This window comes from Dermacentor variabilis, chromosome 8 (genome assembly GCF_050947875.1).
Source record: "Dermacentor variabilis isolate Ectoservices chromosome 8, ASM5094787v1, whole genome shotgun sequence".
Lineage (NCBI taxonomy): Eukaryota > Metazoa > Arthropoda > Arachnida > Ixodida > Ixodidae > Dermacentor > Dermacentor variabilis.
The window spans coordinates 22,159,430-22,303,608 of record NC_134575.1 but is presented as its reverse complement, the minus strand read 5'-3'; the positions used below and the strand labels follow the sequence as shown (position 1 = coordinate 22,303,608).

The 144,179-nt window shown below is 45.0% G+C and overlaps 1 protein-coding gene and 1 long non-coding RNA gene across 2 annotated transcripts in view; both read right to left on the bottom strand.

Annotated features, from left to right (window-relative positions):
• Positions 1-56,438: 56,438 nt before the first annotated feature.
• LOC142591315 (4-pyridoxate dehydrogenase-like) lies at positions 56,439-123,618 on the bottom strand. The gene is made up of 14 exons (XM_075703642.1): positions 123,529-123,618; positions 108,426-108,498; positions 95,843-95,926; positions 95,724-95,728; positions 91,466-91,664; positions 88,071-88,205; positions 83,344-83,468; positions 78,520-78,690; positions 71,301-71,948; positions 67,858-68,005; positions 67,643-67,791; positions 65,625-65,802; positions 62,954-63,170; positions 56,439-56,648 (listed from the first exon to the last, which is right to left on the bottom strand). Exons 1-14 carry the CDS (start codon positions 123,616-123,618, stop codon positions 56,492-56,494), a joined length of 2,379 nt encoding a protein of 792 aa, XP_075559757.1. The 3' UTR covers positions 56,439-56,491.
• A 15,938-nt stretch (positions 123,619-139,556) lies between these two features.
• LOC142590948 (uncharacterized) overlaps positions 139,557-144,179 on the bottom strand; it is a 4,887-nt gene continuing 264 nt past the window's right edge. Inside the window, exon 2 of the long non-coding RNA XR_012830285.1 lies at positions 139,557-139,743. This is a non-coding gene — a long non-coding RNA (uncharacterized LOC142590948). The remainder of the gene's footprint in view (positions 139,744-144,179) is intronic.

Genomic DNA, 144,179 nt, shown 5'->3' with positions numbered 1-144,179 from the left:
TTGTTGTGTGTCAGGTCACTGGCTGGAAAATACATGAATGTCCGTGGCTGACGCAGGCTAGAGAACCACGCACTTTTTTACTTCGGGACTAGATATTGCGGACTTAGGACACACAGCAATGACACTTGCCTTCTTGCTGTATGTTTGTTCTGATCACGTGCCTCAGATCGTATAATCGCGCAAGCAACATCTCATAGCAAGAATGAAGTCTTAAGAAGCCATCGTGCTCCATGGTGCCACGATTCTTAATAGTGACGAATGATATTTTCGTTTTTCTGTGATCAATGATCCTGCAGAGCAGCACAGCTCCTTTTGGAGATGTTTACAGCTAATTTGTTACTAAAATTAGAAGCTCCTCGAAAATGTTTTAACGGTGTATTGAAAGAGCAAGGTTATTGATCTGGTTTATACAGGTTGCGCATGTTGCGGAGTTTTTGGGTCAGTAATGAATAAATAAATATTTCTTGGAAAGGCCGCGGCTGATTGGTCCAGCTTCGTAAACTCATTAAATTAAAGCTTCTTAATCGCATGTTTTCTGCATTCTGAGATGCGTTATAGGAAGCGCTTGTAATGTTTTTGACTGCCCTAAAAGAACCAAAGAAGGCAGGATGTTTAAACTTAGGAAGGGGGTCGCGTAATGGGTGACGTGTACCGAAAGGGCGACGTGGTACCGTGTACCCAAGTCACTCGAGCGGCCAATTGCGCGGAAATATTTTGCTTATTTGGAGACTTCTTGCACGCTCGCAAAAACAGCTTTGTGTAGCACATACTTAAAATAAAAAGCTGTATGGCGAGTTTTTCATGTTGCGGTACAATTTTCGCATTGACGCTTTCTATTTAATTGTAATACTTGAGAGGTTGAATAATTAAGAACACTAATAAGGCTGAATGCAAGAAATATAGTCTATATAACTCCAAGCGATGGCAAACAAGATTTCCTAGGTTCTGTCCAGCTACGGAGAAGCATTTGCACATATTAAAGCCTTGGTGCATGATATTTGGGGCAGCCAGCATAGATAGCTCCCGCAAAGCGCGTGAAGTACTCTAAGAATGTTCCCGCATAAAAGCAAGAAAAAACGAAATAAAAGAAAAACACAATATCTGCTCAAAACATGCAATGTCAGTTTAGGTATACGCAAATTGTTGAATGCGTTTTTCCTAGAATAATTGACGACTTGAACACGATACAATCGTGCCCTCTTCTGTCTATTGACGTCAATTCTGTGTGTTTGCACATTTAGAGACGAAAGCCACCTTGCGACGCTACAGATGCATAACAAGCCACGTTGATTACAGGAAGCTTACTCATCTTCATGTAAGCACGCCAGCCATGTCGCCTTTAGGTGACGTCACTTCTGCCTTTATAAGGGGCACGTGAAGAAGTGTTCGTCGCTGAAGTCCCCAGAGGCGCCAGTACAACGAAGGCTTTGGCCTGTCTTGCAGAAACAGTAAGCGCTTGTATGGTTTCCTCTACTACGACGCATCTTATTTTACAGAAACTATGTGTTGTGCACGGCAGCAAGGAACGCATTAGCCAGCGTTCGAGGATGTTAGGGAGTATTTTTTTTTGTATGTACGTACAGGCCCCGCAACGTTACAATTTATTTTGAAGGAGTGTACAGCTTGCTGCGGCAACAGGACAAGTAGGAAGAGCATGCGCGTAGCAAGTTTGTTGGGCTTACAGAGAATATTATATATATATATATATATATATATATATATATATATATATATATATATATATGAATATAAGTCGGGGTTTTACGTCCCAAAGCCGCGATGTGATTAAGTAAGAGGCACGCCGTAGTGTGGGACTCCAAATAAATTCTTACCACGGGCGGATCTTCAACGGTCCCCCAATGGACGGTACACGGGTGCTTTTGCATTTTGCCTCAGTCTCAATGCGGCCGCCGCGGTCGGGATTCGATTCCGCGACCTGGTGCTTAGCAGCGCAGCACCATAGCCACTAAGCCGCTACGGTGTGCAATAGTATTACTGAAACGGTAAAGAGAAAAAAAATGCAACCTAATGATCGTAATCACTTAACCTTAATTCCAGGTGAGAAATGAAGCAGGAAACAACAAGGAATGCAAATCCACCCGTATAAAAAGTTTCCTTTATTTTAGCATCATATGTCCGTAACATCACCTCAGGGCAAATTACCATTAGTTAGGGCATTTTTTTCTCAAATACAGTAACTCTGCATTCGCTAAGTATCAGCGGAAGTGGCAATGTGTCGCTGCCAAACACCCCCGGTCTGCAGCACCACTACCGGCTTTTGTTTTCCCATCAAGCTATCTCGGCAAAAAGGAAAGGCTCATTGCAAATACTGTCAACCATATCAGCATAATAAAACAATATATACAATATCTTGAGTAATGAATGCCCTCCCTTGGTTCTACCACACTGTTGTGAAATATCGACCCAGAGGGGACTTCATAAACGACAAGTCAGCTTGCATATATTGGCTGCTTTTTTTTAGATTGATCTATTAAAAGAAAAATGCCTGTGGAAAATACCACAATTCTAACCCTTGATCTAAATTACTTGATGAGGCGGCAATTATTTCAACGAGCAATGAGAATATTCCATTTAATATTTAACGTAACTAGGTTAAAAACCTTTTTCGATTAGTTACATTACCGCGCATATTTCAATATTCGATTTTTAGCTAGTCCGCTTGGAAGACATCTCAACACGGAAAAAATTCTGAGGGTGGCAGTGGTTTAAATATATGCACCGTCAAAGTTGCGGTAAAACTCTTCTGTTCTTCCACTTCCATTTCAAAGAAAACATTCTGATTTAATGATGCAAGAATGTAACTGGAACGCCATTGCATTTCGTCGGACACGTTGAAAATTATTATCTCGAAAGTGGTGCAGTCTTACACTACTGACAACACGCCTGCCCACGACGTAGATGATGATGGAGGCCGTTCAAAATTCAGAGGAGCGATGACGCTGCAGTCAGTTGCAATTTTGGACAAAAAAATTAATCACATGCTTTACGTGGAGCGCTTAAAATGAAGCTTTAGCTCAAGGCCTCCTATCTAAATACACGGGGAGAGAGAAACAAACAATATAGATATGTTACAATGTTTCTCGCACGAGAAAGAAATCACAATTGGGAAAAGTAGCGCGTAGAATTAGCGCTTATAATACTGGGTAAATGCCTCTCTTACTCTGTGGACGCCTTGAGGTTTTTTTTTCTTCCGACAATGGTTACTGCAGTAGGGTGTATTGGAACGTCTTCTGATCACGTCTTAGTGATTTGCCTGTCCGTCGCCGCACTGAAGTTGAAGGCGAAGTTGCCAAGTCCACAGGATCGAGGCAAAATTGGGCAGTTAGTTTTACTGCGAAACCATTACACAAAGGCGCAACTTCATTCCCCCTATGACCGCCACCGCATCCATGCTGTCACGGTATTAACGGTGCGTGCCTGTCTCGAAGGTGGATGATTAAAACGTCTCCAGAGAGGAAGAGACGCGCAGTGTACTTGACTGCAAAAAGCGTGAAGCTGGTTCGACACACGATCACGGTCTGCCAAATCGGCTTTGCCGTTGAGGCAAAGAACCATTGGACTTTTTACTATTAGTATGAGCTATGTGGGACCAATGCTAACCGTCCTGCTAAGCAGCCATGTTAGCACTACAGCGTGGCGCGTACCATTGTCTCACGCGAGTGGAGAATGTGGTTTAGGCTACCAAAGGTGACGGTTTTCAAGTAGTCTCATCCCGTGCAGCATCAGAGTGCGACCCTCGCAAGCAGAGGGGCGGGGATCATCGGCCCAGTGTTGCGAGACGCGTGGTAATCTCTGCGGCGCTGTTTATACAGTGCCGCAGTTGCTGCTTCGCATGCTGCGTAGCGCAGACACTTGTTGAAAACCGTTCAAAGGGTTTTGACATTACGCTGACCATTCCTATTGCTTCCACTGCTTCGCCCTTCCATACAAACTGCTAAATTGCTTTCAAAAACATTCATGCTAAATGGCTACGTTATGGCTATGTTAAGACCCTGATGTAAGTGTGAGACTGGACATCGAACTACCTTGAGCCTAACCTGACAGGCCACGCTACAAAAAGCTGTGTTGAATTTCTGACAAAGAGAACGTGAAGATGCCTCCGTGAGCCAATTGTGGTCAAAATTAACATTCATCTTGCCGAAGCCTAATCTTGTATTTCTGTTCGTTTTCCTCTTAAAAAGGGAAATAGAACTCGTTTTTGTCCACCTTTGAGAGCAACAAATTAGCAATTTTGACGAAGCTGTTTACTGTCCTTTACGGAACTCCGGACTTAATTGGTCTTCTTTCTCTTTGTTTTCTACAGGTTCAAGCTAGAGCCGTGGGTTTCAAGAAATAACCATGTCTAACATTTCCTTGATGCCCCCCTTTCTGTTCTTCGCTGCATGTATGGCTATGAGCATGGGCGTGCAAGTAGAAATGCGTGCTGGCGTAGTAAGCACAATAACTCTGACGCTAAAGGATGGTATGTATGTTCTTGCATAAGGTCCGTTGGCTTCTTTTAAGCGCTGACGCTGGTTTTTCACACATATTAAAATGCATGATGAGCACCACCATTGTAACGATTTGGCCGGTAACTATGAGCACCCATGAAATGTTGTTATCGGAGATTGCCGTGCACACAAATGAAGCCGAAACAATGAAACAAAGAACGCGTATCTTTCTGCAATGGTTTTACGAAAACTACGGTGAAAACTGACATTTTTTTACTGTTACTTCTGAAAATAACAATTACAACTGGTAGCCGTATTCGACGCCTCCTGCTGCATTTCCTAGGCGTTGCAGCTACGCTGTGCGAGAGTCATTCTTCCCTACTAGTTTCTTGGCATCACCTCTCGGACAAATTCTAATGCCATTCCTGGTGCCTATTGGGCTAGCCTAGTTTATCATCACTGTCTATATTGAAAAATTTGGTTCGGTCCATAAAGCAGTTCGAATCGATCAATGCATTAAAGAATAGAGCTATATTTCTTTCTGCTGATAGGATATTGTTCAATGCACCAGATAATGGTAAATACTCTTCGTGACTTAAGCCCTTTCATAACGTAGTCTGATTCAAGAGACTACGCGGAGCCATTTTTTTTAATTTGTTTCCACAACAGTCGCCATTCACAAGTTTCACATTATCGTGCTTTTAAATTTTGTCTGCTGATACGGACCATGCGTAGGCTCAAGTAAGCTATGCGTCATCGTCTCATCAAGACATTTACATTTAGGAAGTAATTGTAAGCACAACGCATATGTGCAACTTCTCGCATGCTAGAATTAAAGAAAAAATGCAAAGGTATCGCCCCTTTCCGCCAACAAATCCAGTATATACAGTGGCTTGTTTGCTTGCATTTCACCTCGATGTTCTAGCAGAATTAATTTGATATAATTAATAAATAAAGTAAGGTTTTCTCTCTAGTCACAATCTTGGTAAGCGCATCATGATAAGTTGGTCTTTTTTTTACGGTGACAGGTATTAAAAGCACGGAATCTAATTAGCCCGCAGGTTTTTGCGTTCCGCTACACTGCACTTTTCACTTTAGAACTCATCACAAGGTGTGAATCGGTGGTGGCGCTGGAAAAAGACCTGCTGGTCAATGAAACGGCTACAATCTAAATAAGCACGGTAAAAATAAGATTCCAAATAGCGAATATTAATCATGAAACGGAGAATAAAACAGTCAAAATATAGAAATGTAATTACAATTCAATTGTAGGATTATTTCGCCCACCGAGTAAATGAGCCTTGTCTTCTTTAGCATCGACGCTCGATTTGAACATACATTTGAAATATTTTTGTTTCATTTTGTTTGTCCGTGAGAAGGATGTATTTGGCTAGACGCGCAAGACGCGCATGTGCAAGCATAGTCTGACGTCATCAATAGTGTCTCTCAAGCTAGACACAAACATCAATGAAATTATTGCTTCCAATTTAAGGAAATAAAAGGAGCAGTGACTGTTGCGGTGCGTATCTACAACGAGGCTGAAAGTTGGGCAAGCTGGTTTAAGTTCATGGTGAAAAATAATAATGACAATCATCATCATCTTCAGCCTGGTTACGCCCACTGCAGGGCAAAGGCTTCTCCCATACTTATCTAAAGCTTATGTGCTAATTGTGACCAGGTTGTCCCTGTAAACTTCTTAATCTCATCCGCCCACCTAAATTTCTGCCGCCCCCTGCTACAGTTCCCTTCCCTTGAAATCCAGTCCGCGACACTTAATGACCATCGGTTATCTTCCCTCTTCAATACATGCCCTGCCCATTCCCCCCCCCCATTTCTTTTTTTTTTATTTCAACTAAGATGTCATTAACTCGCGTTTGTTCCCTCACCTAATCTGCTCTTTTCTTATCCTTAACGTTACACCTATCATTCTTCTTTCGATTGCTCGTGGCGTCATCCTCAATTTAAGTAGAACCCTTTTCGTAAGCCTCCAGGTTTCAGCCCTGTACGTGAGTACTGGGAAGACACAGCTGCTATGCACTTTTCTCTTGAGGGATAATGGTAACCTGCTGTTCATGATATGAGAAAGCCTGCCAAACGCACAAGGCCATTCTTATTCTTCTGATTATTTGAGTCTCATGATCAGGATCCGCGGTCACTACCTGCCCTAAGTAGATGTATTCCCTACCACTTCCAGTGCCTCGCTACCTATTGTAAATTGCTGTTCTCTTCCGACATTGTTATATATTACTTTAGTTCTCTGCAGATTAATTTTTAGACCCACCCTTCGGCTTTGCCGCTTCAGGTCAGTGAGCATGCATTGCAATTGGTCTCCTTAGTTATTAAACAAGGCATTATCACCAACGAATCCTAAGTTACTAAGGTATTCTACATTTTCTCTTATCCGGAATTCTTCCCAATCCAATTCTTCCCTCCTGTAAACACGCTGTGAATAGCATTGGAGAGATTGTATCTCCATGCCTGACGCCTTTCTTTATTGGAATTTTGGTCCTTTCTTTATGGAGGACTACGGTGGCTGTGGAGCCGCTATAGATATCTCTCAGTATTTTTACATACGGCTAGTCTACACCCTGATTCCGTAATGCCTCCATGACTGCTGAGGTTTCGATTGAATCAAACGCTTTCTCGTAATCAATAAAAGCTATATATGAGGGTTGGTTATGTTCGGCACATTTCTCTATCACCTTATTGATAGTATGAATATCGTGTACTGTTGAGTAGCGTTTAAGAAATCCTGCCTGGTGCTTTGGTTGACAGAAGGCTAAGGTGTTCCTGATTCTATTTGCGATTACCTTCGTAAATAGTTTGTAGGCAACGCACAGCAAGCTGATCGGTCTATAATTTTTCAAGTCTTTAGCGTTTCCTTGCTTATGGATTAGGATTATGTCGGCGTTCTTCCAAGATTCCGGAACGCTCGAGCTCATGAGGCATTGCACATACAGGGTGGCCAGTTTTTATACAACAATCTGCCCAACATCCTTCAATAAATCTGCTGTTACCTGATCCTCCCCAGCTCACTTCCCCTTTTGCATAGATCCCACGGCTTTCTTTACTTCTTCAGGCGTTACTTGTGGGATGTCGAATTCCTCTAGACTATTCTCTCTTCCACTATTGTCGTGGGTGCCACTGGTAGTGTACAAATCTGTATAGAACACCTCATCCACTTGAACTATCTCCTCCATATTAGTAATGGTATTGCTGGATTTGTGTCTAAACGTATGCATCTGATTGTTGCCTATTCCTTGTTTCTTCTTCACTGCTTTTAGGCTTCCTCCGTTCCTGAGAGCATCTTCAATTCTATCCATAGTATACTTCCTTATGTCAGCTGGAGAAAATAGGGCAAATTAACTATAGGACAGAAGAAACTGCCGAAGACCGACCATCCGTGTGTTTATTCTGTTCGTCTGCGTTCAGTTTACACGTCTTTTAACTGCGAGCATTGATCTAGTTATTTCATCAGTGCACCATTTGTTTTTTCAGAGTATATGCAACGTGTACATTAGAAATTACAATAAGGATTGCTAGCGTTCTTGTGTTTTTTTTACAGACACAGAGGAAACAAAATAAGTCACCCTCGTTTTTAAAAGTCTTGATTTTTGCCGAGCCTCTAAAACAATGTTTCTGGGAACTCTGCCAGCCGTGCAAGACACTGCCCTAAAAAATTGTCCCGTATTCTGCCTTTCTGAACAACGGGCTTTAGCTCGCGGGAGTGCCACGACGTGGCTTCATCATCATCAGCCTGATTAAACCCACTGCAGGGCAAAGGCCTCTTCCATACTTCTCCAACTACCCCGGTCATGTACTGATTGTGGCTATGTTGTCCCTGCAAACTTCTTAATCTCATCCGCCCACCTAACTTTCTGCCGCCCCCTGCTACGCTTCCCTTCCCTTGGAATCCAGTCCGTAACACTTAATGGCCATCGGTTATCTTCCCTCCTCATTACGTGTCCTGCCCATGCCCCCCATTTCTTTTTCTTGATTTCAACTAAGATATTATTAACTCGCGTTTGTTCCCTCACCCAATCTGCCCTTTTCTTAACCCTTAACGTTACACCTATCATTCTTCTTTCCATAGCTCGTTGTGTCATCCCCAATTTAAGTAGAACCCTTTTCGTAAGCCTCCAGGTTTCTGCCCCGTACATGAGTACTGGTAAGACACAGCCTTTATACACTTTTCTCTTGAGGGATAATGGCAACCTGCTGTTCATGATCTGAGAATGCCTGCCAAACGTACCCCAGCCCATTCTTATTCTTCTGATTATTTCAGTCTCATGATCCGTATCCGCAGTCACTACCTGTCCTAAGTAGATGTATTCCCTTACCACTTCCAGTGCTTCGCTACCTATCGTAAACTGCTGTTCTCTTTCGAATCTGTTAAACATTACTTTAGTTTTCTGCAGATTAATTTTTAGACGCACTCTTCTGCTTTGCCTCTCCAGGTCAGTCAGCATGCATTGCAGTTGTTCCCCTGAGTTACTAAGCAAGGGAATATCATTAGCGAATATCAGCATATGGTGCAAGACCCTCATACTAATATTTCAGTACTTTTCATTTTAACGTAGAAGGCAGTGCTACTCTATATGTTACAAAGTACTGAAAATGTATCCAATACATTCCCCCAGGCAGCTCTTCTTATGCCTAATGACTCCAGGAAGCCGAGCCTGGTGCCAGCAACGCTCAGGAATCTAATTGGGAGCACGCATTATGTTTTCGCCCAGCTTGTGTGATGTACCGTAGTGCTGAGAGGTGAATCGATTGTGAATCGATTCACCGATTGTGAATCGGTGAATCACAATTCGCAATTCACAACAATTCTCAACAATTCACAATCGATTGTGAATCGATTGTGAATTGTGTAGGTGAATCGATTGTGAAGGCAGAAGTGGTGTGGTTGGGCACATGCGTTTAATTAATTTCATAAAACTTGATTTGCGCCAAGAAACCTGTCCAGGCTTTTACACTTGCTTTATAAAAAGCCCACAGCACCATTAATATACCAGCTGATTTTACGTGAACCAAGTAAATCTAATAAACGAATCCAAATATTGGTGATACCATTTTATCATTCGATTGTTCATACCTTCTAGATATGGAGTTAGTTGGGAAGCTGTGCGCAATTAACGAAGCTACATTGACTAACTTTCCAATAATTGTTCTTCGATGGCTAAAGCAAATGAGTAGCTTGAAGCCCATCGTCGAGATTATTTTGCGGAGTGAAGAAATTTTGATTAGACATGCTTCTCTAAGTGCCATCCGCAGAATCATATTGCAACTAAACGCTCGCTGAAAGCGTAACTGACGCAGAAAAAGGACGTCTGTGAGTCAACGTGACTGCACATATCCGTCTGTGATATTGTCATCGATAATATGACTCCGTGAACATGTTCCTTGCAGCCAGTCCGCTTTCCATTTTTATTCACGTTCTTTTTTCAAAAGCAAGCGGTTTAAACCTTTAATGTTAATACAGCAGTGACCGTGTGCCACCAAAAGGTTGCTTGGTTGCAGAAGCGATAAATGACGTCTGTGATGGTGCAGATTTAGTGCGTCGCTGGCATCAAGACACTGCACTGACGCGAAGGCAAGATAGCGAAGGAGAACAGCTAGGTAGCTGCTCACGGAGCCATGCCAATGATGATGAAATCGATGATGACGATGATGGTGCCCTCGCGACCAAAATTGGGGCGCCGATACTGACGGCTCAGGCGCTTTTTTTGCGTTGATTTTGCTTTCAGAAAAAGATACTGCTATAAATCAAATGTAATTCAGTCTTCTCTGGTGGATTTATTGTGCGTTTAAATAAACTCTATATCCCATTCGTCCCGGAGGGTAGGTGTAAGTAGGGAAATGCTTGCTCGCTCGCTCGCTCGCTCACACATACATACACACACACACGCACGCACAAAAGCACACCCACACGGATACGACACATGTTCGCCCGCATACACTTTTACACGTGCCCACTCATGCACACACGCACACTAGTGTACACACGCACAGAAGTGTACACACGCACAAAAGTGTACACACGCACAAAAGTGTACACACGCACAAAAGCGCGTATGCACGCACGCACATAAACGCACTTATGCGCACGCAGGTACACATACACAGGCACAAACATTTGTGCTTCCACAAATGCAAGTGCACACGCACGCACGCTCAAGGCGTGCACACGCATATATACTCCCTCTCCTACCCTGTTGTCTCACAAAAACATGTGCTTGCAAACAGACTCAATGGCACTTGCTCTGCAATGGCCATTCAAACTCCAGATGTAATAAATCGCTTTACGGTTTAAATTTGACGCTTATTCAAGTGAATGTGTCCTCTGCCGAGAGGGTGCAAAATCATTTGCTCCTGTCGTGTGACATAACCGCCCATCCCTAACCAAAACACACCTTCATCGCACCACCAATGTTTCGACTAAGTACTATAAATGCTTAGCTTGTTAGAAGGGACTATCCTCTCGGTACAGTCAGTGAAAGCTTGTTGATACCTGGCAGAAATATTGAAATACATATTTTTTAAAATTTTGGCCACTCATTTACGCATTTCCATCACCGTCGAGTTCTGCAATATGGTAAAGGTGCAATCTCCCGATTTCTCGAATATGTCCATGATGCAAATGGTTTCACTTTTTTATATGACACAGAAAGATACGCATGCATGCTCTGATGTTGTCCAAGGAATAAAATCTGATTATAAAAGTGATGACTTAACAAATGAGCAACGCAACGCTACCTTTCAGGAAGGAAAGATAGCAAATATAATATTTCATTAGCACACCTGAAAAACTAACATCGAAACCAAATCTTCAGATTTGTGTTGTTGGCATCTAGTGGGAGAATGTGGAACTAAGTCCTATGTGGCTTAAACGAAAATATCATAGAGCACGGTATTGAACCGCTGTTAGCATAGCGGGGGATGGAAGGTGCGAGTGATTAAACCACATTCTGCCACGCCTTCCGACGTTTCCTCAGTTATACGCTTGGGTTTATCAAGATACCACGTGGATTTGCACGACTGCGGTTCAAAACTCGCTTTGAGGAAAACTGTTACGCCATGCATAGAGAGTAGAGATAGGCAACAATCCGACAATCAGCTGTAGCGGCTATTGCGATAGCAGCCGTAGTTTTATCGCAGCTACCGTTTTTGACCCGAAAATCGAGTACAAATTTTCGTCGTTGCCATAGGCTTTCATTGCTGAATCTTTCACGGCTGTGGGAACAATATTCCGGCTTTCCACAGCATGATCACTGCATTTGTACCGTGTGGATTGTCTTTTATACGTAGAGCATGTCCATCACCGGCCAATTTCCATAATTCACCTGCACGTACCGTGTGGATTGCCTTCTAGAGCTGGTCCATCACCTGCTTATTTCAATAATTGACCTTCACGTGCAATTCTCCGCAAAAAACCCACTCGTTCATTTGAAAACGCATTAGATTCGTGGCGTGGCTGCTTGGGGAACTAGTTTATACGTGTCCAGAAAAGCTCGATATACTGCCGGAGGAGCTCGCAGCACGTGAAGCATAAAAGATTAACCACTCGAGAAAAACGTGAAATTTCGCCGTGAGGAACTTGCTCTGAAATCCTAGATCGTGTCTAAGAAACATCTGGGCTGTCATGAACTTGTTTGGTGCTTCGGCTGGTCAGTTGATGAAAAGCGGCTGTTCGGTATTTCGACTCCATGTTCCAAAAGGACTTCTTCTTGAGCAAGTTGGTGCCTAGATTTCCTAGATATGCTTTGTGGAGCAAAACACATTTCTTGAAAAGGGAAAGAAAAAAGGAAGACAGTGAAGCGCCAACGCTTGGCGCTTAACTGTCTTCCTTTCTTCTGTCCCTTTTCAAGAAATGTATTTTGCGCCACAAAGTATACCTGGGATTCTATGTTCGCTAGCATAGCATAAAAAGTAAACACGCTTTTAGGTTTACTCAGTATAAGCTACATTGTGTTTCTTGAGAAGTTCGCACACATGAAGTGCTCAAATGCAGCTATAATGTGTACTTTGCCGTTTATTGTTGACGCCAAGTGGTGTCGACTAGCACTGACGTCTTGCAGGTGTGTTTCAATACAACATTTGCAATCTATCTTAACAGTCAACGCACATTGTCTTGAATGCTGGTCAGAATCGGAAGTTGGAACATACCCTTATTTGCTTGTGGGATGGTTTGTAAAATAAAGGCGTAGCCTTGCTTAACACTTCCGGGAGAAGTAGGGACAACAGGGCGAACTTGTGTAGCACATGAAAAAATATTGCTAACGGGAAACGCATAAGAAGGAACCTCAATATGGTGCACGGCGAATTGCGGTTTCTTCTCTATGCGGGCGCCTTCAGTAATGTTTCATTTTGTTAAATCTTCGATGTGCCTTTCGTAAATATGTTCGTAGGGCTGGCAATGAACCGGCGCTCGCTGTCTTTACCTCTTTATTAGCTTCATGTACGAAAAATTAGCATAGCTTTGTCATGAACTGAAATGATTTCTTTGTTTATAAGCAAGTTGCCTAATTAAGTAACTGATAGGTGTGAATGGCTCGCATAGGAAAAAATTTTTGTGTATATATTTTCCAATCTAATATAAATATAATGGGAATTGTACGCATGCATCGCACATACTTTACAATCAAAACCAACCGCAAGTTTATATAAAACACAGTTTGGAGCCTAACTGAATTATATTGTTACAGGAGCCTGCTTTTATAAGGGGAAGAAAGTTCCAGTAACAAAAACAGTTAACTGGAAAGTTCCATGTCAGAGCTGGTCGTGCCTTCAATTGGACGTTACTCGCGCAAACCTGGTTATCATGGAGTAAGATAAATTTTCACTTTTATCCTAATATCTTTATATTTGTTACTGCGTGAGGATCCTGAATGACCTTCCGCACCCAATATGCTTATGATATTTTTATTATATACGGAGACACTGTGCACCCCCAATGTATGAAATAATAAATTAGAATAAAGCAAACAAGATTGGAGCGCTTTATGGTTATATGACATCTCAAATAAAATGAGTAGTTTCGGGTAACATGAAAATATATTCTAGAGATTACGTGACAGCTTCTTTAATTTCTTCATAAAACCGCCAGGCCCTTGAAAGTTTGCCCATGGTGTTTTTCGTGGCGATGACACGCGATAGATAAGGAATATTCCTTCAGGAAGTGGTGCTACGCTATAATATCGATAAAATTAAGTTTCCTGGGCTTGAGTTGGAGCGCACTAATTTAGTCTTTCACAGCGAGGCTGCTAGCCTCTCGTTGGTTGGCATTTTTTGGGTCAGCGTCCGTCAGAAAAATGTGGACCGCTCCCGGTGGCTGTGCTGGGTCAGGAGCAGCAACCCCGTAATATGCAGGCTTCAAGTACTCAGCGAAGTGAACCCTGCATATATTCTTTGGAATCATGCATACAATACACAGAACAGCACACATTTCAATAAAGAACAAGCACCAAAACGAGCATCCTAACTGTATAATTGGTGATATGGTGCTACTGAGGGCAATGGCGAAGCGCGTAGCGCTAACCCGCAGACATTTTCCGGTAAAGAATACTGTTGCGCAAGCTGCTGCGGTGAGTGCAGCTTCCGACGTGGGAAATGACGTCAGTAGCCTTTCGTGCATAAAAGAACCAGCCTATCTACTGACTTCAATCTTGTTGCAGCATCCCTATGGGGGTTGGCCCATACTCTCATACACCAATAGTGGGACCATTACTTCCATCACTCTAAATGACCATTGCTACCACTACTGTACAATAATAAAGCGTTGCAGACCCCCCTCAGAAGCTGTATTGGTGACTTTCAGCAGCTTCGCTGGACATCCACTTTCACAGGGCCGGTATGGAGAGCCAATTTTTTTGCGCCTATGTGTTACAGAGATTCGAGAAAAAGAAAGCTATCTTCTCGGCGGCGATTTACAGTTTTTAAAGTTTACATTCGATTTGGATCACTTCTTTCCGTGAAGTAGAGAATTTGATAAGTTAACAATAATCTAGATGTCTAGTATCCGATGGGTAAAGTGCGAAGTTCTAAAAAAAAAAAACATTCCAACATGCGAATCGTCGCTATATTCGCCAAAAATATCATAGCACCAGCGATTTATTTTTTGACACCAACATAAAGAAGGCGCACGCCGAGTCAGTCTTTTTACCATGTGTAAGGTAACGCGGCAAGATGCTTGTTTACTAAAAAAAAGAACACGTCAGAAAATAATACGTTGGGTGAAACAAAGGAAGTGTGAGGCACGGGTTAAACATGAAGTTGCATGAATGACCTCCTTACCAGTAGTTGCCCATTTTGTCATTTTATTTTTTATACACATTTGAACGACACAGAGATATAAATATTGCTGGTGCCGCATTAATTTGTTCTAGCATTGCTATAGCATTTTATTAAAAATAAATTTTAACGATTGTGCTACAATACAGATGAATTTTTATGGCTACGAGCGAAATGTATGGCGCCCGTACCTAAGTTAGTCCTCCTTGCATAACTTTAGTTGCTGCTTGAACTATGTTGAGCAACGAGACCACCAGGGCGAGTGTGGTAGTGTCAGTAGACAGAGAATGACTCATTCTGTCGAAATAACTTGTTCGCATTTATTTGTGCGCAATAATCTGTAGAAATAGCACCTACTCAATTTCACTTTACTATATTTACTCGATTTCTTTATGTCTTCCATCGACAACGGCGATTTCATCGGTTCTGTATTTCTTGATTTTACTTAAGCTTTTGACACCGTTAATCATAATATTTTATTTACTGAAACAGAATCATTGGGTATAACTGGTCCACCATTAACTTTTTTTAAAGATTACTTAATTTATCGGGCACAACCAGTCTGCATAGGTGGCTTTTATTGAAATGTTGAGGTCATTAATCAAGGGGTACCGCAGGACTCAATACTTGGGCCTTTATTGTTTTACCTGATGATCTACCTGGTTGCAATAATGATTTACCTGATTGCATTAACCTTCCTAATTTTGTCCTTTACGCTGATGATACCATCATTTCTATGTCACCCATATCGTTAAGAATGTTAAATAATAAAATGAACAATGAATCGAGCAAAGTTATTCAATGGTGTTCTTTAAACAACTTAATTTCAATCCACCTAAAACGCAGTTCATTATTTTTTAAAAATCTGAAAAATTCGCCCTTATATACCGCAAGTATCTATAGGCCATCATGTAATCCCAGAAGCGGATTGTGTAACTTTCCTTAGCATAAAATTAAACCCTAACTTGAAGTTTAATAATAAAATCGCGTATGTTAAACAAAAACTGGTTTTGGTATAAGAGCTCTACTTAAATCTCGTCCATTCTTTTTCTGTTCGCGCCTTATTGTCTTTATACTTTACTTTCATACATAGTCACATCACATATGGCTTTACTTCGGGGGAAAATACACATAACTGTCACCTTTCTTCCATACAGCACATTCAGAAGCTGGTGACCCGCATTATTATGAGCAGTTCTTTTTACTGTAATGCTGCTTTACTCCTTCAGGCTAACTTCATTCTTTCTATATATGGCTTGTTTAAATGTAATTTACTTATCACTCTACTTAAACTACCTAACAAACAGCTCACGTTTTAATTAATAGACTCTGGGTTGCTCAAAAATACCGATAGCACCAGGTTTCCAATAATCAATACTTTCTATTACCTAAATGCAACACGAGCTATGGAAATGGGACTTCATCCTTCTCAGCATTTCAATTATGGAATGACTTGCCCCATGTTCTTAAAGCATCACCATCTTTGCATGCAATGAAATGTGAACTTAACACTTCGATGCTTTTATAATTAGTTGTCCTTCATAATTTACTTTGTATACAAAGTGTGTACTTCATTTGTTCAATAGGCTTACACAATTTAATTTGGTAATCTGCGAATTTTTTCTTTTTATTATGTATGACTCCTTTTTAAACATCGGATGTATTTCTGTTCACTACTTCTCTCACTTTTCATTTACCTATACATTGCATAACTTTACACTGCTGGATTAATTAATAATTTTGTACAAATCGAGGGTCCCGCTGCAGTCGTTTGACTTTGACGTCGCCTGTATACTACTAACAGCCAATCATGTATCCTGAATTAACAACAAACTTAAACTTGAAATTAACAGCGAGTCAGTACATTGTAAACGGTGGCCAAAACAAGGGCAAAATACAAGGGTTTTCTTTATAGCTCCGAGTGCTTGTTGGCAGTCTGTTGTCGACTATTGCTAGAAAGTCTGGAGCGCGAAATCACTATTCAGAAACCAGCCATCAAATAGTGACCTCAGAAAACTGATAACTATTTCTCTATATGAAATATGTTTTTGCAGGTGTCCTGAAGTAAACCCGAAGCAGAATGAAGCTGTCCTTGAAGGAAAAAATGATGTGTTTCCAGAATGCTGCAAAACAGTTGTCCGCAAGAAATGAACCTGGGCAAGACATTGCCTTTCTGAACCTTGGATATCTTATTTACCCAAGCTCAAGTACATAAACATTGTTCTGATGTCTTTGCATCTCGAGGCGTGAACATTCATTCACTTCATAAGTGTCCAATGCTCGTTTTGACTGATATTTCTTTCCTGACAAAACTTTTTAGAAAAGCCAGGACCTTCATGTGATGAAGCTTGGGAAGTCTGTAGAATATATTTCATAATATGTTGCACGTGGCCGTCAACGGTCGCTCAATTATACCTTGGGGGTTTTCTTTGTACACCTAACCAGCAACATATTCCAATGCATTGCCGTCCAGCGAGCGCGGGTGAGCATCATTTAAACTAATATGAAACCAGCTTCTAAACTGCTTTTAACCACTCGCTCATTGACTGAGCTACCTGTCACCGAACAAGGGAACAAGGGAACAAGGAACAAGGAAAATTGATCAGTATGTGAAATTCCTCATAACGCTTGTGCATGACGGAAAGTATAGAGTAAACATAGCGGAGAATTTGGGTCATCCACGCACAGTTTTTATAGTGATAGCTGCATCAAGCAAAGGTTGTTCAGCAAAAACTAAGACTAGTGATTTAGAATTGTTACTTTAGAAATGTATTGATCGGGTCCTTTGTGCCTTTCTATTTGCCTCCCAGTAGTTGATAAATGCACACGTAACGGTGCTTCTACCAAGCCTAGATAAGATATGGGAAGTCATCTTTCGTCACCTTCTTAAAGGGGTCCTAAACCAGCCCTCGGGTTTGGTGAAGAAACCCAGTCCGCGAATAGCATACGCTGCTGCGGAACGTCTCAGCCAAATTTTCCAGTCGTGCGCGTCACGTGGAGCTCATAAATGAAGCGCGAAGTCAGCTTTTTCTCCAAATCTCTTTTTTCAAACCAAGCCTCGTCCTCACAACTTTTGAAGCTGCTGACGTCTTTGCATAAGTCGCCGTACGCAACATCCTCATAGATGGCTGTTATTTGCCAATAGCTGACACCAATCGAGAGTTTGTTCGGGTCATTGAGCTTCCATCGACTGGTACTGCGTATAATTATTGACCCTGCTTACGAAGATTGAATTACGAAGACTTGGCGAATTTGCAAAAACGGGCAATACGTACTTTTAGAAACTATCATGGCAACCTCCGAGATCTACCGACATGTAATCTGTTTGGTCCTTGCTCCAAGCCAGCCAGATATATCATTTTTAAACATAAAAATCAACAGTATCCCAATCGTTAGCCCACCTATTTCTGACTCACATTGCGCATTGTGCAAACAAGCCGCAGTAACAACATTCACCCGCGCAAATTATAGACTGCAAGACCTAAACTATCAAATACTCCAACCATTAGATATTGTTGAGCCGAAATTGATTTTTATTCACCTCAAGTATAGATATTTATGCGCCTCAAAATATAAAATTATTTCTTGAATTATTTTGTTTCCTGCAAGTAAATATGCTCTCTGTGCTGTAATCTTTGTAAGAAGAAAGTAATTTTTTATAAGTATCGCTTTGTGCTGCTTTTCAAGTTTGCCATATGTATAACTGATGAGAATGATTTGTAGTCTGCAAAGTGCCTGAAGGAAGTATGTCTCGAAATATGCGTAGAACGCACATAAACGTACCTGTATAAAATATGAATTGTACCTGTGTGCCAAACGTTTAAACAGGAGCGAAAACATGTCAGGTCATATAGTCTTGTGCTCTTGCTCTTCTTTCTTGTATAAGAAATAAATACACTGAATCAAATCGAATCGAACATCAAAAATGAAATTTGAACTGCGGGAAACGGTGAGATTCTGTAGGCGGAGAGTTTTGGGTACCTCCGCGTTCCGCGCTCCGTGGTAGCCTTCGCAGTGCGTAGCACTGAACGAGGTGTCAATAACTCCGCTTTAATTGAGCGCATTGAAGTACTTTCCTATGGAAGGTATTTCGTAAATAGGCTTTTTTACCTTCAAATTAAGTTCTAGACTTCGGAAAAAAAGCTTCAGAGCCCCTTTAAAAAGTTCCTACAATGTCTGACGCCTCATTCTGTGTCTTGTTCATGTCTGGTTCTGTGTCAAAGCAAATTACGTCTTTTGTTAATACCCCAAACACCGCTACAATCTCAACACTCATTCTATAGTGAGAATGAGGTACTCTCTGAATACTTTGTGTACTTCACTGTAGAAATGGACATTGCTTTGACATGAAAGAAGGCGTAGTTAAAATATTGGAGGCTATTTAGAAAGAAAACTTGGCAAAATACGGCTTCACTGATGTCATCTTAGCTAGGCAGAAAAGTGGTGCGCTAGCCATTCGCTTACTGCGGAGTATGCAGGAATAGATCAATGTTCCCGTGAGTAATTTTCTGAAAAAGAGATTTAAGAACGTCAGTGTCAGTATTTGTTGAACGACCATCGTTAACTGCTGGCGTAACTAAACATTAAAAGGCTAACGTCCGAAGCGTTGCCGCAGGATTTCCAAGCGCCTACCGCAAAGGAAAAACAAAGCGATGAATATGAATGAACAACTCGTGGCAGGACATAAAACGGTGCAGAAAGAAAGAGTTTGCGGATGGGCTATGAGAGGTGCTGGCTAATGCTGCCATGTTTATATGGGGTACGCATACATAAATACCTCTGAATGATGCAGACGGAGGAACACCTACCACCTTAGTACAATTAGTAGTGCAACACAAGCATAACAAGGTCGATTAAAATAAGTCCTGAAGATTAAGGCGAAAGGCAGTTTAGAACAAGTTGTCAACAAGGGTGGTTATAGGGGCAGCGAATGAAGCGCGACTATGTCAGGAGGGAAAAAACATTGCGGAAAAAGCTTTTTTTTTTCGCTTTTTTTTTCAAACGAAGCCTGTATTGCCTTACTCGTGTCGGCGTCGGTGTTGCCGTAGGGAAAAAACTGAAGACAGGCGCAAATAAAGATTGCTGGTTGGGCTGCGGATTCCGACCACAGAGCTCCGAGTTGCAAGAGCCAAGCCGAGGCGTTACGGCAAACGAAGAGCCGTGGATCCCGAGCTTCACTTGCACCTCTTTTCACAGTAGTGGAAGGGCGGTAACCTGTTTTTAATTGAAACAATAGAGAGCTTGATTCATTCAACGAAAAGAAAGGCCTAATAATTTATTTTAACCAGTAGCGAGACAAGAAAACACATTTCTATTTTAACTTCATCATTATGAGTAAATAACTTTTTTTAGCACCCACCGTAAAACACGCCGCTCTCACTTGCAATGCAATGCTGCTCTTGAAGTGTAAAGAAAGGTGCACTTGTAACGTTCAACACCTGTTTGAATAGGCCCTCCTTACAGGTTGTGCTGTTTTGCTTGTCGACGTTTGTCTGAATTTGGTGGCGTGGGTAGTTTCATCGTTTGTTAACCTGTTCACTCGAAAGTAGGGGGTTGCGACCCCCACATAATTGTTCACTTTAGCTGTTTTCCTGCGCCTGCGCTGGTCAACGGGCTTGGCGTCTGAAGATGAGACCAGCACTCCACCCCCAAAGGTTTTGTCTGCCTCCTAAAAAAATATGTTCTGTGCAGGTAATCCCTCGCCACATAGCTGGCGCTAAGCACCATGAGCCACCAATGAACAGCCGTCTTCGGAATGTATAGGTATTTATGGAAACTTAGCTAGCAGGTATATTTACCTTGCTCATTTATGCGAACGTCGTGGTTGCAGGGGGAAACTGGGGATAACTTGGCCTGCTGATAACTCCCCTAGCACGGCTATTCTCAGCCAGGATAAAGGACATTGAAAAAAATTAGGATTGCGAGTGGTTTCTCCTGCCTTCTTGGACAAAACGCTTGATTAGCAGAGAATACAAGAATGTCTGCCGCACGATCGCGTACTGGGCATGAACACAAAAGGCGCAGAGTAGAGAGTTTATAGCACAGTGAAAGAATCACGGCTGGCAGAACATGAACGTTCAAGTAGATGGCATATTGTTTGGCCAATCCCTACGTCAAATCGGCGCCCATGAAAATGTGGCCGAAACTTACTAAGAGCCCAGATGATCGCCAAACACTCTTTTTCAGTCCTAGTGTAGTTAATCTCGGCTTGCGTAAGCGTGCGACTTGCATAAGCCACGAAGTATTCAGAAAACCCGTGTTTGCCTTGTGGACGGACTTCGCGAAGGCCAACACCGCTGGCATCAGTGTGCGCCTCTGGAGGGGCCGTGGGCACTCTCCACCAAATGGTAAGGTGTTTATTTGATCGGACTAGGAGCAGCGCAGCGGCGAGAGTCTGGGCATAATAGCGTAATAGGCTGTCGCGTATTTTTAAAATCGCACATGGATTTAAATTTAAATTATGGGGTTTTACGTGCCAAAACCACTTTCTGATTATGAGGCACGCCGTAGTGGAGGACTCCGGAAATGTCGACCACCCGGGGTTCCTTAACGTGCACCTAAATCTAAGTACACGGGTGTCTTCGCAGTTCGCCCCCATCGAAATGCGGCCGCCGTGGCCGGTATTCGATCCCGCGACCTCGTGCCCAGCTGCTCAACACCATAGCCACTGAGCAACCACGGCGGGTATGCATTTAAATGATCGGCCTATTTCAGCGAAAGCAACGCACTTTTGCTTTAACCATAGTTAAAGGAAATTGTTATGCTTGCAAATCGAAAGCCGCTTATCATGACGCTGCTTTAAACATTTATTCAAATTGAATGCCGATAATATACGTCTTATATGTAAAGGAGAAAAACAGCTTATGTTTACGGAAGCGTGGCTAAGTCCTTGTGCGTTCGCAGCATTTCTACGCAGCTACATGTGCCGGGTTAGTTCGTTTATTGCAGTGGGATTCACAAAAGACACTTCGAGCAGCCAGGGCATTCCATATTGCCTTCTTTGGCGTCATCATCGGCCATTGGTAGAAGGGCAGCCAGTTAAGCTTTGCATAAAATGAACTAAACAATTTCCCGATCAACTCTACACTCAAATACAAATATTGTCTACAAAAATATTTTCAAGATATGAAATAGCACAGCACAAAGAGACATTTAAGCTATTTGCAGATAAAGAATTGCTAACATGCACGCGAGATGGTTCCTCAACTGCGTGCAGGAGCCGTCCGGTGCATCATCAAATTCACTGCGTCTACGTGCATAGTCGTAGTTCAAAAAATTGCGCCCGGTCACCACCGTGTGATGGTGGCGGATTACTGTGAGTATATCTGCTCGGAATAGACAGCAACGCATATGAGCAAATGCTTTTGACACTAATGTGTCATTTCTGTTTCTCTCGTAGCATTGTGTGCGCCCTGCTTCGGTGATTTGCTAGCAGTTTGCGCAGCTGCAGTGGTGACGGCAGTTGTGCCGCCATGGTTTCGCAACACCATCTGCACGAGGACCGTCAGTAAATGGAGTCAGCCACGACCACGCTGCATTTCAGCGAGGCCACCAGCTTCGACACATATCCGTGAATCTGCAGAATGGTCTGAGGATGCGCTTATTCAACTTGGTCGTTTGTTGTGTATCAGTTATCAAACTGGTATACACGCGTGAAGATATTTATTTGGTTTGCTCTGTGGCTTTCAACTCTTCTCGTCCCAATGAAACTTTTAAATTTGACGCGGCGCCAACCTGGGAACGTTGAATAGCGATAAAAATACGTGGTCGCCGATGATCGGGCTACACTTGGGCTTGCAATGTCGCTTGCATGCACACGGATTGTTGCGTGTCAGGTAACCGGCTAGAAAATACATGAATATTCGCGGCTGACACAGGCTACAGAACCCCGCAGCTTCCTTAATTCGGGACTAGAAATTTGCTGAACTACGACACACAGCAATGGCACTTGACTTCTGTTTAGTTATTCTGATCATGTGCCTTAGATCGTATACAGCGCAAGCAATATCTGATAGCAGGAACGAAGAGTGTTAAGAAGCCGTCGTGCTTCATGGTGCCACGTTCCCCAATGACGACGAATGACATCTTCGTTCAACAGTTTCACAAATTCACAGAGTGGATACCATCAGGGTCCTCGGACTCTTGCTGGAATCTCGCGGGGGCAACTCACAGACTATAGCCCGCATTACTTCGAAGACGGAGAATATGCTTCGGCTTATCCTCAGGGTCTCGAACCGCAGAGGGGGTTTAAGCGAGAGCAATCTACTCAGACTCTACCACGCGTTTCTGATGAGCCACGCTAACTATGTAGCCTCCGCGTTGCGCTGGTCTAAACGTGATGAGGCCAAAATCGACGCCCTCATGCGCAAAAGCATCAAGCGCGTGCTGGGTTTACCACTCACTACCAGCACCGCGCGTCTCATGCAACTAGGCATGCACAACACCCTATCAGAGGTGATCGAGGCCCAACGAGTGGCTCAAATAATTCGACTATCATCATCGCGAGCGGGGAGACGCATCCTCGAATCCGTTGGATGTGGTCACCAGGAAATCACGGAGCGCAACGTGACCCTATCACCCATGGTCCGAGATACGTTCAAGGTAGATCCCATGCCACGTAACGTCCACCCTCAATACAATGTAGGGCGCCGGGTAGCCAGGGCTCGTTCCCTGTTAAAAGCGGCTGCTGCCACTCCGAATCTGGCATGTTTCGTTGACGCCGCCCAGTACGAGTGCTCTGATCACTATGCCGTAGTTTCGGTTGACTCCAATGGCACTCTGATTAATTCAGCATCCGTGCGGAAGTTTTCTTCAAGAGTAGCCGAGCAGGTTGCTATAGCTATAGCACTGAAGGACCCTCTACGTTCCAATATCTTTACAGACTCCAGATCGGCAGCCCGAGCTTTCGCCTCCGGCTCGATCTCAAAGGAGGCGGCGGCCATCCTCGGCAGCGAGGGGGCTGCTGGTTTTCATAGCATCAAATGGTTCCCGGCCCATATGGGAATCAACGTACATTCTGAGCTTGTTAACGCCAATGAGTTGGCCCATGACTTTGCGCGAGGTCTTACACACCGCGGCGGTTCAGGTGGACTCACGGGCGGCGACTTAGGGCTGTACAGGGATTCGCTTCTCACCTTCCATGAAATCTTGACACATTATCCACTTGCTCGGCGGGCCTTTCCGCTACCACACCCTAAACTTAATAGACCACAATCGTCGGCGTTTCGCATGCTTCAGACGGGGTCATTTCCCTCCAGGGGCAGATTCAGTCACTTCGCGCCTAATGTAGAACCCCACTGTCCAGACTGTGGGGAGGCGTACTGCTCCTTGTTCCATATGCTCTGGCAATGCCCTGCGTTACGCAGCTCATCGCTAACCACTCTAACCGACTGGGAGGCAGCCCTTAAGAGCGGCGACCTCTCAGAGCAACTACAGGCTGTCCAGAGGGCCTGCGACAGGGCGGAGGACCACGAGCTACCGACCCCGACGCGGGTGCGGCCCGCGACGGCTACGGGGACTCCCTGAAAAGGGAGGTACCCTAACGCCGGTTCCTCAGGACCATTAATAAAGTTCTTTGTCTGTCTGTCTGTCTCTTCCACCTTTAGCCGATGATGATGATGATGATGATGATGATGATGATGATGATGATGATGATGATGATGATGATGACGACGACGACGACGACGACGACGACGACGACGACGACGACGACGACGACGACAACGATGATGATTAGGATTTAGTGGCATTTACTTTGAAACGGGGTTCTAGAAAATCACCTAGCCTGTCTCAGGTGTGCTTTTAATGCTTTTTATTATAGCCTTTTACAGGGAAGCTGTTAGGCTCTCGATGGTCGGCATTTTTTGTGTCTGCGTCTGTTAGCAAAAGTGTGGGCCAATGCCGGCTGGTGTGCTGGGCAGGAGCAGTACTGGCCCCTACACCTGTAAGGTAGAGCCTTCAAGCACTCAGTAAAGTGAAGCCAAACGTGTGTATTTCTGGATTCACGTATAGAACACGCAGAACAGCATTCGTTTAAATAAAGAGCAAGCACAAAACAAGCATCCGAATTGTATAATTGATGATAAGGTGCTCCGGATAACGTATCGCTCTCCTTTCACGTTGTCCAGTAAATATTATTGTTGTGCAAGCTGCCGCGGCGACGGCGGCTTGCGACGTGGGGAATTACGTCTCCAGCCTTTCGTATATAATGGAACCAGCCTAGCAACGGATTTAATTGTACTTGTAGCGCCGCTATGGCTACGCAACGCATAGCTAGGACTCTAAAGGTGCAGCGTGAATAAGAGGAAGAGCAAAGGGTAAAAGAAACGCCAATAAGGCCAGTGGCGGCGTGCTGTCAAAATTACCACTAGTCCCAATTATACAATTACTCTAATTACCATTACTGCCAATATTTAAAAGTAATAAGGCATTACAGAATCCCCTCCGCAGTTGTAATGGTGGTTCTAAACAGCTTCGCTGGGCGGCCACCTTCACAGAGCCGGGATGGAGATTCAATTTTTTTTGTAAACATCACTTTATTCTTTTTTTTCCGTCCTCAACATTTACTTACCTGCTTTGCACCGCTACCTATGCCTGTAATGAAACCGGTCGTGTGAAGCTCCTCCCTGCTTTTTTTTACCTATATTCAAAACGTCCCTTGCCTATTTTTACAGCTGACCAGGTGATGCTTCCGCCCAATTTAAATCCAAGCGCTTCTGGAAGGTGTACGTTACGTATCGGTCTCACTGGGTGAATTCCTTCGCATTCCATCAGGATGTGCTGAGTGGCTTATGGATTTTTGCTGCAGCATACACATGCGTCATTCTGTTGCAGCTATTTGCTCCGGTATGTTTTTGTAGTTATACAGCTAGCTTGAGCTGCATCGAATACTAAGGCGCTTTCCTTCATATTATCGCACAAATATTCTCCTCGAATTTATTTCTTCATATTCTTGTAAATATCCATGCTCTTTCTTGGTTCCATTCTTCGAATAGAGTTCATTGTCTCTGTTTCTTTCACTTTCTTTCTATTGACACTCCTGGTCATCAGAGAGAAATCCAGAATATGAAGAGAGCGCTCCATACGTCGGAACAGAGAAACAGTTTTTTTCACGAATCTGTATGCCGAGCCTTCAACAAAATTTGCAAATCACAAGGCATCCTATGGTGTTCGAGGCTGTCCAAATGTAGTTCCAGCGTGGTGGCGAAGTTCACTTAAAGCTTCCGAAATAGAGTAAAGAAGGAAACTGATTGCCTGGACACAGCAATCTACATGCCAAGCATCAGCCTGTTTTAGAAACTGACCGCCGACGTGGTACATATTCAATGCGTACTTCTTTACGTACACGTATGTTGCCCCCTTGTATTTTCCTTCCATGTTGCTGGCATCATCGTTGGACTGTTCTCGGCCGCTTCTCATTGACACACGGTTCTCCTGACGAAGAAAACGCGTGATCGTTGCCAGATATTCAGCATTGTGAAATTCAGTTGGTACAAACCCAATCAATCTATCACTAAAACCATCATATAGCCTTCAAATGAGGACAACAGAAAGCTGGTGGGCATGGGAAACATCGTGCATGGGAACTACAAGGAAGCCATATGTGCCTTCTTATGGCATGTCTTCAACGAACCGTCTCCTATATTGCCTACCATCATGTCTACCAACTCCTCACAGGTCGACTTGGAAACACTGGATGAGCGTATAATGTCATTTGTTGTAAACAAATTTAAAGACAACTTTGGCAGAAACCATGTCACGATGACTATTTCTGCAGTACTATATGTATCATTGTATTAGTAAAGCGACACTAGGTATCGGTACCGTCGAAACCAGCTATGCATGAGGCGTTTAGTGCAGCGGGACTCCTGTTTCCCGCTTTCCTAAGAGCACTCGGCGCCATCTAGTGTCGCCGCCGTAAGCCCACGCATGGCCTCCGAAACGTGTGGTGCGCCTGGGGCTGGGGAATGCTTAGAAATGCCTCATGCTGTTAGACGGCTCCACTCTTGGGCTTCTTCCTTCTGCACACACTGCGCCATATATGGACTTCCGAGAATATCGTGCCTAGCCTCCAAGACGAGATGCGTGAGGCTCCAGTACCGCACACCTAGTGCCACATGATCATGGTACTGAGTGTGCGGCAAACGGGGGTTGGCGAGAGGTTCATTGAATTCATGGCGCACCTCACTAAAATGTTCAGGTGAAAAGTGTTCAATAAAAAGCGCTTGTAGGACGTTCTTTGAGGCTAGTTGGTTCATACTGGCACACATCCAGCGAATTTGGGGCGCAGATTGCTAAAGCGTCGGGTTGCTGTCCTTGAGGAACGCTTGCCACGTGGGTTCGGTTCCGCTCAGTAACAGAGAAATTTAAGGGATTTTTTGCTCTTTGCAGAGCGGCACATTACCACTGACGAGTACCCTAAGAATACTAAGGCATTAATATCAAAAAGAAGATAAGGGGCGGAGGTGAACCTAAGTCTCAGACATGAAGGAACGCAAAAGCGGGCAGGCAAAAGAGGAAAGTAAATTGTGCGGGTTCGTTGAGCAAAGGAAGACACCCACTGCAGCAGAAAGGCAGGTTGCCTCTTCCCACCACCATATTGTTTTCTTCTATAATCGTGCTAATCCTAAAACTCTCTAAGAATTCTTGCGGTAAAACGCACTACAACATCGCTTTAGAACTGCAGTTTTCAAACCATAATTTGGGACGGGATTTTAGTGAGCATCCTTTTAAAATTGTGGAGGTGACTAAAGTGCGGAACTGCCTTTAACAGTTTTCTGTAAATCATCGCCAACGACCACCAGCACTCAGATTCAAACTCACAGCTTATAAAGCATCCCAGATAAAGACAAAATTAGTATACGTGTAATGCGTTCTTTTGTTTTGTTTTCTCCAGCGGAAGAAGATTGATTATTAGCGCAGGAAACGAAGACCAATCATCGATACTTGCAGTTCCAACAACAATCTTGGCACCAATGAAAAACTAGTCACGCCATTGATATAAGAGAATCAATGTAAAATATAGTAATTTTTACCAAGGATTTGCTCTAAAAAGTACCGGATTGATCATTCTCATATTTTTAAGAGAATCAATGCAGACCTAATTATATGTATACTATCCTGAAGGAGACGGTGTCACAATCTTACATGATGGTGGCTTGTGCGATTACTATAAGGGTCCGATGGCCCGCCGTTTGCTTCTTTCTTCCTTCTCTGCCTCGCGAGTAACCATGACACCGCTTGTCGTAAATATGACTTAAATTGAATTTCCCGAGTCAAACGCCCCTGGTCTGGTACAGCTCAGTACTCATTTATGGACTGTCTCAGACTTACGTTCGTGCTTTTCCTGAAAAAGAAACGCCACATGATACAAATCACAACTTATTATTTTTAACGCTGTCACGGAATGAAAGGGACTTAGCTAAATGTCCAGTGTATTCTATTATTGAGAAAAAATTTTGAATTCAGCCCCCCGAAAGCTAAAAGGTGGGTGGAGGTGGGCTGCCAAGCCGAAAGCGGACATCTCTGTCGGCGCCTTCGTCCTCAGCCTGAGGCGACGTCCTCGATGGCTGCGGACCGTGCGCGATCCACGCGAAGTCGGCGTCAGCCATCATCTCCGGTCTGAGCGTGTCCGCCTTGAGGGGCGGCACGTAACGGCGTGCCAGCCGCCTTCGCAGGGCCTCGACCAGCGCCTTTGGAAGCGTAACATGCTCAGCGTAGGTCAAGAGGTCGTGCCTACTCAGGTACCTGTAATCGCAACAGCCGCATCCCGCCATGATGACAGCATTGTCGCCACCTGTATTGCAGGAGCTTGATGCCGGCACTCGGCAGGGCAAAGTGTAGGTTTTACGAAACCGAGAGACAATGAAGCCCCTATAGGAAGACATATGGGGAGCATTACCATTTTCTTTCATTGGTATGGCAGAATGATAGCATGGCACAGTCCATAGCATAGCGATTATGACAAAATCTTTTGCCGCAGGTGTAAGCGAAACTCACAACATACGCGTAAAGTGCGAGGTGCTCCTCCTGTTCCCGAATTCCTGTGTTCCCGTGACTTTAAATAGAGCCCGAATGTGATATTGATGTGGTTATAACGAGATGCGGTCGACGCCTGTTAAGACGATCCCAGTTCCGCCAAATTTCAGTTATAAGGAACGCTATGTGAAAATTTACTTGGTTTCCCATATAGCTAACGCAGAAAAATATCGCTCAAGACGAACAGATAGCTGTAGTAACCAAAGCTTTCACAGCTGCCGCTGACGCCTGCTTGTCGGCTGAGCGAGAGGTTATTAGAGAGTTGTCTCAGCGGATGTACGGGCCAGCGGGACCAACTAGCGAGCGAAGGCGCTACTGTGCAGGTTTCCATTTTTCCTTTGTTTTAGAAGTCGTTCCCTTTACAGCCAGCCGCCACCGACAACGACTGCATGTGACGTCACTCTACTAACCACTTAAAACTAAACTGCCGGGGATGACGAGGCCGTCTTTGATGAAGATAGGTCCTCCTATCAAATCGTTGGCGAAACTTTCTTGGAAACCTCATCCCTGTTTATCATCTTTATACTACAGTGTGCTGCCCTATCTGCCAGCCCCATTCTTCATGTGAAGAAGAAACATTTACAGACCCTTCCAGTTCGTATTAACGAGAGTATGCTTACACATTCTAACGCCCATAAAGTAGAATAGTGTGAACAATTATTGAAAGTTGTTAGGCGTGCTAATGGTGATTCTAAAGCACGCAGCCAGTCGCATGAATGTGCAGCGGTTCATAACCGCTGTATACAGTAGAAAAGCAACGACGTCTACGCATGCGGGCTTTCCTTTGCGCTAGCTAGACGCCGCAACGTAAATAAAGAACCAGTCAGGGTTCCCGGATGCATTTTAACAAGGTGTAAATCGGGAGTGCCCTTCACGGCGCAGCGTTCATGAAATAATTCTGTGCCTCGCGCAGCAAGTATTGCGAGAGCGAAAAGGAAACGAACCGCTGACCACCTTGGTGTCACTCGCCCACATAACGGGCTGCACCATCACTTCTCTTGTCCTGGCCTAGCCCGCTCAGTGCGGCGTTCAGTTCGGGGAAAATTTTTGCACACGTCGAGCCTGCAGTTCTTATTCTCTTTGACATTGCTGTTATCGTTAACATGCACTCAGAAGGATATCTTGAGGCTCTAATTGGTTCACAATTATGTTGAGGAATTCATGGGCTAGTAATTAAAGAAAGGACTGAACAGACACTGGCACATAGAAACAGCGAGAGCGAAGGGCACCAATTCATTTTTGCTAAAATGTAAAAAAAGGAAACTGTTAAATCTGTAGGTAAAGGAAACTAACTCATGTGCACATATGCAATTTTATCTGAGCACACGATAGTATATTGTATGCTCAGGCGACTGTCAGAAAAATATAGCTTGTAAGTGAACAGCGTGCATATCCACTAATCGAACAACTTCGACTAGTGAATTTGCATGCAAATACATTTCTCGGGCTGATTACGCGTGGCAGTCTGTAGTAGACTTGCTGCTCCCAAGACAATCAGGCCCGCTATTTTGTAGCGATGCCTTATGCCTTATTCTATGCCATTCTTATCATCCACCACACACGGCCGCCTGATCGCGTTGATAATACGGGCAGACCGTCGTTCTGACCAGTGGCCAAGCGCGAAAAGCCTGAAAAAGCATAGAATCGGAAAAGGCATCGCCACAAAATACCGGCCCAGACGTGCTTTACGACCAGCGACACCGCGACAAACATTTTGCTCCGGATAGCCACGAGCTACTTTGGACCCCCTCCCGACGTGTGGGCCTTGATGAAAATCTCCTTCCTCGCAACACGAGTCCACACTGGATTCTTCGATAAGTGACTGACGTCACGTACAAGACTGTCCACCAGTCCCACTATGTCATCTGTTCCCTTGTCCAGCGACGTCGTCCACGTTTTGAGACTGATGCATTACCACCCTTCCTCTACTGTAGTCCTTAGTGGCGCTGGGCCTGCGTTTCTGACGCCGGGGGTCAGGTTAAAGACTTGTAGTAGCATGTCGGAAGACAATGTATATCCTCGAACTTAGTGGACGTACACACAAGTGGCGACTGCCATATCTGATGACACCGACATGCCTTTCTTGACGCGGGCTGACTTCCACGTAGGCCAGCGCTTGCTACACTTGTAAATACACCATGTAAATGGTTTGTCTAATGTGCTTCTACGTCAAAATATCAATGCGATTAGTATCCCTTTGGAAATGTCATGTTGCTTCCGGAGGCTAACTGTGTATTGCCTATGTCTCTAACCATAATCCCGCCAACCTGATTAGCTGGACACTTCATGGTGGAATTGTTAGAGCATCAGTCTAGAGTGCTGAGGGAATTGGTTTCGAAGTCAACCGTCGGACCCAACTTGGGCCAGTAAATATGTGGCATGTGTACCTACATTCATGGTTATATTGCGCTCAGTTTTACAAACACGATATTAAGGAAGGACAGGACGTGGACGGACGAAGCGCATGAACGTTCACCAACTAGCCCCCTTCATTGCTTTACTATGTGTACCTAAGTGGCGCTCTTCAGGCAGCATTTTTCACGCTGACGTGGGTTATCGAGAATATATAATTTTGCATATTTTACTTCGACTCGGTACAAGTTGAAATCAGTTGGCGAAAGACAGAGGCAATCGGTGATCGCAAGGAGAGGACTTCGTCCTGCAGTGGACGCAATATAGGCTCATGATGATGACGATGATGATGATGATGACGATGTTGAAATCGACTTGGAGCACTCGGCATGTGTGATTGAGTATGCACCACTCTTCAATAGGTCTCTTTAATGAGAACTTGCGACAGTTATGTACCAACGGTATGTGCCGCTCATCAATGAACCTTTATGACAGCAATCTGGGTAACTATATGACAATTAGTACGTGCCACTCGTCAATGCCAAAAATGTCATTTAATTTTTTTCTCGCTGCTTGGGAGGGATCGCGCCCACGCATGCAGATTCCGACCCACTTGTCTGAATGTAGTTGTACATTCACAGTCGCGCCTCGGGCTGACTTTGTGGAAGGGCCACTGAATGACGCAGCGTATACAGTGGGCTGCGTGAAAAATGAATTCAGCTGAATGCAAGGCTCATGCAAAACGCGTACCTGCGGCGGGAGTAGGGCCTGCCGCTATATTGCTATAATACCAATTGCAACTACTTCAACGTTCCTCGTGAGATGGGTGCTCTCGGAATTTTTACGGTACCACTGGGCACTTCTTTGCGCAATATCCCACATGATAAAGCTGTTAAGAAGCACAGCCATGGCGGTAGCTTAAGAAAACGATTCAACGTATAGTCGTGTATTGAGTGGCGCGAGTGTCATGGTCTTGTCCTACCGGCACCCATTACTGCGGCTTCCAGATGAGCGTAAATCGGTGGGAGATGATAAAGGCTAACCCTACGCGCACGCGCAAGAGCACATGCAAGAGCACATGCAGCTCTAAGAGCTAGTTCTCGTAGGAGGACGAAAGCGTCCCGCAACTCGGGTGGGCGAGAGCACGCGACTTTTGCATCGACATCTTTGTATCGCAAGCCCGACCACCGACCATCAACCGCCGGCCGCCAACCATGAAAACGGGGTGAACAGGCTTGGAAAGCTATCCGAAACTAGGCGATCTGCGATTCGCCTTTGGTGTTTCAACCAAATCGAGAGCCGTCACCTTGCTGTTCGCGGACAAATTTTTCCGTTCCTCGAGCCCGCGGTTATGATTCTCTTTCTTATTGTTAATATCTTAACCACGCACTCAGAAAAATATCTTGAGGCTCTAATGGTTTCACATTTATGTCGAGGAATTCAGGTGCAAATAGCAAAAAAGGAGGACAGCACACACGATGGCATAAAGAAACAGCGAGAGCCAAGCGCACGAATTCAATGTACTAAACTGTTAAAAGGACCTGCTGCACCTGTAGTTCAAGGAAAATAGCTCATGCGTGCCTAAAGTAATTTATATGAACACGCGACAGTATATCGCAGCTTGAGGCCACTGTCAAAAACCATATCCTATATGTGAACAGCAATATAGATGTGTCGCTGACACAGGGATTTACTTTAGCATCGCCTAATAGCATACTCTTTCGGCAAGGTCACGCACATGAGTGCAACCGATTTCTTTTGAATCTTGTGTGTAAAGTACTTTTATGCGTATTATGTGTATACTGTATCCTTTTTTCGCATTCACGCAGTAATTTCCTAGCCTAATGAGGCAGTCTTCCGTAGTAGAAGAACTGTGGTGATCTATTCACCAGCGAGAAGCCCAATGCTTTTAGGCACTCTGTACCGTTCGTATTTTAGACACTCTGTGTCGCTATGACATAGTCCTTGGATTGAATAATTGGGTCAGAACCAAAGTAAAAACAAGAACTTCATGACATTCTGGTTTCAACTCAGAACAAGTATTCAGAATGTGGCCGGATTCACGCAGAACTAATTATATAAATTCAGTAGGCATCCAAGTGATTCAGCATCTATACGCGCAAGACTGGGTACATTGTTTCTCATAAAACACCAGGAACTTTTGCTCGAGACACAGGGTTTTGCACAGGCAGTGTTCTGTAAACGCTGTCTCACCACCATAGTTTTGTACGTGAGCAACAATCTGCCGTGGTGCTCGTATGAAGTAAGCGCTATAGCGCCTTACCTGTAGTGAAGCGAGTAGATGGCCTCGAACGCGCAGAACCTGTGCGCCATGCTGTCACGCGTCAGGTCCCGTATCGTGATGGCCACCAGCCGGTCGAGCACCGAGAGCAGAATGTCCTCAGAGACGAGCACGTACGCGATGAGTTGCATGTAAATCTCGATCGCCTGCCGCGCCTCGCAGTGCTCGAGAATCTCGGAGAGCGCCGCCGAGGCAAGTTCCGGTTCGGCCCGAAGCATGTCCTACGTTTGGGGACGAGTTCCAAGTCGTACGAACAAGCAAACCTATACTGATTGACGTCTAATAACAAAACATTTTTCCCGCCTATTATTATACGGACAAGCCATCGTCTGATTTGAAAGCTGGGGTGAACTTCTCGGCAGCAAAGCAAACTGAATGAGGGGCGGAATTCGTTAAGCTGCGCGGTTCGTACACGTTTTCATGGCCAAAAAGTTCTTACGCTAAGATAAGCGTGCATCCGAAATGGCAGCGCATTAAGTTTACGGTGTCGTATGAGAGCGAGGGGGAAGAAAAACTCGCATTAAACGACAAGAAATAGAGGAGCACGTTCAAGGGATACCAGGATCGCACATCATGGGTCTGTAGCTGAGGCTATGTTCTTACGGCAAATCACTGCACACCCCTATTTGGCAGCTTCCTTTTCCAGGCGTCTGCTACAGCGCCGGCAGTCGCAAACACGCTGGCCTCTTCACCGCGGTCCTTACAGAAGAATGACATTGGAAGTGTGTGTCATGCATTCTTTTCTCATTTCTCTGAGGCAGAGGACTGGTGGACACATGGTGGCAGATTTGGCGCAGGGAAAGGCGCTCAGTGGAACTATTGCCCAGCAAGTCTTCGAGTCTAGCACCGCCTTTAAGGGCCATGCAACCACCACAACCACAAGCAAAATACGACGTGACTAAATGTATTTAATCAGATACTAATTAGGGTAAATGAAAATAGAAAGCTGCAAAAACATAGTTTACATGGCCTCAAGACAAGGCTAGCAGCCCACGCAGGCTCATCGGGATGGTGTGTGTTCGTGATTCACATGGTTACAGGTTCAGGTACAATGACACGCACAGGCTCAATACTCGTTTCCTCCGCAACCGGCACTCTGTGATGCTGGTCAGCGATGTCTTCCAGCGCCAAACGACAACAAAATGCGTGCTCCCTTTGAATAGTATCCCCGTCAAAGGCATGAAAAGCAGTGGAAGGAGCCACAAACGGCAAATGGCAAAAGAAGCCGCGTCCAGTGACATTGCTAAGTTTATTGCAGAAAAGTTTGCTAGAAATATTCATACGTGCAAGACAAGCTGTCTATCACACTTTGACGTCGTACCAGCGTCCATCGCTTCTTCTTGGCTTCTCTTCAACGAATAAAACACGACAATGTCTCGCACCAGGTGAACAGTTGGTTTGGCACGTTCAGGTGACCGTAGTCCGACAGAGACGATATCCACAAGGGCGCGTACACTTCAAGTTTACAGACTGGCAATAAATTACAGCTTGATGTCGTCAGAGCCTGCAGCGCATAACTACGTTGTCTCTCACAGTCCAAGTGGCACCTCATAGAATTGAAGGCTGACCAGTCAACACCACCAGAATTACCAGCGCCAACATTGAAATTACCAGCCTCATATGAACACACCTTGAAGTGTACGTCAGAATCCTGTACAGCACGGTACAGGAAGCACATAACGGTTCATCAGTCTGGCTGCTTTCGGTTTAGATCCGTTCAAATCGTTGATGTTGCACTTTGTTCGGAGCTCTCACTACTTATATAGTACGAGAACAAGGTGGGTGTTGTGGTATCCACGCGGCGACACACACCGTACTGTTAGCATGCGAATGCGGACTCGCAGTAAGAAGCGAACTGTGGCTCAAGAGCAACAGTGAGTTAAAACTCCGGGCGAATTTCGGACGTTGTAAAACGTCATCAGACTATGATTATGCTCATTGCAGGAGGAAGGCCTCTCCTTCTGCAGCGATCTCTTACTCCTGACCGGCGCTAGCTGATTCCAAGTTATGCCTGCACATTTCCTTATTTCATTACCATGCTTAAATGTCTGCCGTCCTCGACAGTGTTCCTTTTCACTTAGCACCAAATCTGTACTTCTAATGGACCACCGATTATCTGCCCTACGAATTACGTGGCCTGCCGAGCTCCAAGTTTGCCTCTTAATTTCAGCTACAACTGCCCCCGTTTGCTCTCTGAGCCACACCGCTCTCTTCATGTCTCTTAACATTTGGCCGTACATTTTTCGTTCCATCGCTTGCGTGAGCCGTCTTCCACTTGCTTACAAGTTTCATCGCTGACCTTGAAGTTTCTGCTCCATACGATAGTACTGGAAGAATGGAATGACTGTAGACTATCTTTTTCAATGACTGCGCTGAGCTCCCAGTCATAGTTGCTAATGCCGGCCCTGTGTGCTTCGATCCATTTTCATTCTTCTCCAATTTCCATCTGATGAACAAAGTTCCCCGTGAGTAATTAACCTAGATAACCTTACTCCTGCACACATGCACTCTAAAGGCTGACTGCCGATCAGAAATGTTTGGTTGCTTGACAGATTATTCAACACAACCTTTATCTACTGCTTAGAAATCTTCAACCTACTGTTACACTTTCTCAATTAAAATCCTTAACAAATTGGTGCAACGTGCCCACTGTCTTGCCGACTAGGACAATGACATTGGCAATACAATATTTAATTATTTATTTCATATGTTAGAATTCAACATTTATTTCGACTATCAAGGGTCTGTCTATTCCGCACGTTAGTAAGAAACGCAGCGGCAGCACCAAGGGCTCAACACGCTGATGAACTGATTCCTAATCACGTGATGATGAGGTGAATTTTTAAGGTGTGAATCGCCTTCTTTACCACCACCCAGAGCGTAGAAAGATAACAGTCCTCGTGACCTACATGAGTAATAGCTTTCCGCTATTCATGCTTCTACCAACTTGTTTTCGGCTGCACCATTACGAAACATGATTCATAGATTGACTCATTTATTCATGTGGTATTAGCTCTCATCTATAAAACCCCTCAGCAAAATTTGGGCTACGACAGACGCCATAGTGAATAGATCCAGCAGAGTTTTACGGTCGTTAGGTTTTTACTATGAACCAAGTACGCCAGTATTCTTGCAGTTCACCCATACCAAACTAAGGTCTCCGCAGCCTGGAATTGGATCCACCTTCTAGTCATCAGCAGCAGAGCGTCATAGCCAGTAAACCATCGTTCAGGGTGTTATCGTACCTGAATAGTCATGCGTGCCATAAAGAATACTGTGGAAGACGAGGCAGAAACCAGGGTGCGCAGCAGAGATGCGAGAAGGTGCTCCAGGTTGCAAGGTTTGAGACGACGGCAGCGCCTCGCCACGGCGCTGCGTACCACATCCAGGGCGACGCGAACCACGTGCTCATTGCTGCTGAACAAGTAGTTGTGCAACACTAGTGCCAGCTCGTCCAGGAAATCTTCGAGTTGTACAAGCTTGGGTGCATCGCACTTTAGTGACGCCAGCGCCACCACGCCATCGGCTTCAGTGAAGCGGCGGAGACTCTGCAGCACCTGACAAGAGGACCGTGATTGGTGCTACACAACTAGGCATCAGCAACAGCTTTGTGAGGATTTTGAAAATCGGGTTGCGCACGTCGTTTTCAGATAAAATAGTAGGATTTCGCGCTGGGCGTTTTCTTTCGTGTAGATGGAGTACGACATGCACGAAATTCCTTAGCGGTAGCACTTCGGTGCGAACTTTTGTATTAATATATAAAATGGAAATGAAACAAGAAATTATCTTTGTGCAAATGTTGGGCGTTGGTTTTTGTTTTCCGGTCACCCAACCCCAAATTTGATGCCAAAATGTTTCTAGGGCGACGAAAACTGTCCTGCGTCTTTGTTTTGTAGTTCATAAAAAGAATGTTTCGATTGTCTGATGGCCATAACTTAAAGACCACACCTTTCATAAGTTTGGCCTGCGAAATTATGCCACCTTATTTGCTATGCGGCAACAGTCTGATGCTGTATCAGAAAGTGTGCGGAGTCATTACATTCACAACATCTACTTAGAAAAGTATTAGGAAGATCGAACGCGAAGGTAAGTGTATAATATCTTGACATCTTGTCCTTCTACAGGCACGCTGAACAGAAGCTCACAATCACTCCTTCACTGATGTTATAATAAACAGCTTTCTTTGCCTATTACTCCATGGTTTATCTACGTCCGTTGGTCCGTCTGTCGGTCGTGTTCTCTTCAAGTATATTTGTATTCACTTAAATAAGTCAAGCGTGATCACCCCTGAAATTAGAACCTCGAGTACAGCAGCCCGATTCTGTCTTAAAAATGACCGAGTCGTAGTGCGGACAGGCAACAGGGACACGAGAAGGTACAAAATAGACACATATGCAGCACTATAGCGCCCCCTGTGTGTATTATTCTTTGCCTCCTCATGTTCTTGTTCTTTGTCGGCATTACAACCTATCTATTTCAAAATGAACAACCATAAAGCCCACGTCGCCACTCTCACTATCCATTAGGCAACATTCGCAAGTGCACTTCTCTCATGCGAACACCAACTAGCACTTTCAGATGGTCGTCACGCGTATATCATGATTGTGATTTCCACATTCGGTACGTGGCCACAACGGCGGATGATCCAAGAAGCGGGCAGTACAGGCCGTTCCAACGCCAACTTGCTTTCGGACATGATCGCCACGTGTTCGCAATTCTGAATTCCATATTCTAGCACGTGCCAATAACGAGGGACTGCCCGAAAACTGTGGCTAGCACATTTCAAATATATAAGGATATATGAAGATAATCAAGCACATATAAGGTTAGTCACACTGCATACCATGGGTACGCAAGGGCACATGCGTGCGTCTGTTTTCTTTACGCCAAGGACGAAGGTCTGAAATCGGCAGATTTGTAGCCTTCTAATACACGCTTCACGAAGGCTTCCTTTCACACAGATTCGAAGATGTGCGTTGGGTCTGCATCTCTTTAGTTTCTGCACTTGGTTAACAATGATTGCTAAAGCAGGACGTATATTGATTGGGTTTAGACTATTTTTTAGACTATTAGACTATTAGACTATTTATTTAGCCTTAGACTATTACACTATTTTTAGATTGGGTTTAGACTAAGACCTATTTTGTCATTCGAATTCTACTGCACTAGAGTGTATTTTATCAGCCATCAAGTGCACTATACAATGAACGCATTTCACACCACTTATTCGCTCACTACATAAATTGGCAGCTACCTCAAGTTCAAGGTGCTGTTTTGTACATGATGCTGTAACATATGGAAAACTGTGGCCTACTGTGTGCTGCTGCAGGCAGGATTTTCGTTAAATTCAGCTGTAGTTACTAGCAGTTCACTACGTAGGTGTCCAGTCACGGTATATATGGCGGACAGTGCTCGACCACCGCTTAAGGGCTTGTTGAATGTCCAAGTGGAAAGCTGACTCACTTCTTGGAATAGCACAGAAAATATAGCAAGAAAGCATGCTTCTTGCTAGCTGATGCTCCCTATCGTGTTTTTTTTTTCGAATCACACTTTCCACCTGACCGCTGTGTGTTTGTCTATCCTGAAGGTAACGATGCAATTTGCTGATATGAGTATTGTCGGTTATAATCACCCCTACCACAGCCGGAAACCTCGTGGAATTATGGTCATGAAAAGCATTGCCAAAATTTTTAGCATGCAATTTTTTTTTTTGCTAAAGTGCTATCGAAACTCATTTTCCGATTTCTTGCAATAAAGAGACTGAAGACATGTCTTGATAAATCAGTTGATCACAGGGTTGAGCAATGTTTCGGAACAACCCGTGCTAATAACCAATCATATGCTTCTGAGGAACAACTGCCGGTTCAGCTTGTCAGGCTCACCCTGCCTACTTTAACGCTACCACCACCATTACCAAAAAGATGTCGACCTCTCACCTGAGCGGCGCGCCTTCGTCTTCTGCGGCGACGGAGGACCACAGAGTCTAAAAGACGCTCGTAACGTCGGCTGTACTGTTCCATGCTGTTACGTTTAGTGCTACGATTACAATGGTGATCGGCCAATGCTACTGGAATCTTGATGATGACCAGACCCTCAAGCTATGGCCCATACCCATTAAGGGAACTTGGAAAGGAATTTAGTCCAACATTGAGATTGATAAATGAGTAGACTTTTAGAGTTACATAAAGTGAACTACGAACAGCAGAAAATATTAAATCTACAGAAAATGAGGCAGACGAAGAGAGAACCCATAATGTTAACATTTCTGTCGGCAGGGTATAGAAATTAGTTTTTTCTAACCCCCTGCGTATATTCCACTCCGCATGTTCCATTATCAATCTTACGATACATCATAGTACAATAACAGGGAAAGGGAGGCCAGGCTTCCTCATTAAAGTTTCATAGGCAGTCTTCCACACAGAAAGGTAGTGCCATGATGTCACCATAAAATTATCAATACATTTAACTTTGCTACAAAACAGACATAGAGAAGAGAGTGTCGGATCAGATCTCTAGATGTAAATAAAATTGTTATGGTATATGACAGCGCAGACTAGTGAGCGCTGCCTCGATCCGCTAAGTTACACAGAATTCGTTCTCCAAGGTTAAAATAAGGGATATAGACTGAGCAATAACATCAGGTCGAAGTACAGTTTTGTCGTGATGGCCTCTGCAGCCGGTCCTGTCACCTCTGCTCATATCGTCTTCCTCAAGGATAGTTCACAGCAGTAGCCGCAGCTTGACAGCACCTCTCGAATACTGCAGAGAAAGTTTTCTCAGCCTATATTTACACTGTATAACGTAAGAAGCAAACAAGCAGACACTAAGTACAGCATAGGATAAATTATATGTACTTAATAATTGAAATCAAGAAATGATGAACTACTGAAATGAAAGTGGATAAAAATACAACCGGATGCAGGTGACTCACGAACCCACGTCTTCGCATTTCGTGTATGGTGCTCTTAGGAATCGAGCTACCGCGGTGCTGTTTTCCCGTCCACTTTCTGGAGTACTTATGTTTATCTAGTAAAACTAAACCTGGAAGTAACAAGCCAGCGCCACATCTCACGACGTTCACGGCGGATGTCGAACATCCTTTTTTGTCGCAGGCGTCACGCGTACGTGATCATTTTGGGACTGAAGGGGCATGCACTACGAGTGCATACTCCAAGACGTGCGAGAAGGCAACCGTGTAAATAGTTTACAGCATGCCAGTCGTCAGAACGGTATGATTTGGTAACCGATTGCCGCCTGACTGGCAAAACCACAAGAGATGCTTTTGGACGGGAATGTCAAGGAATTGTGCGGAGCAAACATCCGAATATTTACACTACACTTTGTTGGGTACGTAAATGCTTTATGCATGTGTAATCGCCTGTACGACCTTGTGCCCAGCAATATTTTAGTAGTCAAGGAGCCACAGGAGCCAGACTATGCTTGGGAGTATCATGACGGCGTGTCTACCTGAACAAATGTTTCGAACAAATCACCGACGTCTAGGTAAAAGTTAACCTTGGTTTGTGCTGTCACCCTGACAAAGGAAAAAAAGCGAAGTATATGAGGAAAGTCCCTTTAGCTTTTTTTAAGTTACCCTAGCTGAGGAACAGAAAAAAGACCGAACTCTGAAGATCTGCTTTATTAGGATCGGCAAGCTTTTTCGCATTGAGAAGGGCACTAGGTACCATTTTTCTGCGTGAGGTACCATACTGCATGGCCATTACCATCTCCTATAGGCAAAGAAATTTAAACAAATAGTCATATAAACCACCTTCCGGCAACATATATTGAAAGTTCTCCAGGAAAGCATCATGGCTGGTCACCATGACGTCAAACGGGCTACTGAACGTATGCCCGGAGATTTCGGCTCCCGAAGGACGCATGACAGCATCAAGCGATTTGTCAAGCCGTATGATATATGCCACAGGACAACACCAAGAGTGAAAGTCACAGTCGCTCCGTTGGGCAGCCTGTCTCTCATACGTACACCATTCCGACGAGACGCAACTGATTTGATCGGACTGTTACCTCCATGATCAGATATCGGAAATCGCTGCCTGTTTACACTAACCGAGTTTGCTACTCGCTGCTCTGACGCAGTGGCACTCCTCAATATCGACGCTGTCAGTATCGCGAAGCCCTCCTTGAAATATTTTCCAGAGTTGGCCTGCTCCGTGTAGCCATTACCGATCAAGGAACAAACTTTGTTAGAACTCGTGAAGGAAGTGCGCCGACCACCCTCGTACAAGTTTTTCTGTACCACTCCGTATCACGCCAAGGCGAAAGCTTCGGTCCAAAAGTTCAATGGCACGCTGAAGGCCATGCTCAAAAAAAATTGCCAACGGGAACCATGCTATGAGGTCACTACGTCGTTCCTGCCTTCGCCTGTTGAGGGGTACCAAAAGCCCATTCGGTTTTTCGCAATTTAAGTTTTTCTATGACAGGCACGTACGTGGATATTTGAATGTTTTGAAAAAGATGTGGACAAAAGATGACATTGATAATCATGTGCGAAATACGTACACCTATCTTATAGACCTTCCGATCCGACTGGAAGAAACCTGTGACCTCGCTCGCGAGGAGTTTGGCAAACCATACACAAGGCAGAAGTTTTACTACCATCGCAAGAGCAGACAAGGAACGCTACCCGGTGGCAAGGTGCCTATTATCTTACTTACCGACTCGAATAAGCATATCATGCCAAGGAAAGGCCCATTTATGTCTGCTGAAGTAAGGAACGCCACTGACTACGTCATTTATTGAGGAGATACAAAAATTATCCATATATGTGCGTTGAAAAAATTGGAGGACCAGGAACTAACGCCCATTTCTTTAGAATTTTGAAGTCGCCACTCATCAATATAAAGAAACCAAGATAGAGAAGCGACAAAAACACAGACGTCAAGATATTGCCTAGCTCACACAGGAAACTACTTGAACAAGTTTAACAGATGAGAAACGAGATTTCGGATGTATTTTCTGACTTCCCAGTAAAAAAACAACTTGTCGAATACTTGCAAGAGCTGGTCTTTGTAACCCTATTCCCGTGCCCTAGTACGCCATTCCACTAGCTGTGCGTAGGAATGTGGAGACAGAGGTGCAGCAGATGCTGCGATGGGGCATAATCGAGAAGTCTAAGTCACCGTTAGGAAGCCCGACAACACGATCCGGGTGGGCGTTGATTGTCTAGAACTCAACAAGACGCTCGTATTTGACAGGGACCCAATCTCGAGGATTGACCTTGTCCTTGCGCTTTCAGAAAAGCAGGAATTCGTCTCCAAATTTGATTTCCCAAAGGGCTACTAAGACATCCGCATGAACTCAAACGGCTGCTAAAATACGGCATTTTCAAGTATTCCTGAAGTAGACCGATAGAAGTATATTCCCTTTGGGATTAACCCGGCCCCAGCTATCTTGGCAGGCTATATGAGGACAGTTCTAGGCGGCTTACTAAACACGCATCACTATTTTGATGACGAGGTAGTCGCCTCGTACCGCATGCCAAGAACACATAGAGGCTTTGCGACATGTCTTCGAGAGAATCCACAAAGCAAATCTCACAATCACACCAAGCTAGTGTCAAGTCTAGAGTCTAGCAGTGCTATTGGAGGAATTAGAGGGCAGTAAATGGGATATAATAGGGCTCAGTGAAGTTAGGAGGCCGAAAGAAGCATATACAGTGCTAAATAGCGGGCACGTCCTGTGCTACCGGGGCTTAGCGGATAGAAGAGAACTAGGAGTCGGATTCCTGATTAATAAGAATATACCTGGTAACATAGAGGAATTCTATAGCATTAACGAGAGGGTGGTAGGTCTTGTTGTGAAACTTAATAAGAGGTACAAAATGAAGATTGTACAGGTCTACGCCCCTACATCCAGTCATGATGACCAGGAAGTCGAAAGTTTCTATGAAGACGTAAAATCGGCGGTGGGGAGAGTGAAAACTAAATACACTATACTAATGGGCGACTTTAATGCCAAGGTAGGCAAGAAGCAGGCTGGAGACAAGGCAGTGGGGGAATATGGCATAGGCACTAGGAATAGCAGGGGAGAGTTATTAGTAGAATTTGCGGAACAGAATAATATGAGGATAATGAATACCTTCTTCCGCAAGCGGGATAGCCGAAAGTGGACGTGGAGGAGCCCGAACGGCGAGACTACAAATGAAATAGACTTCATACTCTGCGCTAACCCTGGCATCATACAAGATGTGGACGTGCTCGGCAAAGTGCGCTGCAGTGACCACAGGATGGTAAGAACTCGAATTAGCCTAGACCTGAGGAGGGAACGGAAGAAACTGGTACATAAGAAGCCGATCAATGAGTTAGCGGTAAGAGGGAAAATAGAGGAATTCCAGATCAAGTTACAGAACAGGTATTCAGCTTTGACTCAGGAAGAGGACCTTAGTGTTGAAGCAATGAACGACAATCTTGTGGGCATCATTAAGGAGTGTGCAATGGAAGTCGGTGGTAACTCCGTTAGGCAGGATACCAGCACACTATCGCAGGAGACGAAAGATCTGTTCAAGAAACGCCAATGTATGAAAGCCTCTAACCCTACAGCTAGAATAGAACTGGCAGAACTTTCGAAGTTAATCAACAAGCGTAAGACAGCTGACATAAGGAAGTATAATATGGATAGAATTGAACATGCTCTCAGGAGCGGAGGAAGCCTAAAAACAGTGAAGAAGAAACTAGGAATTGGCAAGAATCGGATGTATGCGTTAAGAGACAAAGCCGGCAATATCATTACTAATATGGATGAGATAGTTCAAGTGGCTGAGGAGTTCTATAGAGATTTATACAGTACCAGTGGCATGCACGACGATAACGGAAGACAAAATAGTCTAGAGGAATTTGAAATCCCGAAGGTAACAGCGGAAGAAGTAAAGAAAGCCTTAGGAGATATGCAAAGGGGGAAGGCAGCTGGGGAGGATCAGGTAACAGCAGATTTGTTGAAGGATGGTGGACAGATTGTTCTAGAGAAACTGGCCACCCTGTATACGCAATGCCTCATGACCTCGAGCGTACCGGAATCTTGGAAGAACGCTAACATAATCCTAATCCATAAGAAAGGGGACGCCAAAGACTTGAAAAATTATAGACCGATCAGCTTACTGTCCGTTGCCTACAAAGTATTTACTAAGGTAATTGCAAATAGAATCAGGAACACCTTAGACTTCTGTCAACCAAAGGACCAGGCAGGATTCCGTAAAGGCTACTCAACAATAGACCATATTCACACTATCAATCAAGTGATAGAGAAATGTGCAGAATATAAGCAACCGTTGTATATAGCTTTCATTGATTACGAGAAAGCGTTTGATTCAGTCGAAACCTCAGCAGTCATGGAGGCATTACGGAATCAGGGTGTAGATGAGCCATATGTAAAAATACTGGAAGATATCTATAGCGGCTCCACAGCCACCGTAGTCCTCCATAAAGCAAGCAACAAAATCCCAATAAAGAAAGGCGTCAGGCAGGGGGATACGATTTCTCCAATGCTATTCACAGCGTGTTTACAGGAGGTATTCAGAGACCTGGATTGGGAAGAATTGGGGATAAAAGTTAATGGAGAATACCTTAGTAACTTGCGATTCGCTGATGATATTGCCTTGCTTAGTAACTCAGGGGACCAATTGCAATGCATGCTCACTGACCTGGAGAGGCAAAGCAGAAGAGTGGGTCTAAAGATTAATATGCAGAAAACTAAAGTAATGCTTAACAGTCTCGGGAGAGAACAGCAATTTACAATAAGCAGCGAGGCACTGGAAGTCGTAAGGGAATACATCTACTTAGGGCAGGTAGTGACGGCGGATCCGGATCATGAGACGGAAATAATCAGAAGAATAAGAATGGGCTGGAGTGCGTTTGGCAGGCATTCCCAAATCATGAACAGCAGGTTGCCGTTATCCCTCAAGAGAAAAATATATAATAGCTGTGTCTTACCAGTACTCACCTACGGGGCAGAAAGCTGGAGGCTTACGAAAAGGGTTCTACTCAAATTGAGGACGACACAACGAGCTATGGAAAGAAGAATGATAGGTGTAACGTTAAGGGATAAGAAAAGAGCAGATTGGGTGAGGGAACAAAGGCGAGTTAATGACATCTTAGTTGAAATCAAGAAAAAGAAATGGGCATGGGCAGGACATGTAATGAGGAGGGAAGATAACCGATGGTCATTAAGGGTTACGGACTGGATCCCAAGGGAAGGGAAGCGTAGCAGGGGGCGGCAGAAAGTCAGGTGGGCGGATGAGATTAAGAAGTTTGCAGAGACGGCATGGCCACAATTAGTACATGACCGGGGTTGTTGGAGAAGTATGGGAGAGGCCTTTGCCCTGCAGTGGGCGTAACCAGGCTGACATTGATGACGATGATGAGTGTCAAGTCAGACAGAGTACTATTACGTTTCGCGGACAAAGCATTGGAGATGCGAAAGTAGACCCAAAGGCGAGTAGACTGCGGCAAGCGCTGCAGGAAGAGCTCCCTCAACAGCGCACCGCTCGAGTTGACGTCGCTTGTGAGCAGGAGCTGGCACATACTGTTCAGCATCTGGGAGGGGCGGCGATCTCCATGCTCCTGGAAGGTAGGCAAGTGCAGGATGCACGTGCTCTCAGACACTGTGGTCCATTATAAGAAACCCTGCTTAAGATACTGGTACGGGCATCGCCCAAGGCTGCACCAAAAAGTCACCGAGGTGATGATCGACGGGCAGATCGAAGATGGCTTCGACCTGGGCGAACCAAACCTGCCGGTTCTTGTGCTTGATAGTGGGCAGGCGGAGGAGAGATGCGACATCCCGTGAACGCGAGGTAGCGTCAGGCGCGATGTTGCCTGAGGGCGGTAGGTTGCTGGTGTCGGACACTTGTTAAGCCAGAGGGACCACAGTAAGGAACCGAGAGGTGGCATCGGAGCGCCAGAACAAGATGACCAGCATACCAGGCTTCTGAACCGAACTGCGCATGCCATGCTTGAGCATCAAGGACGCGCCACCTCAACTTTATTTTTGTTGTCTTTCGCAGCCGGCACCAAGGCGCCAGACGAGACCGAAAACGTTAGAGGCTTCTCGTTGATGCGTGTGTGGGCGCTACACCGTCTACAAGAAGTGTACACACACTGACTAAAATGTCTGCAATATTTTTTTGTAAGGGAACACCCCCCGCTGAGGATACACAAGGGCCCTGGATTAAGGACTCCTCCCCTATACTTCCTTCCCCAAATTGAAATAGTTTTCATCATCATCTTCATCATGAAGGTGCAACTGTACTTGCACTTCTATATAATAATTTTAAGTATTTCGAATAAGAGAGGCGATCAAATTAATAAGTGGATAAAATATGGTCTGGGGCCGAGGTATATTCATATTTTTTGCACCATAGACTTTAAGAACGCCGCTCCCCACTGCTCTGTAGTGTATGCTCTTTGTTCCTGTTCGTCTCTATTTCTCTTTATCTCGCGCTCCCGCTCTTCTCTTTTTATCCCCCGTCACCCTTCCCAACGTGTAGGGTAGCCAACCGGAACTGCCTCTGGTTAACCTCCCTGCCTCTCTATGCATCCTTTTCTCTCTGTCTTAGAAACAAAACGAAAAATGAAGACTTGCGCACTCGAAGTGAACCAACTCCAATGCGGAAACCAAAACATCATCCATTGTACATGCAACAGTTTTAACGGCATTCCTTTTTCGGTCAAACGCACGAAAAGAATGAACGGCGTAAGAAACTGTGGACTGTACTGTTAAGACTAACAGGGTATTTACGTGTTTTGTCATCCAACTTCGAACGGTATCAGGTGCGGCTAATGACGCAATCGTTTCGCTAACTATATATGTTTGATCGAGCGCCTCGTAGATGTGTAACTGCAATCATCAATGTGACTGTCATTAGTATGTCATATATATATATATATATATATATATATATATATACATATATATATACGGGGTTTCTTTAGAGTTCTGCACGCAGGACCCGACGTAATATATGCAGGAAAGAGACACTAACCTTACCTTTTGGAAAACGTATGAACGTTTTTGGCTGGTCCTGTGATATTGGTTTAGTGCTGACGAAGCCTCATCCACCAGCCGAACACGTTAAGTGAATACGTCTTCCTAACGGTTCTTCGTCTCTTTCCTGCATGTATCTATAACATCATCATCAACATCATCATCATCATCATCAACCTGGTTACGCCCACTGCAAAGCAAAGGCCTCTCCCATAGTTCTCCAACTACCCCGGTCATGTATTAATTGTGGCCATGTCCCTGCAAACTTCTTAAACTCATCCACCCACCTATCTTTCTGCCACCCCCTGCTACGCCACCCTTCGCTTGGAATTTAGTCCGTAACCCTTAATGACCAGCGGTTAACTTCCCTCCTCAATAGATGTCCTGCCCATGCCCATTTCTTTTTGTTGATTTCAACTAAGATGTCATTAACTCACGCTTGTTCCCTCAACCAATCAGCTCTTTTCTTATCCCTTAACATTACACCTATCATTCGTCTTTCCATAGCTCGTTGCGTCGTCCTCAATTTAAGTAGAACCCTTTTTGTAAGCCTCCAGGTTTCTGCACCGTACGTGAGTACACTTTTCTCCTGAGGAATAATGGTAACCTGCTGTTCATGATCTGAGAATACCTGCCAGACTCACCACAGCCCATTCTTATTCTTCTGATTATTTCAGTCTCATGATCCGGATCCGCAGTCACTACCTGTCCTAAGTAGATGTATTCCCTTACCACTTCCAGTGCCTCACAACCTATCGTAAACTGCTGTTCTCTTCCGAGACTGTTGAACATTACTTTAGTTTTCTGCACATTAATTTTTAGACCCACCCTTCTGATTTGCCTTTGCATGTCAGTGAGCATGCATTGCAGTTGGTCCCCTGAGTCACTAAGCAAGGCAACATCATCAGCGAATAGCAAGTTACTAAGGTATTCGTCATTAACGCTAATCCCCAATTCTTCCCAATCTAGGTCTCTGAATACCTCGCGTAAACACCCTGTGAATAGCATTGGAGAGATCGTATCTCCCTGCCTGACGCCTTTCTTTATTGGTATTTTGTTGCTTTCTTTACGGAGGACTACGATGGCTCTGGAGCCGCTATAGATATCTTTCCGTATTTTTACATACGGCTCGTCTACACCCCGATTCCGTAATGTCTCCATGACTACTGAGGTTTCAACTGAATCAAACACTCTCTCGTAATCCAGCAAACCTATATATAACGGTTAGTTATATTTCGCACAAGAGTGCAGCGGTGGCGTAGAGGTAGAACACCCGCCTCGCGTGCAAGAGGTCCGTGGTTCGAATCCCGGTGCCGGCAATTTTCCACCGGATAAAAAAAAATGCGCGTGTTGATAAAATTGCACAAACAGGCCTGGAGTGTGGCCTGATCCCGGTGACCAGAACCGGTAACGCACTCCCTCACCAGAGCAGGATTGGCCACCCTGGTGCAGTACTTGGCCACAACCTCCTATGAACACAACAATCAAACCCCGGCCCTCAGTCCCCAGCAGCTGCGAAGCAACTGACCACGGCGGCGGTCAGACCTGCGACGCAGCAGAGGGTGCTCAGAATCACTGGCTCCGGACAGGCCGCCATTGGAATATGAACCTGGCAACGTTTAACGCTAGAACGTTATCTAGTGAGGCGAGTCTAGCAGTGCTATTGCAGGAATTAGAGGGCAGTAAATGGGATATACTAGGGCTCAGTGAAGTTAGGAAGCCAAAAGAAGCACATACAGTGCTAAATAGCGGGCACGTCCTGTGCTACCGGGGCTTAGCGGATAGAAGAGAACTAGGAGTCGGATTCCTGGTTAATAAGAATATAGCTGGTAACATACAGGAATTCTATAGCATTAACGAGAGGGTGGCAGGTCTTGTTGTGAAACTTAATAAGAGGTACAAAATGAGGATTGTACAGGTCTACGCCCCTACATCCAGTCATGATGACCAGGAAGTCGAAAGCTTCTATGAAGACGTGGAATCGGCGGTGGGTAGAGTGAAAACTAAATACACTATACTAATGGGCGACTTTAATGCCAAGGTAGGCAAGAAGCAGGCTGGAGACAAGGCAGTGGGGGAATATGGCATAGGCACTAGGAACAGCAGGGGAGAGTTATTAGTAGAGTTTGCGGAACAGAATAATATGAGGATAATGAATACCTTCTTCCGCAAGCGGGAAAGCCGAAAGTGGACGTGGAGGAGCCCGAACGGCGAGACTAGAAATGAAATAGACCTCATACTCTGCGCTAACCCTGGCATCATACAAGATGTGGACGTGCTCGGCAAAGTGCGCTGCAGTGACCACAGGATGGTAAGAACTCGAATTAGCCTAGACCTGAGGAGGGAACGGAAGAAACTGGTACATAAGAAGCCGATCAATGAGTTAGCGGTAAGAGGGAAAATAGAGGAATTCCAGATCAAGCTACAGAACAGGTATTCAGCTTTAACTCAGGAAGAGGACCTTAGTGTTGAAGCAATGAACGACAATCTTGTGGGCATCATTAAGGAGTGTGCAAGGGAAGTCGGTGGTAACTCCGTTAGGCAGGATACCAGCAAACTATCCCAGGAGACGAAAGATCTGATCAAGAAACGCCAATGTATGAAGGCATCTAACCCTACAGCTAGAATAGAACTGGCCGAACTTTCGAAGTTAATCAACAAGCGTAAAACACCTGACATAAGGAAGTATAATATGGATAGAATTGAACAGGCTCTCAGGAACGGAGGAAGCCTAAAAACAGTGAAGAAGAAACTAGGAATTGGCAAGAATCAGATGTATGCGTTAAGAGACAAAGCCGGCAATATCATTACTAATATGGATGAGATAGTTCAAGTGGCTGAGGAGTTCTATAGAGATTTATACAGTAACAGTGGCACCCACGACGATAATGGAAGAGAAAATAGTCTAGAGGAATTCGAAATCCCGAAGGTAACGCCGGAAGAAGTAAAGAAAGCCTTAGGAGATATGCAAAGGGGGAAGGCAGCTGGGGAGGATCAGGTAACAGCAGATTTGTTGAAGGATGGTGGACAGATTGTTCTAGAGAAACTGGCCACCCTGTATACGCAATGCCTCATGACCTCGAGCGTACCGGAATCTTGGAAGAAAGCTAACATAATCCTAATCCATAAGAAAGGGGACGCCAAAGACTTGAAAAATTATAGACCGATCAGATTACTGTCTGTTGCCTACAAAGTATTTACTAAGGTAATTGCAAATAGAATCAGGAACACCTTAGACTTCTGTCAACCAAAGGACCAGGCAGGATTCCGTAAAGGCTACTCAACAATAGACCATATTCACGCTATCAATCAAGTGATAGAGAAATATGCAGAATATAAGCAACCGTTATATATAGCTTTCATTGATTACGAGAAAGCGTTTGATTCAGTCGAAACCTCAGCAGTCATGGAGGCATTACGGAATCAGGGTGTAGATGAGCCATATGTAAAAATACTGGAAGATATCTATAGCGGCTCCACAGCCACCGTAGTCCTCCATAAAGCAAGCAACAAAATCCCAATAAAGAAAGGCGTCAGGCCGGGAGATACGATATCTCCAATGCTATCCACAGCGTGTTTACAGGAGGTATTCAGAGACCTGGATTGGGAAGAATTGGGGATAAAAGTTAATGGAGAATACCTTAGTAACTTGCGATTCGCTGATGATATTGCCTTGCTTAGTAACTCAGGGGACCAATTGCAATGCATGCTCACTGACCTGGAGAGGCAAAGCAGAAGAGTGGGTCTAAAAATTAATATGCAGAAAACTAAAGTAATGCTTAACAGTCTCGGGAGAGAACAGCAATTTACAATAGGCAGTGAGGCACTGGAAGTCGTAAGGGAATACATCTACTTAGGGCAGGTAGTGACGGCGGATCCGGATCATGAGACGGAAATAATCAGAAGAATAAGAATGGGCTGGAGTGCGTTCGGCAGGCATTCCCAAATCATGAACAGCAGGTTGCCGTTATCCCTCAAGAGAAAAGTATATAATAGCTGTGTCTTACCAGTACTCACCTACGGGGCAGAAACCTGGAGGCTTACGAAAAGGGTTCTGCTCAAATTGAGGACGACACAACGAGCTATGGAAAGAAGAATGATAGGTGTAACGTTAAGGGATAAGAAAAGAGCTGATTGGGTGAGGGAACAAACGCGAGTTAATGACATCTTAGTTGAAATCAAGAAAAAGAAATGGGCATAGGCAGGACATGTAATGAGGAGGGAAGATAACCGATGGTCATTAAGGGTTACGGACTGGATCCCAAGGGAAGGGAAGCGTAGCAGGGGGCGGCAGAAAGTTAGGTGGGCGGATGAGATTAAGAAGTTTGCAGGGACGGCATGGCCACAATTAGTACATGACCGGGGTTGTTGGAGAAGTATAGGAGAGGCCTTTGCCCTGCAGTGGGCGTAACCAGGCTGATGATGATGATGATGATGATGATGATGATGATGATGATATTTCGCACATTTCTCTATCACCTGATTGATAGTGTGAATATGGTCTATTGTTGAGTAGCCTTTACGGAATCCTGCCTGGTCCTACGGTTGACGGAAGTCTAAGGTGTTCCTGATTGTATTTACAATTACGTTAGTAAATATTTTGTAGGCAATGGACAGTAAGCTAATCGATCTACAATTTTTCAAGTCTCTGGCGTCCCCTTTATTATGGATTGGCATTATATGAGCGTTCTTCCAAGATTCCGATACGCTCGAAGTCATGAGGCATTACGTATTTAGGGCGTTTAGGCTATTCAGTTTTTATAGACTGTCCATCCTGTATACGCAATGGTTCGTGACATCGAGCGTGCGGAAATATATATATATATATATATATATATATATATATATATATATATACACGTAGCCTCAGGTAATCGACTTCGATCTGTAGTGGCACCTAATTTTTACACACAGACGCCCCTTAAGACGTATTGCAGGAGTCGGTATACATGATTTACAATATGACGGATACAATACAATAACAAAGCAGTCGAGCAAGGTTGAACAAGTTCAGCAAATTAAAGTACTTCAAGACGTGATCACTGTCGCGAAGCGTAGTTATAAACACATATAACGGCAAACAAGACTACCGCGGCTTAAAGAGACTCAATTATTTGGGGAAGGAAGAAGAATTTGAAGACGCTGTTCCTTGAAAAGATGGGCGCATTATTTCGTTTGGAATGATTTTGAGCTGACGGTTCTTCAGCAAACCTTAAGAAGGTGTTCGGCAGGGGATAGCACGAGTTGACTATACACTGTAATGATTTTAAATACTGGGTATCCCGTTAGAAGGGTGATGATTTGGGCTAGTTGGTTTTAGATTCTAGACTGTGTGGTGCTTCGCGCAGCGGGACAGGAGACACAGGAATACGGTTGTCCTCGTTTTTTCTGTGTCCCCTCTCTGCGCTCCACCACATAGTCTAAAATCGGTATCCTTACGCCGAGAGAGGTTAGATTCGGCGACACTAGAGTTGTGGATGGAGAAAGCTCGTGGTCGTAGCGGTGAAAGATCATTCATGTTGCCTTCCTTCCAGCGAATTTTAAGTGTTTATTTCATGTGGCTTATAAGGTGACCAAACAACACAAGCATATTGCAACATTGGCCGTATCAGGTATTTGTACAATGACAGTTAAAGGTGCGTGGGAGGTCCCGTAAGAGGAAGCTTTAGCTCGGGTGCTCTTATCTAAATAGATGTAAAAGGAGAATTCCTTTTTCTCAGCAACCACTGCGCCAAATTTGGCGAGGTCTGTTGCATTTAAAAGGAAAACTTAAAATCTAATGACTATTTGTTTCGAATTGTCGTTTTAGGTCGTCATTTTGTTATAAAAATTGGCAAAATGGCAAATTTTCAGAGAACAAAACTACTAAATTCACACCTCTGCAACTCGGCAATGAAAAATAATATGACAATTCTGTGAATTGCATCTAACAGATCATCTAAAAAGAACAAAATTGATACGTTACACGCGAATCCGAAAAAAATTAGTAATCTTAAAATACATCTTTTGCAGAACCATTGCATACAACGTAACAAATTCATGAAATACATAAGCTGACGTATTGTGTTTGTCCGGTTTAGTGATCTAATTGATGCCGTTTATAGAACTGGGATTTCTGTTCTTGATGAAGAGCTAATAATTAGCAAACTTCCAGCTTCTATAATATTTTTCGAATTTTTGAAAATTTGTAAACAAGAAAGAGGTTCTAAGTCAAAATTCCACTTCGAACAGTCACTCTAATTTAACTTTCTCTCTCAAATGCAACCAATTTCAATAATATTGGTCCAGGGATCATCTCAGCAAAGCGTTTCTGCGTTTTACATGCATTTGAACAGGTTGTGTTGGAACATTATTCAGTACTTTATTGTAGATATAATCATTGTGTCTTGAAGAAACAGTATAAGTGAAAATAACACCTAAGTACTTGTTTTCATGAACCCGCATCCTAGTAAATCTGTCTGAGGAATAATTAAACATGCAAAGTAAAGCTTGATTAGAAAATGTAATGTCTTTTTCAAAGTCAAATTTCCTCTGCCATGAGTTGCACCACACGCACAAATGCGTAAATTTAAAATTAAGTAGGTTATGATCAGCAGAAGATATCATGATGTAATATGATAAGCAATCATCGCCGTACAAGGCAATACTATAAGTGGGGCTACTGGACAAGTCATTATTAAACAACAAAACTATGGAGTCACCTAAAAATTCTGATGATGTGTAAATGCGATGGCATTATTTGCAACTGAGTTATCTCGCTGAGTTTAGTGCGGCTGCATTATGTTTCCGAGTGAAACGTTGCTGTTTCTGAGGTAGCAGCAGCAGAAGACTACAAACCGGTCATTTTGTGATCTATCGGGTGTGTTTTATTGGCGGGGGGCTCCTTCAAGTAGAGTTTCATATACATTGCGTTGAGTGTTCGTTCTCGATGACACCATTTTGCCACGCCACGTAGATACTTTTACGAGCGGCACCATCACGTAGACACTGCATTTCGTCATCCTGTTCGTAGGTTCACTACGCCTTACACTCGTAGTCATAGTCATCGTAGTCATCGTTCAACGGGTACCTGAATCGCCTTGCATCATATTTGTCGTCGTCGTGTAAGGGCTTCGGTGACGCCGTTTGCGAGTTCAAGTAGATCGACAGTAACGTGGCCTTGTCATCAGAGCAGCATACCGATGCGTATCTTATTCCGCACAAGGTGAGTGACATCTCCTCGAATGCCAAGTCGATTCCCATACCTCTTGAAGTTTTGAATGCCTTTATTGAAGAGGTGAGCCTTAAGCTGAGATTGGCAAGCATCTCGCCGATGAATGTTGGCGTTAAGAGGGCATCCTTATATAAGCCTTCTATGACAAGCATTTACGTGCCACAGCGTAAAGTCGGTAACAAATTCGTGTACACGGACGCGGCAGCGTCCGTGTCATCGCCCGCCAAGCAGAGTTCAACCACGTGCACAGCCTCGAAGATATTCATTGCTGTTCCAAAGGTGGTGCCATGTAATAATAATATTTGGGGTTTTACGTGCCAAAACCACTTTCTGATTATGAGGCACGCCGTAGTGGAGGACTCCGGAAATTTTGACCACCTGGGGTTCTTTAACGTGCACCTAAATCTAAGCACACGGGTGTTTTCGCATTTCGCCCCCATCGAAATGCGGCCGCCGTGGCCGGGATTCGATCCCGCGACCTCGTGCTAAGCAGCCCAAATGGTGCCATGTAACGACCACGTATTGGTCAACGCTTTCTGCTGCGGAGCGGTACCCGTGGCTGTGGGGCAGAGGATCAAATCCTAACAATTCCCACTGTTTAAATGCGTAAGCTTACCCAACCCGTATGCTTACCCAACGAGGAACCCTGTCCGTCTGCCCATCTTCTAGAAGGAGAACGGCGAGAGGACAGCGCACACGAAGGCATCACCATTCAGCTCCCTCTGTCCCTATAGCAGATCGATTTCAAAACAGGGCTGGCGCGGCTAAGACATACGCAGCCGCTGCTGGTGTGGGATTGATTACAGTTTAGAATGGCTTGACGCGGATAGCTAAGGAAATAAAGAACGACAACGGATTGTAATCATTGGAGCGTTATCAGCGCACCTGGCGCTACCACCTGCAGTATTCTTGAGTAATCAATTACTCTGGCGCCGACCGTCCGCAGTAGTTCGTGTCGCCGAATCGCTGTTGTTTATACTTGCCGGAACAAGTTTCCTAACGTTGGCAGTGACATCAGGCAGCGTAGAGTTGAGTGAGTGGCACAATGCTTACGCATACTTAAACTGCCGCAGGACTTCCTGCGTTAATTTTTTTTAGCTGAAGATTGGGGGGGGGGCGTAATTTATGTGACACTTTTCTGCCATGGCTTTCTGATGACGACGGGATCACACAATGAACCAAGTAGTGCGGTCGCATTAAAAACAGTCACAGACCCAGTACTAAACCCTTTTAAAACCCAGAACAGACTTCCAGCTCAAACAAAGGCGACATACTGGGAACGTTGACACAAAAACAACCAATTAAGATGACTAAGACAGTGTTTTCACTGTGTTTAGTTTATGTAATTAGCCTGTGTAATTAGCTAATTAGCGTACCAAACATTATCGAAAAGGTAGTGAAGACAGCTTTTTCTTGTTTTACATTATCCAAATAAAGGCAGGTGTCATGAGCGAATTGAACCGTCCTTATTGTTTTGACTACTAATCTTCATACATATTTTTCTGTGTAAGCAGTTAAGAGACCTATGCTTCATTTGCCCTATACTTCGTTACTCTTGACCGGTCATCCTCCGGTGAACTTCATTGGGCCCTCACCGGCGTATGCACCTTTCGTGTTTTTTGAAAAAACACTTTCGTGTTTTTTGAACATTTGGCAAAACAAGTCATTTAGACCCAATGAGAATACCTTGCTTCAGTATTTACTAGTTTGTTTAATGCTGTAAACTACTGCAGTTTGGGAAATTGTCTATACACAAGACAGAACAATAAATATGTGGTGAAGCGTTTTATTGAGCCCCGATGTCATTAACATTTTATGATCACTAAAGGAAAATTGTCATACTTATTGCTTGCGCCCTTTCACTGTACTCTCCGCGTCCTGCAGGATCATATCAGACGCCTTAGCGGCAATCATCATTACAGCTGCGTTGGTGTTTCCAGCGACAATACTTGGCATCACTGATGCATCAGCAACTCGCAATCCAGACACTCCTTTCACCCTGTTGGTCACACGAAAGAACAGCGCTTAATTACACTTCGTTGACTTTTATCTACTAATAATTGGCAAATAAAATAATACACAACGAAAACACGCTTTAGATAACAGAAACATGAAGCATGGCACTATTTTAAAAAAATAAGCAGAGTAGATTTGGAGCGGTCCGTCAGCTTCTACGCGACCCTCCCTTTTTTACCGATATTCTAAGAAGTCTAAAAAATTTTCCGAAATGAGATATCAGTAGGATGAACTTACTCAAGATTTTTGTCATCATGCAAGCACACACGGAATGTGTGTCATCAATGCTTTGCAAACATGTCGTGCTGTGGATATCGGTGTTCTCCAGTATTGGCATGTGTCGATGTTCCCACGTCTGTCTAGTGGCGCCAGAGGAGCGCACTTGACAATTGTAAGCACACCGAAATATCGTCGGCATTATCTCGACTGTGAAACTATAGAGAGGCCGTCCACATGCCTTGGTATGCGCGATATTGTTGTGCACGGTTTGTGCTGCCAATAAGATCAGTGCCATGACTGAAAGCGCAATATGCAATTATCATTAATTTAGGTATTTAGTAAACTCGCTTTAAGCGAGAGAAGCATTCTTACGATACTTCTTTCACTTTCTGGCAGGCGTGTCCATGTGCGCCTAATCTTTCTCACTGAAAACGTATGTTCTACCTCCATTATCCTGTGTCTCCAGTGCCAGCGGAACAAAACTGGCTATTGTTGGTAGGTCACGTTTGGCGAAGCTTTCTTTGTGGCTTCTGAATGTGGGCATGCTGGGGTCTGTAGTGGTGCTGTGGCGCATGCATATAATCATGCGATTAACATCCTTAATCTATTTCCCCCACAACAGACTATAAATAAGGGTATCTTGAGCAATGCGGTTTGTCGCTGTATTGCTTTACTACTAATCCCTTTGAAGTCTGTCGTCAACGTGAGACGGGGTCTGCTAAATACTCTGTTTTTCGCTAACTTGTATTCTCGATGTGAGACCTAGATTCCGAGGAAAAGATGTTCCCGAAAAAACAGAACGAAGGAAAACAATCATGATAAAACGGGAGGCACTACACGTGCGGCACGAGACGACACGAGTGCATTTTTGTGTGTCCTTGTACTGCCAATAATATCTCAGAACAAGCTCGAACGAGGTAAAGAACGAGTAGATTTCTCCAGGAGGAGACGACCGTCGTACATATTATTGAATCGTACTATCAGTCCATGCACATTGCAAACTTCTTTAGCAATGACTCCGCCAGTTCTCAGTGCAACGTGCACAAAAGCAAATACGCAAGTACATGGCGAAAAGCAGAACAAAGGAGGCACCGCTCCCCGTAAGAAAAGTCGTAAAACAAGTAAATGTCACGACTTTTAGAGCCCGGAGGAACAATCCGGGAACGCTTCCACATCTGCGAAGAATCAAGAAGTTTGCCGAGCCCTTGTTGACCCAGAAGTGCGTAAAAGGAGTAGACTATGCCTGCACCTGTCGTACCGACCTTGCGAACACATAATGGTTGAAGGTGACAGCGGAGCCGGTACATTTTCATTTGGCCTTCTCGTCTTGATGCCGCTATGCCCGTACGCGACATTAAAGAAAGGATCCATTTTCTTTGCTTTTTCTCTCCTTATCAAGCAAATAGTTTTCTTGAGCTCTTTTGACCATTTACGCACTTGGATTTTCTCCACCAATGGCACTTGGCCTCACGCAACCGAGTTGCTGGAGCACTCGTAACTTAATGGTCTCTGCTATTTGAGACGCGCAGCGCTTTGTCGATGTCCACTGCGTGTATCCTGTCAAAATGCGCGCAATTGTGCTCTTCTGCCACTTCTAATCGGTATTTCTATGCCATATACTTACAAATGCATATGCTACTACTTTCTCGGCGTATATGACTAATCAGTTGCTGCGCTTCTGCATTAGCTCAGTTTCGTTCAGAAATCAAATAGTCCAACTTTTAACTTTTCTTTGACCCTCTGTGGTTGCTCAGTGACTATGGTGTTGGGCTGCTGTGCACGAGGTCGCGGGATCGAATCCCGGCCACGGCGGCCGCATTTCAATTGGGGCGAAATGCGAAAAAACCCGTGTGCTTACATTTATGTGCACGTTAAAGAACCCCAGGTGGTCGAAATTTCCGGAGTCCTCTACTACGGCGTGCCTCATAATCAGAAAGTAGTTTAGGCACGTAAGGAGGACGAGGAATAAAATTTTATTGTGGAACCAGCACTTTATGATGGCCGGGCCTAAGCCTCCCACGAAGGGACGTCGAGGACTTGCCTCGCCGCCGCCTCACGAGCGTGCTGGGTCGCCCAGGTTTGGTCGTCGAGGGCGGAGCTCCGCAGAGCCTCATGCAACCTCGACGAGAGAGTCGCGGTGTAAGCCTGTGTGTACTGTGCTGGGCACTCCCGTAGCATATGCGGAAGCGTAGCCGGGTGAATTCCACAGCACCGGCAGTTGGGGGTAGTGTAGACGTCTGGAAATATAAGGTGGAGGTGGGCGGGTGAAGGGTACGTGTTTGTGTGTAGTAGACGCAGGGTGGTAGCCTGCGCCCGGCTGAACTTTGGGTGAGGCGGGGGGAAGGTTCGGCGACGGAGGTAAAACGCCTTAACGAGATCGTTATAAGTTGTCAGATTGTCACTGGTGTCCAACTCATCTCCAGTGACTCCGGCGCGGTTGACTAGGCCTCGCGCAATGGAGTGGCTGACCTCGTTGTGATTGGGGAGGTGTGGGTGGACAGGGTCCGCATGGGCCGGGATCCATGTTAGGGAGATTATGCTGTCTTTAGAGTGTGGTGCCTGGCAGAGGATGCGAAGAGCTTGGGGAGAAATACGGCCTTTGCTGAAGTTAGTGACAGCTGAGCGAGAGTCACGCACTATGGTATGACAGGTGGGATCTAAAGTGACAAGGGCGATAGCCACTTCTTCAGCCGTCTCGGCAATGGGGGTAGTGACGCTGCAGGCGTGGTGTAGGACTCCATCGCGTGTGGCGACGGCCACAAATCGTGTACCATGGGAGTATTGGGCTGCATCAACAAATGTCACGCTAGGTACATGGGCAAGGGCTTTTATGATAGCTCCCTATAATTTAATTGAATTTAACTTTTCTTTGTGAACCTCGCCGGGTTTCGCGACCGTGGGAGCGGTGGCCCGGCTGTACCTTTGCAGCATAGATCCCTCAATCATTGCGGAGCACGAACAATGCGCGCGCCGACGCTTTTCTAGCTGCCCCACCAGATGGCGCTTGCCTTCGCGCATCCGTGGCAGCGGCGTAGTTGACCGTGCGGGGCAAAAAAAAGAAGAAAGAAGCAGAAATCTTGCCTTCGCGCATCCGTAGCTGCACTGTAATGAGAAAGTAGACGCTTCTTACGGATGGAATGGATTCGTGCTTCGCTACGTACGTATGCGCATGCTGACTCTGAAACCCTGTTTTACAGGACCAACTGTTGAACATCGAGCAGTAGTGTCGAACTTGCAATATGAAAACTAACGTGCAAAAAGCGGTCTCATCATTAGTAACACGAAAATAGAGCCCAGTTCTTATTCCTATACTTTTTGCAACCTAGGAGTAGCACAGGATACTAGCTTTAACTATTTAGGCCTTACACTTACTTCTCACTTATCCTGTTGAGGTCATGTTCCGGATATATGTGCATCAGCATTTAAGAAGATGTGTTTCCTAAGAAGGAAACTGAACAAAGCTCCAGAAAAGCTAAAGTTATTAGCGCACAATACTTATATAAGGTCTAATATAGAATGTACTTCCGAAATTTAGGACCCCAGAACTAAGCAGGATATCAATAGACTTGAGATGTTACATAGAAGGCTATCAGATAAATTTTTCGTAAATATAACATTTGTGACACCCCTACTAAACTTATGCGAGAACGCGGAATTACAGCATTCAGGTTGCATCGAAAATATGCTGGGATAGTGTCCATGCATAACATATTGAAAGGCAGATTTGACATGTCTATACCTTCATGTGTAAAAGCCTTAGACACGAGAAAGACTCGACACAATCATGACCATGCACTGAAACCGGTACTTGCTAAAACTAACGTATTTAAACACAGTTTCTTTGCACAGACAATTGCTGACTGGAACGCTCTTCCTAAATCCATTTTTGAGGAAGCTTATTTTCTAACCGCACTGCGAAAATAGTTGTTTTAGTTTTATACTTTGCTTGTTATCAAGTACGTATTATATGTATAGTGATATAATCATTTTTGACTTCGAATGGTGATATTCATTTGTAATCTCGATTTATACTAATTTTGTATTCATTTTTCACTCCTGCTTGGGCCTGTCATGACCTGCACTATTGCGAATCAAATAAATAAATAAATAAGTAAATAAATAAATAAATGACGCATTCAAAGCGTCCACCGCATGTTATTGAAAGGATCGGTAATATTTGTGTGGACCCGCGTTTGCATGCATGTTCAAACGCGTGAGTGCGTGTGCTCGTGTTTAGACTGTTTAGGGCACTCACCTCGCGGTATGTAGATTTAAATAGTTTTATCCGCGGTAGTTTTTCTGGAGTTCTTTGGTTTCTTGTAAACCACGCGCTCATCATGTATGCTGTGAACTACATAATATCTTGAGCCTTCAGTCTTATGTGTTCAAGACATATGCCGAATCACATGACTGAGGAGAGGGTAAACATGCTAGTGTACAATGTATCGCTACTGGACAAAGCTCCCATCTCCCGAAAGTACATGAAGCAGTGGCATGCAGATAGATAATCGATTTGACGATTATATTACGAGAAGCACTTTCGTGTTCTAGAATAATAACAGACTGAAAGCTAAAACTAAACCTAGCCTGACTAACTATTGGAACTGCTGAATGAAATCACGTATTTGTTGAGCTTGTCATAACAAAAGTTTTTAAGAGGCAAATCACTCTATGGTTATTTAGAGTTTAATGAAGAGAATATTTGAATGCTTCCATTCCTAAATTTGCGCGGCTGTGGCACATCCAGAATTTGCGGTGTCGTGTACTGCAGTGGACTGTGTTCCCCTTTGAATTCGCAGTTTCCAATAACAAAAAAAGCAATTCTCTGCATAATATGCATACAAGCAATGAACACGCATGGGATAAAGGAAAGTTACTTTCTGAACAGTTGAAACTACGTTTAGCGGTACAGATGGAGCTAAACAATGTAAATTGAAAGAACTCTTAACATGCTCTTTTGCATAGTCATTAATTTCTTCATGTATGTTAATGTGGTAGTTCCCAACACCAAGGGGCAATAACTCATGTGCGATCCAAACAAAGAAAAAGGACATCTATAATCTGCATTGTCATCTGCATGCCTTCTAAATAAGCGCTGCTGTCGCATCTGTAGCAACTTGGTTATAAGTAGACTTTAAAGTGATAAAAACAGCTAGCTAAAGAATGCCCCACGACGTACACCCACGCTTTTTCATAATTTCACCTATTAGAGACAAAGAAGGTAAGATAACACATCCGACTTACTGGAACGCGAGTGCTAGTACAAATGCCGCAATCCTATCGTGACAAATGCTACACCGTTTGGCCCTGATTTCCTCTAAGATTGATTGTTCATTGGCTGAGCTCACTGGTTTAGTCATAAGGAGCCCTAATGGGACGTGTAATGCTTGAGGAAGTTGGCAAATAAAGTCTCCCAATCGCCATTAATTTTTTCTCATGTGCATGCGAGCTAAGTATGACAGTGGACGCAATGGCAAGTCAAATATTTTTTCTTAAAATAAAGCCAGAATTGTGTTGAAGTTTGCACAAGATCTCCCATGTTTCGCGTTTATTAGAGCGCTGGTATAAACACAATGACGACTGCTTTCGCTTTAGTTTCCTTTAGAACGCATCGCGAGGAGAAACAGGAAAATAACGAGAGCGCTTGACAGCCTCGAAGAAGACGCCTTGCCAACGCGTGCTGACAAAACGCACTGCTTACTCAAGTGGCCCAAATAATGAGAAAAAATGACTGTATGACCACTTGAAATTACAGTTCATTTTAAGTGACGCTGTTTCTTTCGAGCAGAAGAAAAGGACAAAATTCAACTATGCAAGTTCTGCAAATAAAGTGCTCCCTTCATGAATAACAGCTGCTCAGGCTGGGAGAGGCGGCAGAATGGTGCAAAGGAACACTATCTTACCATCAAAGTATAGACGACCGACTTAGGAACCTGTGTTTCAATAACGTTCTATGAAAATTTTAAGGTATAACAAGTCAGTTTGCTTCAATCGCAAAATGGCACTGTGACTCAAGGGTTGAGGAATTTGCAAACGGAAATAGAAATCGTGATACCAAGTGGACCTCACCTCAGTCTTTCATCAACAACAGCTTGATCATTGTTGCCCATGGCGCAAGTGCAGCAGACATGTTGGCCAGGGAAAGCTGCCTCTTGAATGAAGCATCGTACGTAGTCCTCGGTCCAGACTTCAAACTGGTTGCAACGTGGGAACTTCTGCTGCCACAGCTGTGCTCCGATTTTCTTCATGGCAGCTGTTTCGAAGATACTCTTGAGCTTCATGGTACCTGTAACCGCAAAGCAGCTAATTGAGTATATCAACGCCAGCAGTGTTTCAGGCAGGTCCACAAAAGCATTGTGGCTGCTCTTTATAGCGCTAATACAAATGTAGAAAAAATAGATGTATGTCATCGAAGTAAGATTTTTTGTTAAGCCACGCCTACGGTATTTCTTCGAAAATGTCACACTTAGGCGTTCATTTTATACAACATACGCTCTTGCGGGACCTGTCAAGCCGGCAAGTTTTATAAAAACGGCAACCTTTATCAAAATATGGAATCGCAAAATGCTCGTTCCTGTTTCAATACCATCGAAAGTACTAAATATATTACTACACCTTGAGAAACAAGAAAGAAGGAAACAGAGGGGCCCAATTTTGATTAGTCAAATCAGCAGAAGCTAACAAACAAAGACATCAAGAACAGAAAAGGGGAAATTGTTTGTACCTAATTGCATTAAATAAATTATTAATCAATTGAAATGAAACCTGTGTGGTTTTGAAGACACATATGGAAGCCTCCTTTTCTATATGGGGACGAAAAAGCAGGACTCCACTCTGCGCTGTAGCCTAAGCTAGCTGGACGACCTTCCATTCAGGAGGCAACAACATAGACACTATTCGCTTATACAGTTATTAATGCTAAAGCTACTAAACTGCTGCGAATACATATTCTTTAATTTACTGTATTACGAAACAGCCTCTAAAGTCGGGATTATCGGCCCTGTGCATGTCGGTCTATTTATTTTTCTTCTTCGCTGTTTTCTTACACCTTTTCTTTATTCTTTTCTCATCCTGATGCGAACTAGCCAAGTATAGCTCCGACCCGTATTAACGTTCCTGAATTTTAATCTTTCGAATTCTCTCCACCAAACACAAATGCTGTCTGTGCTCATCAAGTTTTAAAGAATTTTACGTTATAATTTATCAACATATTTCTGCAGATTTCACTTAGGCTCACTGCTATTTGCAACATTGCCGGAACCTCCTCACGCAATGAATCATCATGCGCACCACAGACGAATTACACAGTTGGAGTTGAGTTATTTGTGAAATAAACAAGCAAACTTCTGAGAACATGCCGTATTCCCACTTTAATCGACGCTACCATTTTCAAGCGCCTGCATTAGCGATTTTTCTAGGGCATGATATAACGTAGTTTGTACTTCACGCGTAGCGTATAGTTCCCGTCCACCAAAGATAATATCGCGTCCATCTTTTCGTCCTTCCCTAACAAAAAACTTTTGTACGCCTAATGTACGCATACCAAGAGTGTGAAAACCAATGCTCTAATAACTTTATCCAGCACTATAAATAACCAGTGCACTTTACGCATAGGCTATCATAGCAGCCCCAATTAAGCCACACACTTTCAAGTTCACCAGCGCACCACCCCCGTTATATACAAAACTTACACTCACTGGAACGCTTAGTTCTCTTAACACCGGACGAACCTTCTGAACACTTCCTACAGTACAGGCCTGTAAAGTGGGTTAAAATTGGTTTTTCTAGTTTATTCCAGAGACCCTTATTAACGTTCACATCACCTCTGAATATCTGTGAAAGGGCATCAAGTTTAATTGTGGAGCATAATTTATTTCTCCCTGGACACTCTGAAAATATGCGTAGAATGTATTTTAGCCCTTTTGGTCGCACATGCAAATTCGCTAATGTCGCGCACGTGTCCCAAGCACCATGCACTGCGGCTACATTGTTTTCAAACTTCAGTTCGTAGTGCCCTCTTTGGCAAGTAACAACAGCATAGGGACCAGTGTGTGTCGGCCGCACAGTAGCTGATGGCAAAAACAGCGATATGTTTTCGTACAGCCGTCAACGTGGCCCGAATCGTGGCAGGTTAACGGGAACTAGTTTGAACAATTAAATGCTGTGGTTTCCCGTCGTACTTGTAACAATTGCGGGTTTGCGTGCATCAGAGAGTGTATTGTGGATGCATGTGTGAGCTTTTAATCCTCTGACTCCCTTCCTCCATTTTTCCATTCCGCTCTGAACGTTCTCACCAAGATTTTGAGCTTAATTTTTAAAGAGCGCGTCGCTCGGCTTTGTGTTCTATCCATGGAAACGCGCAAGTATTCACTCATGGTGCATAGCTAATTTATGGTAAAGTGTAGGCTTGCTGGAGGCTATATTAGCAACGGAATAATAGACTGACATCTTCCTATCACTGACAGGGCTTGCAATGTGCCCTTGTATATGAGGCTTTATATGAGCACACACACACACACACACACACACACACACACACACACACACACACGCACACACACACACACACACACACACACATACATACATACATATATATATATATATATATATATATATATATATATATATATATATATATATATATATATAACTTACTCTAAACATAACTACCACACTCAACAAACTGAAGGATCTTGTTCAAACGCAAAATATATTTGTAAGCTTTAGGAATGCTCACCATTCACTAATCGGTTGAGGTCTGTGTTTGTACCGAACAAATTCGGATTAATTGCTGGCGGAGTGGCCGGGTCGCTTGTTCTGAGATAAACGGCGCCTCGAGCCTCAGGCTGCACCATGGCTAGCGCGCCCATAAAGCCATTCTTACCAATCATTGGCTTGTAGTAGTCGTTGTATATCTGGGAGAAATGTAAAAGAAAAAAAGCAATTGAGAAAGAACAGCCTTGCCTCACGGTTTGAATCTTATTGCTATAATCAATGTCCACATTAAGTATACAAAGGTGCTCGATAGCGCCACACTCTATTGGCGTCGTTTTATTGCCATATCATTGACATGGACACTCAAGGAGAATTACCGTCGTCGTCGTCGACGTCACCGCATAAAATCCAAGTGCGATAAGAAAGAGGCCTGATGCCGCAAACTGTAGCAGTTACAGTTGAAAAGCGTGCGACGATGAACCGAAAGGGATGGTGGCTTGCTGCGGCGCCGGCTTCCCGCGCGTGCTAAGGAGAAATGCGGGAAGGGTGCGTGCCGACTTTTCGCGCCCGCAAGGGGCGGAGGGAAGCGGGGATATGTGCGCGCAATAGGGGGGGGGGGCATTTTTTTTCTTGCACTCCGGCCGTGACTGCACATGGCGCGGATTAACGAGGTGGCGAGGTGGCCTTCGAGGTAATCTGCGGGGGTTGGCAGGCTAATCGAGTCGAGATTGCTGAAGGCTTCGAGTGCGGTATGTTCTCACGCGCCTAGTTCGCGCTCAAGTGGGAGGCAGCACGAAGGGGAATTCCCTCGCCGCTGATGCCGCTATTCGTGAAGCCAGCGTTTTGCAAGTGCCTGCAGTGATCGGGTGAGATGTATCCATGTTTATCAGTGCGCATGTGACACCGTCATTGGTAACTTAGTAAGCGATCTTGTACACGAGCTTGTCGAGCTGATAAATCGACTATTCTTACTGCGCATAGCTATTTCATTATTTGATATCGCAATCGATGTTAGCGCTTAGAACGAACCTGCAACTTTTTGTTTAATTCTTTTTGACCTTCCGCCGGCATGTTTGCAATTCCATGCTCACAATTCCGAGGTTCAGATTAGCGCCAAATGTTTTCTAATGGCCACGTACGTACCACTTACGGCTGGCCCTAAATACGCATTCTATGGTGAGGTCTGAAGGTATAGTTTATTAGAACTTTGTCACTCCATCAGTGAGTGATTTCTTAAAAAGTAACCGTAAAAATCACAAAGCTGAAGAGCCAGATGACCACCGCCAGCTGTTCTCCGAAACGGGGATCAAGATTTTGGGTGCGGGACTTATGAGCTAGCTGCATAGCATGAGCAAAGCTTCGAATGAGTGCCAAATATGGCAGCAATTGAGTGTGTTGTGCAATTCAAGATTAAACTCGCTTCCTGATAAGAATAAAACTTCAAGAAGGAGCTGAATCGGTGAAAGAATTTGCAGTATCACTTAAAGTATTCTTGGGTTTATCAGCCCCACATTCACAAAGCCAGAATATTACGAAGCGCACAAAAAATAAAAATTATATCATTACGCTTCTTACACCCGCTGGTAATAAGTCACCTCTCTGTAACGCATGTTTGGAACTTACTGCTAAGAAAATTGTGTCCTACGTCAGCTAAACAAGTCATGAATACCTTATTGATTAAAACAGTAAGGCTGCGACTGCTGGCTGAAGATTTAAACTATATAAGGAATAAAAACTGTAACTGCATCCAACAACATTTTTACCGTTCTTATTTAGCGTGACTTCTGCATGCCGTGACCTAGGTGTTTCAGAGTATTACACATTACTGTCGTTTTAGCAGTAAAAAAAAATCGCTACATTTTCCGAACGAAATCGTAAACCTAGCATAGGCAGCGACGGTCTTACCAGCTTGCTACCTCGTCATACAACATCTACTAAAACTAACGCAAATTTCACAGAGATATGCAATTTCAGTACAAAAATTGCAGCAAAGAAAACCAAATTTGTTTCCGAAATATGTAAACTGAAATGTGCTTTTACCTTTTCAGAAACGTAAGGTGACCGTTGAATTTCTTCGGTGGGAAACACGGCAGTGATCTCCAGCTCCAGGTCAGGGTAGTCGTTAACCACTTCGCCGACACCACTATGGGCAAATAGTAACGCTTCAAAGCCGGGTATGGTAAGAAGTCCTGTGACGAACATTAAAAATTTACTCATCTTATGTCATTTCAGCGCACCGCATTACGTCTACTTACCAGTTTGATTGTGCTTGTATTGCGCGATACTCTGCATTATGTTCTTCAGACCAATGAGGTCGTCTGTCGTCGTTACAACAAACCCGAGGAAAACGACATGGTCTTGGAGATTTTGTCCCACGTAAGGAACATCGGCAACGACCTTGATCTGGAAGCAGCAAAATATGTGTAATTATTTACTGCGATATAACTGAACACACTATAGAGCGAAGATCGCATAGCAGCCGTGGGCGCGTCAGCGAACGTCATCGTAGTTTGCCCGCGCGTAGAGGGTTTGAAGGCGTCCAGTGAGGCGCGCTGCGTTTGGATCCAAAAGCGGCAGACACCGCGATGCTACACTCAAAGGGCTGCACCTGAGACACTGCAGTGTTCTGGTTTCAGATGCTTGCACGGGAGCTGTACGCGCACATTAACGTCCCTGTGGAGCAGCAGTGTGCACACCATACTAGGGTGCCTAGATTCGTCTCAGTGGAACGGACGGAGAACGACAAGTTAAAACAGTGTCTTCCTTTATTTGGACCCTGAGAGACGCAGACGGTTTTCTTAAGGTTCTTTCTCGTGCACCGTCGATGTGCGACGCCTGCAATGCTGCTCGCAGCGTAACTCATCAGGTCAGAATTCTGAGACACCATCATAATGCTAAACCTTAATGTCGCTTTCAATGCATCGCATTCGGTGGAAACTGCCCCTTTGATTACAATAAATCAAAACTGAGAAGTGCCTATTGGTAGTGAAGCCCATAATTAAGTCCGATATTCAACTATTAATTCTAACTAGCGTAAGTGAAGTTTCTAGTATGCACGTCACTGAACACTTCATGCATTGGTCAGCTTCTGGTCATGCTGACATTGGCTTCTTTTTCTGCACAAATCTGTTCTGATCCCTCAGCTCCCAGTGTTTTCTGGCAACGTACAAGTGCAATAGAGAACATTTAGCATTACGGAGCTGTCTCAAGTATCATTTGAAGAAATGTATTCTCAATTCTCGAACGCCCTTAGGCTCATTGCACTCTTTGCGATAATCTAACATGCGCAGTCATATAGCTCCACCTCTAGGATGATGGTAGCCACTATCTCAGTCGTAAATTTGACCGCTCTGCGCCCAAGCCGTGGAGGAGGACGAATGAAGTTTTATTGTAAGGAACAGCGAGAAAGTGTCCTTTCTTCGCCCTAGGTGGGCGGCTCTCTTAGTCCAGAAAGCCGTTGGCTAATGCTGCAGCCCGGGCCCGGTCCACCAGATTTCGCTGATCTTCCAGGCTCTGTGCCTTTAACATTGCCTCCCACGTTTCTTCGATCGCTTGTAGCGGTTCTGAGGCAACATCTTGACTGTTTTTCTCGCCGTGTGGACACACCAGCACCATGTGTGGGAGCGTGTCTGGTACGTCACAATACCGGCATAGGTATGAGAATTTGGTGGGGTGCATTCGGTGCATGATAATTCCATGTACATACGTATTTGTTTGTAGTCTGCGGAGGGCGGTGGCTTCTTCCTTGCTTAATTTTGGATGAGGTAGAGGATATTGTCTTCTTTCCAGTGGTAATGTTGTAATATTACGGAGTAGTTGATGGGAATGTCCTCCACCCTCGTCGCTTTCCGGAGACCGTGCGGCAGGAAATACCGGCTGGTATGCTCCCGGGCGACAGCATGTGCTCCTTCGTTTCCTGCCAGGTGTTCGTGGCCTGGGGTCCATGCGACGTAGGTGTCGGGTAGTTCTTGGCATCTTGTTATTTCCTTTAGAGTCTTCACTGCTGCGGCAGAAATTCGGCCTTTTCGTTAGTTTCTACATGCCGTTTGCGAGTCGCTCAAGATGATTGCTGTGTCTTTGCATGTGGCGATGCCAAGGACGATGGCCACTGCCTCCGCCGTTTCTGGATTTCTGGCCGGTATGGTGGCAGCGATTAGCTTCTTTCCTTGGTTGTTGGTCACGGTAATTGCGTATGCTCTTCTACCTGGGTATTTTGCCGCATCTGTATATCTCGTGTTGGGGTTCTTTGAGTATTTCTTGTTAAGCGCTCTAACTCTTGCTTGTCTTCTATCTTTGTGGTATGTTGCATGCATGTTGCGAGGTATTGGAGCGACTAAGATAGAGTCACTTAGAAGTGGCGGCAATCGGGCTTTCGCGTCTGAGTCTGCTATGAAGTTTTCGCTGTATGCGAGCTTGCGAAATACTTCTCTGCCTCTTTGAGTCAGCTTAAGGCGTTCCAGCTGGCTGGCTCTGTGCGCTTCGCTCATTTCTTCCCAGGTGTTATGGAGGCCAAGTTTGAGGAGTGTCGTGGTTGAGGTCGTACTGGGGAGTCCTAGTGCACTCTTGATTGCTTTTCTGATGATGAGGTTGAGTTTTTCAATTTCAGCTTTCTTGAGGAGTAGATAAGGGGTGCCGTATGTGATCCGGCTTATAAGGAGTGCTTGGATTATTTGGACGGTTTCTTGCTCTTTAAGTCCTCTTCTTTGGGTGTTTATACGCCGAATGAGATGGGTTACTTGTGTTATGGTCTTCTGAAGCTTCGGAAGTGTAGCTGCCCCAGAACCGTCTTTATGTATTGTGAGGCCAAGGACGCGGAGGGAGCCAACTTGAGGGATATCGATTCCATTGAGTCTGACGTTGGGATCTGGAGCGACGTAGGCTGGTGGTCTTCCCCGGGTCCTTGCCTTGAGTATAAGTAGCTCTGATTTTTCAGGGGCGCACTGGAGACCGCATTTTCAGAGGTACTGTTCTATCTGATCGATTGCCTCTTGGAGGGTAGTTTGCTGTTGGCCGGTTGTGGACGCTTTTGTCCATAACATTATATCGTCGGCGTATATGGCATGGCTTAAATCTTCGATGCCATCGAGTTGTTGTGGGAGCTTAATCATTGCGAGATTGAACAGCAAAGGTGAAATGACTGACCCTAGTGGAGTTCTTTTGTTGGGCATTTCGAACTTGTCGCTTCGGATGTTGCCTATACCCACCGTAGCCGTGCGATCTTTGAGACATTCGTGTACTTATTGGTAGGTCCGAATTCCGCAGTTTGTATCTTGGAGATTTTGGAGGATTGCTTCATGCTTCACATCATCGAAGGCTCCTTTTGCATCTATTGTTAATATAGAGAACTTTTTTGGCGTTCTAGGTGGTCCAAGAGGTCTTCCTTGACTTGTAGTAGTATATCTTGTGCTGAGAGGAGCTGTCGGAAGCCAAACATTGAGACGGGCATGAGTCCTGAGTCTTCGATGTATGTGGTGAGGCGATCGTGAACCATGTGTTCGAGCAGCTTTCCAGCGCAGGAAGTAAGGGAGATGGGCCGTAGGTTGCTGATTTGTACTGGCTTGTTGTGTTTTGGGATCATAATTACTTTTGCGTGCTTCCATTCTGCCGGGAGCACACCTTTTCCCCAGCAGTTATTCATGTAGTCGTGGAGTCCATTTAGGGCCTTGTCTGGGAGGTTTCGTAGGCTCTTGTTGGTCACCTTGTCATTTCCTGGCGATGTGTTACGGGTCAGTTTGGCAAAGGCCGCATGGAGTTCAGGAAGCGTGAAAGGGCTGTCGAGGGTGAGATTTGGTTCGCCTTTGTACGGTCGGGGATCGGTAGCCTTGGGGGCATTGTCTCTGACAAGTTTACGCTTGATTTCTTCCAGAATTTGTTTGTCTGTTCCTGGATGGGAGTTAATAATTTTCTTGAGGTCATGTCTTTGCTGGGCCTTGGTTCTGGTGGTAGCTAGAAGCGCTCGCAGTATATGCCAGGTCTTCTTCGGGCTGAGTGTGCCTTGAAGTTGGTCGCACAGCTTATGCGAATTCTGCCTGCTGAGTTGATCTCCGTATTCTTCTGCTTGCTTTGTTATGTGAGCGATCCGTCTCTGCAGTTTGCGGTTAAGTTTCATCTTTCTCCACCGCCTCAGTAGTCCTCTTCTGGCATCCCAAAAATGTAGGAGGTGAGAGTCTGCGGCCGGCGTGTCCATCGTGAGTTGGATGAATTTAGTGTGCTTCTCCGCCGTCTTGACCATTTCGGTGTGCCACTCTTCAATGTTTTCGATGTTTTCTTCTATGTCATGTTCTCGGAAGTCCTTCAGCTTTGCCGTTCCGGTTCTACTCGGCTTCTTATGGTGCAGGATTTCAACCTGAAGGATGTGGTGGTCGCTGCCGAGATTTGCTTCCAGTCGGGTCCATTCCGCCTTGGATATTCCTACTGTAAAGGTGAGGTCGGGATTTGTATCCCTGGACACACTGTTGCCTATTCGAGTCGGTAGTTTAGGATCATTCCAGAGGGTGAGGTTATTTTGTTGCGCCGAATCGTGCACTCGCGCTCCTTTCTTGGTCGTGTGCTGGTAACCCCATGCTGTGTGGGGGGCATTAAAATCCCCCATTATTACGAGTTTATGGCCTTTAGATAGTTTTCTGGCTTGCGTGATAAAGTTGACAAAGTTGGATAACGGATCCCTGGGTGGGCTATATAAGCATAGTAAGTATAGTGTTTGGTGTGTCTTCTTCTCAGGTAACACTTCCACTAGGGTGTGTTCCATGGTTGTTCCCTGGATTGCGTGATCTTGCGTGGTGAGATTTTTCTTCGTCAGGATGGCTGTTCTCTGAGATCCGGTGTGTGTATCAAATCCCTGTATGCGCAGATTGGTGTGATAAGCTTCTTGGATAGCGATGATATCTGTTTGTTCCAGTTTGGTCAGTTCTTGGAGGTTTGTTCTTTTGGTTCGGATAGAGCGACAGTTCCATTGCCACAGCTTCATTGGGAGTTGTGGTAATCTCTTCTTGGTATTACTGGCCATCTTGTTCGATATCGTCCTCTTCGCCCCGGGCCATGGATTCCGGTCTGGCTGCATTGTGGAGGTCTTTACGTGCTTTCTTGCGAGCCGTGTCGGTGTTGCTGAGTAGCTTTTCTACTGTGGCTTTCGTTACGTGGTTCTGCTTGGCATAGGACATGAAGTTGCTGAGGTCTTGGAGGGTAGCATGGATAGGGGCCAGAGGAGCGGTGATGTGTTGCAGGAGCTGTTGTGTTATCTCCTTTGCAAAAGTGGCCATGGCCTCCTGTATCTGCTTCCGCACCTCCATTGTTACGATTTCCTTGATTCTTTTTTCCGTAAGGGGCAGTGGGATGTTTGGCATCCCTTGAGGTTTCGATGCTTGATTGGCGGTGTTTTGTTCTTTACACCTTTGTATGAGCTTATCAGCGAGGGCTTTCTGATTTTGGAGTTGTGCTCGCAGGTCTCGTTCGGTTTCCGTTGGTTCTTGTGCTCGTGTGTTTCCTCCTGCAGCGTCTGCATACGTGACTCGCTTTTGTGGGTTGCGTGTACGGGATCCAGATCGTGATCTTGACTGGGGTCTATCGTTTGCTTGACCACTTGTTGATTTGGAGTCACTTCTTGATCTACGTGGACTCTGTAATGAGGTACTGCTTGATTCGGATTGCGCCGGGAAGTCTGAGTCTGAATTTGAGATCCATCTGCGTTGCTGCTCTAGGATCTAGTTTTCCCATTGCCGTCTGATCTTGTACTGTGGTGGATTTGGCTTCAGTTTATGTCGGCACCCCTTCCCTGCTGTCTCATGGGGTTGTTGACAGATTTTACAACTGGGTTGGCGGTCATGTTCTTCCGGTTGATTTTCCATCCCGCACATGTAGCAGAAGTTGATAAGGGGTTTCGGGCAGATATCTTGCCGGTGCCCTAGTTCTCCGCAGGTTCTGCAGTATTGCACAGATTTCCTGTATGGTTTGCAGCGGTAGTCACAGCATTTATATGTGATGTTGTATGGGACGTGCGGTCCGTCGAAGTAGATGAGTGCTGTTGAGGATCGTCCCAGCATGCGTGCTGCGAGAGCCGTGTATCTTGCGGATACTCGTAGCCCCTGTAGTAGTTCTTCCTCGCTCGTGCCTGGCGGGATGTAGTAGATTACGCCTTTGCTGATGTCCTCCGGGGTCCTGACATGTGCGTTGAATTCGTAAATGGACCCTCCAAGCTGGATGCTGGTGATCTTGAGGAGCATGTCGTACGCTATGTCTTTGTTTCGTGTACTTGCGATTATTATATTTTCGGCATGTTGCATTTGAATCCGGATGTTGTCGTAGAAGTCTTTTGGGACAACTTGCTAGCTCGGCCGATGGCATGAGTCACTGCCACCAATGTCCATTTGGAGAGTTGTAAGCCCGCCTTAGGTCTGTAGATGATCTTCGTGTCGTCCACTGGCAAAGTCGGAAGTCTCGATTTTCTATAATGTGGCATGTTTCCCGCAATAGGTGTTGTTGCTCCGGCTTGCTGCGTTCGTAGTTGGTCTGCTTCCTCGGCTGTGGGTTTTGTATGCACCTGCGTCTTCTTGCCTCTCCTCTCCCATGTGTGCCATTTTTCCTGGATGTTTATCGCCTTTCCGCTGTTCACGTCAACGTCCACTCCGCTTCCAGTTGTTGCTGCTCTTGTATCGTCTCCACCTGCATTTCAATGCTGTTTTCCTGGCTCAGTTCTCGTGCACTTGCTGCGTCGGAAGCGTCAGTCAGTGGTACACAGCGGCAGCGCCGAGTCGCTCTCGAAGAGAGCGAGCGGCGGCTCACGAGCGCTCACGAGCCGCGAGATACGCTCCGCGGGTCACGGGTTGGTTTAGCCCGTGACCCGCGTCACGGTTGTTGGTTTAGCTCCTCTAGCGTGGCGTGAAGCCTTCAAACAGGAGAAAATGAGGGTAATTCCACGTACCGCTCATAAACTTGATATCCTTCGGTAGCACTTGCGTGCCGATTCCGTCGACGCCACAGGTTTCGATGAATAAAAGCAGGTTTTAGGAGTAAATGAGATGTTACTGTCATTTGTACCAAAGCGACCGTGCACGTGTAAGTTGCTTGCGTCATAAGTGTCGCAACCACGAGGGTCAAAAATTAAACGAGCCATATTTGTATATGACGATGGAGACATGAATTGACTGACAATGTTCCAAGACGAAATATCTGCGGGTCTATGTTTAGACAAGATGACTTGCCTACTCAAATTGATACCTTAGATTGCGCACAAATGCGGGGACGAAATTATTATTATTTTTCTTGAAAACATATATACATTTAAGCGGAAAGGGAAAGGGAGGAGCAGGCTGGCAACTGCCACCGGAAGGGGCACAACGCCTGCCTATTTTTCCGAAGGGAAGTGACAGCAACACAGAAATGGAAGATAGGAAGGGCGGGAGGAAATATGACAGAAAGAGCAACAGGACGAACCCAAAGAATAAAGCAGAACACGCCGTACAGATCACACACAGTAGGGCTGGTCACTGAACGTCACGCTACAACAGAATGGTATATAGAAGAAATAGTATAGTAAGCAAGGACTACCCAAAACAGACGCAAACTACCAAGTGGGAATTTTATTGAAAGACCATTATATGAAGACGCTTACAAGCGCTGTCATCTGGTTCTTCCCTTTATTCGTCTGTTTAGTGTGCAACCCAAAGTTTGAATACGCATAAGTACAAACTAGCCCAGCGTTCAGTTCTGCTGACTTGTCTGCGTCCAGACAGCAACTGCTTCTCTAAAGAAATTTTATAGCTAACTACCCCCTCCCTCACCTCTAATGGTAGAGGGAAATGAGGGGTAAGTCTGAGTCATCCAAAGAAACGCCGTCAACGAAAGCGGTCGTTGCTCTTATGAAGACACGTCCCCATACCAAAACATTGGTACCTGGCATCCTTCTTTCGAACACATTGGATCGGTATTAAAAGAAGGAACATATAATGTCCCCAATCACTGGAGTAGAGAGATCATCTTGAGGGGCCTTTGCTGAAACTCTGAAACCTTTCTTTCCTGGAGCACCTTTCGGACCTTAGGTGAGGAGAGGAGCTCTTTAGCAGGGAAGCATCGATAAGACAAGTAACGCTATTCTCAATGCTTCATTTACCCGTCTTGGGAAAAAGAACGATTTCGCATGGTACCGATCTGGTGCCACAGGACTTACATTAAAAACAACCATCATATAGCGCACGAGAATAACGTAATTAGCAAAATAAAGGAAGTTTCTGTACTATTTTTTCCACTGCACGGTGAAAAAAAAAAGCTTTACTTTCTTCCAATTTTGCTTACTTTCTATGAGAAATCTCCCATGAACATCGAAAAATGTGACGTATTCTTCAGCCCGCGAACGTTAACATCGGAACAGCAGTATAGAAAGCGTTCTAGTTTAGTTCACGCTCGTGTCTCGTAGCGTTCCAGCAGCAAACGAGTGTACTCATGTCATGGCGAGTCTCGTACGCACGCAGTTAGGTGAAGTACTGGTCCACGACCACGCAGTGAGATGAAGTGCTCGTCCAAGGAAAGGCAGCGGCAAAGCGAAGGCGGGCGGTAGCTTTAGAAACTGCCTTACAGTAAGCAAACCCCAAGGGAACCTTCAATACGGGTGACACAGCAAGCAAGCTACAAATTTTAACACCTGACTGCATAACCGCTATGGATGCCCTTTTAGCGAGAGAATGAAGGCTTCAGAACTTAGGCTGATGTCGTTACATTTGTATTTCAAATGTAATTTTCACTGCGGTCTTTTTAACCTTAGTCAAAGCAAAAAGGTAATGTAGAGATCATTGTTCCTGCCAGTACTGAAAGCAGTAGGCTCACAGTACACTCGGCTTTGTCTTGTAATCTACACCTGTCGATCTTTTCAAGGTACCTTCAACGCACTCTTTTATGCACATCAAATATCCATCTCTTCTTCCTCCGATATTCCGGAATGAACCTCAGATACATCCCCCCCCATAGAGCTACGTGTACCTGCTTCTTTTGACAATAGATTTTGCGTGTGTGCATAATCAAATAAAATTAGGCATTGTCATTCTGAGAATAAGTGCACTCACCAGAATAAGAACTGCTTCATTGTGGCGCAGTTAGTATGACTAACTCTAAAAGAAAAGCTGAGCGGAAAGAGGGAATCGCAAAAGTGATGTCATGATGCAATTCTCATTGTGGCGAGCGTAAAAAATTTCAGATAGGCTAAAATAATCTTTTTCTACGCTACAAGTACTCAAAAGTTAACATTACAATCAGCATCTGCACGCTGCATATGCGTACGAAGTGCTTCCAAAGTTTATTCGATACACTTTTCAGAAACATCGGGTCGCTATTTTAAAATTTCGAATTCGAGTCCATTTTCGGAGATCGAGTCCGAAAAATTCACGAAACCATCGTTACGCGTTCAGTCGATTGGTCACCATTGCACATTGGCTTCGTGAGGCTTGTGGCAGTGCTTTGATTTTGCGAGAACTGGCTTATAAAGCTGCACTTCCTTTACTGTATCAGTTGTAAGATTAACTTACAACTACGAAGGACCTTTCTTTCTTACATTGCATATAGAGTGTCGAGTGTAAAACTGTGGGCGAAAACTGCACAAGCACTATCCAACATATCACACATCAATGGCATGAATCTGATATAGAAAGCGCCATTTACACACCACGCAACACTAAAGATACGAGCAATGGTCGTCCTTAAAAGAGTCAACTATAGGTAATACCAGCTGCAACAATGGAACTCACGAAGAGATGGTGCCAGACTTGTTGCAACTGTGTTAGTCGTACACGTCCATCAAGTGACCAAACATTTTACTGAACTCAATATAGAAATGAAAGCTGTAAGTACGCGTGACAAAGGCTGTCGAATTCGATGTCATACTTTAGCGCAAACGGTCTCGTTATAGCAGTCTTGAGTACAACAGATCAACTTAGTAGTTCTGCGCAAACCAGCAAGCTGGAGAGAAATAATTAATGAAGGGAAAATGAGACATCCACCGCTTCGTAGCAATTACTACAAAGGAAACCAATATGGGTTCTTCGAAAGAAAAACCTCAGAGTTGAAGAAAAATTCGTCCTGGTCCGGGACTCGAACCCGGAACCCGCGCCTTTCCGGGGCAGCCGCTCTACCATCTGAGCTAAGCAGGCGAGTAGCAGATGGCAGGGCGAAGTGGAATTTGTTGATAACACGAAGCAAAGGCCAGCGTTTGACGTAGTAGTTCTGCGGAAAGCCGCAAGGTGGAGAAAAGTAATTAATAAAGGGAAAATCGGACACCCACCCGTTCGTAGCAATTGCTACAAAAGAAACCTCCGTGTTGTCGACAAATTCGACTTCGCCCTGCCATCTGCTAGCCGCCTGGTTAGCTCAGATGGTAGAGCGGCTGCCCCGAAAAGCGGTGGTCTCAGGTTCGAGTCCCGGACCTGGACGAATTTTTCTTTGACTCTGAGGCTTGTCTTTCGAGGAACCCGCATGGGTTTCCCTTGTAGCAATTGCTACGAACAGGTCGATGTCTGATTTTCTCTTTATTAACAGTTCAACTGAAAACGTTGGTAGAAACCATTGGTAGAAGGACTTGGACTCTCCATGAGCGCTGCAGATTTCCTAACGAAAGCAATGGCAAGTGCCCGTTATAGATAGCCTGTATGACAGCTGCTAGCTTTCGTTACAGTTTTACCGCAGATATTACCGTGCTGTTTAAGGACTTCTTTCTGCGCTCCTGTGTACACCTGAACATATTCGACTTCGTGTTTGTGGTTGCTGCTGTTAACATTCAAGGATATCTGCGGCGGATAGCTTTCGCATAAAGCACTTCCACGGTACCGGCCACTATTTAAGGAGGTACAGTGTATGAAAAGAGTAGCTGCGTTTGCGATGGCACGGTATAATTGGGTTAACAAACATATAGTCTCTCTAGAAAAGAAAAAGAAACTCACTCCGAGGTTCTCCAAATAATCTTTGCGTCCGATTCCTGAGAGCATGAGCAGCTTGGGAGAACCGATTGCTCCAGCCGACAAAATCACTTCGCGCTTCACGCTCACTGTCTTGCTCTGACCGTCCTTGGTAAATTCCACTCCCGTGGTTTTATTATTTGAATCGAAATTGATCTATAAGCCAAAAAAAGCAGTGATATTAGGTGACGATGAGGTGAGTCTTCACTATACATATACATACATATATACTATACTATACTATACTATACATACTATACTCTACATATACATAGTATACATATTATAGTCACTTGTAGCTATCAAAAGCCACAGCTGTCTGGAATTACTAATGCCACTGCAGTTGCTTGACGTTACCAATGATTACCCTAACTTACACAAACGATTGTGACGAATATTAGCAACAGAAAAATGTAAGGAAGTATAGGTTACAAAGCGCCATTCTGTTTCTATAAGCAAGTAACCACATTGTCGTTCTCTCCCTCAGGAAGTGCATTGTGATAATGCGAAGTATCGCTAACTACTGTGCTGTGGAAAGTAATAGGTCTACAAAATACATAAATGATAGCGAATGTGCTGTGGAGAGGCGTAGCCAGGAATATTCTCTTGAAAGGTTGGGGGCCACACTCGACCACGGCATGGGGGAAGGACAAGTGAGTGTGGCCGCTCATCGTTTTACGGCAGGCTCACAAGAGGAGGGGAGAGGGGGCAGGTCACCAGGGTACCCCTCCCCCTGGCTACGCTTCTAGGGCTGTGCGATTACATTGAGATGGTGCCGCATCTACGCAAGTAATTAACAGCTGATGAAATGATAAATCCTTAGACTGAAGCTAGCGTTCGAAGAAGAAACGTATTCGTGAGAGCTCTGTTCTCTGTAGAATGGTTGGCTCTAGGCTGAGTTTTCCTTTCTCTGCACAATGTTGATAACTTCAAGTTTTCAACTTATTTTCAATACACCGCATTGCCTGAATTAGTGACAGAATATGGCGACCGGATACGACCAGGGAAAGGCTATTAAAATAATTTTTTTTCACTTAACAGTGGCCGCGTTTATAAATATTTCGTAAGTTACAGGAGCTGACAATGTGAAAACTTTGAAATGTAGCATTCGCTATCGCAAGTGAGCATTAAGCATGATGGTAAAGCTGCTGTAACACCCCAAGCAACTAACGAACACTTATACAACATTGGCGTCATGTGCCATATACATGGCCATACAGGAACCTAGCTTACTCTAGGCTTGCCTTATAGCAGAAGAAATCTCGTTCCAGTTGAGTGGCGTTATTGTGCATGCACACCTGCGCATCTGGCACCATAATCATGCAAGTCGGATGTACCTCTTCAACTGCGACCAACGAATACTTCACCAGTAAAGTGAGTCTGCATCACTCATCTTCACCCCCGTTGTCAGCCGCCACGCTTGTCTTCAGTTTTTATTTGGCCCTTTTTAGAAATCAATTATGGCTATGATCAATGACCCATGACTTAAATTTTTTTCCAAATTTAGTTCATTTCTTATTTTTCACCCTTTATGTGAAACGTTTATTAAGTATACCTCACATCATGTTTTGAGGAAGGAATGCAAATTAGCGTTTTCAACATTACATTGCAGCCTCCCTATACTAGTAGTGCGACTAGCTTTGCCCAGATATAACTGGCTTCTGTAGTAAAAATAGCTTCCACCCGAGCAAGAACAAGAACTTGCGGCGGCTTCTTGTGTTACCAGTTTTATTATTTGTAAATGAATGGAAGGATGGAAAAACTTTTTTGATTGAATGCATTGACGGCTTTCTTCTGGTAAAAAAATATTCCCTGCGATTCTACATTTTTTAACACTAATTGCAGCATATTTGTCCTTGAAAACATCCAGCAGATGATAACTATTACTGAACATTTGTGTGGTTGGGCACAAAACGAGTAATAATTTCTACCAATGACTAAAAGCCTGAAAATTTAGCTTCAATGGCAAAATAAACAACATAGTGTATTTCCCACGCACTGTGGGATCTGATATTATGCGGATAACGTTGCAGGTACCTGGCTGTTCATCATTGTTTGGAGTATCGCAACACTTTACCCGGGGAACCAACGTGTTTGAGTAAATTCAGTAGTTGTGCGTGTAGGTCGCAAGCTAACGTCTGTGAGGCGACAGCAGCACAACGTTGACCACGTTGAAGGCAATCGTATGTCAGGAAATAAAGACACGATATCCACGCTGGCCGCTATGCTCGAGCATACTACGTGACGATTAGTGATTTCTAGATGGGCGGTGGACGAGATGGATTGTTGCGTCATACAAGAACGTGTTACACAATCACACGTAGGTACAGGGTGTTTGAGCGAACATTTTCAAAATCTTTAAAGGTTGCCTGTGGCAGATATCACAATTCTAGTTCATGAGCTGGTCTACTGGAAGCGGCGGACAAGAGTTGTACAAAAAATTGATATGCAGAATCGTATAATTAATAAAAATTCACTAATTGAGTTTTTACCTAATTACATTATGGCCCATATTGCAATTTACAAATTTTAGCCATGGAGTTCGCAAGGCGGATCCACTTGGAACGAATTTTCAAGATGACACCAGTTTGGAGATATATATTCCCGAACTTTGTGGAGAAATGCATTGGCGTTCCCGTCACTTGCGTGCTTCAGTGCATGAAACGACGTTTTGCTAAAGAATTAGCTTGATAATTCATTCCAAGTGGATTCGCCTTGCGAACTCCACGGTTAGAATTTGTAAATTGCAATATGAGCCGTTAGATAATTAGCTATAATTTAATTTGCCAATTATTGTTAATTAGACGATTTTGCATTTCACTTTCTTGCGCAAGTAGTGTCCGCCGCTTCGAGTAGACCGGCTCATCAACTAGAATTGGGCTATCTGCCACAGGCTAGCTTTAAAGATTTTTGAAAGTTTTCGCTGAAACACCCTGTGTATGGCTATGTCATGTGTTGTATGCTAGAACGAAGATAGGACCTGTAGCGCAGCGAAGAAATGGTAAAGCATGGTTAACTTGGGCGATCGCGAAGTTGGCAGAACATCGGACTGTTTTTGCGTAGCCTAAACTTCTACGGCGAAAGTACTGAGATAAGTCGGCGGTTTCACGAAATAGAGCAGTCTGACACGGCGCCTCAAAGTGCGAGCTGTCACCAGGAATAATATAATAATATTTGGGGTTTTACGTGGCAAAACCACTTTCTGATTATGAGGCACGCCGTAGTGGAGGACTCCGGAAATTTTGACCACCTGGGGTTCTTTAACGTGCACCTAAATCTAAGCACACGGGTGTTTTCGCATTTCGCCCCCATCGAAATGCGGCCGCCGTGGCCGGAATTCGATCCCGATGTGACCAGGAAATAAACCGAGAAAGTTGCACGTGGTGCGCGCGCCGAGTGTTTTAAACAGCTGGCTGCCTTCAGAATGAGATGCGTATGCGTGCGATCCTGGCCTAGTAGCTAGAGCACCCGGCTGCTGTGCTCCACACGGGAGGTTCGTTTTCACGATCAGTCACACGTTATTTTCTTCCTAGCTTCCTGCCTACCGCTAAGCCTCAAGAATGAAGCAAGGAATGCTTCGCAATAAAACTGTCCTCGCAGTTTTCAAAATTGTTCGAAATGGCAGATGTAAAAAACTCGAACCTCAGGATATTACACCTAACCCTCAGTATCACTGTTCTGTCACCTTCACGCATTAATACTTCTGAATTGTACAAAATTGAGGTACTATACACTGTTCTGGAATATGCCATTCTGTGGGGGAAGGGGGGCTTTTGCAAATGCCTCATAAACGTTGCATAAATCTCACGTAAGCTGAGAATTAATACATCGCGCCTATCCAGACGATGTTTTCAGCAGATACACTTCACAGAACGTCACAATGGCACGGTTCAAACTTGATTTTGGATGTTTCCGTGTACACCACTAATTGCGATTTTGGCACCTACGTATACGACACGTTAAATGTCGTTGTCCTCAGCTAGCCACAGTGCGCTCATCCAGTGGACTCATCGCGGCACCGCATGGCGTCAGCGCTATCTACGCTACGTAGCAGACCGCAACAACATGAAACTGTAGCGCGCATGCGCAACGTTTGCTTTGTGCACGACAGGGCTTGAGTGCCCGCTCCCGCTCATATGCTGAAGACTGGCCTTGCGTTACGTGGTGCGTTCTGGATTTGTCCTGCACCTACTTGAGCGTCGGGTAGCAGCCACTTGCGAATTTTGAGGCACTATCAAAGGCTCATTACGAAGCGAGTCTGCGAAGACGTCTAACCAGGAGTGGCCAAGTGTAAGCTCGCTGGCAAGCGTGCATGTGGTCTGACCTTAGGTATCACGTACTTATTCATCTACTTGAGTGTTCAAAGCTAGTAGAAGTATGCGAGAACTGCCGTCTACAGTACCGATAAACAGCGAGGCCAAAGTTTACTTCTATATGTGGCCGGCCGCGCCGAAACGTAAGCAGACGATAGTCGGCTTCTTGCGAAAGTTCCTAATTATTACCGAAATTTGAAAACAAGTTTACGCTTACTTCAGCCTATTTAGCAAACTGCATTTACAGCCGACTATCGCCCCAACACTTCACACTCGTCCGTTTAGGCTTGTTTAACTGCGGCGACTTTATTGCAATTTAGGTAGCGCTTCAGCGCCTACTCCTTGCGCGTGCGGCATGAAGCTTATGTGAAACTTTATTTTAAGTGAAACGACGTAGAAAGCAGATACAGCCATATTGAAACAAAGTAACACTTCAGGTATGCGCTTGTACCGACCAATAGAAATCCTATTCGCTATACAAGGAAACCATGGTTACCTTTGTCACTGTGCTCTTCGTAGAAACGTGTAAGTTATTGCGTGTTCGACGAATCGCATCAAGAAAACACGTGCTTGCGCCCATTCGAACACCATTCAATGTGTTGCACTGTACCCTGGAGCATCCTTTAATAAAAAAGGCAGAAAGTCATTTCATAAAATAAAACTGCTAGGCGTCACTCTTGGATGTGAACAAAATGAAAACACTAAAGCAGTCACATTTCCAAAGATGAGTCGGCAACGAAGGCGATTTAATTCAATTGTGAATCACCTGGCCAGGAACGTCTACTCTTAAAGGCTACTGGTAGAACACATGTGCCACCTAAGAGCTGCTGAAATTTATTAAAGACCAACTGCAACGAAATTATTGTACGCGTAAAAAGCCCAGTTTCAGATAATTTAGACATGCGGTAGTGTCTGTGCAAAATCTTACACTTGAAATGCAACTCAATGTATCACAAAGAGCTCGCAAAAATAATTGTTTTTCTTACCAAAACTGAAAAAAAAACGACGCCATTATCGCCCGGCAGAAGTGACGTACAGCGAAGAATGTGGAGAACCAGTGCCCGTGCTGTCTGCGTTCCTTTCTTGTATTCCGTTCCGGTGTATCAGTGAACAGGTTGTGCACATGCGCTAGTCATAGACACGGTATGTCAGCTGCTTCGTGTGCTGTGACAGCGCTGTTGCGCGCCCGCGATGTTCTTTTAACGTGAAGTATTCTCCGAGTCCACCCGATTTTCTCTATCTCGTTGTCTACGCTAAACAGCAGGGCCTCGATGCGTTCTGCCTCCCCTCGAAGAAGAGCACATCGGGTAGCCAAACTAAAAGGATGGTGTAGGTCGGCTTAACGCGGACGCGATCCGCGCGTGACGCATTTACGCTAAATTGGCGCAAGTTGGACGCTCCACAGTCGTGTGGCTGTCGCGGGAATACATGTCCTGCCACACGCTTGATGAGCTTGAAGAGCTTGAAGATTGCGCGCTAGCTTGGCTGACCAGCAGCATACTATTAAAGTTCACTGACGCGAGCGTGTTGCGCTTGCGCCTTGCGGCAAAGAAGCGCTCGCTCGCCGCGCACTTAGCCGCTAGCGCTGCGGCAACAACCAATCGCTGCGCCGCTGCGAATCACGTGTAAAGCGGATGATACAATTTTAGCGATCTGAGCATCTCCGGCATGCAGGGTTGCCAGATGGTCCAAGGGTTGCCAGATCGCCCCAAGAAAACATAGCCAATTGATGGCAAAATGTAGCCCGAAAAGAGCCAGACCCATATTTTTTGTGAGCGAAAAGTAGCCAGAAACGCAGCCTAGAGATTTGATAATGTTGTGCAGGTGTCTTATAAATGGGATAGATGGCGTCCAAATCTCAGCGCATTTTTCCCGGCTCTAATGTTACTTTCGCCGCAGTCGTAACGAATTCCGGCTTAGAGCTGCCACTCAGGCGTGGATTCGGACAACACTCATTCTCACAATGAACCGAATAATTTATCTCCAACTCCAACTCCAACATTTTACTGGCATTTACTGAGCCACATTCGTGCCTCGCTTTACCCAAAGCATTTTTCTGTAAGAGTCGGGCGAAATATTGGCAGCTCCAACCTATAGGATCAGATTACGCTGGTATCGATCGAGTGCCCAAGACCCGACACGAACTCCGCGCTTTAAAATACGGATGCCTTTCCTGTAGGCTTGATTTATACAATAAAGAGTTATTTGTCTCCCTCTCTCTTTCTTTGTCTCTCAGTTTATTCAAAAGCAGCTCGGCGCTGAGTTAGTAAATGCTGCTGCTTGGGGGAACACTGGACTCCGAAGAAAACTTGAAAACTTCTCGCTATTTTCTCGTGCGAAGAAACGGCAGTTGTGACTGCAATTCCCCTTTGCGTGGAAACAAACAGAACAACCTGCTGACCCATAACCGAAGGGGTGAATTAAACTTTATAGTTCTAAGTGCAGCTGAATTAGGGCACTGGCAATAATCCAGGTGACATCAGTATCGAAAAGAGTTGAATGCCGCAATATTTAAACAGGGATTCGTTGGCCTAATTTCTGTAATATGAGAACGTGCACGTAAGTTTCTCTGAATGCAGGCGCATAGGCGTGTGTAGCCAAATTTCCGAGGGAAGGCTTTGTACCTTACTTAGAGTGTGACTTGAACAAAAAAATAAATGTAATTCTACTAGGGAGTAAACAAATCTTATTTTATGGGTCACGCACGGCTGTCATGAAGTTAAGTACAGTGTTAACCGCTTTGACTAACAAATTCAAGCACTATACATTAGAATAGCAGTCAGTAGAGCATTAATATACATTTGCATACTGGCAAGAACTATTTGGCCAACCACCACTGCGATGTGGCCAAAAATAATAAATTATGGACGTAACAGTACCACGAACAGCTATTATGTATATCAAACGTAGTTTTTTTTCAATCACAGCTCGAAAATATGCACGCGCAAAATATAATATAATACTTAGCAAGCTAAAGAAAGAGGAACTACAATTGCCATAAAGTACGTGCTTATAGAAAGTACGCCATAATCACAATTACTGGTACGCACATAACATACATTAAAAAAGAAATGTCGCAGGAGTACGGTATGAAAATCGACGAGTTATCATCCTGACTTGGCAACGCAATCACTCGCCGACTATTGATGAGCAATTGCCTAGCCATCATCACTGTCGACGAAAATCCTTTTCATATATTTACAGAGCTTATCACTGTAATAAATGTGACGTTCAAAAATTACTGTGAAACAATCGCATCTTTCACGTAATACAAAGCTGCTTGACTAAAACAAACAACGAATAACTAGAGCATTACGTAGAGTCCCAGTTGATACTTCTCACAGAGGAGATTTACGCAAATGGATTAAATACTCAATCTAGCCCCATTTGAGTTAACTCCTACTGTCACTTGGACCATATAAAACTGCAGGTTTCAAACGCAACAGAAACTTTTCATCTGGCAGAAAATCCTTGCTGAAATACCCACCCCGTGCCAGACCAATCTTAACGCAGCGTCTCATTCAACATGTAGTTTCTCAGATCATTCCTTGTCAACGAAACCTGGCGGAACAACACGCTTTCTACGACTGTGTTCGAAACAGGTAGCACAAGTAGGGGCAAAGCGAGCTCAGATAGCAGGGCGAACATTGGGTTTCCGGCATTTCTTTTTTTGCATTTTTGCATAAAGGACCACGGGGGAAAATGACGTGCCACGACATGCGTACCTACACTTGAGCTGTTGTGCAAGTGGACATAATGTTTGTTGTATAGCAGCCGGCACGGCACATGTAGCCGATAGCTGTAAGCCGCGCTGTTTCTCTTACTGAATCATGCATGAACCGGCCGCAGATGGCTCCGAACCCAAAGCAAAAAGAAGAGAGCTTAGCGCTGGAAAGGCGTGTAAACATGGCAGCCGTGAGTGGACGTCATCCTCCCAGCGCGAACATTGCCTAAAAACAGAGCCTTCGAGATCGTCTGCATATCTTGGTAGCAGCAATGAGCTTTGGGTTTTCATAAACCAGTGTTTCCGAGTTTTGTCAGTTTTGACGTGGTCCTCGGGAATCGGGAAGTCCTTACGACAAAAATAGCCCCAGTATAGCCATGTGGCCAACTCAGAATTTTCGACGCCAACCGCCATAATAGTAGCCAAATTTGGCTATGAATAGCCCAATCATGCAACCCAGATTACGAGCTCAACAGGGAGAACGCAGGCTGAAATAGACACCCTTCAACTCGCAAATGACGGGCGAGCAATGCGCCTGGGTAACTGGGCGCAACATGGCACAACTGCGGGATCAATAGTTGCGTACGGTTCCTCAATATGCGCCATATCCGCATTGCTACTGCTTAGCCACCAGGCGCACGCCTAGTCTGCATAGTCGCTATTTAATTGCTCCTGATAACAAAATTAGCGCTTACCAGCCCTGAGGCTTTGCCAAGATTACTTACGGAGTATGCGCTATCCATTTAGAGTTAATTTCACCAAAGTAAAATTTCGTTGCAGCAGGCCTTTAGGGCGAAAGCCTTAAGCCCCTCATGGCCAAAGAATCTGTTTTACCGTGTTATCAAAAAAATTAATGTCTGGCGTTATGGCACCAAAATTGTTGGTGCCACCCACGAACATTTGTGGGACTCGAATCCACGTCCTTTAGTGGGAGTCGAACTCGCACTTTGGTGGGGCCAAAATTCAACGAATCCATAATTGATCGTGCTGTTATTGATGACCGAATCCACGAATATTGATGGGAGCCGAACTGGTGACCTTTGATGTTAATTAGGGCGAAATTAGGGTGGAGTTAATTAAGGTATTTAACGCACTCGAGCTCACGACCTTTTTTGGGAGAAAACATGTAACAGGAACTAACAACGTATTCGAATGAGAATGTCAAGTAATTTAATGAGTCTGGTGAGAGCGGAGACCTTCGCCTTTAGCGTATGCTAAAGTGACTGTCAACTTTTGTTTGGAAATTTATACATCATTAAGTACTTAGTTTTCTAATTCTCTGGATCCGGATTTTTTATTGTAAAAGAATACCTCGCAATAAATTTTGCACACACACAAACAGACAAAATAATAGCCGGAAAGGTCGAAGAAGCCAACAAATCTGAACAACTAAAAAAAGAAAAGAAACACTTACTGAATGAGCAAGAATGAGTGCAGCGCTCGTCAATATCAGAAAGTAGAGCCCGTAGAAACTATAGTCTTAAGTGTTTATAGCTTACCCATGTGTTTTTTGCCGTTGTAATCAACTTTTTCATAGCCAAGCTCTTCACAAGCTTCTAGAAAGGCGTCACTTACAGGAGTGTGGTAGTCAGGGTATTGGACCGGCGTTTCTCCGCTGTTCCCGTGGTACTTCTCTGCACAAATGAGAAAGATGTTGAAAGTCAGTTATATAGACTAGCCAAAATTGTCAGGTTTATATCCTGGACTCATCTTCGATAAACCAGCTCAAAAACTTAGAGTAAACTAGATGCCTTTTGGAGTTCTTCATGCAGATAAAGTAGAAGTTTTATAAAATAATATTAATTTTCAAGCGCCACCCACTTGATAGGAAGGAAACATTTTTGTCAGCACATTGTGCGTTTCCTTCTCTGCAAGATATCCCGGGAAGTACTTGAAATACAGCTATGAGCATTTGTTTGTGTTGCCTAAGCCTAGGTAAAGACAGCAGTATAAAGACAGAGGGCTAGCTGTGTAGCCAGCCTCGAAGTAGGCTCAGTCTCTTTTAACGATTACTCAAGATGCTGGCTTAACCCATATAAAGACGCATCCGTTAGGCGTATGTCTATGATTCAGCGGTCAGTCAGCGCGAAGAAAATATGGAGGTCAGCCAGGAAGTACCAAAATTTTGTTCGTATAGCCCCATCAGCAAATTTTGACCGCTTATAAAGCTATGAAATAGAGCTGACATGATAGGGCTAAGGGACGAGTACTTCCACTCCAATATTTTCCTATGTTGTATTATTCGCAGGGGCTGCACACCCTTAAACGACATCGCCTCTGGGGGCAAAAAGATTTGCGAATGATAATTAAAGACCTGTTTGCATTTAATGCGTCCTTTATTCATTGGTTCTCATCAGAACTGGAAATGATAACATAATCTTTGTCTGATATTCATAGGCTGGAAGGTTTTCGGGAAAGCCGTGAATATATCTACAATCTTTCCTGTCGATATTGAATACACGAAACTAAGCGTATAGGGGAAATTAGTTGTACTTACCAATTAAAGAAAATGCTAAATCACTGGCAATGAAGTGGAAAAAACAACTTGCCGCCCCCCACGTCTTCGCATTGCGCGTGCGATGCTCTTGTCTCGCACGCGTAATGCGAATACGGGGGGAGGGGGAAAGTTGTTTTTTTCATACACTTTCATTCCCATTAATTTATCATTTTCTTTAATTGGTAAGTACAAAGCATTTTCCCCATGCTTTCCTTGGTGCCTTTGTTTGTTGGGCTTCTCATGATATGATTAGCAACCACATCGTGTACGATCATAGACTATCTACTTCTCTTAACTCCGTCGCTGAGAAATGGAGAAAACAAATAAACAAAAAGAATAGTAAGCAGGTTAACAAGAAGTACCTCTGGTTGGCTACGCTACAGACGAGAAGCAAGAGGAGGCAATAAACATAAGAAAGTAGAACTTGTTGCTGGGGGAGTTGCTTGGGATCTAATGAATACATTTTTACGCCAAAAAAAGGAAAATAAAGACTTGGGAGGGCGCTCAATAGGCGCTCAATCGGTCTTCTCGTACTTTCCTTCCCAAGTGTTTATTTTCCTTGTTTAGGCGCAACAATGTATTCATTAAACATAAGAAAAATCAGAGACATTCTTGAGCGTATAACATGGAGTCCATGAAAATGTCATGGGGTTGAAGGAGATCATGCATATATCTTCATCTTGTAGATAGCAGTATCTGCTTTAGAAGAAAGGAAACCGGGGAGCCCCATTTTTATTATTCATGTCATAAGAAGTCAACAAACAAGGACACTGATGACAACGTAGGGGAAAATACTTATACAGTAAATGAGTTAAAGAAATTAGAAATTAATGTAAAGGTAAATGGTTGAAGAAACACTAGCCGCAGTTGGAGAACGATCCCACGTCTTCGCATTATGCGTGCGATGCTCTTGCCAATTGAGCTACCATGGCGCCGTTTCCTCATCCGTTTTCGGGGGTATTTATATTTTTACTAATAGAACAAACATTGGAATAGCTACCCAGTGCAACCACTCACAAGCATTGGCGGCGGATGTAGAACATCCTTTCTTCCACAGGCGTCCCCAATATTTCAGGATTGCTTCTTTCATGTTCGCATTGCAAATATGCGAACTTGATATCTAATCACGAAAACTTGGCATTGCCTAGACGACCCAATTCGTTATCGATCCACGGCAATAGATAAACATTGGGTTCAGTGACATGGTTTAACATTCTGTAGGCTATAGTTATGCGCAATGAGTTGTACTTCTTTCTTACTTTGTTGATGGCCCCTCTACTTCTCGGCCTTCCTTTATAAGTCAGTGGGCACGGTCTGACTTGACTCGCGTGCTGGCTGACGGTTCTGTGACGTCCTCTTGCAGCAACTCTTTTAAACTGCTGCTTGATCCCTTCTCGTTTAGTTGAACATAATATGTAAGACTGGCTGTTGAACAGGGCGTGCGGAATCATCCAAAATAAGGAGGTGCTTTGTAATGGACGTGTACCGTACTTTACATAATGCTAAAACACATTTGTAAAATTGTCCTGCTGGACACATTACATGGTCTCCCTATTGGGCAAGCATGTCACGGTTTATATGAATGGGTTAGGTTTAGCTCGCTACCGGAGCTGGCTCCGACGATACACTTATCAAAGCGAACGTCTCGGTAGCATCAATGACTTCGCCTAGGAATGTCGTTGTCATGCCTCAAAATAAATGATGGCACTCTTCAGTAACGTTTGTGAGCAGAAAAAACTGAATAATGGTATCGCAACTTCAAGGTTCCTCCGTGAATTAAATTGTTGGGTGCAAGGAACAGGCGTGCGTTCGCCTCTGCAATGCCATTAGCACTTGTCTACGTCGCATTGGATGGCAGTAAAAATCTGCGATGAAGAAGTGCGGTGATCTTCCGTCCATCTACACATAATGATCAAGTAATGCTACTTCGAACAAAAATCGCTATTTGAACGTAAACCCCGAAATAAACTACGTTTTGGCTATGTTATTACGACACGTAAATAGTGAAGATGGTGTCGGAAATGCAGCAATGTACTCGGTCACTACACATAGATAAGATCTAAAACCATAAGCTTGTGTATTTGAAACCAGTAATCCCACGTACATCGCAAACTGCACCGTACAACATGGCGATCAAACGAACGGCATATCCAGCGCACTCGCACTGAAACTCCACCTCTGCAGCCGACAGCTTCATCATTGCAGCCGACAAGTGTAACATCAGTGCCTGTGCATGTCCTTTTTATGTGTACCTGTCCATGTCAGATGTAAGTGCGGTGCTTGGTTCACCAACTAGCCCATCAGAATCTTTTTAGACACGTGTAAAATGAAGCCGTCTAAAATGCATTAAAATACATACAGCATATATATTTCTTCTTGCACACAAAGTTCACTCACCTCTTTCTGTCACGTTTTGGTCATTGACCATAAAATTCTCAATCTGCTTGAAATATTCCAATACTGAGCTATAACCCCAGCCAGTCGCACCGTACGTCTGTTCCCACTTATCAAAGTCGTGTTTGCTTCCACGCACAAAGTTCATAGAATTAAGAGAGCTTGTGCCTCCGAGAACTTTTCCTTGAGTCACAGGACCCATCTGCTTCGAACATCCAAAAGAAAAACGTTTTTGGTTTCACAAATAGGTCGTAAAAGAGCTTTCAGACTACATTTTCTTACTGCTCACTCACGCACTTTCCTAAATGAAGGGAGAACAGAAAGATTCTGTTTTTTTACTCTACTGCTACATTCATTATACTCTAAACGCGAAAAGCGTTACAGAACGGTGTGGCTGTACTAAACTATTGAAAATAAACAGTCAGTAAAAAAAATAGGTTATCGTTTTCGGAATGTACAATTTTAGCAAGTGCTTAACAATATATTAGCTACGCGCCCATAAAAATACAATTTATTTACACATGAGCGCAGGCATTATTGCAAAAAATAGAAATAAGGGCATCTGTTAATAAAATGTTAGGTAAAGCGGCTCACAATTGTTGAAGTTCATTCACAGACGCCATTTTTTCGGGATTGTGCTTCAAACCAACGGAGGATCGAGAGACCAAGGAATGAAAAAAAATATTTTGAAGTGATTCAAGACCAACCTTATAACAATGATCAATTGAAAATAATGTGCGCCATGGTACGGAAATTCGCTCGTCGCGTAGACTTTATTTGTGGTAGAGCTTGTGAAAGAAGAATCAAACGCGAGCGTTTACGGAGTGTGATCGTGGTTGGAGCGTTAGTTTCGTTTTTTAAACCATGTATAGTTGCGGCTCAAACATAGTTCGCAAGATGAAATGGGCCTAATAGATTGAATACATTCTAATGCACTAATTAATATCTCCGGAGTAATATCCCTCACAGCAATTGAATGCGCTAACTTGGGACGTACAAGTGCCTTACAAAATAGTAGTTTAGAGGCGTAGAACAGTAAAGATAGCCTAGCAGGTGCTTAGTATTGTTAATTTAGAAGTTGGTATGGAACGTACATGCTGACTTAATGGCGATTTGCACATAGATGTGAAGACCATAGAACGACACAAAGCTGAGCTAGTTGGTAAGGATTCATTATGCAAAAAAGAAGTGAGGCGTGCAGACAGGACACAAGAGTAGAGAAGTGGACAACACGAACACCGACTATCAACTGAAGGGAGCACTGAGGCGAAAAAAGAAGAAGACACAAAACTCATCTGCGCGCATCTCGCTTTCCAAGGTCACTTATGAACATAGAGGCATGGTCTCGACTGTATCACGCCGATGCAGTGACGGTGAAATGACGAAGAAATATTGATACTGATGGAACGACATAGGCGTATAACGGCGACAGCGTCACGACATTGATATGTCGATTTTTAAATTATGACAATGGTATAACGAAAACGGGACTACGACGACATGAAGACAATGAGATGACGACGACTGTACAACGACGGTGGCGTGATGACGGCGGTATGACGGCAACCGGATGACGAAGCTGCAATGACGGCGATGGCAGCACCACGACGGCATGACGGCGGTATCACAATGGAGGCATGATAGATCGTGTGTGACGGTCACGCATTGAGAACGGTGGCAACATGTGTGGCGTTATTCAATGTACCTGTTTTCCCACGCATTCGCATTGAATTAACCTATGACCATATGTATACAGTATACTCTGTTTGCACCTTTCTCATTGTTTATTCAATATTATCATAAAGCTGTTCTATTTTACGGCAAAATGACCGGATGTTCGAGCGTCGGCTTTTACTGCCTTTATTCTACATCCCTTATTTAGCTCTCTTAAGACGACTCCTGCCTTTCAGTAATGTAGAGTTCATCAAAGTCGCCCGTTGTATCCTTATAAATTAGTAATCATAACCCTTTTTCTATATTGTCTCTAAGTCTTTTATAGCAGAGGACGTGGTAATTACCACCCATTGTATAGGTCTCATGAGTTTTCCAAACATCACTAAGGCCAACGTTGTCCCATACAATGCCTGGTGGTTCCTAAAAAATGACCTGCTAGCCGTAGCTGCACTCGAGAGGGTCCGCTACTTAACCATTGGCAGCTTCAGTTTCCGGTGGCGGCCTCTCCGAGGCTAGACATTATTAGCAACACCACTCCTTAGCAGGTCTGACCACCGCTGTGACCAGGTGCTGCGAAGGCACTCTGGGACTGAGGGCCCGGGCTTAGATGAAGGAGTCATAAATGAGGTAGTGTCCAAGTACTGCGTCATGAAAGTAAAATCTTCCTCTGCTGAAGCCGTGCCTTGCCGAAGGTCAGTGGGTTTCCTTAACTTGTTTGTACCGGGACTTGTGCAGCCCCACTGACTTTCAGCATTTTTTTTTTGAAATTCAAACGCCACTCCAATCCAATAAAATCTAGTGGCCTGGACGAGGATTCCAACTTAAGACCTGAGCATAGGATCCTGATACTCTAACTCCAGCTGCCCTACTGCTTTTGCGGCAACAGCTGCACTACTCCCAGCTTGATGTCCGCCAATCTCTAATGAGGAAGGGGGGCAACGTCTTATAACTGCGCCCGTTGTGTAAACGCCTCTACATACCGGTAAAGTAAGATGAGTAGGCTCATCTGAACTCTAGTTTATTATCACTGGACGAGTTAAGGGGAGGAGGAGGAAACAGCTTTATTCAGGTACTGTACAAGGTGTGGCCACCTGCCCGGCTAGTCTCATGTTGGGGCCGGGAGGTCAAGCCTCCTAGCCCTATCACGGGCTTACCAGACAGCCAGGACTTGAGGGATAGGCTCATGGGATTTCTGAAAACTGATTCCGGGAAATGCCAGGGACGAGCGACCCACACTCCCAGACCATAAGTTCAAGCGTGCATGTCTCGTTTTTGCATGTTTTGCATATAATATTCATGTCTGCAATGTTGTATTATTTTTCATTTGTGTAGGTGAATAATAGGACTGTGTTTGTAATTGCCTAAGTGTAACTGCTTTTGCTCTGTTTAGTCTAAAGTGAGGGGATGCAAACTCCCTCCTTCCCATGTAGTAATGTTTTGTAATTTTATTGTATGTTATGAGCGTATCTCTCCGTATGTTCTCCAATCCAGCCGAATGAAAGCCATATGTAGAAGTGTCTCGGTCTGTAAATTCGCGGGCGATGCTGTTGGCCGATTTATTTCTATTGCCGGAAATGTCATCAATTGAATCAATGTGCGCCGGGATCCAATAAATGTAATGGGTAACATTTATGTGTCTTGCAGTAAATATCATTGCAGCCAGTGGGTCAATCTTTCCCCTGTTGAAAGCTCTAATAGCCGTTTTCGAGTCACTAACATTTCTGTGTATCTATGGTCTGGTAATGGCAATGCAGTGGCAACTTGTTCAGCTACTTCAGGTTCGCTAGTGTAAACTGTGGCGCAGTTCGTAAGATTGCCCTGGTGATCCAGTACGACCGCCGCGAACTTAGTTCGATCCTTGTAGGCAGCCTAATCAACAAGGCAGGCTCATGTGCCACCTTTATCCGCTGCCTTGATTAACGCCTTGGCTCCTTCAATTCTCCCCTTGATGGTATGTGTTGGTAGCATATCCCTCGTTAACAGCGCGACAGTTGTGTGAGAATTAATGATGCACTTTAGTGTACTACTCAACTCATAATGGGGTTGATCATGATCTTGTCTAGGATTGATCTTCGCGTGCTGGTTGTAGATAGTCTGGCTATTTGTGATATTTCTTCAGCCTCCGCGATCTCCGTGGTAGTGTTTTGTATTCCTAACATGAGCAATATTTCAGTGTTGATTTGACTTGGCAGCCGCAATGCACTTTTAACGATCTTCTTGATCGCCGCGTGAAGCTTCTTGAGTTCAGGGTGTGACACCGTTTGGCAGATGAGCCATGCTGCCTGCATGTCACATCTCCATTGGAGACTAACAATCTCAAGTGGCTAAACTGAGCGCCTCTGAAATACACTTTCTCCCGCGCTTGGGCGAGAAGCACTTAGCTGGGCTGAGAGTTCTCCAGAAAACCGCGGTTCATCCAACTGCCGGAAAGATGCATCTTTCATTAAGAATATTAGGATGTTATGCATAGTCCAATTAAACTTTTCGCAATGTTATATCTTTTTAGTCAGGCTGAATATAACTCATCTTCAAAACCAAAGTATGATTAAAAATTTCAAGTCACTAAAGAAAGCGTTGTAATACTTACCCCTCCTGGGAAGGAAAAGAGAGCAAACAGTTGGGGTTCTGTTTGGTACCCCCAGCTGTTATTTTCGTTGGCAGCGAAAGGGGCAAAAAATGGAACATACAGGTCCTCTGTCATTTCACCTCCGGCTTCTAAAAGCAGCACATCGTATTTTTCATCTTTCGAGAGGCGATTGGCCAGAACGCTGCCCGCGGAGCCTGCACCCACTGTGTATTCGCGAAAAAAGCAACGATGCCACATGATGAAAACAATGAATGCTCCAATAAGTCAATGCAATAAAATTGTTAAATACAAGCAAACAGCATGACTTCAGAGTTTTATAAGTACAAAAGTTTAAAAGAAGTCTAAACAGACAAAGGTAGAAAGTTGTTATGTTGAAATTTCTGAGTGCAATATAAGTAGGAAGAAGCGAGAGACAACACGACACGACCTCTGTGTCATATGGTCTGGCTCTTGTGCTTTTTAACGCGATAGCGTTAAGGAGCTCGTGTCGCAGAAAATCCGGTGTCGTCGGTGTCGGCGTCCGCGTCCGCGGCGTTGGCCGTGAGCGATAAATCACGGCAGGCACTTCATAAATAAAAAGCAACTTCAAAGATCGGCTGGGTGGGAATCGAACCAGGGTCTCCGGAGTGTGAGACGGAGACGTTACCACTGAGCCACGAGTTCGATGCTTCGAAGCGGTACAAAAGCGCCTCTAGTGAACGCGGTGTTGCCTTAGAAACGAGCTGTGTCTAAGGCTCAGGCGTGCGTCGCTTGCTCAGGCGCACATTTCGTTGTCGCGCCGAACGCTGCGTCGCTCGACGCTCACCGCGTCCGATGCGGGGCGCGTAGTCGCTGCGCCGTAGCCCATTGTCTTACACCCCTTGGCGGGTCCAGGGGAACGCTGTCGCGTTCCACTCTTGAAGGCGAAGCTTAAGCGTCCTCCAATTTTTATTATAGTGTTGTAACTTCAACAAGAGCGATCAATATTTCCAGTGAGCCGAAATAATGTCCCTGAAGTTTGTTTCAGCCGGATTTCCGATAAAGAGGAGAAACGTGGTGCAACAACACCGCTTGATTACAAAATGATCACATCAAACCGCAACACGATGAAGGATGTCTGCCCCCTACCTCGTATAAACGACGCCATTAAGTGCCTTTAAGATTCCAAATACTTTTCATTCATCGCCTATCGGTCAAGGTATTGACAAATTGCTGTGGATGATGTCGATCCTGAAAAGAAGACCTTTAAAACACCGGACGGACTTTATCAATTTAAGGCATTGCCTTTTGGCTTGGGCAACGCGCCGGCCACCGGTGAGTGCATAATGCATGGTTGTGCACCTTTGAGCGTATGAAAAATTGGTGCCATCAGACTTTCCTGTGACTTCCACCGCTTTGCTAATGATTTTCTCAAAATATTTCGCACACTCCCGACGTCTGGGTCATTATTGGAGACTTAAACGCCCGTCATACACTCTGGGGAAGTCCGAAGATCAACGCGAGAGGCAGAACTCTGGCATCATTCGCCTCTAGTAATAAACTTCGGCTGCTCAATGATGCAAGTCATACGTTTCTACGTGGCTACACATACCGCAGCTGTATTGACTTGGTTTTTGTCTGACGAAGCCATATCAGACGGGCTGGGTGGTTTGCGGACATACAGACGCACGGAAGCGAACATATCCCCGCGTACGTCAAGATCAGAGGACTGTCTCGTTCCAAAATACGGGATACGATCTAAAGAGTGGACTGGACTAAATTTTAGTCTGTCATGGAAGAACACTGCGAAGCCAATCCATCTTACGATTTGGAAGAGTCAATCAAGAGCTGCAGGGCAAGACAATATGCGTACTCTCACATGCTCTTCGAAAGTGACAGAGTTTGATGTGTAGCTAGAACGACTTCGAGTAATCGCACGACGTGCTGTACGAAGGTACCGACGTACGAAAGCAATGGACGATTAACGGACCGCCAGAGTCACTCATAGGCAGATCCAGTGCCAGTTACACAAGCTCGAATCGCTACGTTGGTTTGCCTTATGTGAGTCGCTAGATCCATGCAAGCCTTTATCGCAACAATTGAGAATGGTGCGTCGTCTCCGGACACCCCCCGTATAGCGGTTCCAATTCAGAGCTCTAGCTTTCTTTCAAAAGAGACTGGAGATTGACGTGGCAGAGGAGTTCTGCGCCAGATAATGCGGCCAACTCACCGCTCCCAACATTCCACCGCCATCGAGTAGTTGTCCGCCTGCACGTGATTCCCGCATGGATCTACCCTTCTCAATCCACGAATTTAAGGTAGCATTAGCTTTGTGTGGCCGTGCATCAGCGCCAGGACCTGACGAAATTTCCTACCGAGCTCTGTGTCACCAAGGTGGGCGAGCGAGGGTTGTTATCCTTGAGCTGTACAATGAATCTTGGAGAGATGAAACGCTACAAATAAGCTGGAAGACAAGTCGCCTTGTTCCACTGCTGAAGCCTGGCAAGTCACCGTTGGAACTCTCATCATATCGCCTGATACCTTTGGCAAGCTGTGTGGTCAATGTAATGGAGAGGATGGTCCTAGGACGCCTGGAGTGGTACTTGGAGTGCTACAACACCTACCCGGATGGCATGGCGGGCTTTCGACGTGGTCGATCATCGATCGGTAACGTCGTCCACCTGGTCGCCTGCATTCCGCATGAGAAATGTCATTAGCGTCCCTGCGCTTCATTGTTCCTCGACATCAAAGGGCCGTATGACAACGTTACGCATGAAGCCACCCTATCTGCTCTCGGAGAAGTAGGAGTTGGTGGTCGGAGGTTTTGCGGATACGGAGCTATCTCTCCATAGGATCATTTTTGTAAGCTCTGAGGAAGGCCATACTTCTCTACAATATAGCTACCACAGCGTCCTCCAGGCCGGTGTACTTAGCCCTGTGTTATTTAATCTGACCCTAATTGCTCTCCTTAAGCCCGTGCCAAGCACAGTCAGACTATCAATGTACGCGGATGACATCTGCATATGGACGTCTGCAGTAACACGCATACACTTGCGAGCGAGAATTCAGAGACCCGTTACCCAAACTGCTATCTACCTGCGCAATCGAGGCCGGAAAATTTCCTCCGAGAAATGCGCACTAGTGTCATTTATGCGCAAACCCACGACAAACTACAGCGCAATGACAAATGGCCGAATAATACCACAAGTTCGATCCTACAAGTTTCGAGGTGTTGTAATCGACAGGGATTTGTCATGAAGCCCTCACGTATCGTACGCTAAAAATCGGTTGAGAGGGATCCGCCACCTGTTCAAGTTTTTCACTGGCAAGACTTGGGGAATGTCGATAAGTGCTATGTTACAACGGTACAGGGTGCTTTTTCTATGCTCTCTGTGACACAGCTTGGCAGCAATAACCAACACATGCAAAACGAATTTACGCACAATGCAAAGTGTTTAGGCTCAAGCGCTTCGGATCTGTCTAGGCCTGCTTGATAGTGCACCAACAGTGGCTACTATTGCAATCACTAGGTACCAACTGGTAAAACCCGCATTGAAATTGAAGTGCTGAGGACCCATATAAGGCATCTTGCCAGGACTCTGCGCCACCACCTAGCCCATATACATGCGGACAGACCACGCACATCTTTCAGCCAAACGATTACCGCAATAGGTGAATCACATTCACTCCGTCTGCGAGACCTTCGATTCTTCCATGATGCCTCGCTCAGCCAAAATATAACCTCACGATACCTGGCACCACGAAAAAAGCTGATCTATCGACACCAGCCCTTAAACAGCTCACGTTACTACTTTCATGCCAGAACTGCCGTGACTCTGCACTGGTGGATCTGTCCTGCCAAATGGCTCCGCTGTGGCAATCGTGATACCAGCGAAATTTACAATCATCAAATTTAAGACGACTCACGTGACAACATCGATGGCAGCAGAGATCGCAGCGCTCTTTACCGCCCTTTATTATATTGTGATGAACCGCCACACAATGGACGATCTTCTGTGTGGCTGGCAGTCTCTACTGTCACGTTTACGACGCGGACCGCACGAACAGCTGGTATTTCAGATTACAGAGACGATGCACGGTATAAGTGCAGCAGGCCATGAAGTACCTTTCCAATGGCTTCCAAGTCACTGCGGGATTATCGGCAATGTACGGTCCGATCAAGCTGCCCATTCTGCCTATACTGAGTACCACTACGTACCATTAATACTTTGGAGAAGTGACGCAGCAGGGAAGCTACGCCTTTTTGCTCACCAGTGCACCACGTCGCAATGGAATGAACCACATTTCAGAAATTCCCGACTATACTCCCTTGATCTCACATTAAGCCTTCGAGTTCCATGAAAGCTTCGCCGTGGAGACGCCATGTAGAGACGTGGCATCTCCACGTCGCCAAGTAACGCCTAACGATGACTGTGGTTAGCCGTTACCTATAGCAAAGCATATGCGTTCCGCATAGGATTATCGACACCGCAACCTGTAACCACTATGGCCATGACGAATCGCTTGGCCATATTTTGTGCGCCTGCCCACAGTACAGTCCACAGAGGGAATACCTTCGCCACGAATTCTAAGCGCTAGACGATCAACCACAATCGGAAGAAAGGATTCCACGCCATCGACAGGAGCTAACGTCACAGAAGGCCGTGCCAGCGCTACTGCGCTTCTTGCGATCTACCGACCTTTGTGAACGTCTCTGACTAGAACGCGCTTTGTGTGTATATCTCTGTGTGTTTTTTTTGTTAACCATTCCCTCTCTGTCCTCTTTCTAACCCCTATCACCCAACCCCAGTGTAGGGTAGCAAACCGGAGACTGATATCTTGTTAACCTCCCTGCCTCTCTCTCTTTCTCTGTATATATATTTATTACTTGGTATGTACTATAACCTCATATGCCGCTCTTTAACGGTCCTCTTTCTCCCTAACTTGGACTGCTAGGTGTATGAAACGGCGTATGTGCCTCTCTCCAATAAACGTAAACATATTTGACGCCGATTGGGATGATTGGGCACGTTTCAATTGGATATGTGCCGCTCTTCAGTGAATCTCTTTAGAACCAGATTGCTTGACTGGGTGAGAGCTACAATGTATGTGCTGCTCTCCAGTGATGCTCTTGTTGGCCAACTTGAGTCATTGGATGTGTGTCATTGGTTGTCGGTGCCGCTTTTCAATAGACCTCTTTGAAGCCAACTTGGGTCGCGGGGTATATGCTACTGAGCATGTGCCGCTCATCAATGACAACAAAAATCAATTATATTTATATAATGTTGGGCGTAGTCGAATCAGCATCATAAGTATTCAGTCACTCTTGTATCGATGCATATTCACACAGGTGCCACGCGGGCCCTTCGCTCTGGCAGCACCGTCCTGAAGGCCGCCAAAGTTAGCAACATGGTTTCACCCATGACTCATAGATGACGCGTTTCGGCAGTTGTAATAAACTGTGTCTATAAATTGCTTCATTGTTACTCGCTTTAACGTTGACATTCATTGTGGGATAGCTTCTGTTGAATGTTTCATGTAAGATAGGTACATCTCATCAGGCGCATAATAATTTAATCTGCCTTGTTAGGGCACTTTTCGCACTTTTCTGTTATGTCTGTTTGTCTACTTAAGTGACTGTCTTACGCCAAATTTCGTCACAAGTAGCCCATGGCTTAATGGGTAATGTAACTCGCTTTTGTGCAGATGAAACAACGTTCAAAACCATCCAACTGACCAGCTTGGAGCACAGGGTATGTGGCACTGGCATTGTGCCACTGTTAAACGAACCTCATTGATGATAACTTGGAGCCCTGGTATGTTCCAATAGACCTGTGCCGCCCTTCAATAAGCTTGACGCCACTTTGTGTAGCAACGGCCCTGCAACTGCGTATGTACCGCACTTCGGCGGTAAAAATTCAAGAGGCGCTTAGTTATCCCTACGTGGATGAATGCGAAAGCAATGCGACCACTTCAGCAGAAACTCGGCGACGTCAGGTGGCACCCCTGGTGGAGTCACGTGACTCGAGCGGCCACATCAGCAGAGGCACCGTGACGTGTTCAACAGCGTTCGTCACAAGGTGCGCACGCCCAAAGGTCGAGCGTTCGACTCCACCAAAGGCAGCGGGTTCGAGTGTCCTCATTAACTCTACCAGAATTAGCTCCCCTACTTAACACCAAAGGTCGTGGATTCGACTCCCACCAAAGGTCGGGGGTTGGACTCCGAACAAAGATAGGCGGTACGAGTGCCTTAATTAACTATATCATAGTTAAGTGAGCCTTAATTACCTTGACCTTAATTAAGTCCAAGGCCATGGGTTCGACTCCCACCAAAGGTAGAAAGCTCGTAGACATTTTTGGACCATGGTAGAATACGGCAACTCCAACGGCGGATTTTGCACATCATGAGCCATATAATTATTTCGCATTAAAAAAAAAGGATCTTTAATGCATCTCGTACGCTTGGTGGTATCGAACCCGCCTCACGTGTGGACTTCGCTGCAATACCGCTAGATAGCGCGACGTGTGCAGTAAGAAGCGCGAGAGAGGACCCCACCTTCATACTCTTTTTGGCCAAAACAATAAGGTGTGTGGCTACATTATTTCAATGCTAATCACAGTAACGTTGATATTCATGGTAAAGTGGATTCCGCTGCGAGTTTAGCTCTTTGTTGTCTGTACGGTTACAAACTTGCGAAAAGAAGTGATTTAGCGCTCGAATTTCCCGGGGAGTGCCATGCATTACAGAATTAGAACATAGTGCTAGAAATAACTGAATTAACACTGCTTCAAAAGTCATGATAAACTCATTCCGGGATAGCAACTCGAGCTGGTTATTAAAATTTTTTGTTTTGATCGTATAATACTAAATGTTTTATTAAATTTCAGTGACAAGAAAAATCATTCAATAAGGGTTTGCAGCTACACACAAAGATATTATGAGAAGAATGTTTTGATGAGACAATTGCAGAAAATGAGAATATTTTGCTTATTGCTACAGAAACTACCATATCCTCACATAAATGTCGCGATTGCTGAATTCAAAGAAATATAATTGCCGCATTGTCTTGTCATCTTATGTTTCGAATGGCGGGTAGTCCAAATGCAGTTGTGTCGATCGAGAGCCGCTTTCACTTATGACTTGACGATAGCCGACTGTACTCACAGCTATCGTTGCTATTGCTACTGTAGCTTTACCTTAGCCCTTGTTTCTACCTGCTGGTCAGCTTCACTGGCACTTCGTTCTCGTCGCTACACCGTCACAGTATGAAGCAAGATTTTGAGTTTCAGTTTCAGTGTGGCTCACAATTTTTGATCACATTTGTAATTGTCCCAGAAGCCACTCAACAAAGTACATTTTGCAGTATTCAGCGCCATTCCTTTGCTTAGAACCATAATCAGGGTTTTGTCATTCCTGGAACAATATTCTGCTATTAAAGGGAAGCTGAAGTGTCTGTCGAATTCAATAAGACGCTCATATACGGATGCGGGAACGTTATAAACCATGAAGTAAAATTCATGATGATGATGATGAATCAGGCTATTATAGAGATTCATTAGGCACATCCTGGCACTACCCCACGTAGTCTGCGATAGAAGTTTCATTAGGTTCACTGTTTTCAGACGTCTTTCTTTAAGATATTTAATGTGTGGGATGAAAGTGAGTCTGTTGTCAAGTATAACACCTAGAAATTTGTCTTCTTTGTTTACAGGTATCTGTTGTCCACACAGTTCTAAGCAAGGATCCGGAACCAGGCCTCTCTTTCGTGTAAACAGAACACAAGAACTCTTGTGTGGATTGATCTTAAATCCATTTTTCTCTGCCCACAGTGACACCTTGTTCAAACCATGCTGTACCCGTCTCTCGCAGACTGCGAGGTTGCGGGATTTGAAACCTATTTGTATATCGTCTACGTATACGGAATAGAAAATAGCTGGTGGTAAAGATGCACGAAGCGTGTTCATTTTTACGAGAAAGAGCGTGCAGCTGAGTACGCCACCCTGGGGTACCCCAGTTTCATGTATGAATGTACGCGACAGTGCAGGACCTATTTTCACTCGAAATGTACGGTTCTCTAGGTAGCTCTCAGTAGTATTTAACATACTGCCGCGGATACCTAGCGCGGAAAGATCACGCAGGATTCCGTACCGCCAGGTTGTGTCGTACGCTTTTTCCATATCCAGAAATACAGATAAGAAAGATTGCTTGTGCACGAAGGCATCACGAATGCTCGCTTCGATGCGCACAAGATGGTCGGTTGTAGATCGCCCTTCCCGAAAACCACATTGAAATGGGTCAAGCATTTTACTGGACTCTAGGAGATGTACGAGACGGCGATTGATCATTTTTTCAAAAAGCTTACAGAGGCAGCTCGTAAGCGCTATAGGACGGTGGCTAGTCAGCAATGAAGTGCCTTTACCATGCTACAAAACAGGGATCAGAATAGCCTCCTTTCATTTTGATGGGAGATGACCAGCAGCCCAGGTAATATTGAGAAGTGTGAGTAGCGTGGTTTGTGTGTCGGAGTGCAGATCCTTAAGCATATCATGCATGATTCTATCGGGGCCCGGGGCAGAGCTCCGACATGCTGATAAGGAAGCTTTAAGTTCGGCAATGATAAAAGGGCGATTATAAGGATCGTTTGGCGTGCATTTCCGATTCAGAGGCTTGAGTTCTTCTATTGCTTTATATTTAAGGAAGTTCTCTGAATAGTCAGTGGAGCTAGACACGCGCTCGAAGGGTTCACCCAGAGCATCAGCCTGGTCTTGCAGGGTATCGCCTTGTGTGTTTACCAAAGGGAGGGAGTACGTTTGTCGCCTTCTTATGCTATTTACCCTGTTCCAGACTTTGGCCTCATCTGTATACGTGTTGATACCCGATAAAAACTTCTGCCAACTCTCTCTTCTGGCCTGTCGGCGCGTTCTCCTGCCTTCGGATTTTGCTTTTTTAAAGTTAATAAGATTCTCCGCAGTGGGAGAGGCGCGTAGCAACCTCCACGCTTTGTTTTGTTTCTTACGGGCGGTCCTACATTCGTCGTTCCACCACGGGACGCGCCGTTTGCATGCGAAGCCACTTACTTCAGATATGCATTTAGATGCGGCATCTATAATGAATGCTGTAAAGTACTCCACAGCAGCATCGATTTCCAAGGAAGACATATGAGCCCACGAGATACTAGTAAGAGTTCGGAATTTCTCCCAGTCAGCTATCTCAATCTTCCACCTAGGAGCCTGTGGTAGATATTCGTTTTCTTTATATGTTCTTAGTAGTTTGGGGAAGTGGTCGCTCCCGTAAGGATTGTTGTTAACTTCCCATTCAAGGTCGGACAGTAGTGACGGGGAAACTAGGCTAAGATCTATTGAAGAAAAGGTTCTATTTGCGAGAGAGTAATATGTGGGTTCCTTCTTATTCAACAGGCACGCACCAAAAGAAAAAAGGAACTGCTCAACAAGACGTCCTCGCGCATCTATACGAGGGTCGCACCACAGGTAGTTGTGTGCATTGAAGTCGCCAAGAACCACATAAGATTCTGGCAATTCATCTATAAAGGACTAAAATTCATGTTTGCTTAGTTTGTAATGTGGGGGTATATAAAGCGAGCAAATAGTTATAAGTTTGTTTAGCAGAAGAACTCGCGCCGCCACTGCTTCAAGGGGCGTTTGTAGCTGTAGGGGTTGACAGGCTATACTTTTATGATTGACAATCGCAACACCACCCGATGATTCGACGGCATCATCGCGATCTTTGCCAAACGTAACATACGTTCGGAAAAAGTTTGTGTGTTTGGATTTTAAGTGTGTTTCCTGTAAACACAGCACTTTTGGATTATGTTTGTGGATGAGTTCTTGCACATCATCAAGGCTTATAAGAAGACCTCTGACGTTCCACTGAATTATTTGTGTATCCATATTTAAAGTAAATTGGTGCTGTGCATACAGAAAAGGAAGTGATGCCTTATGTTAAAGAGCTCTTTCGAGGCCCTGTAATCTGAGTCTTGCCCTTTCTGGAGCGTTCGAGGGAGCCTCGCCGCTCCTTAGGCGCTTGGCGCGCCGTGAGGACAGGTGTAGTGTCCATTGCCTCTTTTGAGGCGGGTTTGCCTCTTATTGCCTCTCGTGAGGCAATAAGGGTTTGCAGTTACACACAAAGATTTTATGAGAAGAATGTTTTGATGAGACAACAATTGTAGAAAATGAGAATATATTGCTTATTCCTACAGAAACTACCATATCCTCACACAAATGTCGCTATTGCTGAATTCAAAGAAATAATATTGCCGCATTGTCTTATCATCTGATGTTTCGAATGGCGGGTCGTCCAAATGCATTTGTGCCGATCGAGAGCCGCTTTCACTTATGACTTGACGATAGCCGACTGTACTCACAGCTATCGTTGCTATTGCTACTGTAGCTTTACCTTAGCCCTTGTTTCTACCTGCTGGTCAGCTTCACTGGCACTTCGTTCTGATCGCTACACCGTCACAGTATGTAGCAAGATATTGAGTTTCAGTTTCAGTGTGGCTGACAATATTTTATCACATTTGTAATTGCCCAAGAAGCCACTCAACAAAATAAATTTTGCAGTATTCAGCACTATTCCTTTGTTTAGAACCATAATCAGGGCTTTGTCATTCCTGGAACAATGTTTTGCTTTTAAATGGAAGCTGAAGTGTCTGTCGAATTCAATAAGACGCTCATATACGGATGCGGGAACGTTATAAACCATGAAGTAAAATTTTGGGGGGGATTTTTCAGTTAGGAGCGACGTAATCGTCGGTCCAAATGGTGCGGCCACTCCGGCCCCCGTCGAGCGCCGCGCGCTGCTGCTGACGCTGACGATGCGAGCGGAGACTTGAAACTGCGGCGTAGAGACGTCAGCACTGGTGTTGCGCTCCTTCGCTATCTCCGCGACCGTGCCTGACCGTGCTTGTTTCTGCGTGCGTGCCGTCATAATCTGCTTTGCTCGAGCCTGCATTCCTTTGTTTGTGTGTATGTAGAGTTGTATGATTGACATACGCAGCATCAATTGAATTAGTGGGCCGATCCTGCCGGCGTTCTGTGCAGCCTACGGTTGCACGAACACCAGCGGCAGCGACGATGATTCGATGTTTCATTACTTCCCGCAAGACAAGAAGCTTTCGGCTAAGTGGAAGGCTGCTGTCATTCGAAAGAAAACAAGCGCCCAAGAAGAACAGTGCGGTGCTCTAACCACTTCCCTGACGACGATTACTACCAGAGTTTATCAATAATGCGTGAATGAGTGAGAGTACGACTTGCTGCTAGCAGACTTCTTAACGCAGCGCGAAAAGGTCGCGGCAACGAACGCACAAATATGGGACGAGTGCGGGCGGAAGGACGGTAACTGGTCTTGGAAGGCCTTATAAATACACGAACTCGTCCAAGCCTGGATTTTGATTTACTGCTTGCTCCTTCGTGTTAGCACGCTGAACGGAAGGTGCGTGTTTATCTCCCACGCTTGACACAAGTTTCGTCGCAAACCGCCGTTAATTTTCTATTTACGCGTGTGTTGTGAAACGCCGTACATGCAGCTACCATAACGCAGTGCAAGTGTAAATTTTGCATGTGTTTGAAAGCCGGCGCATGCCAGGACGCTGCGCTCCCCCTTAACCTCACGAACAGAGAGAAACCAGTAGTCTCCGGCTCCAGTTCGAGTAGCGTGCGGATGGTGCACTGATGAAGGTCACTAGACGGGCTACAAGAACCAGAAAACTTTTCCCGCATTTAAACCGTCTGTGTAGATTGCCGACAGGTTTGGGGAAGCGCACAAATACCGACGATCGCGTCCCCGCTTACGTTCCACGAGGAGACATGCATGAACATAACAGTTGCAGTTGTTTCAACGAAAACGAACTCATTGGATCGCTGAAAGCAGCTTTGCAAAAAAACTTACTCTCCAAAGAACATTTCTAACACAAGGAGATGCTAACACTTCGCTTTCGTTCGAGTCGAAAGAACTGCTTGCTACCAGCATCTCTTGCATTTTCGAGAGGCCGGCTCCTCGCAATCGGCTCGTACATGTGGAACAACGCCGAACTCCTCAGAGAAACGCAAGCTGTCGAAATTTACCACTACCGTCCCAGCAAAACAACAGCGCCAAACCGCCTTGCACCATGCTTGATATGTAGCAGCAACGGTCGGTCCAGACGAGCACCATTGTTGACGTCACGAGCAGCCGGACCAATCACAGGCGGAAACGAGGCGTGCGAGCTGCCCCGAGTCTGCTGCTGCAGTTTTTGTCGAAATAAAGTCTGTTTGGGCTTTTTTCGCTCAATTTCGATGCGATATTAGAATTCGGAGGGTTGAAAACCATTACGTACAGCTTTTGGCTCATTTTGTCTGGAAAACCCTTGAGCTTCGCTTTAGCTGAAAGCTTCGCACGCACTCACAGTTACGTCACTCCCACAACTACCTTTTCAGATAGAAGCTAAAGCACGTTATTTCAATCTCCACAATAAACACGAGACATTGATAATGGTATGTGCGAATGCCCAGCAATTCAAGACAGAAAGGAGAATTAGCGCGTTGATGACAGAATAGTAACCTTGTTTTAGTGTCAGGACTAGATTTACCAATGCCGCGTTATGAATCTATAGGTGCATTCGCACGTAATCCTTGTGTGCATATATATCTTCCCAATTTTTATCTCGTCTGCTTGTGCAGTGTTTTATATAGAGAACACACCCTCAGCAGAACGTGTCTCTTTTTACAGAAAAAAAGCGGTCTTACCTATTATGAAATCATAGCTCGTTTTCAGTGGTGGCGAAGCTTGATGCTGCCTGTGCTGCTGCTGCTCTTGCTGCTGGGAAAATGTATGATGAACAAGAAGCCATGTAAGCAGGCTTGCTAAGAAGGTATATTTACGGAAAACCATACTAATTCTTGATAATGTCCCTTCTTGAAAGGAAACGAAAACAGGTTAGGGACAGCTAGTTTGAAAACATAAAACGAGAACGCTCGGCTTCAATTGTATTGAGCCCCGTTCTTGTGATGTGAACACAGTCGAACTCTATATCAGTCCCAAAGGAGGCTTCCAATTTATGTCGAAGTTCTTCTGACGTCATTTTCACTTAGAATTAAGCAAGTAGCATTATTTCGTCATGCTCATCGGCTGTCAAAGAACGACCTAGAGCAATTACATGCAGTGTTTAGTGCTGGCTAATGGTATCAAATGATTATGAAAAAATTTACATCATGTTCCTTAAGACGCTCTTTACACTGCAGAAGTTGAAAACGCCAAATAAAGTTGTTAGTCATCCGGTCATCCGATACAACTAGCGAAAAATTACTGTCATTCTAAACCCCAGTGAGATAGACGACTGTTGCTGGGAGTGCACTGATTGAGATTAGACGTGACTCAGAAAGAGGTGGTATTTCTGAGTTTTGCATCCTACAGACTAATGTGGAAAGGCTAAGCCAAATTCCTGCGCCCACTAAAGTTCCTGGAATTAAATTGTATGTGTTCAGCCATGCTAGAACTCAGACTAATGAAAATGCGAAAAACGCTCTGTTGGTGTGTTGTGTATACCGCAGCTTCCAGCTAACGTGCATCAAGTTTTCAAAAAGAATGTAAACAACATGTGGACGCTAAAGAAGGCAAGATGACGTACGTGAACCCCGCAGGGACGCCTGCGTCAGCACTCATTTGGTGCGTTACGACAGCACAGACTCGAGTGCATGGGGGTTAAGCGTTCCCGCGTGTATCCGTGCGTGGCTTAGCCATGTCCGGTGAGAAGGGGATCCAGGGGATTGAGCCGAAGCCATGTTTGGATCTTTAAGGCCTCAGTGGAGGCTACGCAACCTTCTTTTCTTAGCTTCAGGTAGACGGGTACTGGTTTGGGCTAGTTGGTTAATAATCAATGTTCTTTTATTCATTTATTCATTCAAAAAGCTCACAGGCTCCAGTAGGAGTATTGTGCGAGGGGGACAGGGATTATACAATATATATCTTCGTAAGTAAAAACATTACAAAGAAGTGATAACGAGTATATGAGACGTATACAAAGGTACATTAAAGGAGGTGACGCTACATAGTGGTTAAAATTAAATTATGGGGTTTTACGTGCCAAAACCACTTTCTCATTATGAGGCACGCCGTGGTGGAGGACTCCGGAAATTTCGACCACCTGGGGTTTTTGAACGTGCACCTAAATCTAAGTACACGGGTGCTTTCGCCCCCATCGAAATGCGGCCGCCGAGGCCGGGGTTCGATTCCGCGACCTCGTGCTCAGCAGCCCAACACCATAGCCACTGAGCAACTACGGCGGGTCACATAATGGTTAGTGGAACGCGATATACACTATCGGAATGAATGGCGACATACACAATGTAAAGGTACCTCATTTAACACCGTCAAATTTTACAAAAATTATTGTAAGGGTACATCTCTTGACATTGCCAAATATAGACGTTAGCGAGAAGCGTTTACATAATTAAGAGTAAATTAATGAAAGCAACTTGTCACTAAAGAAATAGCGGTTACTTCGTGACCAAACTTAACAGAGTCGTGAATGCGGACTACATTATCAAGGAGACCATTCCATAGTTGTATTGCTAATGGTACCGCTTTCGAATTAAGGCGTTTGTGTGCCCAAAGATACGTTTGAATAAGCTGTTTTTGTGCAAACGGCGAGACGTTCGTAACAGCTTCGAGAGAGGGAGGGCGGTTTGGTGCTGACGGCACGTTATTTTATGAAATAGACAGATTAGAGCAATCGTTCTGTGTGATTCTACGTAGCGTAAGGACAGATAACGCTAAATATTAGTAAACCTGGGATCACGGCTTTAATCTTCGGCGATAATACACGCGGCACCATTTTGAACACGTTCAAGAGGGTTGATTAGATAGGTTCGCTGAGGTCACGAAATTGATGACGCATATTCAAGTTGAGGACGGACGAATGTTAGATATGCTAGTGATTTGTTCGAAGTAGGAGCATCGTCAAGGTTTCGTTTGAGGCAGCCGATGGCGCGTGATGCCTTTGCTGTGATTTCATTTATGTGAGTTGCCCAAGGAAGTTTGGGTGAAAGATCCATGCCAAGCTACTTGTAAGACGTGTGTTTTAAGTGGTAGTTATTGAGAGTGTAGCTAGAGGCTGAAGCTGATTCCTTGCGGGTGAAGGCCATTAGTTTACATTTATTGGTATTAAGAGGCATTTGCCAGCGTGAGCACCAATTAGTTACGAGATCCAGGTCCTGTTGGATGGATCAGCTGAAAAATATTTTACGGTACATTACGCTATCGCCTGCAAAAATTCGCATGTTAGAGGATATGCCCACTGGCAGATCATTAATGTAAATTAAAGATAACAATAATGACAATAACACTTTCCTGAGAGACGTCGGAGGTGGCACCACAAAAAGGAGATGAGGAAGAATTAGTCATGGTGTATTGTTTACGGAAGGAAAGAAAATTTCTTACCCAGGGTAAAGTTATGGAATCTAAATTAAGGGACGAAAGTTAATATATTAGAGAACAATGCGTAACGCGATCGAAAGCTTTAGAAAAGTAAATGAATATGCACTTTATGTCTAAGTTAATATCCGTGGGCATGAGTAAATTATTGGTAAATTTTAGGAGTTGTTTGACACATGAGAAACCTTTTTTAAAACCGTATTGGTTCAGGAAAAAGTTACTGGATTCTATAGGTGCGAAGCGATGTTTGAAGCAAGTACATGTTCAAGTAATTGGCATGGGAAACTCGTTAAGCATATTGGACGATAATCACTAACATTAGATTTCTTGTCTCATTTCCATACTGGTATGATTTTCCCGATTTTACATTCATGTGGTATTTAACTCCTCTACAATGATTGTTGAAAGATGTGGGCAAGTATGAGACTAGATACTGGGCTGCTGCACGTCCAGCTTTGCATGTCAAGTAGTGCAGGTATGCTACGTCCTGGACCAAAATGTAATGGCTTGATCTAGTGCCTTTCGTGCAAATGCTTTGCAAAGGTGCTTTCGAGTGAGTGAAGATTGTCCATTGTAATTGAAGTTGCCGCAGTACATATTTCAGCGCCAGCTTCATCGCGCACAACTCTGACAATGTTGATGAGGCTAGTCGCTCTAAACGCCATCGAAATGTCTGGTCAGTGGAGGGAACGAGAATACCACACAAAGAACTATGTTGCGTAGAGGAGCCGTCAGCAAATTTGTGCTTCGTAGTGGAGTACTTCTCGCTCGTATAGGCCAGCCCTGTCTGCAATATAGCGGCTTAAGGCTTGTTCTTATTGGACTCTATTCCAGGTATCTGCTTTCGAATGTGTGGAAAAGACAGCATCCACAGGAGGAACTGTAGTGGCATGATCTGTAACGCATGATCAGCAAGCATACATGAAACACACTACAGTCGTGACCCTTCCGCCACTGAAATTTTCACCTAAAGGTAGCATTTTCTTTTTTGTTCAATATATTGAAATCATGGCGTATATGATACTCTGGAAATGCTGAGGCCTAGTACGCAATTTAGGGGACATGAATGATATTTTAACCCTTGCAGCTGTGTGCCTTCAGAAAAGCAATCCGGCTGCAAAAAGCACCAATTTCCTAAAAGGCTGTATATCACGGCTATGAAAAGGCTAACAGGCTACCGGAAGTTGATTCTATCGTAGGTCTAAGTGACATAGCATTCACAGAAGGTCGCCTTTAACAGTTCTTCAGAAGCCGCTGTCGTCCCCATTTGAGCCTACAAAATTATCACCCTCTGCTTGATCTACATCCCGCCAAACACAAAGTTTGCTGTAAAACATCTGCAACTAATTGCTTTCTGATAGCAGGTGACCTGAACTGTCACAACAAACTTTGAGGGAGTAAAAAACTACGAGGCGCATGCCCACTGCCGGGATTAGATGAAATCAAGAGTTCTTTTTTTTTAACACGAAAGTTGTTTTATGCCGGAGTCTATCACAACTTGCTGTAACCGATGTGACGTCGGCGCAAACGCGTAAGATATCCTCTCTAGACCGGGATGGCGCCGCCAGCTAGCAGCAGTGAAGCGAAGTACTGAATTATGACACTAACGAGCGCGACAATGAGCGCTTCGGTAGCCTCAGCGAAGCGGAGGCTCCAACGCGGTGTACACTGTAAAAAATTTCCGCCATTTTACGGAGGATTTCTGTAATCATAAGGAGGAATTGCATGCAAAAATACCGAAACTATGTAGTATTTTAACAATGCGGCAAAAGCGCCTGTTAATATACGGAAATGCTCCCAGTTTAATATTTACGCACATTTTCACTATAGTAATACAGCGGCTGCACTGTTTTGCACGGACCAGACAGAATTCCGTATTTTTGTTTTGCGAACATACGTATTTTTGTGAGGAATATTGTATATATGTACACGCTGTCTGAATGAGCGCTTGTACTCACAAAGTTTCATCTACCAATATTTTATTGAACACGCAAAGGGTAAGCATTAGGAAGATATACGTACAAAATGTGAGAGCTAGCTTTCTACCAAAGCTGCAGTAACAGGTCGTATAAGTATATATACGCATTCTCTATTGCGGTCGCAGTTTGCCGCGAATACGGGCCTTGTAACGCTGATCATATTCGCAGATATATGCGTCTTTTTGCAAAGTTCTCAAATTCAGCGCTTTGTAGTTAATAATACAGCATATATGTCTAAGTGAACGAAGAGCCGTGGGCATACGTGCCTATGTAAACAAACTTGCGGCACTCAGGTGCTGGTGCACTGGCAACGAAATTGGTGCTCTACACTAAACATTGTACACAATATAAAGTACTACCGAAACGCAGGGAGTGGTATAATAACCGTAACTGCGTTTACATTTAGCAACGAATGGTCTCAAAGGGAACTGGGGTCCTATAGATCAAAGTACAACTGTCGGATGAAATTTTCGAATGCGGAAAGCAATTAACCAAGCGTGAAACGGCTTTGCTGAACTGCAATGTAGTTGGTTTAACTCACTACCATTATATTTCCAAAATATCCCGTCTCTGTCAATAACTGCCCATTCAATGAGACGCATCGATTACGCATAATCTTCACTGTTCATGTGTTAATTCTTGCGGTTAGATGTAATCGCAAACACTTGGCGCTTCATCTTGGAACATGACCGGTCAGAAAGGACGTTCTTATACGGAAGAATAAAGATCGCGAACATGCACCGACATGTGTGCAAACTACGGGAAGGCGACTGAAGATGAAGGACCCAGTAGCGTGCATAGTGTACTGTCAAAAAGAAAAAAAAATGACGGAAAGAAGGATAGCCCAGTGCCGAGTTGTAACGATTCAAGCTTTATTTATTTTTGAGCAATAATGCAACGCCATCTGTTTCATGTACTTTATCCAGGGTGAATGTTATGACCGAACTCATTATCCACCCGTTCATTATATGCGCTAACCAGCCCAAGTTATCACTAAACTAGAGCTTATTGACGCATCGCAGTGCACTGCTTTGCACTACATTGCAACACAGGGGTTTGCTATCCGCAGTAGCAAACAGTTTGGTTGACCTCCCTGCCTTTCCGCTTCTTTCATACTCTCTCCCTTCGTATGAAATGCACCACCTTGCGGGAGAGAAAGCGTACTCCTCTTTCAGAATTCAATTATTTGTTAATCAATTATTTTGCTTTTCCGGTCACTAGAGCACAAATGCGAAAACGAAGCCGATTCTGTTCTGCTCTCCGCAATCACAGAGTGCGGCACCAGGGGGCAGCGCGCGTTGCGCTTTTGCCGGGAGCTGATGTCGATTTAGACCATTAAATTTTGAGCTTACACCTGTGGAAATTACTGCTGAATGAAAGCCCACCCAGGGGAACTCCCCATAACATTCTATTTCATTATAATAATGCTGAAGCTATGAATAGCATTTAAACTTAGGCTTGTTTTAAAAAATGACCAATTTTCTTGTTCAAGTATAACAAAGGTTCCACAGGAAGGTAGAAACTTAAAGCCGTCAACAGCAGCGTGAATATAAACAGCGCTCAACGTTTCGCACTCTTGCACCTGGTTATCATATTGTCCATCCCATTTCTTTCCACAAACTGTTCTTTACTATTTTATGGTCATACGCAACTTCATTTTAATGTCCTTATTCTTTGATATTTGGTCAGTATATTTTTCCTTCATCGGCTTTCAACAAAATGTGTATTCATAATGTGCCTTCATTTAGCGTTTACACTGATCTTAACCAGGTGCATCTTTATGCAAAATTTATTTTCCTTTATCCTTCGTTGCCTTTTTCCAAATCTGCGAAGAGTTTATCTTAATACCTATTTTGACTTCTGGGAAGATCAAGTTTACTGGATGAATGACTGCTTACATGTGTACATCGTTTTATGTTTTGGTCACCCCTACTCTTCGCAAGCACTGACAGCAGTGCTCATACGCGCTCCATCACAATGACCACTGTTAGGCACACCCTTCCTGCCTTTATTTTAACAATTTGGCTTCTCTTGACCTATTATATGCACCAGCTTCTTCTCCCCCAACGAGGGTAGGGGTCAGTGAGCTATGCACAAATAAACACTCTCAAGGAAAAGATTTGCTATCCTGATGACAAGTACCTATGTCGAAATGTTGGCTACAGCAAAATCCCTTGTTGGAACAATGTTGGTCTACGTACATGTTTTTCTAACACAGAAGTTACTGCTTTGTTGTGTTCTGTGATTATCATTTTCTGCCACTTTCTTTAGGATGGAAATTTACGAATACTATTTATTTCTCCTAACAGCAGCAAGTTTATCCTTGCGAGGCGTTTGGGGTCAAGAACAACTTTCACCAGAAAAAAGTGCAAGACGAGTCATTGCATAAAATAATGCTGCTTCTGTGATCTAAGAACTTGAGGACTGAAATTTTGCACCTTTCTGTTCTGTATATATTCTATGTAATGCGTTCATATCACAAAGTGCAAAGCGTTTTATCTCTGCAGCCATGTCAGTGTGTTGGCAAGACAATTTTCTCAATGGTGACCTGCTGCTTCGGCTATGAGCTGCCTTCATGACATTTGCTTTAAAGGAGATGTACTATCGTGGACAAAAGTACCCTGGAAGTGCGAGTGTCAACCACCTTGCATCTCTGTATTCAAGGCCGCTGGAAACAGTGGGTCACGTATGCCAATTCCGAACGCAGATGTTAGCGCGGTTGATCCCAGCAAATAGCGCACCAATAAAATTCGGTCGATTGTCGCGCGCCCTTGGCAATTTTGTCCCCGAAGGCGCGTTCTCCAAACAATGGATATGCTCTGCAAGGCGAAATACAAAAACACCTGTACTTTAACGGATATAGTACACATTCAGCATACAGTGTCTTTAGTTTTCTGAACACGGGAAGCACCTGTATTTTAACGTTTATGGTACAGGTTCAGCATACAGGGTCTTCCATTTTCTAGATAGAAAAGCACTCGTCTTTTGTATTATGGTCTCTCTGTTACAGCTGTTCGTTCTACGGAAATGACCGTTCTTTATTTACGGAAAAAGCGTTCGGTGACACATCACCAGCAGATCTTCTGTAAAGTAAGGCAACTTTTTGTACAGTGTAGCCTGATGTAAGTAGTGTAAGCCTTCAGCTGAGGTGACGACGCAGTCCTCGCACATGGTCTGCCTTTCGTGTCGGATTCGCCTGTGACACCTCCTCACCTACGGAGTGCAGCTTTAACATGCGTAAGCAGTGCTTACATGCTGCCTACTGCTTTGCTTGTGATGGCATCAACTTATAAAACTGCTGAGCGAAGCGGGTCAGAAAGGCAACAACGCCGACGCGCGAATCACGCTTTATCCGGGCAAAAAACACGCCAGCGTGAAGCAGAAGCCCTTCTCGCTTTCGTGGCACACGCTGCGAACTCTGCCACTCACATTCCTGAGGCTGAGTGCGTCGCATCTCAACTGGCTGCCCAAGACACTAAGAAGCCGGACGAAAATGCTCGTACCTTCGCCGAAGCTAATCGGCAGCAGGACGCTGATCATCAAAAGAACGCCGTGCGCTAAGCAAACGTGCGACATGGTCACCGACCCGCACATCGTGCGCCTTTTGCTGCAGCGGACCGCCAGTTGACGAATGTATTTGGTAACAACCCCTTCAGTTTCGCTTGCTCGCTTTGCGAAGGTCTTTAGTTAATGGCGGATTTACGCATTTTCCCGGTGCGTGCAATGCAGTATCTTAGCACAATACTTACTTAGCACAATTTTTTATGTAGCATAGACAAAGCGATAGATGCAAACCTTAAAGACCTAGCGGTAAAAGTGTTCCTCTTTGTGGACGATTTCTTGGTTATAGTCGAACATAGTGTTTTGGACGTAAGAGTGAATGAAGTCTTAAAAGTGTTTAAGGACAACATCCAAGGACTGGCTTTCACTGTTGAGTTGCCGAAGATTCGCAAGCTACAGTTTTTAGATTTGGCGTTAATTTCTACACCGGACCACGTTTGCTGCTCATACAATCCACCATAAGAAAAACCCTTGTTTAGTTATGATTTGGGACACTCTAAAATTGTAAAAATTGGCATAGCTTTCTCGTGTCTGAGGGCGGCCTTAACTAAGCCTTGCCCGGAAAAAATAAAAGAAACTTTCAGCCAACTGGTTATCAGACTAAAGAATGATGGATATGAAAAACATGTACTCTGTACATCTGCTTATAAGTTGATTCGTTATGTGCGCAATGGCTTTCAGAAAGAGCGCAACAGAAAAGAGATTGACAGCAAAAAAATTGTGTCACTACCATGTGCACACAAAATTGCGCATAACTTAAAAAACGTAGGTGGCAGATATGGTCTACGAGTAGTTTTTTCAGCGCCTAACAAACTCGGAAAAATATGTGCCGGACTGGATCGTAGAGCTTCAACAAAAAATGGTCGTAAGTGCACAGTCAAGAATAAAGAAAAACTTGTCGAGTGCAGGTCATCTGTAGTCTACTGTTTGCCCATATCGTGTGGAAAAGTATACATCGGCCAAACGGGTGGGTGTGTAAACACGAGACTTTTGGAGCACAAAAGGTCACTGGGGGGAAACATTCATTCCCACATTAAGGGGCACTGCTCACAACATGAGTGCTGGCCGCTTTACAATGATACCACAGTTTTATCACACCATAAGGATCAGCTAACCAGAGAAATAATCGAAGCCTTTCATATTCGCAAGAGGGGAGAGGGTTGTATCAGTCAGCCATCTGTACATCTAAGCCATGGTGAGGTTGCCTTTTTGGAAGTACACTAAAAAGAAGAGAAAAAAATTGTGTAATAAAAATGGTTGTTAGGGTTGCAACAAATTACGATAGCATTGCACACCATGATATATAGGTGCCATATCTTTGACGCCCGAGTATGCGCGTGCAAACGATTTTTAAAAAATGCCTTTAATCTTGCCTTGATTTTGTTTGACGCCTGAGGGTGCGCAGGTATATAAATATGAAGTATGTGTTCTCAAATAAAATAGTTGCGAGTGCAGCGAGTGTCGTCTTTTCCTGTTTGTCTTCACTGTGTCCGTGTCAGTGCGCTGCTTTACCAGCAAAGTATGATGGTCTCCGAAGGATGTCTCCCTGTCGCGGGTTGTTTGTCGACATTCGCTCGTGTGGTAATTCTCGAGGATCCCTGTGCAGTCGCAGGGGGCCACTGATGGCTACTTGCAACTTAATTCTTCATGTATAATAACGAAGTAACAACATTTTTGAAGACGCGTTTCACTTTCGTGTCCTACAGATACCGCTGAAAGAGGGATCAACCGTATTCTTTCCTTTTAGTGCTCTCACTGCACACGACTTCACTAACGGAAGTCCTCACTTCTTGTCCGTTCCCATGAGTTTCAATAGCACATGCCTGACACTTGCACACGAATCCTGAGCACTTGGAACTATCTTGTGCTTTAATAATTTCTCGTGCGCGCTTGCTTGGGAACCAGTGCTTTACCGAGAAGCCTTGAAATTCAAGTTTGCACCTACGGGATACCAAATCGCCCACAACCAAGCGTTGGTATTGTAGCTTGTTTGGAATCCGCACAGCGCGTGTTCATGTAAGGAAAATTTAGGGAGCTCACATAAAACATATCAAAAAGAAGGTTGAGCAATATACTAAAAAAATCTAGTATGAAAAATATATTTTGTTGTCTAGCTGGTTCCATAATAGTAAGGCAAGTATAGTTGTCTGAAGGAACCTGGCCAAATACACTAATGTATGTTGAAGGTTTGTCTCACGAGTACCGTGTCGTATTTACGAAAGAATGTCTCCGCGGAATGAAACGTCAGTGACAATGAATGCCCAAATTTGGTATTTCTTAAAACGAGGACGCTTTTAACGCCCCGAAACTACACGATTGGTGATGGAGGGTGTCGTCGTGGAAGGCTGCGGAATAATAAACACCACCTAAGGTTTGATGAGGTGATGTGCAATAAAAGCAACGTACACAATTTTTTTTGTATTCCGCCACCATAAGGTATTGACGCCACTGCCATATTGAGAACCTGACCATAAGCGAAAAATTTTGCTCGGGTGCTGCTATCTAAAGACACGTAAAGAGAGAATTCGTTTGTTTGTTGCATTTAAAAGAAAAACCTAAAATCAAGTGACTGCTTATCGTGAATTTTTAATTTAGGTTTTAAATTCTCTATGAAAAATTGACAAAGATCAAAATTTTTCAGAAAGAAACTATATTTTACAACTCTCTAACTCAGCAATGAAAAGTGATGATATCACAATTTTGTGAATTGCATATACTAGTACATCTAAAGCAGACAAAATTGATATTTTACTGATGAATCTAAAAAAAAATAGTAATGTGAAAATACAGCTTTTGCAGAACCCTGTTACACAGCGCAGCAACTTCACCTAAAATATAAAATTGCAAATCGAATTTGTCCGCTTTGAATATTCTAATGGGTGCCGTTTACAGAACCGCGATATCTGTTCGAGATGCAGAGCTATTAATTTGTAAACTTCGTGCTTCTATATTTATAAATTTCTGATTTTTTGAACATCTTTAACAAAATTCAGGCTTTAAACCTAAATTGCGCTTCCACCTGTCACGAGATTTGAACTTTCCCTCTCATATGCAGCAAATTTGATTAATGTCAGTCCAGGGGATTATCTCAGAAAAGCCTTTTTGCATTTTACATGTACTTAAATAGACTGCGTCGGAGTTGGGCCCGCGCTAGAGGTTTCTGTTAGCTGTGCTTAGCAGCCCGAGACACCAGCTGTTCAGCCGTGGTGGGGAATCGAAAGGAACATAAAAGCATCACCCGAGTATAATCATATGAAACTCCGTAAGCAACGCAAAAAATTCCTGCTCCAAGACAAATGTAGATATGAAGATTGAGTACTTTACATTCCTTGAAGGATCTTCTGCGTCGCTCTCGAATCATTGACGTCATGTGTTTCTTTAGCTCATCATGTTTGTTTACCTCCAATACTTCCAAAAGCTATCGTATAAGGACACTTGAGGCAAGCACCAAGGCAGAGCAAAGCTAAGCGCATCAATCGCACCAACAATGACGTCAAATGTGCACAACCATTTATTTGCGAATAATCTATTGTTTTCATTGCTGCCATAGCACATGTGGCCATTTTTGTTGTAGAACCATATGTATCAAGCGCATCTCGTGAGTCATGGTAGAAAACGACCTAAAATGTCGAGTGCAATGACTTATTGAGATAATGCCAAGGCGCTTACAGATAAGTGAGGAATATTAAAGATGCGACGAACGCTTGTTTCTGCTTTCAAGAACCTTGGTGTATGAAAAATCTCCTGAAGTGAACGTTGAAAAATTCGGCAGCATGTTACACTCCTGCAACGCACGAAGCGAAGACCTGCTGCAAAGGTGGTAATGCATTACGTTATGCGATCGCAAGGGTCAGACTTCTTGCAAGACATGACGAGCAGCAGTGTAAAGTAAACGCATGGCGCTGTAGGTCGACCTCCTAAACGACACATGCGAGTGCCTAATGCACTACCTAGAGGTTCTTTAGTCCTTTCTTTCGTTCCTCATTTCATTCTTTCTTTCCTTCGTACTTTCTTTTGTTTCTTCATTCATATTCAGCACTGACATCTTTACTTGCTAACGAGAGTGTTAGCATAGCTTCCTAGATAACTAGGAGGCTGTGGTTCTAGCCATTACTGACGATATTTTTGCATTGCTGGACTAGACGCCGCTTTTTTTTGCGGGGGGGGGGGGGGGGGTATGAGCCATTGCAACGACCCCATAAGGCTTTCGCCTCAAAATATTCAAATGTAATCAGGGCACATTTCTCTCGTTCACAGAATGCTGACCGTTTGACAGGTTAGCAGGCATAATTTTGAAAGAAGTCGACTACGTTGACTGGTCAGAGGAATGCAGGACATCGGTGACACAACTGTCCCTGCTGAGAACAAGGTATACATTTAGTGCAACGCTTGGTCGCTGTAAAGGCTGTTTATAACAGCGCTAAATAAAAATATCTAGAGAAATACGAGTTCGTGGGCGAGATACAATTTTTAGTCCAACTCAGTACAACTGAAATTATCAATATACGCATTTGTTTCGTAGAAAACAGCTACACTGAACCTTACACTCCGCTGATTTCTCCCATCCCTTCTCGTCTACTAATCGGTGGAACATCATGGCCTATATTAACATTAATAAAAATTGCGTTGGAACTGACCATAACAGCAGATACAGGCCAACGTTAATAAGACACTAGCTGGCGAAGGTAGGCTTATGATGAAAAATAGCACGTGCAATAGAAAGTATATGCGATACGGCCCGGTTCTACCGTTCTGCCCTTTAAGACTGCCCTTTGAGAATCAACAAACCAAGTGATTCTTTAAAAAATAGTGCCAGTTGTGCGCCCTGGTGCCTCTGACGCGGCTGCAAGTGCCGCCTATCTTCTTCCGCTGTGAGGCAAGACTGATAGGCTACCTGTTACGTTATACGTTACGTTATACCATTCCTATGATGGATGGAAACAACGTTATTTTAAATCCGGCAAAGTTTGAAGAGTCGGGCTCAGGTCTTTCATGAGGGGACTTCGAGGCCTTGCTTCGTCGCCGCCTCTCGGGCCTGCTGGACAGCCCACTCCTGTGTCTTGAGATTGGAGCTGCGAAGAGCGGCGGCCCACTTCGACGCAAGAGCCTCCGGAGCTACTGCCATTGTAGCTAATATAACATGACACTCCCACAACATGTCTGAGAGCGTTGCTCTAGTTTGCAGACATAATTTTCAAAGACCACTCGGGTATTGCGCGGAGAAAATGTGCCGCAATCGCACCGGACTGGGGAAGGTTTGCGTCTGCAGCTGTCGCCAGACGACTGCCTGGCGACGTTTCAGTTTGGCGTGAGGTGGGGGTAGTAACCGCCTGCCTAGCTGGTAGTGCTTGCTGATGTCATTGTACCTGACCAAGCGTTCTCGCGTGTTTTGAACCAGGAGTTCTGAACTCGAAGAGGTGGTCTCCGATTCTTCGCGGCGGGTCAGTTCTCGCGCAGACGGGTGTGCTACCTCGTTCAAGTTAGGGGGCCCTCATCGGTGGGGGCGGCGACATGCGCTGGAAAGCACATGAACGCGGTGCTATCGAAGTGCTGTCGACCAGCTTTTCTTAGGATCTGGAGAGCTTCGGAGGAAATGTGTTCCCGCGCGTAGTTGCGAACTGCGGATTGTGAGTCGCAAAGAACTACCTCGCAGAGGCAGTCGGTAAGCGCAAGCGCTATCGCTACCTCTTCCGCTGTTTCGGGGTATTCGGTCGCGACACTAGACGCGTGCGTAAACCGGGAGTTAACGTCTACGACTACCGCCGTGAACCGGTGTTCTCGTGTGTATTCTGCCGCCTCTACGAAGCGCGTAATTCTCTTTCTACCCAAGGAGCGCAGCAGAGCCTTGGCACGGGCCTGGTGTCAGCCCAGATTATATTCGGGGTACATGTTTCAAGGGAAAGGGGAGACAATCAGCGTGTCGCTGAGGTAGCGTGGAATGACCTGTTTCTAAAAATGTTGGCGTGGTAATTGAAGCCCAGTTTCTGCAGGATGTACTGGCTCGTGGCTGTCAGGGACATGCGCTCCAGTTGAGAGGCTCCTTGCGCATCCACGATTTCCTCAAGCGCGTTGTATACCCGCAGCTTTAGCAGACGAGCAGTGCTTGTGGACTCCGGTAGACCAAGGTTGATCGTTTATGTCTAGCGTTCAAAGGTGTTGATTTTCTGCCTTTTGGTGACATTCCAGTTGAGGAAGGCAGCCACACAAGTATTGTGACTGATTGCGAAAGAGTGTATGAGGCCCATGACGCTGTTCTCCTTGATGCCCGTGTGCTTGTTTGTAATGCGTTTGGTCAGGCGGGTAGCCACTGTAACCTTACCTTCGATTTTACGGATAGCTTTTATGTTTGGCCCGTTCGCTGTTATAGGCACGCCGAGGATGCGTATCTTCGGGACTGGGGGAATACAGGATCCGTCTTGCGTATGGAGCATTATATCGTCACATTGGCGTGTTTCCCCTGTAGGTTTGGGCAGGCGGCGCGGGTGGTAGAGGAGCAGCTCCAATTTGAGTGGAGATAGTTGGAGACCTGTGTCTTGGAGGTAGGTTTAGATTGCAGAGACCACTGCTTGTAAAGTGCCGTCTGACCGTCACTGCCCTTGTAGACCCACAGGGTGATGTCATCTGCATACAAGGTATGATGGAGGCCGTCAATCTCGCCAAGGTAGGTCGTGACAACAAGCATCACGAGGTTGAAAAAGAGCGGGGATATGACCGACTCTTGAGGAGTGCCGGTGCTTCCTAGTGCATGTTCGTCGGATGTCATGCTGTCGACCGCGAGGGTGACTGTGCGGCGCGACATGAAGTCTTTGATGTAGTTGTAGCTTCGCTCGCCCTTGTTGAGCTTGTTTATTATGCTCTGGATTGCTGCATGCGCTACATTGTCAAATGCCCTTTCCAGATCTACGGCGAGGATGGCCCGGGTGCCGTTAGTTGGGTCATTGATAACCTGGTGGTAGAACTGGAGCATGCCGTATACCGTACACTATACGAATTTTGCAGAACCTTAAAATATCACACAACACCTAAGGTGAACATGACCAGCGCACACTAAAATATCACACAACACCTAAGGTGAACATGACCAGCGCCTCTTCTTCAAGAGCGCACGTTGGAACTGCGGTACCTAAAAACATCTTAGTGTAAGATATTGTAGCCTAGTTTTCTCTGCAGCAACCGCTGCGGCACTAAAACTATTTGCCTTCTAGGGCAGTTTATTGCCATAGCCATTTACAGATATCTTAAGCGAATTTGCGCCGTTGCCGTCGCCATCAAGCACCATGTGAAGTCCAAGTGTCATATGATCCAATCGCACGCCGTATGTTGGGTATGCGAGAGAAAGTCGAAATAACGACGGCGCTCGCCCAGCTCTCCCTATGCACGTGTCAGGGGTCAGCGTTAGCGCGCAGTAACATGATCAAGCGTTCGCCTATAACTATAGCCAGGCTATGGCTGTCCATGGCTATCCGCACTGCTTAGCGTTTGCGCGGCCTGTGCGCCTGGTCTGGGAACTCCTCTGCTACGGGTACCAAGATTGGGAGAGCTCAGATGGCTGATCCCTTCGTAAGGGTTGAATTCCAACGAGCACAGTATGGGGGGTCGTGTAATCTGAAGCTTCAGGACCGCGTTCAAGCGACTGGTGGCACGGAGTTTTCGCTTTCCGAGGCCGGTACTCTTCATCATGCCAGAGTCATGGCGGCAAGTGCTCCCTATTATCGAATGAAATCTGTTCACAGTTCAGTGTGTGCACCAGACAGCATGCTTGCTAATTTAATCAGTAAGCGAATATTTACCGCAATAATACCAGTAAAACTACGGAGCTTACTTTCCGTAATTTTCTGATGCATTATTTCGCTATTTATACTACTCCTACCCGGCGAAACAACGACCTTCTCTAAATGCACAGCCCTGACTGACCAATTGTCGTCCAACTGTGCGTCCTACACTGTGTCCGCGCCGCATTCACTTTCCTCCTCCTTTAATAATTTTATTCCTCTTTCCTTTGCCTCCCACTATAGGGATGGCAAGAGGTTTTTTCCTACCCCCCCCCCCCCATCAGAAGCTCAACCGAGATCCGGCATTCACATTAAGAATGATTCAAACTAAATCTTATCCCACACCTTTTGTGCTTAGCAAAACTGACCCCGATTTTCCCGCGGAATGCAAAATTTGTGGACACATTCCGTGTCTATTTGTTCATACGTTCTGGATGTGCCCCAACCAAAGGGCTTGGGATCTCTACAGTGAGGAGGACTGAAGTCGGCGCATATCCAGCGAAGTGCCCCAAGGTCAACTCCTGGCCGTCTGGAGAGCTCACGGCATCGGGAAAGTCTTTGGCCTACCGGTTCCTACGTGGGCGAAGCCACCGAATTAGCCGGGGGGCTTTTGCGCTCGGGCCCTAGTTTCTCTGGACCAAAATAAAGTTCTTGCCATGCCTTGCCTTTCCCTTGCCACCATTGTAGGGTCCTAAACGAAACGCTTGTCTGGGTGTAAACTTGGTCCTTTCGCTCCATGATTTCTATTTATCTCTTGCTGTTGTATTGGGATATTTGTGAACTGTTTCAGAGCGAAAGCTCATTCAGTACTTTTAAAGCAGAAGGGGTGGAATTGTTTGTAATCTTTAATTCTCTTCGTTGCAGAACATGTGTTTCATTTTGCTGTGCCACCCGAATTTGGCGTGCACGGCATATCTTTGCGACATCTACTAATTATTTTCATAATTAAACCTTAGGGCGGATTCAGTATTTTTCTTATAACATGACAATTTGGTTATCGAGGCCAATGCGAATAAACATCCGAGACCACCCTAACTGCCATGACTGCCGGAACCACTTTGAGAAGAAAGTACAACTCAACGCACTACTGGAACTGTTATCACATATAATGCAAGGAAAGCATCTGTATTCGCCAAATGTGATGAAAACGCGCCGTGGTTGCTCAGTGGCTATGGTGTTGGGCTGCTGAGCACGAGGTCGCGGGATCGAATCCCGGCCACGGCGGCCGCATTTCGATGGGGGCGAAATGCGAAAACACCCGTGTGCTTAGATTTAGGTGCACGTTAAAGAACCCCAGGTGGTCAAAATTTCCGGAGTCCTCCACTACAGCGTGCCTCATAATCAGAAAGTGGTTTTGGCACGTAAAACCCCAAATATTATTATTATTATTAAATGTGATGAAAGCATTCGCAATAGCAGTGTGCTATGAGGAAAATGCGCTAACAGACCCAACTACGCCTGATATGTTCAGGATCCACGAACAAGAAATACTTCCCGTGATCAAGCAATTTCTTTTTTGTTCCGTACCTTAGGAGTAAATTATTCAATTCGAAATACAGACCACCTTAATTTTTTTTTATTTGGGAGAGCCATCTCAATCCGTTACACGAACAAGCTATGAATTTTCTTCGTATTGGATTCGAGTTAACATAAACGTGAAACAACAAACCCGACCACGTAACCATTTTCCTGCCTGCAAATAGACCGCAATGCTGTTCATATGTGGGCGGGCGGGGGGGGGGGGCGAGGTTGGCAGGGGAGAAACAGTAGGGATAAAAGTCCAAAATGGTGGCATGAAGCGATTTCTCAAAATACTATAGGCAAATGTGATGTGTGTGCCCACCGTGGTTTCTTATGGGCTTTCGTGTTGCGCTGCTAAGCACGAGGTCCCACCATCAAATCCCGGCCACGGCGACAGCATGTCAATGCCGGTGAAATGCAATAGCATCTGTGTACTTATATTTAGGTGCACAATAAACAACCTCAGGTAGTTAAAATCAATCCGGAGGCCCCGATTACGGCATGCCTCATAATCAGATCGTGGTTCTTGCGCGTAAAACCACAACATTTTTTTGGTATATGGGTGCTGGTCTCTAGTTGAGCTCATGATTCTAACTCTCAAGGCATTGCAGCAGCCCCATGACAGCAGAGAAACCTCAGTTGCGTTACTGATTCTAGGCATACATACGTAATAAGATGAATATCTTTCTCCAGAGCGCCAATAGAGTATTCCTAGTATTTCAATGACGCCAGTATCTAGTTTGTTTACTTGCTATATTTGAACAAACAGTTTTTGCAAGAAATGAGAAAGATTGAGAGGTGCAGAGCAAAGTGGCTCTCACTTGATCAGATAGAAATGGCGTCAATTCTTCATCTGCCAGAACCCTTTATGAAACCGTGTTCTTCATCCCAGCCCGATAAACTCGGGTCGCATCGTACGTTTTGTTAGTTTATTTTTTAATTTCTTTCCCACACGTGTGCTACATGACGTTGCTGACGAGATGTGAAAATATTGCCCCAGTATGGAGGATGTGCAGCGCTCCCATGTGACTATTATTACTCAGTACGGATTTCTGGCGAGCGCTTTTCATGAGCGCCAAACATATCTGAAATGTCAACTGCCCTGTTTCACAATGAAAAACGCACAAGTCTCGAGAGATAAATTGCGCAGCGTAAACTCCGAGTGTATGGCAGTTTCTTTCTTTATCGATCTCTGTGCAAGGACAAACTTCTTTATTCAGTGCTAAAATGTAAAAATTATATTCACCGAACATTTCTGATCATACACACGTATGACAAGGGCGATAAAATTGACGATTTGGCTACTTAGAGACGTCAGCTACCGCGTGCGGCAAACACGATCCAGCAGATCTCCACAGCCACTACAGCTATGAATAAAAGTATTTGTTAGTGTATCGCATGGCACCACACTAGCCTGTATGATGCAGGGTTAAATGCCAGAAACTAAAAGAACACGAATGTTTGGAAGAAAGGAAATGAGTGGTAGTGGCAATTCAACCTCATCGGAAACAGGTTAAGATAATTTTATTTTGGCAAACGATGTTACTACACGACAGTTTGCGCTCTTCCGTCTACTTCACGTTTACCAACATTCGCGTAGTTATGGTCCACTTTTGCGAAAAGCTCCTTGCTCTGGAACAGTACAGATGGTGTGCCAAATGTGGTGCCGGATCAATTGATAGCCAAATCATCCTTTAGGAACGAAAATCTTCGTTACTAGGTCCATATGCTAGTTCGCACACATGTTTCTATTAGCAAGCGTAATTTTTAGTGTTTTACCGGTAACCGCATATTTCACCATCAAACAAATGGTAAAATTTATCAATGAGTGCAAGACGAACTTTTCCGCAACAACAATTCTCGTTTACAATATAGGGTACTTTATATCGGTTGACTGTGTTTTCGTTTAGTCTTGCATAACCAGATTTCGTGCGGCATAGGTGCGTACGTTCCGGCACTTACTCGAGTACCAGCGATTTCACTGGAAAGGTCAAAAACCATGTGTAAAACAGCGGAAGCGTTTGATCCGCACATCACAATTTCGGCGATCGAGAAGTGAGCTCGCTGCTTTCACTTCGATCACTGTTACTTGCTTTGCTCGGCAGACGTTCGCCCAATGCACAGTTACTTTCGTGACTTGCGTTGTGACACAGTCGTTGCTGAGCGTCACTGAGACGCCACATCATTTATTTTATTTAGTACATTCTGCAGACGTTTTCGTCAAAGCGGGAGGGCAATATATCGCATACAAACAAAAGAGAACAAATTATGAGAAAGGAAATACAAATTAATACAATTTTTAGTCGCACTGTATTTGTAAACTGTCGTTCCAGCTTGATATTGTTCTGGGAAAAAATTTAAACGTGTCAATTTGAGCATAATAGGGCGTTACTGTGCCCGGATGATGCTGTCTTGTGTGCCGTGGTATTGCAGGTGTTGTGTAAGTTGACGGTTTAATTTCAAGCGTGTTGTTAAGAAGAAGGGAAAGGAATTCAAGCCTTAGCAGCTTTTGGCGTGATTGAAGAGTGGGTATGAAATTTTCTGCCAGAATTTTACAGGGAGAGTCCAGTCTTGCGAATGTATGAAATATAAACCTACCTGCCTTTCTTTGTATTTTTTCAAGACGCGCGATATTTGACATAGTGTAAGGATCGCATGATCTACATGCGTATTCTAACTTTGGTCTGTTGTACACTTTTGTACTCTATTGTACATCGCCATTACAAATTTAGTCGATGATAAATGGTAATGGTCAAACCCGTGCAGGGTAAGGCGCGAGACATTCTATAAGAATATTTCGACAGGCGTATGAAATCGATATCCTCAGTGAGGAGCCAGAATTGGTGATCGGTAGTCAGCTCCTAGAAGATGTGACAGAATATGTCATTCTTGGCTGATTAGCCAGCGGCAACCGTGATAACGAAAGCACAAAAAATACAAAGGAACTACATTGGGGCTAGTTCATACGGCGAGTAGCGTACACTTATACTTGAAAGTAGATGCGGAGAATCATTGAAATTTACCACGGCTCATACACGGGCCAGAAACTGAGGCTGTACGAAAGACGATACAGAATAACTTCAGTCACTCTCCCATAGAATTAAGTTTATGCGTTACACTAATGTGCAGACAGCCTCCATATGGGGCCGCACATCCCAGTGCCAATCCACATGAGCTCCGCCTTTATTTAGCTATCAGCAACTCTAAACACACAACAGTATTTTATGTAAGCTATTTCTATTACAATAAGTATTTTAAAACGCGGTAATACATTAAGTGATGCGACCAGAAGGGTCACACTTCATGCAAGACATAACGACCAGCAGTGTAAAGTAAATGTATGGCGTTGTAGGTCGACCTCGTCAACGACACATGCTGGTACCTAATGCAACACCGAGAGGTCCTTTCGTTCTTTCTTTAGTTCCTTATTTCGTCCTTGCTTTCTTTTCTTCGTTCATTCTTTCGTTTCTTCATTCTTATTCAGCAATTGTATATTTGCTTCTTAGGCGGGTATTAGCATAGCCTCATAGAGAACTTGGAGGCTATGGTTCTAGTCATTCCTGATGATATCTTTTGCATCACTGGATGTGACGCGGTTTTTTTTTGGGGGGGGGGGGGGTATTGAGTTATTGCAACGAGTCCCTTAAGGCTTTCGCCTTAAAATGTTCAAATGCAATCAGGTCCCATTTCTGTCGTTCACACAAAACTGTCCCTTTGACAGGTTAGCTGGCAATATTCCGAGAGAACTCAGCAACTCTGACAGGTGGAAGGGTGGCAGGACATCGGTTACACAACTGTAACTGTTCAGAACAAGGTATACATTTATTAGAACGCTTGGTCGCTGTAGATGCTGTTTAGAACGGCGTTATTAAACAGAAGACCTAACAAGGAATGCGAGTTTGTGGGTGAGAGGTAAAAATTAGTTCAACTCAGTCTAGCTGAAGTTATCAAAATATACACTTCTTTCTTAGAAGAGAACAATATTAAATGTTATCTTCCGATGCTTTCTTCAATCCCTTGTCGTCAACCAATCGGTGGAACATCAAGGCCTATATTAAAATAAAAAAAGAATTGCGTCGGAACTGCTCGTAACAGCAGATGCAGGCGAACGTGAGTAAGACAGGGAGTTAGCGAAGGTGGGTTAATTATATCAAACAGCACGCACGATAGAAAGTATATGCGATAAAGCCCGGTCCCACCGTTTTCCAGACTGCCCTTTATGAATGAATAAACCCGGCACTTTTTAAAAAATAGTGCCAGCTGTGCGCCCTGGTCCCTTTGACGTGGCTGCACCTACCTAGCTTCTTCCGCTGTGAAGCAACACTGATAGGCTACCTGTGGCTGGGAGCTGTGCTTAAGAACAATTATTCTGTCGTGCTATAAATAATACAACCTTCAATATAAGAACTTCGCGGAGGAAAAAGCATGATACAACACCTCAGGTGAACTTGACCAGCACCTCTTTTTCAAGAGCGCACGTTGGATCTGTGGTACCTAAAACATCTTAGTGTAAAATAGCGCAGCTTAGTTTTGTCTGGAGCAATCAGTGTGGCAATAAAGCTATTCGCCTTTTAGGGCAGTTTATTACCATAGGCATCTGTATACACCTGAAGCAAATTTTCGCCGTTGCCGTCACCATGAGGTACCATGTGAAGTCCAAGTGTCATATGATCCAGTCACACCGTATGTTCGGGATGCTAGAGATAGTCGAAATAACTACGGCGCTCTGCCACCTCTCCCTATGCATGTGTAATAAAGGAGCGGAGAGATCTGCGTTAACGTGCGGTAACATGATCAAGCGCGCGCCTATAACTATAGGCCGGTTATGGCTGTCCATGGCTATCCGCTAAGCCAAGCGCTTGCGCAACCTGTGCGCCCAGTCTGGCAACTTGTCTGCTGCGGCTAACAAGCCTGGGTGAGCCCAGGTGGCTGATCCCTTCATACGGGCTGTAATCCCACGAGCACAGTGTAGGAAGTCGCGTAATCTCAAGATTCAGAGACGCGTTGAAGTGACCAGTGGCGCGGAGTTTTCGCTCTCCGATGCCGGCACTCTTCATCGTGCCAGAGTTGTGGAAGCAAGTGCTCGCGGTTATCGAGTGATATGTGTTCACATTTGACTGTGCGCACCAGATTCCATACTTGCTGATTTAATTACTAAGCGAATACTTACCCCAATAAAACCGGTATTGGTACGGAGCTTACTTAACGTAGCTTTCTGATTCATTGCTTTCGCTATTGATGTTACCCCCTCCTGGCGAAAGAACGACCTCCTTTAAATGCACAGCCCTGACAGACCAATCGTCGTCCAACTGTGCGTCCTACACTGTGTCCGTGCCGCATTCACTTTCTACGTCTTTTAATCATTCTATTCCTGTTCTCTTTACCACCAGTGTAGGGTCCTAAGCTAAACGCTTGTCATGTTGTCAACCTGATCCTTTCTCTCCGTGCTTTCTCTCTATGTCTCACTGTTCCATTGGGACTTGTGTGAGCGCTTTCAGAGCGAAAGCTCATTCAGTACTTTTCAGTGCTTTTGAAGCAGATCTGGTGGAATTGTTTTTCATCTTCAATTCTCTTTGTTGCTTTATTCATTCTTCGGGATTCTTATTCCTTTATTTCCTACTCCTCTTCCAACGCATCTTCTTTATGTGTTGAGAGGGACTTGTAGCCCTTCTGAAAGCAGTTACAACCCATCTCTTTCTCTTTTACTTACGGTTATTTATCGATTTCACCATAATAGTACTAGTAGTTGAAAAGATTGTAAGTGCAAAGTTTCTCCAAGTGTTTGTGCAGTACCAGTAAAAAATCGTTCACACCCTTTCAGATACATTAGCGCAGTTGTTTCCGCAATACTCTTCATTATGTACAATTCCCTTGTCCTTCCTCGTCTTCCACTGCTGAAAGCTTCTTGGAAGTCCTCTCCTAGTAAGGCAATCAGCGGGTATCTCTCTTTCGTTTGAATTCTCATGTCATCCCCGAAACACAACCTCAGAGGTCATGCAGAACACATCCCTGATGTCTGTCCATGGAAGCGAACATTTCTTAGTTTTAGAGAATGGTGCATTCAAACATAGCACGCGGTATGTAGAATGCCTAGATCTCCTTATTTAAGGTTGCAGTACTACACGTAGTTCTACAATGCCACACTGCCCAGTACACTGTCAAAAGCGTTGTTATTTGCTGCTTTACAATCAGTGTGGTAATTACAACACCTCAACAGGTATTCATTAACACAGTTCCGTGCCTGTGAAACCAGAGGGTAGGGTGGCGTGCCTGCGGGCGAGGGTTACGTACTCTACGGATTGCTATTTCTTTTCCTTTGATTTTTGTTTTCTCAGCCGTTCGCGCAAAAGAACGAAAGAGGAATCGAGGAAGGGCTGGGAGTGACGCTGTCTGCTTGATATTATATCATAGTTACGTTTGCCGCCCACCTGATGGTATTGATACGCGGATGTAGCGGCGGTTTTCTTTTTACCAAAATTGTGCGCAACTCTTCTTATACATACTCAGTATTGAACGAAACACGTTTTAATCCTCAGAAACAAACACAGTGTGCTTCGCGGCTGCCTGTGCGCTGTTTTAGATAATTTATTTTATTTTTTGTAACCCGTCGCGATGAGCCTCACGTGAGTATTCGCGCGAGCGAACGCTGCTCGCACGCAGCGTAGCATAGACAGAATGTGTGGAGCGATAACTTTTCTTTGCCGAACTTCTTGCGTAGCTTCCACAGCGTTCACTGCTATGTATCGAACCGAGTATAGCACTTGCGCTTTCCCTGTGGAACCACAGCCATCGCACCGTCAAACGATGCGTGTCTACCCAAGCCTAATCACAGCCATGTATAGCCACCGACATAGGCACAGCCGTCATACCTGGCTGAACTAAGATTGTTTCCCTAAATATAATAATTACAGCTAAACCACCGGTTAACCAAGTGAAATCGACTTAACCAGGCTGAACCAAGCTTTCGCTTTGCATATCCAGGGTTAGCTGAGCTAAGACGCAGCATATTTTTTATTCCCGTCCTTTATTATGAAGGGAATAAGCAGACGCACATTGGGGGGAGTTCTTTCTTATTGATGTACCTGAAGAGTAAAAACTTCAAATTTTACACTCCGCCATGTGCCGAAACTAACTCATACAATAAATTTGACCGCTACCAGGCGCACACACCAAAACACCACTTATTGAGCAGTGCACGTTGGTGGTAAAGTGATGACTAATATTAAACATTGCGTAGGTACACTTTTGTTAGATTCTGTGTAAGGGACTGTCAGGTAATGCAATGGGCTGTTGTGATCGGCCGTTCATCCCGCGACACCCCTCGGTCACGGCTCGCACGATTATAGGGAACGGGCGGACGGCCTCGTCAAAGTGATCCTCGACAAGGATGAATTATGACCAGCGCGGGAATACCTCGTTGAGGAGAACTTTGAGCAATCAGGAATGATACGGCTGTCACCTGTTAGCACCAGAAATTGGCGTGTCCAAGCCGGATACGCGGTCAGTGCGATGATCAGGTCATCGCCTGTCAGAGTGTGATCGGAGACAGGGAAAAGGCCAACCTACCTCAGGGTTGGTGGGACCTGATGTCACCAGTATCCGGACACCGGATTGGTGCAACCTAATGTAATCGGTCTCCTGACACCGGATTGGGCGAAGCGACTAAACAATGATCAAGCAAGACATAAAAGGAGCTACGGACGGCGGGAGTGTTCGGCGACTACAACTTCGTAAACTTTTAGTATTTTGCAATTTTCTTGTACATATGTAAATATATACATGTTTGTCCAACGTCCTGAATATCGGACCCAGCTTCACGTTCACCTCACTCCTCCACGAGAAAAGAGGATCCCACGTCTTCAAACCCACAGTCGCAACACTGGATGGCAGCGGTGATAGTATGAGCAGCGCTTCGACTTCGGCGTGGTGAGTGCATGAGCTTTCTCCTTGAGAGTTGCCAAGCTTAACGTCGTTTTTCCTGGTAGCAAGGGTATTAGAAGCCTTGTTGAAAGATACCTTGCTTTAACACTTATTTCCTTGAGAAACTTGTCTGCAAAACAGAGGTATCCATGGATTGGAGGAAGTTGTGGAGAACGGACCTATACGCGATATACGGAGAATTAGGGATTGATTGTTGGAAAAAGCTAAAGGAGGCGGAAGTAATCGACGCGATAGAGGCAAGGGGCAGAGATGAAGAGGAGATCGTGGAGGTTTGGGAGGATATTCAGAAACACAGGGAACGCGAACGCAAAAAGGAAGAAGACCAGGGAAAGCCAGAGCAGGATGAACGCGAGTACCAGAGAAAGCGAGAACAGGATGAACGAGAATACTAGAGAAAGCGAGAGCAGGAAGAACGCGCAAGGGGAAAAAGCAGGAGCGAACGCGACAGCGCAGAATGCGGATGGAGCAAATAGACAGGGAACTCCAGTATCTAAGGCACGGTCTAGGCTGCACGTTTTCGAGGACGGCGAAAAGATCGAAATTTTTTTCAATCTTTTGAGAATGTTTGCGCAGAGGTGCAGCGGGACCGTGACTGTTGGTCGGGAGGGTTGTTGGGGGTACTTCCATGTAATGTGTCCTGTTGCTTGGCTCGCCTTTCGACAAAAGCTTCCGCAATTACGATAAAGCTAAGAGTGAGCAATTCCGGCAGTATGGCATTCCTGCTGAGCGTGTGAGGGAAAGCTCGAATGGCGAGTGCAGAATTTCTGCTTTCGAAGAGACTAAGGTTGCGCCAGTAAACGATGAGCACGAAAAGTGCGAGGTGGCGAAGTCCTCAGAGACAGAGCGCGTCGCGAGCGAGGCTGTTGCCGGTATACAAAGAAGGGCCATCCCGGAAGGCGTCTCTTGCGAGGACGAGGCTTGTTCCAGTAGCAATGAGAAGGTTAAGGAGGCGCTGGAGACCTTCCTCGTATCCGAGCACTTGGGCGACTTTCCGGAATCGGCTAGGATAGATCAAGATACAGTAGCGGCCGAGCCAAGAAAAGACCCGACGCAATAGAACGGAGCGGAGATAGCTCAGGATTCCAGCATTTGTGACTGCGCAATGCAGTCGTACGCCGAAAGTGAGCAAGCAGCCATCCCGGAGAGCCCTCCTTGAGGGAACAAGGCTTGCCCAGCAACCCTATGAGGGTCAGTGAAGGGCTGGATACTTTCCTCGTGCCCTAGCACTTGAGCGACTCTTTGGCATTGCCGAAAATAGAGAGCGAAGTGCAGGCAGTGGCGATCCGGAAGGGCGTTTCTTGCGCGGACGAAGCTTGTTTCAGTAGCCCTAACAGTGTAAAGGAGGCGCTGAAAACCTTCCTCGCCCCACCGCACTTGAGCGATGTTCCAGAATCGCCAAATTGAGTGAATGCCATGGCAATCAGGCAGGGCCGGAACGCTACGCTCGAGGGCTCTAGTGGCATATTCGGTGACCAAGTAGCAGCGGAAAATTGGTTCAGGCGACGGAGGTTCAAACGAGCGAAGTATTCGGTGCCTCGAAAACACGCGAAAGACGGCCACATCGCCGCGCGTGAAACAAAGAGACAGGCCGCGCGCACAGCCGAAAAGGTTTCGTTGTGGCCATTCAGGAAACGGAGGCGTCGCCAAAGGGGGTTGATAAAGACAGGAGAGAGCGCGTCTCTCCAAGTACGGGTGCGGCGGAAAAGTTCAGCTGGGCTGAGACATGTGCGTCGGAACTGGGTCGGTCGAGCGGCCACTAAGGTGGAATGGGCCGCGAGAGCGAGGACGAAGCGAGAATGGCTATTCCTGCGTTTACGGCCTCCCTCAAGGACGAGACAGCAAACACATGGAGTGACGGGTCACGACAGAGAAAAGTGTAGGTCCCGCGCTTCTTGTGCTCAGCGTGGCCCAAAGGCTGTCAGTCGGCGATCCATTCGAGTGCGCATTAAGAGAGAGTAATTGTAATTTTAGCGCTTGTATAAGTTTTTTTGTTATTGTTGCTTCTCTTTGTAATTCGTACGCGATGCATTTTTTGTTAGTTATTAATAACGTTCTTCCTTTCATTTTATTAGTTCGCGTGAGGAAAGCAACATTTAATGGGTTTTTGCGCGCAGTAAGAGTATAGAATTTGTTTTTTTAGGTTTTAACTACCACTCTGAATTATTTAGTTTAAAACAACGCGGTCAGCAGAGTCTAGTACGTTTCGTTTTAGAGGCGCTTGCACTGGCACGTGGCACTGACCGGACGAGTAACTCAGCACGCGGCACTGATCCCTTTGTCCATTTCAATCGCTGTGACGAATCCCGTGGCTCAAAAGGGCGCCTTTTTCTTTCGTTTTCGCGACTTGTAAATTACGAGCTACGTGGAATTTTTAGTTCGGACGGGCGGGGTTGAAGACATGGGACACGTTGACAGGAAGGATCCCCGTTCTTCGAATTTCAACCTCGCCGTACCATGACCAAACTGACAGCGGTTTTGGGGCCGTTCGATGGGGAGGGACAAAGGTTGTTGAAACTAGTCGCCTCATTAGTTATGCCGTTTGTTAGTAGTTTATTCTTTGATAAGGAACATAACGAGTCTTTTTGTCTGTCCTGTTCTAAGCGATCTCCAACTGTTTGTCGTTTGCTTAAGCGCTGCGTGAGTTGCGCCTTCTTTCATACGCGATAGAAAGGAAATTGAATAAAGTGTTAATCACACAAACACTTCAACTTTGTTTAGGGTCTGAAATTTAATTTACTAATTAATTTGTTCAGGTGAGTTTGCACGGTGCTCCTCTATGGCTGCCTTTCTAGCGCTCGCCGGTTCTGACCTCGGGATTAATAAAGGGAGAGGAAGGATTACCCGGCATATCTCGGAGGGGGTTTGGGCGCTTGCTTTGTCGCTGCTCGGGCGCTGTGCGGGCTTGGTCACTAAAATGCCAGTTCCGTGCCTACGACCTGTAGTCAGCGCTCCTCTCCAAGATGGCTATTGGACGTGACTTTTCCGGCGAACCCGAGACTTCGAGTCGGTGCTGCGCCTGCTGAGCGGCCAAGGGCTCTTCAAGGGGCACCGATGAACTGCCCCCTTTCAAACCCTCATCCTAGTGGTGGACGGGCTGCTGTGATTGGCCGTTCACTCCGTGACACCCCTCGGTCACGGCTTGCACGATTATGACGAACGGGTCAATGGCCTCGTCGAAATGGTTCTCAACTCAGATGAATTATGACCAGCGCGGGATACCCCCTTCAGGCGAGGATTGAGCAATTAGCAATGATACGGCTGTCGCCTGTCAGCAGCGAAAACTGGCGTGTCCAAGCCGGAGACGCGGTCAGTGCCATGATCCGTCGATCACCTGTCAGAGTACGATCGATGTCAGCGAAAAGGGCGACCTACCTCCGGATTGGTGGGACCTGATGTCGTCGGCCTCCTGACACCGGCTTTGTGCGACCTGATGACATCGGCTCCCTGACACCAGACTGGGGGACGTTACTAAACAATTAACACCAAGGCATAAAAGGAGCTGCGGACGGTGCGAGTGTTCGGCGACTACAACTTCATCAGCAACTTTTCCGTATTACTTTGCAATTTTCTTGTTCTTATGTATACATCTACGTGTTTGTCCAACGTCCTGAATATCCAACCCATCCTCACGTTCACCTCACTCCTCCACGAGGAAAGAGGATCCCACGTCTTCGAACCCCGTGTCGCAACAGGGGGGTGTTGTAGTGGAGCTCCTTACGCATCCACCTATTACATAGATGCTGAGACTACAGCTCATTTAAGACGACGGTTTGGCTACGTTTACTCCCACTTACCTTAACACAGCAACTGATTACGCACTTGTTGAGTAATCCGGCGTGTTTGCTCAGTGGCTATGGTGTTGGGCTGCTGAGCACGGAGGTCGCGGGATTGAATCGTGGCCATGGCGGCCGCATTTCAATTGGGGCGAGATGCGAAAACATCCGCGTACTTTGATTTAGGCGCACGGTACAGAACCCCCGGTGGTCGAAATTTCCGGAGACCGTCTCTACGGCGTGCCTCATAAACAAAAACTGGTTATGTCACGTAAAACCCCATAATTTTTAACACTGTTGAGGAAGTATCATTTAGCACGACAATTTGGCTACTTTTACGTCCAATAACCGCAGCAGCCAATTTCTTGCCTACCATGTTTGCAGGAGTTTCTTCATGTGGTCAGCAGGTGTCTGACTACACAGGAGGCCCACCCAGGTCACGCTGCATTGCCTCATTTGCGGTTTTACCATATTGGTCTAATGCCTATAATTCTGTGAGCCTCTAATAACCTTCCATCCCCGTAGAGAGAACTTATTTGAAGCAAAGAACGGCGATCCCAAATGTAAGTGCTCGCGCCATTACTCCTTGCACATCCATTGGCCGAATTCATCTTAATTGGTATGTGGCTGTGGGTATAGCGCCAAGCAGACAGAACGAACAGAAGTGGACGCGAACCGCGGTGACTAAAAAAAAAACTACTACCTGACTGGCCTACTTCGCGCTGTACTCATATTCAGCAACAACCAGCAAGCGCAACTTCGTATACTTTTGGTCTCTAGCTTTGCCTAAAGCAAGGTTACGCTCCCATTTCTTTAAAACTGAGTGCTTTTGTGGCTGTTTCGTTTAAGCAGGCACTCAAGTGCCACCTAGATTTTTTTCACTCACGCTGCAGCTTCCTGTTCAAGGAGAAACGTGTCACTTGGCCTGAAAAAAAGCCGGCATAGACAAGTGAAAGTGCACTTCCATTTGCATGCTTTCCAATTCATTACCTCATTATGACCACCCTGAACAAATCCTCGCTACTGGTGTCACTCCCAGCTTGCTAACTTTACTCAGAATTTCCGTGCACGACATTTCTTTACTAACTACAACATTCCTCTCTGACCTGAAAAGATATTGGTTTAAGTGGAGAGTGAACGCAGTTTTAAGGTATAATTTTCCTCGAAAAGAAGTAGTGAACGATAGCGCGAAGCCATCGCCTCGACACAATACTTACACGCCTGTATATTTTAGACAGCTATCCAATTATTAAAGCGAAAGCTCACTATGCCATGTCTCCCAAGGTCATTAATCGCGTCGCAATGACCTTGAGCCGCCGGAGCGCGTGTGGCCGGTGTGACGTCACGCCACGTGATACACTGCGGAGAGGCGTCGCAGCTGCGCTCGTTCTCAGCCTCTCCGCTGCGGTAGCAGGTCACTAGGTGAGGGTTAAAGGGCTAAATATAACGCTACATACCGCGAGTGCGCGTGCACGTTACTTCACGTTGGCGAGAACAACGTCTGTAACTCGAGCGATAGTTCGGCGCTCTGCACAGCCAACGTAACCGGACGCGGCCAACGCGCTCCGACACGCCCGGTGTCGAGCGACGATCGCCCGCGGGCCGATTACGTCGGACTTTACACGCGAACGTCTCCTTCGCCGGCGCTTGGTAGCTCAGTCTCGCCATGGATGAAGCACGACCCGGAGGGACTGCGCCGGCTCATCGCCGCAGGCGCCAGGCTGAGTCGTAACACCCTGCCGATAGAGCGGGCCAGGAAGAAGCACTGAAGAACCATGTCTAACCATGCCTAACAGCGCTTTCGCTCGCAAAACAAGGTTCAAGCCACGTTGAACCCCACACAAGTATTCCAGATATTCGTTGTCCACATTTTCAGAAATTGGGTGCGAATGCTAAGGTCGTGGCACAGTCACTGCAAAATTATGCAGTGCATAAAGCTATTTATTTTCCAAGGACAGTTTCAAACACGCAACACGAATGTTTTATATCATTCTTCTTTTTGACTTCAACTATGTTGCGCAGCATTGCGCAGTAAGCGTCCAGAAGAACTTCAGTCCTCTCATCCATACGATTTATAGTTTGAGCCTGCGAAAGAGTAAGCTGTGTGTTAACATCTCGGTAAATGCTTCAGTATCTACAGAAATAATAGGCCTTGAAAACAATGCGCAATGCGAAGCACGTGTCGTTCTGCGATAAATCATGTAGACATTTCTATTCGCCAGTTTGCGGGTTCTTATAAACTAATTCTAAAATAAACAAAGGACACGTATACAAAAACAGTTTCTCAAGTTGGCCTATACGATAGAATAAGGCAGAAAAGCAATGGCACAGAACAGTAATAAAATCCAATAAATATTCACACCTCGTTAGGGAAGGTGGGTTAAAGTAAACAATATCACCCTTGCTCTCTCTCTCTCGGAAGCCTGCGCTATCCGCACGTTCTTAGTCCGCGCAAGCTCTCGCCTGCGTTTTAACTGCGCGTCGGTAAGGCCAAATCAGAATGTGCCAAGCGTCTCAACGCGCTCGCTTGCCCGTGCGGAGTCCTTACACGAAGGACTGCTCAGCGGCGGTCAATTGCAGATTGATGCTTTCGCATTCGCAACTAATACGAAGTGCTTAGGTCTCCTCGAATTTTATTGAGATAGCAAATATATGGACATTCCTGGCGCATTTCGGCCGTCGCCGTGACGTTTCGTATAAAGTTCAAGGGAGGTAAAACCGGCGCCGCGTGCCGCATGCTGTATGTGCGAGTGTAAGCTTGCGAGGGGCAGCCTGCGAACGCGATCCAATCTCTCGTGCGCGAGCGAGGAACTCGGGTCGAAAGCGTGCCCTCTGCTGTCGCGCACGAGGAGGGGGGTTATGTGAGGGAGGAGGGGTGTTTTTCTCTGGCGACTGCTAGGGTGCCTCGAGGACCTCCGCGTTCACAACTCCGTATGGAGCGGAGACAACCACGACGTCTACTACAACGTTGGGCAGGCGATTGGCGGACGCCGTAGTAGACGCCGTTGGCGGACCCTGTAGGGACGCGTTCCCGGCGCTCGTGCCTCTTGAACGCGATCTGAGACGTGGCCAAAGTGCACGTCCGTGCGGGCTTCGTCTTAAAAGCGATGTGCGATGTTTTCAGAGTGCGTGTAGTGACGGTAGCTTCGTATTGTGCTTGGGAAAATTCATTTGCGTTGAATCTATAGATGCTCGAAGGGCGATTTGCTGGCGGCCGCCGCTATTCCTCCCTCCAGCATTTTGATAGTGAGTTTCCGCGCTCATCGAGCGAGATGTGTTCATATTTACCTGTGCTCACGTGACTCCGTGCTTCTCAATTTAGTTAAAACACGTCGGCGGGCTAGTCTACTTGAATCTATGACAGAATGTGTGCGCGACTGAACAAGGATGTAGAAAGAAGCAGACACACAAAGACAGCGCTGTCTCTGAGGGTGTGTTTCTTCCTATGTGTTCGTTAAGCCACGCTTACATATTCTATCCCTGTTAAGTTAGCAAGTACGCGAATGTTTACGAATTTATACGGCCGATAAAGCTAGTATGCTTATTTCGCACATGTATCCACTAATTTGCTATCGCAATCGTTGCTTCGCCTTGCGGGCGAAACTTCGACTTTATTTGTTGCAGCTTTTAAATGCGTAAGTGTTTCTATGGTTGTCCATTATTAAAACTGCCCCTGCACACCGCTTTCGCGTAAGAGCCTCGCTTTCAAGGTAGATCCAGCCAGCTGTGGAAGAAGGCGACGACGATCTTGCGAGTGGCACGAGTGCGTCTCTCTCACCACGTGACATGTGCAATCAGGCACGCACCACAACTGTGGAGGAGCCGTGGCTTCGGATCGGAACGCCATCAGCGTAACTGGCGCCGCCACCTGCAGTAGTTTGCTTGCCTCATGAGTTCACGTTGCACCGCCTTCCGCAGCAGTTCGTTTCGCTGCAGTGCTGTCGCAGTTACCGTAATGACGCCAAGAGGACCACAGCCGCTTAGTGAAGAAGAATGAAAACGTAGTAATGCAGAGTATCAGCGTAAATACACATTACGCAAGAAACAAATGAAATACGCTGCGCAGACGGGGTAACAACAGCAATACGCTGCCGACAGCAACAAACAAGGGGAAGGACGCAGGCCGAAGCAGCCCGATACCGACGTTCCAGGGAAAGCTGCACACAGGTGCTTGATTTCTTACATCTCCCTCGTCATTTCACCCAACGTCCGCATCCGCTGCGGGCTGTCTATAACACCAGTGAACATTGCTTCTGCTCGCCTCTTCTATGTCGTCTTGGGCTGGTCGCACTTCACAGTTCGGTGTCGAAACCGCGCTTCCACGTTTCACGATTTTTTACGGTCGTTCTCGCAATTATACCAAACACACTAGCGCGCGACCACTCAACACCGCGTCGTTACTACGAATGCTTCAGATAACTCCCTGAGGATATTCTACGTACAATATTTTTTTTCATGGATTTGTTACCAATTGACTGGGACTTATATATCACTCATTCTTATGCAGAAAAAAGGGCAGAACGTTCAGAATAAAACTTCGCGCTATGCAGGTGTGCAGAGATGGACCGCAGAAACATTAGAACTCAGCTCACTTTGATCCAGCGAAGCCGATAATGCCCGCCATACAACAAAAAAAGACGCCACACCATCGTTTGCACAAGAACGATTGCGTTCTCTTAGTACTACGACTAAGAACGAGAGATCAACAGAATATAAAACAAAAGTGTTTAATTTTTTTACAGTCTAACCAAATTCAGTAATACGAGCGCAAAAGAAGCAACAGTGATAATATAATTGAGAGATTTCTGGCGACATTTCTTGCAGTGTGCTACAAAACAGGGGCTTATTGCTCGACAGTAAACTTGGCAAAACATTTTACCATGTACTATAGCAAACAAATTTTCTCTGTCAGGGATACGGGCGCAACGACGAAGTTTTGTGCGAAATGGCACCTTACGCTTCATGGTTATATGGGAGAAAGTGTCTCCGAAGTTTCGCTAAGCGCGCTTTTCGTGCGCGATGCCAGGAATGCTTTCAACCATCTGATCCGACGCGTCTGACGCTAAGTCACGAGAAATATTGCAATAATGATAGTGTCGTGAAAGTGGTAGCTCGAGAGTTTTCGTCTACATTAAAACTTGTCTTTGGTCTGCAAGGTTCGCCACCTTGACTGAGTATCATTACGAGCAAATGCAATCGCCCCTGAAATCTGCTGCACACTTCTCTTAAAGAATCCGGGTGTTTCACGAACCAAAACTATGATCAAATTACGAGGCACGTGGTAACTGGGGACTCCAAAATGATTTTCACCACCTGAAATTGCCTAGCGTGCACCCAAATTAGGTTACATTGAAGGTTTCGCAATTCACGCACCTGAATGTAGCCGCCACAGGTGACATGGAAACATCTTATGACACCTGATTAGCACCGTAGAAACGAGTTTCCTGCGGGGCATGTGTTCATCCAAGCATCGCTCTCGCGCTTCGTTCTGTACAAGATGCGACATCTAGTGTCGACGGCGTCGAGTCTGCGCGTGGCGTGTGTTAACATATATTCAAACAAATTTATACGACGCGAGGTGCATTCCGCCCTGCGTCAGATAAACTTTAAATGGCTGGTTTGCCACTAAAGAGCGGCACATAGCCAGCGGCACACGTTGGCGTCCAAGAGGTTCAATCAAATTAGGCACACACGCAACGGCAACTACCGAACGAAAGTAACGAAAGTTGTCGCAAAACAGGGAACCCCATTGCCTCAGCACGGAAGCACCCTTCCTCTACCTATCAAACCATGGACTACCCAGTGACCCAATTGCGGGAAAGCTGTCTGATAGAGATGGAGGGAAGCAACCACCGGAATGTGCGTGAAGTATCCTAAACATTGTACTAGTATTATTACCACAAGATAAGTTGTGAAGGTGATGAGAGAAATTACTTCGAAATTGATAGGAGCACTACGTAACCGAAAGAGTGAGTATAGGGCCGCAGACAATCTCATGACGAATGTAGACGTTACTGTCATAAGCTTTGAAGCAACTACAGCGCACTTTAGTGTACTATAATGTAGCATTACGTCATGCGTGAGGTGTGTAAGCCGCTGCGTTGCTCTTTCTTGCATTTTACTAGACACGCTCTGCTAGAATGCCTAAGCACATAGGACACGGGTTCATTTCGCAAATTTTGAAGAGTATTTATGTTCATTGAAGAGCGGCACTTACACCGTGGCACATAGGCAATGACCCATGTAGGCGTGAAACTGGTTCACTATTCAGTGCCACATACCGGCTCATACAAGTTGGCATCAAAGAAATTCAATGACGAGTGGCACACACCCAGTGACTGAAGTTTGTGTGAAGTTCATTTAAGTGGGGCACATAGCCAATGCCTGCCAGCTTGTTGTCCAAGTTTATGTAACGGTTGGCTTTGAATCCTGTTTCTACAGCACAGCTGCTCGATGTACTACTTAGAATATCATGAACTACGCACTGACCCAAGTTGTCCGGAAAGCACTAAGCGAGAAAG

Coding starts and splice junctions, on each gene's coding strand:
- LOC142591315 (XM_075703642.1), bottom strand. CDS start 123,618: ATGCTCCAGTTCTACCACCAGGTTATCAATGACCCAACTAACGGCACC. Junction 68,006..71,300: donor CATCGCCAGGAAATGACAAG/GTGACCAACAAG, acceptor TGCTGCTTCCAG/ATCAAGGTCGTTGCCGATGT. Junction 65,803..67,642: donor CACCTTACGTTTCTGAAAAG/GTAAAAGCACAT, acceptor CATTTCTCCCAG/ATATACAACGACTACTACAA.